We start from the raw sequence: 141731 nt of genomic DNA, 5'->3' as shown, positions 1-141731 counted from the left end.
ATGGGAGCCCTGGAGGGCTGTGGGAAGAGGAAGGGCAGCACCTGACCAGGGTGCTTACAGCCGCCCTCTGGTGGCTGCTGCGGGGAGGACAGGCTGTGGGGCACCAGGGCAGTAGCTTGGGCCCAGGATGGAGGAAACCACCTTGGTCCAGGGGAGTGATGATGGGTCCTGCCAGGCATAGGCTGCCTCTGCCGGCCTTGCTGTGTCCTCTATTATGGTTGTGCTGGAGCATTTACATATTGAAATACATAGAATTTTATTATACAGAATATTCTTTTTATTTCTCCTTTATGTTATAAGTAGCAAGTTATGTTCTTTGAAATTACATGTGTAGGTTGGTTATGTTGTCTATGAATCTTACTCTAGGATGGGCTGAAACTCACAGCCTTGGGGTGGCCCCTGTTGTGGATCCGTGTGACAAGGCTTAGGTAATTGGGGCCTGTGGTTCCTGGGGTCACAGTACAAAGGTCAGAGGGAGGCAGGGTTCTCTCCAGGTTTCTGGGAGTTCCAGACACATTGATCCCATGTCTCAAGGATCCAATTACGCTCTCCCCTCAGTTCTATTTTTGTGGATGTACAAACAGACTTCCAGAGAGGGAAATCCATTTCCCCAACATTACACAGCCTGTCATGGTGAGCCTAAGGTTTAAATCCTGGCTGTTTGGGCTGGTTCAGATGTTGTGGGGTAACAAATATTTGCTCTGCTTTTGGGGGAACCCCTGTTCCCCACTCTCAGCCTAACCCCACCCCTCATACTTGTGGCTAGGGTGACTGTGAGATGGTTGGTGGGAATGTCACATCCCTCAGCCAGAGTGATTGGTTCAGAGGTGGCTACATGACCTGAACGAAACCAATCAGAATCAGCTGCAGATGTTGCTGAAACCAATAGGCAGAGGGTTTCCATTTCTGCTTGGGTTGCTGACTGGGAAGAGAGAAGTAAGTCTGGAGCTTGAGGTCTCTTTCGACTCCATGAATGGGGCAGGAGTGGGGATGGGGGGCTGACTATGAATGAAGCTCATCCAGAGGAAAGCCAAAATGAGACATTAAAGAAGACAGACTTCCAACATCATTTCAACTCCTGGATCCAGTTATGCCTGAAGCTGGACTCTGGACTTTACAGTTGCTAGAACCTGTTTATAAGCATTTTATTTGTTTGTTTGTTTTGTTTACTAAAATCTGTTTAAGTTTCGTTGCTCACAAGCTAAGGCACCAGGATTCCAACCCTCGAAGTCTGTGTTCTGTCATGGTGCCAGGCTTTCATTGTGTGCTGAGCAGGCATTATAAAGCATCACAAGGAAACTTTAGGAGATGATATATTTATTATCTTGATTGTAGTAATGGTTTCATGGAAATATACATATGTCTAAACCTATCAACGTGTATACTTTTGCATAGTTTCATGTCAATTATGCCTCAATAAAGGCATGTGTTTAAAAAATAGCATCAGTGACATCATTTCAGCAGCTGGATCCAGCCATACCTGAAAGCAGATCTTGGTACTTTTCAGATACATAAGCCAGTCAGTGTCCTTTGGGGGAAAGAATAATAATTGTTATTAATTTAATTCATTGTCGGTTTTGTTTAACTGTCTCTTTCATGTCACAATCTAGATATAAGAGGAGACCAAGTGGTATGATGCAATGGCTCTAAAAAATGTGTCCAGGAAACTGCTGTGGATAACAATTTACGTTTGGACTCATCTAGGAAGCTGTTCAACAGGTGCTCTTCTGCAGGACTTGTCACAGCCTTTAATAACAAATGGGACAACTCTGAGGCTTGCTTTATGCAGTCTCCCAGAGGTCCCCAGCAGGATTGAGCCCCAGATGGCCACAATAGTTACTGCTCATCAATGCCTGTGTATTGGCTCCTTCCGTTGCCAGTCTCCATCTCCCCTCCCGCTCAGTTGCTTCCTGGAATCACCTCCCAGACAACATGTTCTCCTTCCAGACAGCCCCACGCAGTACTCTTTCAGAACCCAGACCCCAAGCCTGCTCCCACTTGGACCTCATTGTTCATTTGCTTTCTTCCCTCCCCTGTTGGAAAATACCAAAAAAACCAGAAGGCCCCTTTCCTCCTGTCCTGGGGAGGGAAATCTCCTCATCAGTCCTCCCTCAGCCTTTGTTTATGCTGAGCCTCCTTCCTAGAATGCCCGTCCTCTCCACCTAACCAAATCCTTCCGTAGGTCAGGGTTCCCCTTAATCCTGGGGCCCCAAGTGATTCTGGATTATTATTATTATTTTCCCCCTTTCTTCTGCTGCCTCCTGCTTCAAGCCATTGTTTCTCAGTCTAGTTGTGTAGGACACAGTTCCCTGGCCCATGCTGGTGTTATGAGCCTTGCACTTCTCCCCCTCCCCCGCTGAGGCAGTTAGTGGCTGGTCATTGGTTGGCCGCTCACGGCAGCTCTCGCCGGCTGCCGGCCGTTCACAATGGCTGCCCACCACCCACAGCAGTACACAGTAGCCCACGGCAGCACAGGCCAACTTCCGGCAGCTCACGGTCGCCCACCTCCAGGGAGAGCTGTTGTTCACAATCTTAGCTGTAGAGGGCGCAGCTCACTGGCCCATGTGGGAATCGAACCGGCGACCTCGGCGCTCCAACCACCTGAGCCACCAGGCCGGCCCCTGGATTACTAAATCCATAGCATGAATTTGCATGGTGAGAAGCAAGTCCTTTCCAATCCTCTCTCATTCTCTCTGATGATGTAAAGGAGAGAGACTCCACTGGGAACTAGGGTTTCTAACCCCTTCCTATCTTGCTGACCCTCCTTTAAGCAGAGTGAGAGTGGGCTGCAGGCTCTGAGCCTCAGCGGGCAGCGACACCTGTCTTAGATGGAACATGTTTTGTTTTCATCGTGTGCATTTGGCCACCCACCTTTTATTTGTGGCAGGTGCAACCGGCTCTCATTTCTAGGAGAGAAGCAGAGACTCTGTTTTTAAATACACTTACTTGAGAAGACATGAGTCAGTTGGAAGGCAGATATTAAATAAATTCTGGAACAGGTGGGGCACCTACATGGGAACAGCCATTACCTATGATACTTTCGAAATGCTCTCCTCTTTCAGGAAGCACTCTGGATTACCCTGGCCAAGCCTGTAGAGTCTCTACTTTGCTTCCCAAACACCCACCATTTCCCATGTTGGCAGATGCAGGGTGCAATGTTCATTTTGGAGGGCAACCTAGAGCATATGGCACGTTATGTCTAGGCCTCAGTGTCCCCAGGACCCGGGGGCAGCAGCACTGGGATGGGGTGGGGAGGTGCCTGCGTGCCAGCTGGGCCTGCCTCCCGGAGCTGCTCGTGTTACCATGGTTATCCAGCAAGCCTTCCCCTCCTCCCTACCCGCCAGCCCCTCACCCTCAGATCAGGCCTTTCCAGGGACCAAGGCTCCTGGGTGTCATGGAAACGGTTTCCAGGCACCCACAGCGTTCTTCCTCATTGGCTGGCCAAACCTGCAGGCAAAGGTCACCCTTGGGGTCACTTCTAGGGGCCAGAACTGGGTTTCTTCATGGTCCTCAGGCACATGAAGTGGGATGTCCAGTTGGGAATCTTGATTTTTAACCCATTTGCTCCTGGGGCTGAAAGACTCCAAGTCACCTCGTTGGGGATGGGACTTTAGCCACTCCCCCAAAACTCCCAAAAGTCCCCAACAAAAACCTATGTCCTGGGCCGGCCCGGTGGCTCAGGCGGTTAGAGCTCCATGCTCCTAACTCCGAAGGCTGCCGGTTCAATTCCCACATGGGCCAGTGGGCTCTCAACCACAAGGTTGCCAGTTCAATTCCTCAAGTCCCGCAAGGGATGGTGGGCTCCGCCACCTGCAACTAAGATTGAACACGGCACCTTGAGCTGAGCTGCCGCTGAGCTCCAGATGGATCAGTTGGTTGGAACGTGTCCTCTCAACCACAAGGTTGCTGGGTCAACTCCCGCAAGGGATGGTGGGCTGTGCCCCCTGCAACTAGCAACGGCAACTGGACCTGGAGCTGAGCTGTGCCCTCCACAACTAAGACTGAAAGGACAACAACTTGACTTGGAAAAAAGGCCTGGAAGTACACACTGTTCCCCAATAAAGTCCTGTTTCTCTTCCCCAATAAAAATCTTAAAAAAAAACAACAAAAAACCCCCCAAAAAACCTATGTCCTAAGGCAATGCACTTGGGTTGCTTTGCAAATGTGGCACTGAGAGGTACCACCAGGCAGCCCCTCCCCCTTCTTCTAGAATCTTCACTCAGCAGTGGTGGCTGCCACAGAGTAGGGTCTGGGGGCCAGGACCCTGCACTCAGGAGCAGGGGAGAGCATGGCTGGGACTGGGAGACTCAAAATAATAATAATAATAATAACAATAATAATAATAATAATAATAATAATAATAGCAGGTAACACACTTGTGAAGGCAGTTCCTGTGCACCGGGCCCTGCTTTAGATATAGATGCATAATAACTCACTTCATCCTTACAACAAGGTAGGTATCATTATCCCTATTTTACAGATGGAGAAACTGAGGCCCAGAGAGGTCAGATGCTTTGCCCAAAGTGACACAACAGAATGAACAGGATTTGAACCCAGGCCACCTGGGTCCAGCATCAACAATTTTTCACCACTAGGCTCTTGGGTGCCTCTGATAAATGTGATTGAATGTCCCCAGGTGACATATGCTGGCAGAGATGGGGTAGAGGTCTGGGACTGAGCGGGAGCTGTCAGGAGGGGACTGGAACCCTGGGTAGTTGATGAAATCTTCATCAGGGACTGTGGAGCCACCCCGATGAAACTGACAACCCAAGTTTAAGAAGTGAGCCCACTGTGCAAACCCAGCTTCAAGACAGTCCCCTCGGACCTCTAGCCACTCTGTCCCTCTAAACAAATGCTGCAGTTAACCCCCTAATCCATGGAAATTCTAGAAGGAAATCCAGGCTGAGAAGGGTCAAGAAGGAAAAGTGAATTCAGGGCAACAAATATTTTATGATGGCTGCTGGGTGTGCAGCCCTGTGCTGAGAGGTGACCAGGGAGCCCCAGGATGGAGGGTAGACAGAGCTAGACATGGACACACCAGAACCTTGGAGTTAGGAGGTTCAGAGAAGGGACTTGGGGTGGGGGGCGGGCAAAGAGCTGACGTTGGAAGAGAGGACATTGAAACTGGGGCTTAGGAGGTGAATAGGAATTGGCCTGGCAAGAGAGAAGAGAGTTCTGGTCAAAGGGAACAGCCAGTGCAAAGGCCCTGAGGCAGGACAGTGAATTGCAAGGTGACCCATGTGGCTGGATAGGAGTGAGTGAGAGGGAGAGTGGGAGGAGATGGAGTCAAAGATGACATGGAGATTGCTATAGAATGAATGTCTGTGTCCCCCACCCCAAATGCATATGTTGAAACCTAACCCCCAATGTGATGGAATTAGGAGGTGGGGCCTTTGGAAGGTGATTAGGTCATGAGGGTAGAGCCTCCTGAATGCAATGAGTGCTTATAAAAGAGACCCCAGAGAGCTCCCTAAACTCTTCCACCAGGTGAGGACACAGTGGGAAAATGGATGTCTATGAACCAGGAGTGGCTCTCACCAGACACCAAAGCTGCCAGCGCTTTAGTCTTGGACTTCCAGCCTCCAGAAGCATTAGAAATAAATGACTGCTGTTTATAAGCTCCACAGTCTATGATGTTCTGTTAAAGCACCCCAAATGGAGTCAGACAGAGATGCACTATGCAAGGAAAGTTAGGAGGTCTTCTTGGAGGAAGTGACATTTGAGCAGATCTGGGGAGAGCAGCAGTCCAGGCAAAGGGAACAGTATAGGCAAAGGCACTGGGGCTGGACTGTGCCTGGAGAATTCAAGGAACAGTAGGGAGGCCCTCGTGGCTGGAACAGAGTGAGAGGTGATGAGGACAGGGAAGTAGCTGGGCCCGAACCTGAGAGGTGCTTGCTATTGCACTAGTCCAGGTGAGTGATGATGGTGACCTGGCCCAGGAACTGGCAGTGGGAATGTGATGGGGAGAAGTGCTCAGATTCAAGGAATAATTTGGAGTTAAAGCCCCAGGTTTCATCGATGGAAGGAAGTGGGGAGCAAGAATGATGGTGGAATTAGGGATGACAGTCAGGTTTGGGGCCCTTTTCTCACCAGTACAGAGAAATCATCAAGCAAGTTTTGGCTGCAGACAGATGGTGGGACCGGGAGGCAACCCAGGGCCACTCAGCCTCCTGGAGATGTCTCTGCGTGTCGTGGTGTCCCGGCTCCCACCAGCTGCTGGCAACACGCGGTCCAGATGTTCCATCCTGGGAACATCTGTGTGAGGCCTTCCCCAGTATCGAGCAGGTTTCATCTGCAGGGTGACATCTGGAATGCCTTGGATAGGGAGGCAGTGGGGGGGGGCTGGGGCTAAGAGGGGGACGCTTTGTTCTTAGCCAGGAGGCTGTCACTAGCTCTCACGGGGAGGGGACACATGGGCAGCAGAACATGGAGTGGCTGGTGTGGTGCTGGAGATGGGCTCTGTGCTGCTGGAAACATCAGATATAAACCCCTTCTTGGAAGGGGAGAAAGCGGGGTCCCACTCCAGACTCACGCCAGGCTCACAATTTCCAATTGTGAATTCCCACCTCCCAGCGATTGTGCAACCATTCCCCCTTCCAGGAGTGTCCTGCTCACCCCTTTTATTTATTCTCTCAACAACTACACCGTGAGCACCTACTGTGTGCCAAGCACTGTTCTGGGCACCAGGAAGATAGCAGTGACCAAGAGAGACCCCCTCAAATCCCTCATCTCGTGGGGCTCGGTCTAGTGTGAGACAGGGAATCAACAAATAAACAAAATATTTTTAAAGGGTGTAAGTGCTGGGAAGGAAAGAGAACATAATGTGATGTGAAAGGAAGGTCCAGGAAAGCTTCTTCAGCAGTGGGTAGTCATGGAGGGCCTCTCAGAGGAGGTGGCGTTTGAGCTGAGAGCTGAAACAAGAAGAACCAGCCCCTATTGGGGAGAGGACATTTCAGAAGGAACAGCAAATGCAAAGGCCCTGAGGCAGGACCATGCCTGGCATGTTGGCAAAACATCAAGGAGACCCTTGTGGTTGGATCCTAGTGAGCGAAGGAGAGAAGAGGAGTTGAGGGCCAGGAGGTGAGCAGTGGCTGTGGTGGTGGTAGTGATGGTGGGCGGTGTGGATTTAGTCATGCATGGGAGGGTTCACTGCACAGAGTCCAAGAAGAGGAGCAAGTGTGTGTAGGACCTTTTCCAACAGGCCTCAGAGAGGGTGAGCAATTTGCCTGCAGACACACAGCAGTGAGAGGCACCAACCTGGCCTTTCACCATAGCCCTGATTTGGGGGCCCCAGAACACAGCTAACTTTCTCCAACAAAAAAAATTATATATAAAAGTATATGTGTGTATATGTATATATGTATATATATACATATATCTATTCAAAAAAATGTATACACATTTTAAGAAAGGAAAACTGTTTTAAAATTGTAATACTCAATATATACTGATAACAAAAGATGAATACAAGTCACGTTTGACTTCTGCAATTACAAGAGGTGCTCAAAGTGGTTACCATCAGCGTCCAGACACTTCTGATTACAGCAAACTACTGCTTGAGCAATGTTGACCAAAGTGTCTACTTGTGTACATTTCTTGGCACCCCCGGTGTGTGTGTGTGTGTGTGTGTGTGTATTAAAAAAGACCTGCATGGCCAGCATCATAAGATCTCCCAGCTGTTTGGAGAAATGGCAGAAGAAGGAGAGGGAAAAGAAAGAAAGAAAAAGAAGTTCAATATTTCTATTGTCCTTATCCAAATAAATTGAGATGTATTTGTGAAAGTGTCAAGGAAACCTCCAGGAGAGAAACTATAAAATCACACAGCTGCTCTGAGGGCCCGTGACAGACAGCTTAGATTAATGTAGCTGTATTTTTACGGTCTGTTAACAACTGATATGGGTTTTAAATATATTATCTTCCTTTGTATTGTCTGTCATTTTAAAAACTGCTCATGTCTCCTGTGTTTGCTTTTAAAAGGTTCTTATAGAACTTTCCACTGCTGAGCTCCCAAATCTTTTTTTCCTTCCTGTAGATATATCATTGCAGATCTTCTTCTCCCCCCCGCCCACCCCGAGTCAGGTTTTCCCTGGTACTTTCATGGGTAATTTACCACAGAACCTATTGGAACCCCTTGAGTTTCTTAATTCAGGGAGGAGCTGCAGGAGGCCAGATTTCTGTCTAGTTGGGGATTTCTGAGAAGTGAAGATGGAGCTACTCTAGATGGGCTATCCGTAGTGAGGACGTCTTGGCCCTCTGTTTCCATGCCTATTGAAAGGAGCCTGACCTTACAGAGTTTAGAGTCTGTTTACAGAGACTTGTAGCAGTCAGCTAATGTTATGATAATGCCATGTAACAAACCACCTCCGAATCTCAGTGGCTTATAACAACAATAAACATTGGTTTCTTTTATGGGTCTCCCTCTTGGTGAACTCATTACCTTCGGAGATTCCTGCCAAGTCTGAACTCCACCCTGAACTGTTTACTGTACTCTAGACTAGGAAAGCCAGAATTTCCCCTTTTAGGCAGGATACAAGTAGAACTTAGCATCTTTGTTATAAACCTTCATGCCCTCTTCTTGAGAATGGTCCCATCACCCACCTTGCCTCCCTTGATCAAAGACCTGGGGGTCTGCTGCCCCTCCTCCCACATCCTTACCCATCACCTGTCAGTCTCTGCATCCTGCCCATTCTACCCCTTAAATATCTCATTCATTCTTGTCTTTTCCTCCCCACAGCCACTGACCCACCCAATCCATCTTAATCTTATCTCTGGATAACAGAAATCACCTCCTTCCTGGTCTTATGGCCTCCATCCTCTCCTATTCCAATTTATTCTCCCTGCAACATCTAGAGTGAGTATTTCTTTAAAAATTTTTTTTTAACACGATCAAGTCTCTCTCCTGCTCAAACCCTCTTGTGAATTCCTAAAAGATAAAATCCAAGCCCCTCAACCTGATCTTCAATGTCCTCGTATAGGACCCCTATTAAATATTTTATTTTCTCCCTAAATTTTCCTCTGCCATCATTCCACATTCCAACCAGACTGTTTCACTAATTCTTACCTCCCCACCCAAATGCCAAGCTCTTTTTAACATCCACACCTTTGCACTTGCTGTTCTCTCTGCTTGGAATTCCTTTCCACCTCACAAACTCCTATGCGTCCTGTAGGACCCAGCCTCCATTGCCCCTCCTCCAGCAGAGGGTGCCCTTGTTCTCTGCCCCAGTCTACAACCAGGACTTGTGGCTTCCACAAGCATCGAGCGAATCCTGCATTTACTTGTCTTCCTATTTAGACAACGACCTCCCTGTAGGCAGGAGCTGCATTTTCCTCCAGTGGGCCCCACCCCAGGAAGGAGCGTGGCTCTGCCGTGTTTCCCTGAAAATAAGACCAGGTCTTGTATTAATTTTTGCTCCAGAAGACTCATTAAGGCTTATGTTCAGGGGCTGTCATCCTGAAAAATCATGCTAGGGCTTATTTTCTGGTTAGGTCTTATTTTAGGGGAAACACAGTAACTACACAGAGAGGAGAGGACTCCCTAGTACAAGTCATTAATTAGAGTCCGGACAATTAGAAGCAAGACTAGTAGACTATAGAAATGCAGGCAACAGAGCCATGTATAACAAGGTACTAATTGTGCAAGGAAGACAATTAGGAAGGGAGGTTTTGAGTCACCGGTTCTGAAGTCTGGACAATTAGACATTGGGCTGTATATAAAGGATGTGCTAATTGCTTGGTTCGGACGATTAACAGGGCACCCAGGAAATAATACAGCAAAATGCCACCATGCAGCCAGGCACAGAGCCAGGTGACAGAGCCATGGGGACTGGAGTCTGACTCCCTGGACTCAAATCTTCCTGCGGGATTTCGAAAGAGACTTCCTCTCACTGAGTCTCGTTCTTCTCATCTGTAAAGTGGGGATGCACATGAGCATTATCATTACAAATGGCAGCAGGGAGGTTGCTAGGAGGCACTCATTGCCAAGTCCTGGATGATGCAAGATACTAATTACCCAGCCCAGACATTGAGAGAATAGGACAGTGTATATGATGAAAAGAAAACTGACTGATAGACACAGAAGCTGGCAGGATCTAACAAGGTGTGAGTTACTCAGTATGAACAACACAGAGAAGGCCAGTGGGATACCCCCACCCTGTCCCAGCCCTTATAACTCACCCCTTGTGTTCCCTGGGGACCATGGAGCTGGGAGCTATGGAGAAGACAGACCTGCATTTGAGTCCTGGTTTTGCCAGTTTGGGCAGGTGATTTCCCCTGGCCAAGCCTCAGTTTCCTCATCTGTGAAATGGGTGCACATACAATCCCTGTATCTCCAGATTCAATAAGATCTCACACACAAGCACTTAGCTACATGGTCAGCACAAGGCAGAAATGAGATACTTGATGGCTATTTTATAATCATTATCAACATCAGTGTTTTCACTACTGTCATCTACCCAGAAATGTTGCTTGTGATTTCTGCATGGCTGTGTCTGGGCTCCAAGGCAGGGATAAAAGTAGGGTTCAAGGGCATGTACAGGGGTTGGAGAAATAGGAGTTGTCCTACCGGGACTAGAGCAAGATTTCTCTGGGTGGCCATGTGGCCATCGTCCTGGTGGAGAGTGTTGGCTGGGCCAGTGCGACACTCCAGATATAGTTGTTCATTGCTGGGAGGGGATCCTGGAAGGTAAGGGCTGCTGCTGGGCCCTAGGGGGGAGTTATCCAGGTGAGCAAAGAAGGGTGTTCAGGGCAGAGAAACCTGTGTTCAGAGATCTGGGAATGTGGGTGGATGCTAAGTGTGGTTCAGAAATGGTGGAACTAAGGTACACAGGGCATCATGGTCTGGAGGGGAGGGGGTTGGATGACGCCAGAGGGCAGTGGGAGCCATAGAAAATTGTAGAGCAATAGAGGAGCTGCATATGATATCTGGAAGACCCACTCGGGGCTCGGTGTGAGCTTCCTCCATCCAGTGCAGGAATGTCCAAAATCACTTTTGCTTTAATACAGTTTAGAAGGAGCTTGAAGCATTCTCTTGCCCCTAATCGGTGCCCTTATGAGTAGCCTGTGGTCCCTCACCCACCATGTAAGAGCAAGCATTTACTGAATGCTTACTATATACCAGAACATTTATTTATTTTTGTCAGGTAAAAACAAAATTGTGTTTTCCCTTTCCCTTTTGTCCCTAGGCAGCTCAGGCCCAAATGTGAGGTCCAACTATAACTGCTATGCAGTATCTTATTACAGAGCCCCTAAACAATATTACTGCAATTACTCCTCACATAACCTTATGAGATAGGAGCTGTCATCTACTCTGGTTGAGGACCCCCACGCCCACCTACCCACAGTGTGTAAATATCTCAGTTTTCCCAGGATAGTAAAACCTTCCCGAATTGCCCGATGCTGGAGAGCTCCCTGCCATGCGGGATTTTCAGTGCTAAATCGGGAAAGTTCTGGGCAAGCCAGGCCCAGTTGGTTACCCTATACGACAACTTAAAAAAAACACACAAAAAAACCCCCCAAAAACCTAAACGGTAAGCTCTTCGCACCCATTGGCCCACACGCCTGGGATCATTTAGAGGATCACTTAGATATTATGGAAGCAGCCGGGCCAAGTGTGTCTTTTTTTGCTAAGCACTTGTTTAAAAAATCAATAAAAATAATATCAGCAAACAAACTCCTCTTGGTCTTTGCCTCCAGAGAGGTAGCAGAACATAACTGAGTTAGCAAGGAGGTTTGCACCGGGGGCCCAATGTCTGGCCCTGCACCTGGCCTGATCTGGGGAGCATGTTGGGCTCTCTGGGCTTCAACGGGCACTGCTAGCTTGGAGAATTCCGCTGCTGAAGCTGATTATGGGAGTTCTCTAGCAGGTGGTGCCGGGGCGATGTGCCACCGCGCTGAGGATGAGCAGCTCAAGGTGGTGGGAGGTGAGGCCAGAATGTTTATAACTTCTCCGCCTTCCTCTGCATTCACGTGGGTCCATCCCCATCATCGCCCCACCTGGGCCAGTCCAGTGGCCTGCGTCCTGCTCCTGGCCACGCCCTATGGTCTATCTTCCCCGTAGCAGCCACCAGAGGGCGCCTGCGAGCACCGCAGTCCGGTCCCGCCCCTCCTCTACCCACAATGCTCCAAGACTCCCACGGCCTTCCAGGTGAGAGCCCTAGTGCTTCCAGCGGCCTGCAAGGTTTTGCATGACCTGCCCTGTTCCCTTTCTGCCTTCCCCTCCTCCCTCTTTCCCTCTCATTCACTGTTCTCCCACCACACAGCCCTCCTCCTTGTTCCTCCCACACACCAGGCTCCATCCTCAAATGTCACCTCCTCAGAGATGCCCTCCCTAACCATCCCAGCTAAAGTTGCATCCTCCCACCCATCACTTTTTTCTATACCATCCTGCTTCATTTCGGCCTATCACGTATCACTGTTTGAAATGATCATTTTGTTTAGTTGCATATTCTGTCTCCCTCCAGCTTCCAACTGATCCAGGAGGCTGGGAAATATTGCCCTTCTGTTCTCTGCTGGGTCTCCAGTGTCTAGAACAGGGCTGGGCACACAATGATCATCAATATTCATTGAATGAATAAATGAACAAATGGGCAGAGAAGGTAAGAACTCAGTTGTGGGCGTCAAAGAACTCATGTTGAATTCCCAGCTCTGCTCTGCACTGGCTGTGTGACCTTGGGCCAGTGGCTTAACCTCTCTGTGCCTCCATTTCCCCATTTGTAAAATGGAGAGTCTAATGAAATGATCTACAAAACGTGCCTTGCACAGTGCCTGACGTCTAGTTAGCCCACAGTAAATCTACTACTACTACTAGGACCCAACAAACTTCATCTCAGAGACCTTGCTACTGTGTTTCCCCGAAAATAAGACCTAGCCAGACGATCAGCTCAAATGCGACTTTTAGAGCAAAAATTAACATAAGACCTGGTGTTATTTTACTACAATATAAGACCGGGTATAATATAATATAATATAATATAATAATATAATACTGGGTCTTATATTAATTTTTGCTCCAAAAGATGCATTTGAGCTGATTGTCTGGCTAGGTCTTATTTTCGGGAAACAGGTCTGTACATGTGGACCAGCCTCCTCCTTTTTAATGGCTGTGAAAGTTTCTGTAAGGTGCATGTCCCATGGTTTATTTGCCATGTCCCCCTGATGGACACATATCACCAATAACTCCACAGGGCACACCCTCGAATGCACCCCTTTGTACACATGTGTAGGTGTGTCTCTGGGTTAACTCTGGACAGTTCACTGTGGTCTGATGCTGTCAGGCTGACACCAGCTACGTACGAGTCCTGTTCCTTTCACCTTGTCAATACACGATTCCATCCATTTTTTCCATTTTTTCCCCAATTGTATCAGTGCAAAGCGATGGTTCAATTTTCCATTTCCTTGACTGCAATGACTTTTTTCCTCCTCCTCTTGGTGAGATAGATGTGACCATTACCACCCACAGACACACAACACGTGCACCACACATTGCCCGCCAGTAAGGCCAACTCAGCCCAGGGATGAGGAGGAGGCTGGAGAGAGAGGCCTGGAGTGCGTGCATGTCTGTTTGGGGGCTCTGAGCTGCCTGTGGGGCGGGCCATCGATCCTGCCCCACCCCCATCATGGCAATCACAGTGTGTGCTGGTTAACTTGGGAGATGCACCCCATGGAGCAACTTTGGGCACATTGATTGTTGGGAAATCAGAGTCAAACTGCCAGCAGCAGCTCAGCACCCACCCTAGACCCCCCAGACCTAGAGTGCTAAGGAGGAAGAATGGAGAGACTGCCTAACTGGACTTGAGTTTCATTTTTCCCACTGACTGCTGTAGGATGGGTGATGTCCTCTCCCAAACCACTGTATCCATATCTGTGAATGTGGCATTAACAGCCTCCTACCTCCTAGAATCCATTTGTTCATTCATTCATTCATTCATTCATTCAAGTATGTACTGAACACCTACTGTGTGCCAAGTACTCTTCTGGACCTTGTAATTTACAGCAGTAAGACAGACAAAAGTCACTGTCGAGATGGTGACGATGTGATGGGGACATGGGCAATAATCAATGTAGAAAATAAATAGTTTTGAAAGGGTTATGAAGAAAAATAAAGCAGGGTGAGAGAGTAGAGAATGATAGGGATGGGGTTCCTTTAGGTGGAGTGGTCATGGAGGGCTTCTCTGAGTAGGTGACAATTGAGCAAAGATTTGAAGAGGGGAGGGAGAGGTTCAGGTGGGTCTCTGGGTGGAGGAGCACTCCAGATAGAGGGAACAGCCAATGCAAAGGCCCTGAGGCAGGCAGGGCCATGCCTGGTGTGTTGGAGGAACAGGGAGGAGGCCTGCGTGGCTGGAGCAGAATGAGCGAAAGGGAGAGAGGGAGAAAGTGAGGACAGGGAGGGGACGGGACAAGCCGTGTGTGGTACAATGGTTTGGCCTTGGGAGCTAAACCATCTGGAATTCAAATCCTGAAACTGCTCTTCAGTGGCTGGATGGCTTTGGGTCTAGAGAGGTCCACACGGGCTTAGCATCCCCCTGCCTCAGTTTCCTCATTTGCCAAGTGGAGCTGAGGATATGGTATCTGCTTCAGAGAATAGAGGAGGGTTTGAGTAGGGAGGGAAGAGATTTAATCTGTGACTTCTTTCCAAAACCTCTCTTGGGCTGCCAGGGGCAGGGATGGAGGCCAGGAGGCCAGGGGAGGATGCGGTAATTTCTAGACAAGAGGTGACAGCTTCTTGTGAGGGTCTGCAATGCCCTACACAGGTGGACTTAAAACCCTGTGGTCATGTAGATCTTATCATTTCTATTCCATAGGTGAGAAAACCAAGATCATGGCTTATTAGTGCCACAGTTAGTAATGACAGAGTTAGGATCATGCCCGGACTCCGTCCCCAAGTCTACCTGGGTTTTCTTTTTCCCTCTTTCTTCTTTCGTTAAGAACAAGAATTTATTGATGTCCTTTATCTCCTCTCCCGCCACAGAAGTAACTAACTAAACAAGTGTAGCAGTGAAACTTGGCTGTCATCTCCCCCAGAGAGCCAACATCTGTGTTTCCTTTTAGTCTTTTTTCTATATGATTATATACATTGTAATTTATTTAATGGCAACATACTGGTGTGTTTTTTAATTGATCCTCTATTGTTAAGTGTTTAGGTTTTGTCTCATGGGTTGCTATTATACACCTGGAAATAACACCCTTGAAAAAATGTATACACATTTTAAGAGATGCTATCCAAGTATTACTTTTCAAAGTTGAATTGAATTACAGTACAAATGTGTAGCATGACATTCGCTGATGCTGATGGCGTTAATCAAATGAATGCTAGCATCACCACGTGACAGGCAGGACAAAGAAAATGGCGGAAGCACAGTTGTCATTTGAGAAGCGCAAGACCATGTTGAAGTGGTTTTGAAATTTGAAAACGTTGTGGAAGTACAACGACAGTGCAGGCGTGAGTCTGCAACAGAACCTCCAACACGCCTGACAATTGCACACATATGTGATGAGTTTGAGACCCATGGTGCTGGGTGTGATGTGCACACAGGAAGACCCGGGAGGCCTCGCACAGCAACATGTCCTGCTGCTCCTGCTCTGGTGTTGGAACAGTTTACACGCTCACCACAGAAGTCTACCAAACGATGTGCGCCGTAATCAGAAAGGTCTGGACACTGATAGTAACCACTTTGAGCACCTCTTGTAATTGCAGAAGTTAAATGTGACTTGTATTCATCTTTTGTTATCTGTATTTATTGAGTATTACAATTTTAATACAGTTTTTTTCCTTAAAATGTGTATAAATGTTTTGGCACCCTCTGTATGTTTATATCTACATACAGGAAACTTGGGAAACTGTCCTAAAATGACTAATCAGAGGATAGGCATGATTATACGGTCTTCCTCCCCACCCCTTCCTTCCTTCCTTCCTTCTTTCCTTCCTTCCCTCCTTCCTTCCTTCCTTCCTTCCTTCCTTCCTTCCTTCCTTCCTTCCTTCCTTCCTTCTTTTTCCTTTTACTAATTTAAAACAACTTTATTAGAAATCTTTACTTAAACCTCTTTGTACTAAGTTTCACATGCAAATACACAAAAAGTGAAAGAATTTAGCAAAGTAGGATGATCACGTTTCTTGATGCAAAATATTGCGCAATGAAGTCCTTGCTGTGAGTGACCCACTGAATGAGATGACCCTATTTCCTCTTTGTCCTTAGAAATATATTGTTCCCTCATTGCTTCTTGATTTTGAGACCTATCCAGGATGTACTCCTATGAAATCTCGTCATCTGAGATTTTTGTCAGTTTCTCAATAATCATTTGTCTCCAGGGCTGCTCTCTCTGTGCCTTCATTATTTTTATTGAGGTGAAATTCACGTAATGATCGTCCGGTTTTGGATGTATCCTTCTGATGCAGGTCACCCAGTTTGCAGACATTCCCCCTCCCTCCCCAGATAACCGTTGTTACTATTTTTATGCATTTCCTTCCAGTCTTTTTTCTATGCTTGTGGGCACCCGTTCTCGCCACACCTGCTTCAGTTTTTTCCCTCACTACAAGTCTAATTTGATTAATTGCTAAAGTGAGGACAGGGGGTTTGTCTGTCTTGGTCCCTGCAGTGTCTCTGTGGCCTAGAGTAGCCTGGCACACAGTAGGGACTCGGTAAATATATGTTGGATTAATTCATAAGAAATATCTCAAGACTTGTTTTATTTTTCAACTCAGCATGCTGACATTTTTGCAAGTGTGTGAATATGGGCATGACTTGATCAGGATAGGCTTGAGAGCAGATGTCTCTCTGATTAAAATAGAGACTTAAGGGCGCCCTCCCCCCCTCCCCACCCCACCAAAAGTCTCCTGCTATCACATTCCTGCTTAGTGGAACATCAGGGTTTCTTCACCAAAGAGCCCTCTGGAAACATCCAATTTATTCTGCAACATTATCGTTGGGGAACCTGAGGCCCAGAAAGGGGAGACATCCTGCCCCAAAAGCCACATCAAAATAATAGCAAGAGGGTCCCTTTTGTTTTTAAAGGACAGTGACTCAGATGAGTGACATTTGGGACTTTATAACTTGCAGTCACATGGTTTCAGTGGCTTGTCACTCACCCTTTTGATTACTGACTGCATTCCCCAGCTTGGGCCCACTCTGGAAACCTAGGTCCTGCAGCCCTACAGGATTGAGAATAACATTTATTGTTTTGGGGCACTTATTGAGCACCTATTATGCACTAGACTCCACTTACATTATCTCTTTTGACTGTCACAACATTCTCGTAAGGTTGGCACCATTATTACCATACCCATTTTACAGAGCAGGAAAACTGAGGCTCAGACAGGGCAAGGGAGTCATTCAAAGGGTGAGAAGAAAGGGCAGCCAGGTGGAAGACACAGCTCATGCAAAGGCTTGGAAGTGGGCCTCGCAGATGGTGCACAGATATGATCGGAGCCCCATTTGCTGGGAGTTGACTCTGTGGCAGGCCCAGGGCTGGACGCTCCCACATGTGGTCTTGACAATCGTCAAGCAGCCCCAGGAGGTTGGCTTGACAGATGAGGAAACCAAGTCTTGGTCTAGGGAAGTGACTTGCTTAAGCAAAGAAACTGAAGTCAGGAGAGTGGAGCAGGAGCGGAGGGCTCCAGGCGAGAGGCCCACGACCCACCCTGGCTGGAAGGAGGGTTCTTTGACTGACTGCCAATTCCGCAGAGGCGAGAGGAGGTGATGATAAATCTCCTTGCGTCAAAAATTAATAGGGAGGAAATTTATTCCAGTGGCGTGTGGATGTACCTCCCCTGCTTCTCTCCCTCCCCCAGGCCACACACATGGTGGGGTGGGGGGAGTTTCAGAATGGGGGACATTCCAGGGAGCCCATCTGCAACAAAGTAAAGAAGGAACTCACTGAACAGGCAGAGAGAGAATAGAGTCCCATGCCCCATGTAGGGAGGGGAAGCTGAAGCCCAGAGGAGAGGGTGCAGGTCTCCCTCACCCTCCCCACGTCACCCACCGGGGTCCTCTGAGCAGTGTCCATTCCAACAGCCCCTGACACACGCCAAGCCCCATCTCCAGTTTAGCACATTGTCAACACATAGTTGGAGTTCTGTGTGATGTACAGTCACACACACACACACACACACACACACACACACACAAACCAGTTCACAGGGGAAGAAACTGGCCGGAGAAGCTTGGGTGGGTGACACACCCAAGATCACTCAGCTAGGGGTCGTTGGCACTCAGTTCAACTTGCGACCAGAGTCTGCAATTTTTCAACTGCAGGCAGCTCTCTCTCCCTCTCTCCCTTCTTCCCTCAGAACCATTTAAACGATTACAAAGACGCTATTTTTATCTCGGGGAAAATTCAATTATAGGCATTGACCTTTACGTTTTTTTCCCAGGCTCACGTGCTGCAGGCCCAGGGTGTGAAAGTCTTCCGTGAACGTTCCCTTCCGTGGGAAGGGAAACATCCTGAAAGGCAGAAACTCCAGAGGTAAGAGGAAGAGCAGAGGCCAGGGGTGAAGGCCCAAGGCCATGGAATACGAGGCACGTCTCAGCCTCGTGAAGAGCTGAGGGGCAGAAATTCCCTTGTTGCCACAGTTTAGGGCCAAGGTGAGGAACATCCAGTCTACACTAGTTTTGAGCTTAGTTTCTTCATGGGTTTCCCACCTGCCTCTCATTGCATTTTCTGTTTTCCTGGACAAATCTTTCAGGATCTAGCAACAGTAGAAAGCTCATTCAATGGATTGGGACTTCCCTTAAGTATTTAATTATTCAAGAAATATTAACGGTGTGTCAGATTCTGTCCTAGGTGCTGGGAGGCAATGGTGAACAAAATAAAATGAAAGCCTCCATTTCCAAGAGACGATGTTATATGTTAAAATGTAAACAAGTCAAATATACGGTGGGTGGTAAAGATGAAGAAAAGAAATCCAGCAGCAAAAGAGGATGGAGATGTATGGGGAGGCAAATCTTAAACAGGGTGGCTGGGGAAGGCCTCAGTGAGAAGATAACATTTGAGTATTAGAGACCAAAGGAAGTAGGGTGGGGGAGGCAGAGAGTACAGCCGGTGTAAAGGTCCTGGGGCACGGCCAGGCCTGGGGTGTTGGAGGAACAGCGAGGAGGCCCATGTGGCTGGAGCAGAGTGAGCAAGGGGGCGAGAGGGAGGAGGTGAGGGCAGGGAGGGGACAGGGCAGGTTGTGCAGGGCCATGCAGTCTCTGGGAGGACTTGGGCTTTTACCCAGAGGGAGGTGGAGCCCTGGAGGGCTGCGAGCAGAGGAGGGACGGGACCTGACTCAGCTGCTCACAGGTGCCCTCTGGCTGTTGAGGGAAGACAAACTGGGGAAGGGCAAGGGCAGGACGAGACTCGGATGCTCACACACGCCCTCTGGTGGCTTCTGTGGGGACGACACTGTGGGGGAAGAAGGCGGAAGCTGAGGACTAGGGTGTAGGCGACTGCGCTGGACCAGAGCATTGTAGAAGAGCGGAACAGGACTCTCCAGTGCTAGTCCACCCATCCATCCACCCATCCATCCTTCCATTCATCCCTGCTGGGCTCTTTGTTCTGCTCCATCTCCAGGCCTCTCCTGGTGCCTCCCCTGTCTCCTCTGGCCATTTTCCTGAGATCCTCAAAGCAGCACAAAGGTAGGCATAGGTTTGCCTCCTTGCCTTCCTCCCTTATCTCCTGGGCATTGCTCACCATCATCAACCTGAGTTTGTTGAAGGGACCAGAGCCAGCCAGGCTGTCCATCCTGCTCCAGCTCTGGGCTGTGCTCAGGGTAGGACACAGAGCTCCCTCCCACAGAGCCCTTCTCTGGAGGACCAGTTCTTGGGTTCAAGTCTTGGAATCCACAACAGTCATCTCAGCTGCAAAGTATTCGTTTGGGGGGCTTTTCTAGCTCTGGAGCCAGGTTAGAGTGCCAGCCTCCCTGTGCCCCCCAACTGTGCTTGCTGATGTCCTCCTTCATCAGAAGACCTCTTCACCAGCATCAAACTTTTCTTTGTTTGAATCACTTTGTCTCATCCCCTGAGAAGCAGACACAATTGGATGGATCGAGGAGTGGAGACTAGCACAGGAGAGTCTTGTTCCAGCTCGACGCTGCCTTGCTGCGTGACCTTACAACACATGCCCTTTCTGGGTCCCAGTTTTCCCAACGGTGCAATGAGACAATGATTCCTTTCTCCCAGGGAGGTGAGAGATTATACAGCTGTGCCCACCCCGTGGGCTGGCCCCCAGCTGGTGCTTGCTGAGCGCCTCATCTTCACGTGGGGAGGTGTTTATAGACAGGAACCCAAAGTAAACTACATTGGATAAGAGTCACCCACAGCCCCATGTTGGGCCAGAGCGTCCTGGAATCAGCCACCTGGATTCAAACCCCAGCTCTGCCATGGCTTACTGGGGGCCATCCACATTCCCTCTCTGAGCCTCAGTTTCCTTTTCTTTACAATGGGGTTGCAGACCCCCTCACCTCAAGACTAAATGGGTTATACATCTAATGCACTTAGGACACAGTAGGTGCTTAATAAGTGCTAGCTATTATTGTTATTACTTATATTGCACCCTCCAGACGTAACCACTGCTGACATCATGATGTGTGGTCTTCAGACAGTTTTCTATGCGTAGAAATGATTTGGTGATCATAAGTGGATCCTTTTTAAAACCACTTTCTCCAAGTGAATTAATAACTACAACAATAGTTAGGACTTCCAACCCAGAGCTGGGCATTTCATATTTTGCTAAATTCTCCCAGTAGCCTAGAAAGCAGATGTTTTTTATAATATTGGTCCTCATTCACAGAAGAAACGGGTCATGCAGTGAGCAGAAAGTCTGGATGCGAACCCAGATCAACCTGATTCAGAGGCTGGGTGGGTTGGTCAGGCACTGTGGGGAAGGGGTTTGGGGCCCCTCCTGGGGCAGCCTGGGCCAGGCTCCACCCCAGCAAGTGACTTCCTCCTGAAGTCATGGCAACCGGCTCCTTTGAGATGCTAATTAAGGCAAATAGACGATTCCCATCCTCAACCCTCTCCTGAGAACAAAATGCCAGGAGGGCACACCCTCCCACTCCCTGTGCAGGCAAAGTGTTGTGGGAGCCCCTGGGGCCAGAGGGACTCGGTTTCCCCAGGTTGCATCACTTGCTCTGAGGCTGGGTGCCCAGGGGCTAAAGATGGGAACAGGGAGGAGAAGGGGTGAGCTCACCAGCTCAGAGACTGCAGATGCCAACCATGGGCCTGATGCCAGGCCTTAAGCACTCTCCATGCACCATTGATTCAGCGTTCAAAAAATGTGGTCTTAGATATTTCTTTGTTTGGATAGGTAAGGGTAGAACAGGGTATGCAAGCCAAGAGCAATACTTAGAAGGCACCTGCCTTATGCCTAACCCTATTTCAGCACCTGATTGGTATTCACTCATTATCTCCTCCTCCAAACAGCCCCCTGAGGTGTGCATCACAATTTTTGTGTGTAGGTGAGGCTACTGAGGCACAGAGAGGTTAAGTGATTTGCCCAAGGTCACACAGCTGGTCAAAGGCAGAGCTGGGCTTTTTACCACTGCCTTTTGAGGTACAAAAGAGTTCACGAAAATAAAGAAATCCTCCTCCCTACCCTGGCCCCAGTGGCTCAGTGCCCATCCTCAGAGGCTGCTGTTGTTATAGGTCCCTGTTCTTTTCAGGGACTGTATGTGTGCACAAAGCACCTATGCGTCTTCCCTCCCTACCTGCTTTTTTTCAAACACACGCGTGTGTACTCAAAGGCTGTCCTGCACGTCCCTCGCTATCACTTAACAATGCGTCTTTGAGATTATGTCTTATCGGTGCCTGGATTCTCCCTTTTCAAGCTGCTGCCAACTCCTCGGAGAGGATAAACCAGACTGTTCTTTCTTTTATTGTGGTAAAAGACATATAGTATAAAATTGACCATTTCAACCTTTTAAAATGTACGATTCAGTGGCATTAAGTACATTCACAGTACTGTACAATCGTCACCTCTACCTAGTTCCAGAAAATTTCCATCTCCACTAAAAGCAACCCCATCCCCATTAGCAGTAACCCCCCCTCCCCAGCCCCACACAACCACGGATTCACTCTCTGTCTCTGTGGATGTCCCTGTTCTTGACATTTCACATTATTAGAATCACATGCAGTGTGGCCTTGTGCATCTGGCTTCTTTCACTGAGCATCATGTTTTCGAGGTTTATCCACATGGTAGCGAGTGTTAGTACTTCATTCCTTTTTCAATTAAAAATTTTTTTATTGTAGTATGATAAAAAAAATATGCCATCTTAATCATTTTTAAGTGTCCACTTCTGTGACATTAAGCACATTCACAGTCTTGTGCCACCATCCATCTCCAGCACTTTCTCATCTTCCCAAACTGACACTCTGTTCCCGTTAAACACTCACTCCCCTCCCCTCCCCCAGCCCCTGGCACCACCATCTACTTCCTGTCTCTATGAATCTGACTCCTCTGGGGACCTCCTATAAGGGGAATCACACAGTGTTTGTCCCTCTGTGTCTGGCTTATCTCACTGAGCATCATGTCCTCAGGGTTCATCCACATTGTAGCCGGTGTCAGAATGTCCTTCCTCTTTAAGGCTGAGTACTATTCCATTGTCTGGATGGACCACACTGTGTTTGTCCATCATCCATGGAGGGACACTTGGGTTGTTTCCACCTTTTGGTGGTTGTGAATCACGCTGCTGTGAACACGGGTGTGCAAGTTTGCATTGAGACACCTGTTTGCAGTTCTTTGGGGGATTAAATCAGACTGTTGTAACCAGTTCCTATGGATAGGTGTTAAGACTGTTTCCATTTTTGTTTTGCTGTTGCAGACAAATTGCAATAAGCATCCTTGCCATCTCTGTGCCTTGGGCAAGTCACTTCATGTCTCCATGCATCTGCTTTTCCACCTGTAATATGGGGCTGATAGTACTTCCTACCTCAGAGGATTGTGGGAGAATTAAATGTGGAAACTGTAATAAAGACTTGGAATGGGGCCCGGACACAGTAAGTGCTCAATTAACGTTCGTCCTTCTGGGAAGTTTGCAAGCGCTTTGCTACTCTGTCCCTTCCAGAGTATCAGATTTTGAAACTCCAGAGTCAGGAGGCCACTGGCTGATGGAACATGGGGTGACAGGGAGGAGAAAACATGGTGGGGGGCGGGGAAATGCGGGTCAGTATTTCACAGGGGTGACACAGGCCTCGGCAGCCACGCGGGACCTGGCACGTATGAGGAAACAGTCACACACACTCCCATGTGCCCTTGGATGAGCAGTCTGGGCATTTGCCCAGACAGGGATGTAGCGGCCGCGATCCACTGGACGTTATGAGCCCATCTGCCTCCCCTCACAGGCAGGAGCAGGGACACATGTGGGGATGCAAATGCCACCATGACATCTATACCCTGTGCCTCCTCAATTAGACCCAGCTCGTCAGCCCCAGAAAGACAGCTCTGAGAGGCAGCCAGTGCTGGGCAGGCGAGAGTGAATGAATTTGCTACTTGATCTGTTTATTCATTCATCTGTGCATATGTTAGGCACCTACTGTGTGTCAGGCACTGTTCTAGGTGCTGGGACCCAGCAGGGAACAAGTCAGCCAGTTGTGAGCTCACTGTCTGGCGGCTCATACCCCTATTTGATAGGCGAATGAGCTGAGGCTCAGGGGACGGCATGGGCTTACCCAAGGTGACACAGCTCTAGCAGGAGAGGTGGACATTAAACAGGTAAATAATCACTAACAAATGCATAGATTTTTACCAGACAGGGATTGGAATTCAGAGGGAAATGAATGGGGCAGAGAATAACTGGGTGTGTGCTCAGATTGGGCAATCAGGGAAGGCTTCTCAGTGGAGGTGACATTTAGGCTGAGGGTTCAGTGATGAGAAGCAAGAGTTTGGGAAAGACACAGTGTGTCAGGCAGCTGACACTGCCCATGCAAAGGCCTTGTGGCAGGACCATTCCTGGTATGTTGGAGGAACAGCGAGGAGGCCCAAGTGGCTGGATTAGAGTGAGAGAGGGGGAGAGAGGGAGGAGGTGAGGGCAGGGAGGGGACGGGGGCAGGTCATGCAGGGCCTTGTGGGCCACATGGAAGAATGTGGACTTTATTGAGAGAGCACTGGAGACATATGGAGGGGTTTGGTTCAGGAGTGACCTGATCTTCTGATTCAAGTTTTAAAGTGACTCCTCTGGCTGCTATGTGTGAAACAGGCTGACAAGTACAATTCATCCATCCATCCATCCATCCATCCATCCATCCATCCATCCATCCATCCACCCACCCATGCACTCATTCATCAATCCATTCATTTGCCCAGGGACAAAAGCAGCCACAGAAGGATCTAAGCACAGTAGGGACAGGATAGGGTTTGTGTTTTTAAATGTTCCCTCTGGCTGCTGAGTGGTAGATGGAGTGTTGGGGGGTGAGAGATAGGAGTGGGAGTTAAGGAGCCAAGTGGGAACTGAGTAGCTGGGAGAGGCCGCCTCTGCCCGCTGTTCCCCAGGTTAGATCAACCTGTTCTCATTCTGCACATTTTATTGCTTCCCAAAGTCATCCTGGGTCAAGTACCACCAGCAAGATGCTTTTGAAGTGTCCCCCCTCCCCACAGTTCCCCCAAATCTCTCCAGGCTATGCCAAGTAACAAAGGAGGCAAAGTGGTCCCAGCCACCTGCAGACATAAACGTTGATGGTGGAACAACAGGCCAAGAGCTAGGAGACATCCAGGCAGAAGGACAGTCCCCACTCTGGTTGGCAAGGAGCACCTTCCTGAAAGGCCCAGGTGGGGGGAAGTGAGGGAGACCAGGTGTGGGGACCCCCCTCCCCATGAGAGTCTTAAGCCCATCTGTCCCTGTGCCCACTTTGTTTTATGCCTACTGCCACCAGGTGGGAACATAACTGTGGATGGTGGACGCCAGGCTCTAACAGCTCTGGAGACAGAACCCAGGTGTGAGATGCAGCCGAGGGTATCTGCCAGATCTGGAGGGCAGAGTTGGAATCAACCCTGGAGCTGGGTCTGGAGATAAAACTGATTCAACTTTAGACCCTGGGCCACAGTGAGGGGGGCCTGGAAAAGCTGACATCAACCACAGCCGAGCACACTGGGCATGTCATACGTACCACTTGACACAATCCACAGAATAACTCCATGAGGGAGAGATTTCTGTTCCTTCTCGGCAGAGGAAGGGCATACAGCTTGGTGACAGAAAGCAACTTGCCTGAAGTAACAAAGGGAAGATGCAGTCCAGCCAAAATTTGAACCCTGATCTGTCTGAGTCCAAGATCCATCCTACTGTCCTTTCAAGGAAGGTATGGAGGGTTTTTTTCTGAGCATAAATGGCCCCTTCACCCTGGGATGGCAAACATGTAACATATAAGCCACTATTGTCTAATCAGCTGCCCATGACAGGCATCACTAATCAATAACAGAACTAATTTTCAAGGAGACAGGGCCCAGGCTTCATTAATCAATTGCAGCACCTTTTCCCTGCAGAACTGGGACACAGTCTCAGAATTCTTCACAACACATCCCCAAGCAGCAACTTCTCATAGATGAGAAGGTGTGCAGTCTGGATTGTGGGGTCAACACAAGCTGATGTTCCTTCATCTTCCAGATCAACAATTTTAAGCCACAAATTTAATCCCTTCACTATTTAAAATCCATTCAGTTTCTTTTCATTGTCCCAAGGATGAAATCCAAACTCCTGGCCCTGCCTTTGACCTTGCTGGTCCCTCCATGCCATCTCTTAGCGCTTCAGAGCGCTCTCATTGAGCAGCCACTCCAGCTGTAGTCTCCCCAACACCTACCTGCTATCATGTTACTTTCATTTCTTTGTAGCAATTGTCTCCACCTGCAATGATATTTATTCCTCAGTGTGCTCATCTCTCCCACACGGCGGGCAGGCGTCTACAGTGTCTTGAGCCTGGAATGGGTATGTTGGGGTCCTCACTCCAAAATCCAAGAGGAAAGAATCTGATTGGCTCAGCCTGAATCCAGGGTCCAGTCTGTTAAAACGGGAGGGTGGGGGTCACACTGTGAATGAGGCAGGAGGCACTGTGTGTAATGGGGCAGAGGGTCGGGGCAATTCTCAGGAAAAGCCCACAGGCTGGGCAGACACCTCAGATGGGGTATTATGAAAGCAAGAACAAAAATGATAAGAAGAACTAATAATAACAGCAAATAATCATAGCTATTATTATTAAAATATGAAATATTAATATTAAAATATTCGTATTTGGCAGATGGGGAAACTAAGGCACGGAGAGGCAGTGCAGTGTGCCCAAGGTCTCACACACACAGTGACTACTCAAATGTCCACTAGAAACCTCCCTCCCTAGGAGGATACAAATTCGTTCAAGACCTGATCAAGAGGAACGCCCCCCGCCCCCCCCCCCACACACATAATAAGCAAAAGGATTTGAGAACCCCTCCAAGAATCTCTTCCCCTGGGGGCTGAGCCCGGCCTTTCCTAGCTCCTGAAAGCGCCCCAAGGGCAATTCACTCCCCACAGCGTCTCAGTCCTCTTTGACCTTCATTCAGTCTTGGCTGGGCTCCATGAATGTGTAGGGCTTCAACTCCAGAGCAATTACATTCTCTTTGTGGCTGCCCTGCCCACAGCTCTTGGGGCCGGGCAACCACAGCTGTGGGTGAAGTTTGCGTGTGGAGGACAGGAAGTGTCTATCTTTACATTCCAGCATTCACGGGCCTCAATCTTATTGAAATGGCATTTTCTTTCTCCTCCTAATAAACAAAACTATAGCTTTTTTTTTTTTTTTTTAACTCTTCTGCCATCACTTGATTCTCAAGTTTGAATTGTCTGAAGGCTTAAAACACTTCTGGCTCCATCAACACATTTTAACATTTTCCTCTCCTGAATGAGAAAAGCAGAAAAAGGGGGGAAAAGTGAAAACATTTTAATTGCATTAACAGGAGTATGGAGTGCAAAAATAGGTGATTGTGCCACTTTCTCTGCTTGGAGCCTCACTTAAGAGGACTATGTCCACTTCAGAAAATTCTGATAAACTGGAGTTTAGGGAGGAAGCAGGTAGAACAGGATATAACGCAAGTCGTTTATTTTTTCAATCAGAAGCATTTATTGGGCACCTAATGTGTGTCACCTGCAGTCCCAGGTGCTGGGGGCTACAAGTGTGAAAAAGCAGCTAACAAGCCCTACCCTCCTAGCACAACACACAATGTGTGGGAAGACAGAAGTTAAGCAGTTAATTACATAATTAACCATCACAGTTAATGATTTAAATGCAAACTGTTCAACAAGGGAGGGAGCCGAGAGGGGCTTCATCTGACTTCTCAGCCACCATAGTAAACATGAAGAGCAAAACACACGGAAGAACATTCCTGGCAGAGGGAACAGCATGTGCAAAGGCTGAGTCAGGAAGGAGCTCAGCGTGGTAGAGAGCAAAGAGAGGTCTGCTGGGCCTTGTGGGTCGTGGTGAGGGGTGAGTGTTACTCTGGGACTTCTGAGAAGTTTCTGATGGTCAGATTTGGAGCATATGAAGAGTCATGAACGGACCAATAATGGAAAGGAAAAACACTCATTGGACAAACGTTTATTGAGCATCTACCGTGTGCCAGGCTTAGCTGGGTGCTGGGGCTACAGGGGCAACCAGGATACGGGACCCTTGCTTTTACAGATAAGGAAATGGATGTGCAAAGACATTGCCAAGGGCCACAGAGCTGCCAAGTGGCAGGTGTGTCTGGCTTGAAACCCCGGGAGTCATCTGCCTCCCAGTTCTGGTTCTTAGAATGAAAGATGAAGGGCTCCCTGGAGGAGGAGGAGAAAAAGGGGGGAAGGGGAAGAATGAGGGGAGGAAGTGGGGCAGTGAGGGAAGGAGGGAGACATTATCTGAGCAGCCTCCAGACCAGGACCAGGGCCGGAAGAGAGAGGTGAAAGGGAGACAGAGAGAAGCAGATTAAAGGAAACACTGACGCTTAGTATTGCCCCAAACCAAGATGGCTCTCCCAGACAGGGAGTGAGGGTCCCATCGCTGGAAAAGTGCAAAGCTGGCCTGTGTCAGGAAGGGGTTTCTGCTCTTGGAGATCCCTTGACTTCCCAGGCCTCTCATCTGTCCAAAAGCCTATGATAGGAGGGCAGAGGGGACCCCAACCTGAGACCCCAAGGCAGCCTTGGCTCAGCTCGACTCAATTCAGAGACCTGGTTTCCAATCCTGGCTCCACTGTGTGGACCTAGGCTGGTCCTCAGCCTCTCTGTGCCTCACCTGTAAAATGGGGTCGTAACAGCACAGACTTCCCAGGAAAAGCATTGGGAACAGTGTGTGGAACAGAAAGCACATCTGGAAATGTTAATTTTGGTGACACCTCCAGCTCCAGTCATGGTGTGTGTGTGTGTGTGTGTATGTGCTGTGGTTGTCACTAAGGCCTAGGAGGGGTCTGGCACACCCTGGGAGTGGCTGGCAGCAGATGACAGGCCTCTGGAAGTGATATCATTGGTGTCTCTGGCTCAGCCCTCTGGAGACTCCTGCTAAAGTGCTCAGGGTGGAGTGGGTGCTTGTTTACTGAGTTTTGGGAGCGCAAGCCGCCCTGCCTGGGGATGGGGGACTCACAGGCCTCAACCTTGTCACACAGCACTTGGGGCAGCATCTGCAGGAACCAGAGGATTCAAGGGCTGTGTGTGTTACCCCTGACTGGTGCATGCCTCCAGGTGAGTCCTGTGCAGGCAGCAGCCACCTGGGCCTCCATCATCTGAGGTAATCATACAAATGTGCCTTCCTTCAGTCCCTGCAGGCCCCCCAGGCCGCAGAAAGACTTCAAGGAAAGTGTGGCCAAGGGTCACTGTCTCCAGTCTAGGCACTTCCTCCCCTGGGCTGCCTGGAACTAGTCCATCCTAACGTCACCCACCTGGACCAGTGTAATCACCTCCCCACCTGCGCCACCTCTCCCAATGGTCTGTCCTCCATGCAGCAGCCACCAGAGGGCGCCTGTGAACACCTGAGTCAAGTTCTGTCCCTCCTTCCCACGGCGCTCCGGGGCTCCCACCTCCGTTGGGGTAAAAGCCCAAGTCCTCCCAGTGGCCCTGTATGACCTGTCCCTGTCCCCTCCCTGCCCTCTCCTCCTCATTGTCTCCCCTTGCTCACTCTGCTCCACTCACATGGGTCTCCTTGATGTTCCTCCAACATGCCAGTCACAGTCCTGCCCCAGGACCTTTGCACTGACTGTTCCTGCTGCCCAGATGTTCTGCACTCACTGCAATTCAGGCCTTGATGTTCAAACATCACAATGAGGCATTCCCTGACCATCCTATTGAAAATTGCACTTCCCCAACCCTTCCCCTCTTCTGCTTCATCCCCCCGAGCACATCCCACCATAGACTTATCCATCTGATTTCATGTCCATTCCGTCTGTTAAAAAGTCAGCTGAGATCGTTGTCTATTTTGTACCTTGCTGTGTTTCCCATGCCTGGCACACAGTAGGTGCCCAATAAGTGTCTGTCCAATGCATGGATGAATTAAGGAATGAGCTGAGTCAGACCTGGGGTTGGAAGCCCAGCCCCACCTCGTGAATGCCAGTACATCCATGGCAGCTCTGAGCCTCAGTTTGCTCAGCTGTAAAATGGGAAGAAAGCACCTGTCTTACTCCCTGGGGAGGATTCTTGCTGCTTGCTGGGCTGTGTGGGAAGCTCTCAGCCCACAGCCCGGCTCACAGCAGGTGCTCTTCAGATGGAAGTTTCTCTTGTCCTCCCCTCTGCCCTCAGCAGCCTGCTCCCAGCTCAGTAATGTCCCAATGTTTTGGTTTCTTGATGTTTCAAGAAAAGTCATGTCTCCTTAGGGGACAAGGACAGTGACCCTAGGGTGGGGGAGGCACCTACGTACAGCTTCTGAAACACTGCGAGTCTCTGGAGTAGAGGAAAAATGCCCCCCCCCACCAGTGCCCCACAGTGCCAGGCACCCGGAAAGGAGCTTGATGGGTAATTGGGACGCAAGGCAAGCAGATTTATTTAGCACTTCCCATTTTATCCTGCGCGACATCTCTGCTGCCAGGACGATCCCACTCGCAGCCTCTAAGCAGCGTGGTTGGGTGGGAGCTGCAGAGGGGGGTAGGGGGAGGGCTAAGCTCTGGCACTGCTGGAACATCCATGCCCACTCTGTGTCCTGGCCAAGCTGCCCCTGAGGCCGGGTTTCCTTTGGCGGTGTGAAATAACACTATGACATCTACTAATTGCCTACTATGTGCAAGGTACTGCTCTAAGAACTGCACGTGATAAAAGGCAACTAGAAGCTGCTCATGAACATTGCTTATGAATGTTTGTTGATCAACTTAGTGATACACACAGTGGATAACCCAGGCTGGGTTGAATTGCCTGCCAGTGGCTGCTGCTTGCTCAATTTTTAGAATATGCTATGTACCCAAGCTGCAGATAGGTAAACTGAGGACAGCTTTATAATCTTCTGGGGTAAAAAAATACATCTTTGGATGTCTGTCCTTCTCTGATTGGCTTGTCATGGGGGGAAGAGATGTCATTCTTAACTGTCTCCACAGCAGGCAGAGCCATCTGTGCCTGATTCCTGCCTGCACCCCCAGCTCAGAATAGTCTGCACCCTTCTAGCTCTGCCCAGAATAAGCCCTGTCCACTTCATCCACCTCTTTGGGTGCTCCAGGACTCCCCTCTACCTCACTGCAGCTGTGCTGCAATCTATTCCCAAGATGCATCTGGGCACAGTATGCAAATAGCTTGAGTTAACTCTTTCACACACAGGGAGGTCCCACACCTCCATCAGGTATTTAGCAAGCCCCATGGTGTGCTTGACTCTGTGGGATGGGTTAATGAGCTCCTGCCCATCCCTGGCTCCCAGCCTAGCTGTCATAGTGACTTAAGTAAGACCAGGGGCTGTGAGCTGGAAGAGTCAAGAGGGCCTCCTGCAGGTAGCTTGCAGGAGTTGGCAAAAATGTGGAGTGGCAGAAGGGGCAAGCCTGACAGTAGTCACAGCCTGGGAAAACATCCAGAGAAGGAAAGGGAATAGCTTCTGCAGCAGTCAGACTGGTCTTCGTTCCAGACTTGTCCCTGGGCCAGCAACGGCACCTTTAGAGCCTTTCAGCTTTATTGAGATATAATTTACACACTACACAATTCACCCATTTGAAGGGTATATGTAATTGATAGTTTTTAGTGTATCCCTAAATGATCATCGTCATCATCAACCATCCACAATCTAATTTTAGAATATTTTCATCCCCAAAGGATCCATTGGCCTACTCCAAGATCATGAAGATTTATGCCTATGTTTTCACCCAAGACTTTTACAGTTTTAACTCTTACATTTCGGTCTATGATCCATCTTGTGTTAATTTTTATATATGGTGTGAGGTAGGGGTCCGACTTGATTTTTTTTTTTTTAATGAATTTTGTTGGGGAATATTGGGGAACCGTGTGTTTCTCCAGAGCTCATCAGCTCCAATTCGTTGCCCTTCAATCTAGTTGGGGAGGGTGCAGCTCAGCTCCAAGTCCCGTTGCCGTTTTCAATCTTTAGTCGCAGGTGGCACAGTCCACCATCCCATGCAGGAATTGAACCAGCAACCTTGTTGTTGAGAGCTTGCGCTCTAACCAACTGAGCCATCTGGCCGCTCCATCGACTTCATTCTTTTGCATGTGGATATGTAGTTTCCCCAGCACCACTTATTGAAAAAACCATTCTTGCCCCACTGAATTGACAATCTTGTTGAAAATCAATTGATCGTAGATGTGAGGGCCCCTTCTGGACTCTTAGTTCTATTCCATTGACCTATATGTCTATTCTTATGCCTGTACCACTGTGTCTTGATGACTATAGCTTTGTAATAATTTTGAAATTGGGAATTGTGTTCTTTGTTCTTTTACAAGATTGTTTCAGTTATTCTGGGTCCCTGGAATTCCCATGCCAATTTTAGGATCAGCTTGTCAATTTCTTCAAAAGAAGCTAATTGGGATGTTGATAGGGATTGAGTTGAATCTGTAGATCAATTTGGGGACTATTGCCATCTGAACAGTATTATGTCTCCCAATTCATGAACATGGGATGTCTTTCCATTTGTTTAGGTCTTCTTTCATTTCTTTCAACATTTTGTTGTTTTCATAGCATAAGTTTTGCACTTCTTTTGGTAAATGTATTTCTAAATATTTCATTCTTTTTGATCAATTGTAAAAGGAATTGGTTTCTTCATTTCGTTTGTTCATTGCCACTGCATAGGAAATAAAATGGATTTTTGTGTATTGACCTTATGTCTTGCAGCCTTGCTGAACTTATTTACCAGTTTTAATATTTTTTTTTTAGTGGATTGCTTAGGATTGTCTAATACCAAATGATGTCATGTGCAAATAGAGATCGTTTCACGTAATCCTTTCCAATTTGGATGTCTTTTACTTTGTTTTCTTGTCTAATGGCCAGGTTATAACCTTCAGTCCAAGGTTGAATAGAAATGGCAAAAGCAGACAGCCTTGGGACCAGCCTGGTGGCTCAGGCGGTTGGAGCTCTGTGCTCCTAACTCTGAGGGCTGCCGGTTGGATTCCCATATGGGCCAGTGGGCTCTCAACCACAGGGTTGCCGGTTCGACTCCCTCAAGGGATGGTGGGCAGCGCCCCCCTGCAACTAACAATGGCAACTGCTGAGCCGCGTCCTCCACAGCTAAGATTGAAAGGATAACAACTTGACTTGGAAAAAGTCCTGGAAGTACACACTGTTCCCCAATAAAGTCCTGTTCCCCTTCCCCAATAAAATCTTAAAAAAAAAAAAAAAAAAAAAGCAGACAGCCTTGTCTCTTCCTGATCTTAGGGGTGCAACGTCCAGTCTTTCACCATTAATTTGATGTTAGCTGTAGTTAGGCTATACCGGGTTGAGGAAGTGCCTTTCTATGCCTAATTTATTGAGTGTCTTATGAAGAGACGCTGAATTTTGTCAAGTGCCATAGCCATGTCTGAACCCATGTCTTTTTGACTCCAGAGTCCCAGCACTTACCTGAAACACTAAATCGGAGGACTCCCAAAGGAGCCCCACATGGAACCCAGTAAAGAGCAGAAAACCCATTCAGCAAATGGGGTGTTCCCATGTGCCCCTTTTCTCTTCGGCATGTGAAGTGAACTTCAGAGAGCAAGAGCGTGCATGTGTGAGAGTGAGAGCACCATGTTTCATTTGAAGGAATGTGTAATTGTGGAATTTCTGGCATAGGCCAAAGTTATAGGGGGGATGTTTTGGACCTGTCTCGCAGAGATTTAAGACTTGACAAACAATCTTAAACTTGGCGTGAAGAGTCCTGTTTATATACAGTGAGGGGCAGCTGATGGCTCCCCTGGAGTTGTCTCAACAAAAACACACTGGAGCTAATTACCAGGTTCTAGGAGACAGTGGGGCGGAAGCTGGGCCAGAAGGAAAGGAGCGGAGGCTGGGAAACAGGGGAAATATCCCCCACCCCCTGCAGAAGATGGAAATGCTCATTGACTGAACTTTTCACCTAACATTGAGTCACACCCACTGCTTGCCAGGTGTGGAGGTCAGCAGAAGAGAAAGAGACCCAGAGCCCATCAAGCTCCACCTCCCAATTCTAGTATTTTCCACAGTGTGGAATTTTGAGGCTTCAGCTATTCCTCCCGGGGAGAACATTCTCTTCTTGGTTCCCTTCAAGCTCTGGCTTGCAGGAAGTCTTGGTTTGGTGTTACTAAATCCTTAATGCCTTTCTGACACTTGTCAACCTCCTGAGGCTGCCCGGAGGCTACGACAAGATCAGACTAGAATGTTCTGTTCTCTTTGTATTGATTTTTATGGTCACCTACCTGACTAGCCATTCTGGCTTTCCCATTGACAGTGGCCACATTTATCAAGCAAGCCCTTCTTCAGTCTATACTTGGTGCCAGATGCTTGACATGATGCAGCTCATTTCACCCTCCCCACAGCCCTAGGAGATAGAGACTATTATTATCCTCCATTTAAGACAGTCAAACAGAGGCACAGCTAGAGTGGGGAGACTGACAAAAAACAAGCAAACTGGTCAAAATAGAAAACCATTCCAAATTGTAATAAATAATCTGGTACTGAGATGAAGGGTGAGGAGGATCCTGCCTTGGGAAGAGAGGGAGGAACAGCATCCGAGTCAGAGGGAACAGCCAATGCAAAGGCTCTGAGTCTGGACTGTAAATGATGTTTGCATAGAACAGCAGAGAGGCTAGTGTGGGTGGAGTGGAGTAGCAAAGGAGACAGCTGAAGGAGGGAGGGGATGGGGACAGGTCGTGCAGGACCTTGTGGGCTGCACAGAAGACAGGTTTTTTTACCTGAAGTGAGATCTTCTCTACTATCTCCTACCCTGGTCCATTAACTCTTGGAGGGCAGGTATTTTTTAGCCTGTTTTGTTTACTTCTGTGTTCCAGTCCTTAAAATAGCCTGGCACTCAGATTGATGGCCTGAACGGATGGGTTCCCCAGGCACAGACTGCAACATATTTCATGCCTGTTTTCCTTTGCTGCTCACAAGAACCCTCAGAGGTAGATGTGGTTGTCCCCTTTTTACAAATGGGAATTGTGAGACTCAGAGTGACTTAAGGTCCCTCCCCTAAACAGGTGGCAGGGTTGGGTCTCATGCCTCCATTGAGCATGTAAGGCTTGAGCACCTAATGTGTATGAGAAACCATGCTCAGTGTTTGTGGGATCATCCCATTTAATCCTTCAAGATGGGACTGTGTCCCCATTGCTTGGATGAGAAAACCAAGGCCAGATTGTTGACGGTTAGGTCAGAGTCATGCAGCTAGAAAGGACAAAGTAGGCCCTGCAAACCTGGTCACTGCACTGGCCGCTGGGAAACTCCGAGCTTAATTTAGGTTCCTTGTTTAATTATTCATTCTCTCCTCTCTCTTCTCCTATTTATGACTTCCGCCTTCTCATTTTGTTCCCCCGGTTAATGCCTTTTGTTTATATCTGCATCTTTGGCCCGCAATGAATGAATCAACGATTTTGGAGGAAAAAAACCCAAATTCTAAACTTGAGTGCCTTTGTGGGCACGAGGCCCTCTCCAAATACATACCTTGAAGAAATAAAATGCTTTCAACATGTTCAGAACACAATGACTCCATGTGTAATCTTCTGTCTTTGAGCACTCCCACCTCCCATGATAATCCTTCCCTTTTACTTTTTTTCTCATCCCATTTTCAAGCACCAACTATAGGCTGGACAGGCACATTATCACAATTCATCCTTATGCTCTCCTTGTGAACAGGGGTTACTTTGCCCCATTTCACAGACAGGAAACTGAGACCCAGAGAAACAAACCCATTTTGCAGTTGGGAAAACCGAGGCTCAGGGCCCCATACAGCTAGTTAGTTCCTGAGCTGGAGCTCCTACCGTGGTTTGTCCTGACTCCAGGGCAGCTGAGGATGGTATTAGGTAGGATGTTTCTGAAGTGCTTACTCTGCTGGAAATGCTCCTTCATCCATTCCCTCATTCATTCAACCAATAATACATGGGGATTCCCCAGGGCCCATGGAGTCACACCCTAGTGTGACCAGAATAAAGACAGGATAGGATAGAGAATGCAGCGTGGAATGGCTGGTGCGCGGGTGTCAAGGACGGTTTCTCCAAGGAGTTGTCGTTTGAGCACAAACTGGATGATATTGGTTAAGACTTCCAGGAGAAGGATCAGCAGGTGCAAGGGCCCTGGGTCGGGAGTGCGCAGTTTGTTGGAACTGTAAGGAGCCGGTTTGTCTGGAGCATAGAGATCCGGGGACAGAGTGGTGGGTACGAATGCGGAGGGGAGGTTGGATTTTATTCGAAGGGCAGTGGGGAGCCACGGCAGAGTTCAGAGCTGGGCATGGCAAGCACCACGGCCTTTGTACTAAGCACCCTAGGGCTCTCGTGGGGAACCGTAGCCGCAGGGGTCCCTCGTGTTGACGCCTCCGCTCACGTGTCCCCCGAAGCCGGGTGCCGGGCGCCCCACGTGCTCCCTCGGCCATTTAAAAGCCCGCGTGCCACGTGACCGCGCCGCGTCGCCTCATTGGCCGGAGGGCGTGGCAGCCGCGCGGCTGCGTAGTGACGCGCGCGGTCTGGCCCCGCCCCCCGACTGGTGGCGGCGGCGCTGGCGGAAGGGATGACGTCACCGGCTGGGGGGGCACGCGAGCGGGCGAGAAGGGAGAGCGAGCCGCAGTGAGTGTCCTCGCGCCGCCCGCCCGGCAGCCCGGCCGGCGCGCGCACGCCGCGAGGCGCTGGCGCTCGGGCTCCGCTTGGATCCCATGCAACAGCCAGGATGTGAAGCGGGGCAGAGCCGGGGAAGCCCAGCCCAGCCAGCCTCCAGGTAAGGGGGGAACAAATATCCTGAATTACCCCCAAATTGCAGGCACTCCAGTGGGGTCTCGGAGGCTACGGAGTGGGCAGCGCGCCGGCTTTGTGCCGGGGAAGCCTGTCCTGCACGGCCATTGTGCTCGGAGGACGCTCCGCTGCAGCCGGCTGCACGCCCAGTCGCTGCGCCCGGCCAGCTGCGTCCGAACAATGCCCAGGAGGGCTGGACCGGGCGGGGGCGACTGGAAGGCTGAGCTGGCGGGGTGGGGGGCTTCGCCGCGGCGGGGGAGGGGGCTGGGCTGGACTCGCCCGGAGCGCGGCGTTGGAAGCTGCCCAGCGCCGCCGGCTGCACCACCCCGGGCTGCGGGCGGGGCGAAGGCGCGCAGTGGGGACGCGCGTGTGTGCGGAGAGTGCTGGCGCGGGCCAGGGACCCCAGGCGGGTCCTGGAGGCAGGGGTCTCTGTGCTGGGGTGGGGGGCGCTCAGGTACCCTGGAGTAGAGACCAGCCCGGGACGGGTGGCCCCAGGTGGGAACGAGGGAGGACCCGCAGGTGCGCCCAAGGCGGCTGCTGTGCCCACCACCTTTGCTCTCCAATCCCCCTTCCCTGGAGACCCCCAACTGAATATCGGCTCCGTCCAGCGCCCTCCCGGCCTCGTCTCTCCCTTGAAAGGGGGTCGCTCCTCCTGTACTCTGGCTTTGCCCCACCCTTCTGCGGCCGGGCGACCCCTACCAGCCCTCCAAGCGGGGCGAGGCTCAGCCCCCAGCCCCAGGGACTCGCGGTCGGACGAGCACGAGCCCGGCACCGGACCTTCCTTGGATGCTGCGCTGGGGCCCCCATGGGGATCCCCGGAGAGGGGAAGCCGCCCCTTGAGCCACCAGCCCCGCGGGTTCTGCACACCCCGGGAGCCCCCTCGGGGGGCTTGGGGGGAGGGACGGTGACGTCATCCTGGGGCGGAGCCGTCGGAACCAGGTTGAAGGGGGCATGCGGGATTGGGGGATTGCCCTGAGGGGAGCCCCGCAAGTTAGAGTGCCCGTGCCCTGGACGCAAGGGTTTTTGGCTGCGGCCAAGTTTACTGCTCCTTATGGAAATCTTTCAAATTTAGGACCCCCCCTTAGCACCTCCCCGCACAAATCCAGGACACTTACCCCATAAACCCCCATAAATCTGGGAACTCCCTTTCAGCCGCTTTCTATCCAAAATTCTCAAATCAGGGCGCCCCCCAAACTGGAATTTTTTTCAGCCACACCCCCCCAAATTTGGAATCCACTCTTAAGTGACCCTTTCCTGATTTCCACTCCTCTAGTAGCCCCGTAAATATGCAGCTTTTGAGAGTGCCCCTTTCTTTGTAATCTTTCCTTAAATGTAGCCTAAAGACCTCACAGCCTAAATTAACAAACCTCCTCAGTGCCTCCATCTGGGGGGCGCTTCCCCTCTCTCTCCTGGGCTCAGCTGGGATTCCCCTGTCCCCCATCTCAATCTGGGGAGTCCCCACTCCGAACATGGGGCCCTTCTGCCCCTGACCAAACCCCTGAAAAATCAGGCTGGGCGACACGGCTGTTGAAGGAGGGTGTCTGAGGTATCCAGTCTGGGCATTGGTACTCTAAGAAGCCAGGACAAAGCTGGGGGGTTCGGAGGGGCCCCAGGATAGGGACCCGCCCACTCTGGGCCCCCAGCGGCTACCACCCAGACTGGTTGCTGGGGTTCTGGCTTTCTCTTGATGTCCCTCATTGCTGTTGTCCCTGGGGTGCAGAGGGCGAGGGCCCCTCTTTGTTTGGGGCACCCTGCTTTCCCCTCGGAACCGTCTGTCGCGTGCGAGGACAGGGAGCCAGCCTGCACTGCTACTCCTATGATACCAGCTGCTGCTGCTGAAGCTTTTATTAATGGCTGAGGAACCCGGTCGATTCCTCCATTTGCATAGCTCCCCTCCCCCTCCCAGGGTCCCTTTCCTTTGTGCCCCCCTCCCCCTGCCAATCTCGCCTGCCTTCTGTCCCTCAGCTCTCTTCTTCCTCTGCCAGCTGATACTTTGGCTGCAGAAGGCAGGCAGCTGGGGCTGGGGGCGGCTGCTTTCCACCCCCAAATTCCGGAGCCCACCAAGTTGGGCCTGAGTCTGGCTGGACACCCCTGCCCCCCCCCCCCACGATGCCCTCCCTTGGGCATCTCTTGTTGCCTGCGCTGCCTGCTGTCTGGGTCTCCATTCTTCCTTTCCAGAAATCTTCATCTTGCCCTGTCCCCCAGGCCTGGGGGGCATCTTCACCATGACAGTGCACTTCTTCGCGGGGCCCAGCCTCCCCAGCCCCCTGGGGGCTGCCATCTACCACACTCGGTTGCCCTGAGAGTTGGTATAATTGGGCTCAGGCAAACAAAACATCGAGGGAGACCTGGCTTGCCTGGTGAGCTCATGCGCTTTTCTATTCTTGCCACCTCAGCCACTGACATTGGCCCCCCAAGGGGTGTCAAGCTGGAGCTGTCATGTCAGTGGCCATCCCTGAGAGGAGAGGTGAGGGGAGGTGATAGGTAGCCTGGCCCACTCCCCACTCCCTGTGGGAGACGGGGGATGGGTCATTGTGGTGTGGCTCCAGGGTGTGGCGTTGGAGGTCGCTGCGGTGGCTGGGCTCTCTGGGGGAACCCTCCTCCCCCAGGGTCCCTTGCAGGCCCCTGAGCTGGGCATGTGGTGAGCTCAGCGAGAGGCACTGAAAGCCGGGTGCCTCACCGCACAGAAATCATCGCCTGTTGACTATGTGCTGGTCTTTCTCCCTCCTAGCCCTTCTTTTTTCCCTGCTTCCAAAGGAATTCCGGATAGTTTCTCATATCCATGGACCCCACTTGGAGGAGACAGGAGGCATTTTCACCCAACACTGGGACTCCCAGCTCTGGGCTGCCATGTCAGGAACAGGTGGAAGGGGTAAAGCTCCCTTGAAGTCAGGGATTTAGTGGTGGCATCTGGGTGGACAATTCTGGAGTGTTCACTGTCCACCCGTTTTCTTCCTCATTGGGTCACACAGAGTGTGGCGCTCTGCCTGGCATTTTCTGGAGCTAGGGCCAGTCAAGGAAACAGAGCCACCTCCGATGGGCAAATGGCTTTTCGGGGTGACTCTTTCCCGTCCTGCCTTGTGGGTCAGCACTGAACAGCATTTTACAGGTGTTGGAGTGCAGCACACACCTCCAACCGCCGCTTCCAGCATCTCCGCGACGGTAGACTTGTAGCTTCTTCGCTGATTATTCCAACTGCTGCATGGCCTGAACGATGGTGAGCGAGCAAGGTGGCCAGGGAGGGACAGGCAGGGAACGTGTGACACTGAGGCGCAGCGTCGCCTTTCCACCCAACTCCCTGCGTCCCAGTGTTCACCTGTTAACCGTGACTTTAGTGCCTACAGCCGTGCGTGGGGTAAGTGGGAGGGGCGTGGAGAGAGTTCGCGGTGGGGAGGAAAACCCTAAAAATAAAGATGGATATTTATAAACCCGGCAGGTTTGGGGAATAATTGACGAAGCTTAATGTTTTCAGTTGCGAGTGATTTCCCCTGACTGCATTAGGCTCCATTTGTGGAGTTACTCGGAGCCAGCTGAAGGTTCTTAAAAAGTGTGGTGGGCTTGGCGGGCGCCTTGCGGGCCGAGGCTCTTTCTGCGGAAGGTCTTGTGTTTCTGGAGGGAGGCAGTGGGCGTAGGCAGGGGCCAGGAGACACAGAGTCCCCGGCTTTCCTCCATGTCCAGGGCAGCCCCCGGCATACCCTCCAGGGGTGGGCAGCCCAGTTTTCCAAAATTTGCAAGGAAGAGGGTGCCCCTCTCCCACAAAGCTGGTGCAGAGTGCCCTTGCTCTGTCCTTCCCCTCAACAAAAGATGCCCGGGGTGGGGTATTTGGAGAGACCCTCAGCTGTCTGCTAGGCAGGGCAGCTCAGCCTCCAGTGGGGACCGGAAGACAAGATGAAGGCGTAACCGCTGTGACCGCTGTGCCTGTGCAGGAGCCACGGGTCACGTCAACAAAAGCCCACCATGGGAGTGTGGACAAGGTCACATCACTGCCTGTATTGAGGAGAATGAGGGTTCGAGGGCTTTTCAAATGGTTTTTAAATTTTGTCTTTTCCCACCTTACCTTGGTTTGGAATCAGAAAGTTGCTGGCTTGCAGGGTGGTGAAGGTGGGGCAGAGGGGGTGCCAGATAGGAGTTGAGGTTCAAGTGCATGCTGCCCTGTCGTGAGGAGGACGGACAGCCCAGAGACAGGCAGATCTTAGCTCTGAGATGCACAGGGAGTGGTGACACCTGAGTCTCCTAGTCTTATAGTCCAGTCACCCTTTCTGCCTTCTAGAAGCTCAAGGGTATTGAGTGTAATATGTGGGTTTTTTCCCCTATTCTTTCGTTTTTTCTTGAAGGAAAGAAAAGACACTCAAAAAGAAAAAAGAAACGAAAAAAACCCAATGTACCATTTCTATCTTGTCTCTGCCTGATATTTCAGAAGCGTTGGGGTGGGGGGAGGGTGCGTGGGGAATATGAAAAAATCAATTGGCTTACACTTCTGCAAAGGCGAAAATTAACGAGCGGGTGGGAGTGACTCACGGACAGAGCGTCGACTTTCCTTGCCTTTTTTTTTTCCCGTCTGTTTTTCCCCCTCCTGTTGGAGCTGCCAATCCCTATGCTTCCCCCCTGGCTCAGCCAGGATAGACCTGGGGGTCAGATCTGGGGGTCGGTGCTATTCCTGCCTGGCTGTAGAACCCTGCCTTTGGTTCCCTGGAATCGAGGCACCTCCCGAGTTCTGCTGAGGCCAGAGGGATCCCAGACCTGAAAAGCCACCGTTTTTGTCTAGCATCCAGCATCCCCGTTGGTTTCCTTCTCATTCTGGTGGATTCCACCTTGGTCAGGTGCTTGGAGCTTGGTTTTTGGGTTGCAGTGACCCCTCCCTGAAAATGCCTGAACTGGGCCTGAATCGCAAATGTCGTTTTTTTCCTTTTGAAGGGGTAGATTTGGTTCAGAACTCCCTGGATTGCCCCTGTGGCTTTTGAGTTGTTTGTTTGTTTTTAAAAATCTTTGCTGTTAGCCCCTTCTAGGAAGGCCAGTGGTATTCTGTCTTCTGCCTGAGGTAACTGAAGAGACCAGTTTTTCTCTTGGTTCTCTACTTCCTCTCTCCCTCTGTGTGGCCTTGCCTCTTCCCCTCCGCACGCCAGAGCCTTCTCACTTGCAAAATGAGGTTATGTCTCTGGCTTGGGTGTCAGAGCCTTGACTTCCACCACCCACCCAGCTTGAGCTGTGCACCCTGGGCTGGTTAGTTGACCTTTCTGTGTTGCTTCATCTCTAAGATCACGGCAATCACACAGTTTCTTGGGCATCCAGGTCATGAGATGCTTTGTGTCTGACGTCTGGTCCCCGCAAGGCATAGGGCAGCCCTGGCGGCCTGGGACCCCTGGATGGAGGCGGGCTGGGGGGCGAGGGGCTGGGAAGATGTTCTATTATCTCGTTGTCATGCGGGTAATTGAGTGTTGGTGGAAATTCAGGGGTTCTGGGGAGGCAAGGTCGCTGCGTCTGTGTGTGTGTAATTCAACGCCGCTTATAATTAGCCCCATGATCAGCAAATGAGGGGATGTCGGCGGCATAATAATCGCTGCTCCAACTTATTTGCAGTTGGTGCCCCGTGCCAGGCTCTGTGCTGAGGAAGCGTACCAGGCACGTCCTTATTGCCTTTAACCTTCACACTCCCTGTGAGCACAGTTGCCGAGATCGGAGCCCCATTTCTAAGAGAAGGAAACTGAGGCACAGAGTGGGGTCTTCACTGGCCTGGGGTCCCACAGCCCTTAAGTGATGAAGTGAGGAATCTTACCCAGGGCCAACAGATGCCAGAACCTTAAATCTTACCTTCTGCAGTCCGGGGGCTCTTGCCCAATTGTCAAAGAAGTCGTTTTGATGACATTTCACCTGCTGGGGGCACCTGAGAATCACTATTGAGACTGGGGCTCCCAGCTGCCTTCCTCAGAGGGTAAGAGAAGAGCATGAATGCTGGATGGTGGGTGCTGGACTGAGGCTGCCCAGGTTCAAATCCTGGCTTGGCCACTCATTGGCTGTGTGACCTGAGGCAAGTTGCTCAACTTCTCTGTGCTTCCATTTTCACATCTGTAGAATGGAGAGTAACAGTATCCACCTCGCAGGGTTGTTGTGAGGATTAAATGAGTTAATACACATAAAGAGATGCTTTGTTACTTAGCGGGACCTGCCTGGTTTGCAGGGGAGGGAGGCAGGGGGCAGCAGCCACCCTGCCCCTCCATGGGGTCCAACATGGGAGAGATGTCAGGATGACTCAGCCACTGCAAACTGGGGCGTTCCCCGTCACTGGCTGCCTAATCAAGGCCGCCCCACTTCTGCGGCAGGACCAGGCCAGGCGCCTGGCATGATCTGAGCCACGGGAGGCCAGGCGAGCCTGGTGGGGAGGGCAGGTGGCTGCCTCGGGAGGCCCTGAGCACTCCTGGGACCCCAGGAGATGGCCCCTGATTGCCAGGGTCCCTGGTGGCTCCGAGTGAGTGCCCAGGTGGAGGTCTCAGCTTAGACTGTGACCCTACCATGGGGCGCTCAGAAGAGGGTCAGTTTACAAGCTTGAAGTGCAAGCATCCATTCATTCACTTGCCAACTCATTAATTCAGTCCGTCAGTATTTGTTGAATACCAGCTGCTAGAGAACTTGAGAGCCAGACTCTGGGTTCAAATTCCAGCTCTGCTGCTCACTGGCTGTGGGGCCTCAGGCTAGTTACCTAGTTGCCCTGTGCCTCAGTTTCCTTACCTGTAAAATGGGTACTTTGGCCTTGCTTCACTCATGGTAGGGGTATAGTGAGGGGCATATGAACAAATATATGCCTGGCAGACAGAAACCGCTAGTAAGTTCTTTTTCTTTCTTTTTAAAAATTGCAAATAAAAATTAAATTCTTGGGATACAGTAGTGAACAAGGCAAGCTGGATCCCTTGGACCCTGCAGTGTACTGGGGGAAGACTGTGAGTACATAAATAAGCAAAAAAAAATGTTTCTTAAAACAGGGTTCTGCTGAGACTGAAAATGCGACAGATGAACAGGTGTCACCCAGTACGTCACCTGGCCATTATTTAGTCTGGGGGTGGGGGGACAAGGAAGGCCTTCTGAGATGACCTTTGAGCTGAGCCCTGAAGAGAGACAGATGAACAGGTGTTGGGGACAGCAAGTGTAAAGCCAGGAGGGGGGCACCCTTGGCTGGAGGTGAACAAAGCAAAAGCGAGAGGCAGGAGGAGTTCAAATTGCATTTTAAACACATGGGGCCAGTTTGCTGAAAGCTCCCCAGGTCCGGGGAGCAAATATTGCCAACGGACACCTGGGAGCTCAGGGAACACCTCTTGCCAGGCCAAGGCCCAGAGAAGGAGAGAAACTTGCCCAAGGCCACACAGCCATGCCTGCCTGCCTACTCGGCCAGGCCTCGAACTAGAAGGTGGGCTGGGTCCCCTCACACCAGTCTGGAGGGGGAAACCGAAGCAGGAAGCCGTGGCAGGAACATCATTCTCAAACACAAGTACCCATTAGGGCCAGGCAGGTAAAGCCCATGGGTGGCGTGGGCTGGGTGGGCTCCCCAACCTCCTGGGCAGCCCCGAATGGCTCCACAGCCAGAACTGCCAGGAAAAACCAGAAAGCTAGATTTTGTGAGAAATTGCCCTATTTTACATCCTTGGATCTTTTCTTGAAACACCTCCATATGCCGCTTGTGTGACCTCGAACCACCTCACTTGTCATCATCACCAAGCTTCAGTTTCCTGGGCTATAAAATGGGTTGAAGATTGGAGGCCACCTTGATGAGGCACTCGTGCATAAACGCATGGTGGGGGGCGGGGGAGTGTTGCCGAGAACAGGGCCTGGCCCAACGTCCGCGCTCGATAAACGTTGGCTCTGATTATATTAATATTGGTCATAATGATAAACTTGACTTAAATTAAATGCTGTGCAGAAGGAAGCCGGCTAGTCCCGCGGGGTAGGGCTGTGAATTATCTTCTGGCTGCAGGACCCGGTCCTTGTGCTCTCGTCTTTTCCAGAACATACCTATTTGCTCTCGAGGCTGGGGCTTGGGGGTCACCAGTGTCACTTGTAGAGTTTATTGCAGTGGTTTGCAACTTGGGGCGATTTTGCTCCCTGGGGGACACATGGCAAAGTCTGAAGACATATGTGGGTGTCACAACTGGGGGTGTCCCTGGCATTGAGTGGGTGGGGGCCAGTGATGCTGCTGAACACCCTACAGTGCCCAGGATGGCCCCCTACAGAAAACAGTCGGCCCCAGTGTCAGCAGTGCGGAAGGGGAGACGCTGATTCCTGCTCAGGACCCGAGGCACGGAGAGAAATCAGGCTATTGGCTTGTCGGCGGACGCCCACCACTGGCGCTCCGCAGCGTCCTGCTGCACTTGAACGCTGAGATTACCAATGGTTCCCGCTGTACACTTCTCCTGGCCCCACTGCCCAATTGATTATCAGAAGCGGGTAATTGCCCTTGACTTGTGGATTCTAGAAAGTGGGAATGGCTAGGGTTTCCAGCGATGGTGCTGGATCTGGGACGTGGAGGGACTGCCTTGTCCAAGTTTGTTTTTTACCCCCTTTCTTCGCACCTGGACCTGGGAGCCTGGACTTTGTCCCCACTGGGGAAGGTCTCTTGGAGGCTTGAGCACTCTAATTTTGAATCCTTACATGGGTTTTTCCCTGGCTGTGTGAGGCAACCCATTATTCTCTCCCCATCAAGCCTCAGTTTTCTCATCCATGAAATGGGGATGAAGCTTGCCTGCTGCATCGCTGGGGATTAAATGGTGTCATGTCGATGTGGTGCAGGGTGCCCAGCGTGCACTGTGTCCTCTGCCCCCCGTCTTCACAACAACTGGGAGGAACAAGGATGGAGCCCCAAATCTGTAATTGTCCAACAACTGCAACAGGGGAGCTCACCCTAGCAGGCATTGAGTCCCTCTGTCATGGAGCCCATGCCACATACCTGGCCCTGGGCTCCAGCTTTGTTCACATTTTCACTTTTCATCCTTAGAACAATTCTGAGAAGTAGGAACTGTTCCCTCCCCATCTTGCAGATAGGGAAACTGAGGCACAGAGTTGGGACGAGAAACTGGAATGACTGGAGTCTTTTGTCAGGGCTCTCTGCCCCCCAGCCCCAGGTGAACAGAGGTGTCACCTGTGCTAGTGGAGGTTCAGAAGGGTCTGCGCTTGGTTTAATGCCCTGGTATTTTCTTAAAATCCTTAATAATTTTTGCACAGGGTTTCATTTGTACTGTGTCCCGCAATTATGTAGCAATTATGGAGCCATAGCAAGAGATTGAGGGGAGGGGAGGGGTGTTGGTCAGCACTGGGTTCCAGATATGTTTTTGCATCTCACAAGTTGTGTGACTTGAGGGAAGTTGCTTTGTTCCTCGGGGTGGCACACCCAAACTGCCCTCTGGCCGTCTTACCCTTTCTCCCTGCCTCTCTACCTATCGCTCATTCTGTAGTCACCACCATCCCACACTAATTGTCCCAGGTAGGCAGCTCATGGCCAGGAAAGCCCTGCCTCAGCAGTTCAAACACCCCTGCTCAGCTCACACTGCTCTGGGCAGGAGGTTAGGAAACCTGGTCCCGAGTGGAGGTGCTGTGTGACTTTGCCTACTCGCCCTCTCTGAGCCTCTGCATGTCTCAAATATCTGGTACAGAAGCAGTGCTGTGTGGCTGTTGAGAGGCAGGGGTTTTGAGGATGGGTGTCAGGGAATCCCAAAACAGCCCATGAGATTTCCTGTGTCCTGGAGAAGCCCAAAGGATCCAGGGACTCCAAAAGGTTCATAGTAGCCAGGCCAGGTCATTTTAAGACTCAGCTATACCTAATGTTCATTTGATAGCCTGTGTGTCCAGCCAGATGGCTAGAGAAGTCTCTAAGGAGGCCCCCAGGAATAGGCCAGGATATCTTTTGGGGATTGCATTTAACATTTGAAGAACTCACGTTCGAGTCTTGGCTTGGCCTCATGGGCAGTGTGACCCTGGGCCAGTGGACCTACCTGCCGGGCCTCAGTCTTCTCAGTCAGTAAAATGGGTGTGAGACTTTCTGTTGGGCAGTTGGAAGGATCCATACCGAGTGTGCCTGGAAAGTGCTGGCATAAACATCATATAGTACAATGTGATGCTTCCTGCTTTCTGGGAGCAAATCGGGACCTGTGTACAGGGTTTTGGGGGACAGGGTTTGGGGGTAATGGGGAGTGGTTGGGCCCAAATCTGCCTTCCCTCAAGGATGTGGAGTCATGCCTGGAGCCTCCTGCTGCAGAGCCAAGAGCCCTGGTCAGACAAAAACCACAGGCCAGGCTGAGGCTGGCAGCAGGCCTGCCCTGGGACCACCTGAGCCACAGTGACTGGGGGAAACTGAATCATAGTAGTGTGGCCAGAGACCTTGGTGATTATGGGGGTCAGTTCTGACCACCTGGGTCTCTGCTGAGGTCACCTTGCAGGCTGCACTGAGGCCTCTAGACTCCCTGTCCAGTGCTCTGCCCGTCACCACCCACATTTCAGTCGCTCACTATGATGTGTGCCTTTTGCCCTGGCTGCCTGGTCCTCCTAGTGACTGGATAGTTCCCTGGAAGCCCATTCTCTTTTAAAACTTAAAAGAAAAAACTTTGTCTTACTCTCGTGAATGGGAACCTGGTATGTCCTTGACATAGAAGTAGGCAGGACCTTAAAAGTAAATGTGACGGGAGCAGAAGGAAAAAAGACATTCAGTCATTTGGCTGCTACTGCGGGCTTAGAGCAGAGGCCAAGGGCTGCTGAGGCATTAAAGCCGCATTAGCGCCCACTGGAGACTTCCAACCTTCAGAAGGCTGGGAAACACTGAGGGCAGGACTGGCCCCCTTGCTGGTTGAGTGGTTGTTACCGAATGCGGCTAGAACTGTTTGGGGGTCTCCCCGCCTTGGTGTCTGCGTCCCCTCTCACCGTCCGACTGGACTTTCTTATTTGCATCTGAGTATTGCTTCTCAACAGCCTGGGGAGAAGGTTATTTCTCCCTGAATTCAATTAATGAGCCTATTAAAAACTATTTATTTTCCCTGACAGTTGTTTACTGAGGAGAAGGAGATGAATTGGTCAGGCGTCCTCACCAGGCAGGCAGGCAGGAGGGAGGGTGGGGGATGCCTGGTACCTTGGGCGCTGGCGCTTGGGGAGTGCTGACTATGGGTGGGGTCCTGCCTTCGGTGGGGCAGGGGGGCCGAAAACGCAGAGCCTGAACTTGGGCTGGGGCCCACGTCTGACCTTGGAGTCTTTGGGGAGGCAGAGCCCAGGAAGAGTGAAAACCATCTTGGTATGGCGGCAGGGGGCTGGCCCCAGTGACTTCCATCTTCACTTTCCAGGCCAAAATATCTCAGATGCACTGGTTTGGAACCTAACACCTGACCCCATGGACCATATGTTTGTGGGAGGGTCTCCCAATGTCAGTTCCCTTCATAGTGGTTGAGTCCTATGACTTATTTGGGCACATGACCATCTGATGAAAGAAAACGTTTTTCAGTGTATTTTGCCAGCTGTCTGTGCTATATGATTGAATTTTGACCAGTGGGATAAATGAGCAGGATTTCCTGGAAATGTTTTCAAGGGGAGGTGGTGCATGCTCCCTTCTACCCTCCCAGCTGGAATATGGAGGTGATGGTAGGCACTCAGGCAGCCATTTTGGAACATGAGACAGGTATCATGGGTAAGAGCGGGAGAATCAAAGAGATGGAAGAGTGTGGGCCTCCATGATTGTGGGGTGGGCACAATAACCCTGAAAGGCCAACCTGGGAGCTTCCTTGATGTGAAGAGAGAGATTATGCCTCTTGTGAGATTTTTGGCACCCGCAGCCCAACTTGAGCTAACAGGGGCAGTACGTGAGCCTTAGAACACAATGCTTTTCTTGTCTCCTCATCTCTGTTCATTTTTAAGTGAGGCTTCCATTGACGTCCCTGTTAAGATTTGCAGGATTATTATTTGCAAAACTCTTCTCTCTACCCAGCTCCCCATTTCCCCCTTTCCTGCTCTGCTTTTACTCGAAGCACTTGTCACCATCTCCATGTGGTATGCAGCCTCCTCCTGCTCAGGCTGGGACTCCCCCGGGGAGGCGAGGCGTGTTTTTTTGCCTGTCTTCTCTGCTGTGTCCTCAGCAGCGCTTGCGCACAGTAGGGGCTCAATGCAAATGTTTAGCACAAACAGCTCCCTTCACAGGGTAAGAAATGAGGCTCCCAGACACCTGAAGTCTTCCAGCTGGCTGGTGGCAGCGCCTGTACTTGCACCAAGCAGGTGGCTCCCAAATTCTCCCTTTTCACCCCACCCCCTACCCAGTTGGCCAGTTCAGGCGGGAAGAGCCCGCCCAGCGGCTGCTCCTGATCTTTCTCTCGCCCCCGTGTTCTCACCTCAGCCTCCAGAAATAGCCCCTTTAAAATAGCCACGTCCCTGTCAGCCAGTGTTCAGGGGCCTCTGCCTGCCCACGGATGTGACGCTGTGCTGACGGGCCAGTCCTCTTATTGCTGTGGGATTTTAAAAAATATAGTTGGTGTTAGGTGGTCTCCTCCCCCACCCCCTTTTTGCCTGAAGAAGCCCAGCCACACACAGGGCTGCTTTCCCATCCCTGATACTTGTCATTTAGGTTTTGGCTCAGTGTGTCCCTGTGGACACTCCATCGAGGCACAGATGCTGAGGGGTGTCTGGTTTGCAGAGCCGAGAGCTTCTGCTGTAGGCTCATGCCAGCTCAGGTGGGACCGTGTGGCCCATAGTCCCAAGTCTGGTCGGGAAGTCCTGGGTTTGAGTCCCAGTGCTGCCTGTTGCTGACTGTGTGACCTTGGGCAAGTGTTAGAACTTCTCTGAGTCTCAGTTTACCTGTCTGTGAAATGGGAACATCTCACGTCTTAGGCAAATGGCCGAAGTGCTCTGAGCCTACATACACAGCTAAAGATCTATAGAAGTTACAAGAATAGATGTTTTCCTGTCGTTTTATTCTTGTCGTTTATTGAGACCATGTAGATTCATGGTTAAGAACCGGACTCGAGGGCCAGATGGCCTGGGTTCACATCCCAGCTCTGTTCCTTATTTGCTGTGATTTCACCTCTTCTGGCTTCAGTGTCCCCATCTGTAAAATGGGGATAATGATGACCCCACCCTGCCAGAGTCCGTGGGAGGCTCAGATGAGTTACTAAGGGTGAACCCCTTAGACCAGTGCTGGGCTCAGCATGGGAGTGAGATGTTGGTCGTATTCGCTAAATATTTATCAGGTGCGTTCTGAGGGCCGGCACTTCCTGGGAGCAGGATCAGGGAGATGGACACCTCTCCAGTCTCTGTTTGTTTGGCTTCGAGGTCCTGACTCAACCTCAGGGTTCTCCCTCCCACCAGGGCAGGGATTAAACTGCCCAGAGGAACCTGCTGGCCCTGGCCACAGGCTCTGTGCAGGTGGCCCCCGCTTCCTGTGTTTACTCAGCAGGTGTTAGGCCGCCTGATGGCTCAGACTGGTGCTGGAGGCTCAGGAAAGGGGGCAGGGGGGCAGAGTCCAGGGGTGGCTCAGAAATGGGGACAGGAAGGGCCCTGCTGGAGGAGGCGTGGAGGCTTCCGCCGCAGCAAGCCCAGCTGCAGCCACCACCTCCCGCCTCCCCCACGTCTGTGCCTTTCCTCATCTGGGGAGTTTCTGGAATACCTACTGTGTGCTGGGCTCCCTGCTGGGACCCGGCTGGGGAGGAAGTGCATGCCTTTGTGGGGCGCATGTTCCAATCATGGAGAGACAAGAAGCAAAATAAAATCCGTGTCATGTTAGACAGTGGTAAGAGAAAACGAAGGAGAAAAAGGGATTTGGGAGTGGAGGGATGAGGGTTGTCATTTTAAATGGGGTGGTAGGGATGGCTTCACTGAGGAGGTGACAGTTTGAGCAAAGCCCTGATAGAGGTGGAGAGGGAAACCAAGTAGGGGAAGAATGTTCTGGGCAGAGGGTACAGCCCATGCAAAGGTCCTGGGGCATGACCGTGCCCGGCGTGTTGGGGGATCAGTGAGAAGGCCCATGTGGCTGGAGCAGTGAGTGAGGGGGAGGTGAGGGCAGGGAGGGGATGGGGCAGGTCGTGCAGGGCCTTGTGGGCCACAGGGAGGACTTGGGCTTTTACCCCGAGGGACGAGGGACGAGGAGCCCTGGAGGGCTGTGGGCAAAGGAGGGATGGGACCTAACTCAGGTTCTCCAGGCGCCCTCTGGTGGCTGCTGCAGGGAGGACAGACGGGGTGGTGAGGACAGGAGCCCTTGGACTAGGTAAGGCAGAAGGGACTGCGCCGGTCCAGGTGAGCAATGATGGGACTGGACCAGGTGGAGACAGAGGAGTGGGCAGATTTGGGATAGAGTTTAAAGGCAGAGTTTTCATGCACTTTTTGCGGATTTAATCTTCATAGTAGCTCTGTGAGGGAGGGACTCATACCTATTTGACTGATGAGAACACTGAGGCCCAGAGAGGTCGAGTCATCTGCCCAGAGTCACATAGCTAGATATTGCATGGTGGCAGGGTGGCCAGCCGGGATGACCCACTGCCGGATCTGGCCGGGGTGCCGCTTGCTCCCCAAGCACTTAATGGCCATCACTGCTTCCTAATTTATAGGTTAACCACGTGCATTTAAAGGCTGTGTGTTTGAGTCCTTTAGTTGAGATGTTGGCCGGGGTCTCTACCCTGTCCTGTGTTAGGAAAATACATTGTAAGTGCTACCAGCCACATAGACCAGTGGAAAGCTGGTGATTCTGTTAGACCTCAATTAAAGGTCTGCCATTACCTCTTGCTTAGCTGTGTGACATTGTGGCTACTGCTCAGCCTCTCTGAGTTCTCATTTCCTGTGACATTTGTTTGTTCATCCCAGTAATATATTTTGAATGCCTTCTGTGCACCAGGCAGTTTTAGACAGAGTGATTTTTCTTGCTTTGATCCCAGCAACCTCCAAAGTGTCAATTGACAAAGCACAGTGCTCAGGCCACGTGAGGGTGGGCAGGAGCCCCAGCCATTGTTGGTACCTTCTATGGATCCCTCCAAGGTGAGGTTGGCAGCTCAGGGAAATCCCAGGGCAACCCTGGACATTCCTGGGAACTGGCAGAAACTGGTGCTGTGAACAAAACCCCAAATTGGCAAGTTTGGGTCAAAAAGCAGTTCAGAGGAGCTGGGCTCGGGACACAGAGGAATTTTAGGAAAACCTGAACTCTATGTTTTACTTACATTTTCCATTTATGTAGTACCAAGTCCAGGAGAGAAATGTGATCAAGATCTATGTCCAAATGAGTTAAATAAACTCTATCAGCAGCTATGCAATGATCATTTTCTGTATAAGGAAGTCGTATCCAGTTTAATTGGCAGCATTTTATTCCCCCTCTCTTATTAACATGTAAAACACCAATGCATCTTAAACTCAGTGAAATATGGAAATTGCCAGACCTGAAACTGGGATGGGGGATGGGAAGAGAGGATGGGAGGGGAGGTCAGGGAAGGCTTCCTGGAGGAGGTGGCAGCTGATCTAAGATGTGACGGTTGAATAGGAGTTAACTGGGTATTGGGGAGGGAAGGGTATTCCAGGCAGAAAGAACAGCATTGGCAGACTTCCCGTACAGGTGAGCCTTCAAGGTGAAGTAATTGTTTAACCTTGAGTCTTGCACTGGGCCAGCACACAGTAGATGTAAATGGGTGCTGCCCTCAGTCCCAGACTGGATGATATTACCCATGTGCCTTCCTGTGACTGTATTTTGAAAGACCTGAGACCTAGAGATTTGGGTCTGTCTGAAATCCTTCAACAAGTTGGCTGTTGAGCAGGGATAGCCTTCAAGGTTTCACACTCTCAGCTCCCTCCCTGCTTGCTACTAATGAGGATTCAGCCTCAGACATACAGTGGGCCTGCAGCCTAAAAGGTGGGGACACCCAAATCAAACTAACCAGTAAAAAAGTAGATGAATTGATTGGCTCTTGTAACTGAGAAGGCTGATGTTAGAATACACCAGCTTCAGACATGGCTTGATCTAGGGATTCAAACAAGGGTTTAGCAGATGAAGAACAGCAGACCCAGATTGCTTAAACCACTTGCCTGGGGCCACAGAGCTAGGAGGAGGTTAAGCCAAAATACAGACTTTGATTGCTCTGACTCTGAAGTTTGTGGCTTGGGAAAGTTGTCCCAGGCTAGGGGGTGACAACTCCATTTTACAGATGGGGAAACTGAGGTTCATAGACAATAAGTTATTTGCTTAAGGTTACATAGTAAGCAAGGAGCAAAGCCTGGAACTGAACTCACATCAAACCTATGGTCTGGGACCTCATACCATATGGTTCACTGTACACACAGGTTGAATGGTGAGTTGGTCCAACTGAGGCAGAGAAGGTAAACAGGTTTGCCAGGGGCCACATTGACCTTGGACCAGGCTCTGCCCTCCCCACCCAAGAAGCGCCTCCTTACACCACCCACCATGGATGGTTGTGATTTTCCCTTTGCTCTTGATGAACACATCATGGGTGACAGGTGGGGAGGTCCCCGCTGACCCTGGCTCCACGCCAGCCATGGGCCCTGGCCAGGCCTGCCCATCTCTGTCACAGGAGGAAATGACACTGGCAGCCAATTGTTCTCCTCCAAGCCAGCTGCCTCGCTCCCCAATGCTCAGTTTTCTCCGAGTTTGCATTGATTGCTCAAGCCCTCCCCCCTTCTCCCCAGCGAGCACCCGCCTGCTCAACAGCTCCTGCTGTCTCCACCGGGGCACAGCCCCACCTCAGCTCTCTCTGTCCTTGGACATCTCCATGGCATTCATTGGGCACGTTTTGTGTACCAGGCATGGAGTTTGGCTGCTGACAGGCTTTGTTACCACATTCCCCTCTGCCACATCCAAGTGACCTTGAGCAAGTATCCTGACCTCTTTGAGACTCAGTTTCCTTGTCTGTAAAATTGAACAAATTAGGTGAGATAGTATGTGTAAAGCACTTTGAACAGTGCCTAGCATATAATACATGGTCCTAAAATATTAGCAATTATTGTTACTATTGCTATTATTATTTTAGCACTAGCAAATGTAGTTGTGTTGTTCTCCTCACCCCTTTCCCACACGTCCTACGCCCACTGTTCCATGCCATGCTCCTACTCTAACACAATGGGTGTATGTAGAGCCATTGCCTCCTTTTTATGGGCTGTGTACTATGCCTCGCCCCCTCCTGATGGACGGGCCTGTTCATCTCATGACAAGAGCCACAGTGCTTGTCACACACAGGCTTCAAGCACGAGCGTGAGGTTCTTTGTGGAAGGCACGCACATTTTGGCATTCATTGGATCTCATCTGGTCACCAACGAAGTGTCTGCGATCTCCACTCCAGCCACCAGTGAGCCAGTGCAGGCCTCCCCTGTAACAGCTTTGTGGTACAGGCATGTTTTCCTTCTTTCTCTGGCTGCTCTTGGCTGCTCCCACTGAGCCAGTTATGGGGGCCGGTGCTTCCCCCCATGCCCCCGACCCTCACCAGGGGATCGTTGAGCTCTAAAATTTTCTTTCAGACCCTGAGAAAGCTTCCGAGTGTTGAGAAAACAATCGTAGTGTCTTTTCTGGGCCCGAGACCCTGCTGGGGTCCAGAGATTCACCAGTGGATATTTATTGAGCACCTACTGTGTGCCAGGCCCTGATCTGGGTGCTGGGAACAGAGTGGTGCAGAAGATGGAGGAAGAAGCCTGGTCCTCATGGAGCGTAGCTGGGAGAAGGACAATATACAAATGAATAGATTTAGTATTTATTAAGGGCCTAGGAGATGCCATGCCTTTAAGAAAAATGAAGCCAGGAGAGGGGTAGGTATTAAAGGGGCTATTTTAGCTACAGAATTAAGGCAGGCCTCCTTGAGGAGGTGACATTTCAGTAAAGTCCAGCAGGAGGTAAGGGAATGAACTCTGTGGGGTTCTGGAGGAAAGCTGTTCCTCCAGAACAGCCCATGCAAAGGCCCTGAGGCTGGACCATGCCTGGGTCATTGGAGGAACAGTGAGGAGGCCCGTGTGGCTGGAGCAGTGACGAGGGGGAGAGAGGGAGGAGGTGAGGGCAGGGAGAACTTGGGCTTTTGCCTGAGTGAGGTGGGAGTCCTGGAGGCTGTGGGCAGAGGAGGGAGGGACAGGTCTTGACTTAGGTGCTCACAGGTATCCTTTTGTCACTGCAGGGAGGACGGACCATGAGGGTGAGGGCAGGAGCTGGGGGACCAGGGTAGGGGTAACTGCACTAGTCCAGGTTGGAGATGATGGGGGCTGGGCCAGATGGAGGCAGAAGAGGCGGGAAAGTGGGTGGATTCTGGAGAGATTTTCCACAAGAGCCAGTGGTATTGGCCAAGCTGTTGGGTGAGGGTGGGATTGAAAAACATTAAAGATGACTCCTAGATCTCTGGCCTGAGCATCTTCAAGGACAGGAGGGGCAGACCTGGTGACCCCTGTTACAGGACAGCCACCAAATTTCCAGGAAGTCAAAGGGGCTCCTCGTGGCGTGGGTCTCCTGGAGGTGGTGGCTCCTCAGGTAGCCTGTGGGTGTGGTCTGGGCTGCAGTCCCCGTGCTGCAAACAAGCCAGTGGCCCTGAGAAAGGCACGTTCTTTTTAAAAAAAAAAAAAAATTATTGGGGAAGGGGAACAGGACTTTATTGGGGAACAGTGTGTACTTCCAGGACTTTTTTCCAAGTCAAGTTGCTGTCCTTTCAGTCTTAGTTGTGGAGGGCACAGCTCAACTCCAGGTCCAGTTGCCATTGCTAGTTGCAGGGGGCACAGCCCACCATCCCTTGCGGGAGTCGAACCGGCAACCTTGTGGTTGAGAGGATGCGCTCCAACCAACTGAGCTGAGCCATCTGGGCCATCTGGGAGGCAGCTCAGTTCAAGGTGCCATGTTCAATCTTAGTTGCAGGGGGCGCTGCCCACCGTCTTGCAGGACTCGAGGAATTGAACTGGCAACCTTGTGGTTGAGAGGACGCACTCCAACCAACTTGAGGAATTCAACTGGCAACCTTGTGGTTGAGAGCCCACTGGCCCATGTGGGACTCGAACTGGCAGCCTTCGGAGTTAGGAGCACGGAGCTCTAACCTCCTGAGCCACCAGGCCGGCCCCCAAGGCACGTTCTTTCTCAGCGTTATGTACAGAACCCTCAGAATAGTGTACCTTTCGGGCTGGATGGGACTGGGGTTGGGGCTTCTCCAGCTCCAAGCTCCAGTAGAGCCCTTGGGGCAGAATTTGAGAGATGCATGGAAGCCTCCGGTTCGGGATGTGTAGGGGTCCTTGTTTGCAGACCAGGAGGCTGAAGCCCAGAGAGGTTAAGGCACTTGCCTCAGGCCACATAGCACATGGCAGGGTCGTGGGCCTGCATTCCCTCCCCTCCTGCTACTCTTTTCTTCTTTTCTGTGTGTCTTCCACCCCCAGGGCTGCCAGCTTCAGTTCTTAGTGGTTTCCAGGCTCCCCTTGGCTCCAGCTTGGCACTCACCTCCAACCTCCATACACTCTGGGCCTAGGGGCTGGTGCCACGTGGGCTCGAGGGACTTGGTAAGCGCCCTCCGCCTTACATCCAGGGTTCTCTCTGCCCCTGTTCACCCCCCCTCCCCTGATCCCAGTAATGATGGAAGAGGAACAGGAGGGAGTGAGCAAAATTATATACACACGAACATATAAAAATTAGTTTAGGATCTGGGCCAAGAACCACTTGCGCTTGGCCAGGCATTGTGGGTAATTCATCGCCGATTACCATAAAAGCTAGCGCCTGGCTGACAGGCGGCTGCAGGGCTTTTGTTTAAGATTCTGATGAATATATAATCTCCCTCCTGGTATGGAGCTCAAGGTTTCCCCCACCCCTGTGGCCATGGGACCTCCACCTACCCTGCCCATTCCCCCCACTGCTGAGCATGGCCCCACAGATTCCTGCCCAAGGGGCCACCACTTCTGGTCTGCTCAGGAGCCAGGCTGGCCCCATGTCATTGGTGACACCACCTTAGAGAATCTTGGTTTGGCATTTCATGCCCACCACCAGCCTAGTGGTCCCAGGCCTTATAGTGCAGCCCCAGCCCAGGCCTAGCTCCCTTAGTACTTTGTTGAGTAGTCAATACACATTTATTGAGCTCTAGCTGTTTGCTTGACGATCCCACACTGGCGCTGGCAACATTGCAGCAATTGAGATGGATGGGCTCCCTGCCCTTTGCCGTTTCAGAGTCTGGGGGTTGATGGATGAGTGGATGGACATTTATCCATATTTAAAGATTGAATCCCAGGAGATGCAGATTAAAACAATGAGATACCAATTTTTTGCCCATCCGCTTGGTAAAATTGTCTGGAGCTTGATAATAACCAGAGTGGCAACGTCAGGGGTCCAAACCTTCTGCTGCCACTGACGGGAGAATAAATACGCATCGCCACTTTGCAACGTCTTTCATTTTTATGTTTTCGGCCAAATAATGCATACACATGGGACATAGTTGAGGACGTGCAGAAGAATGCACAATGGAGGGTCTCTGCTGTCCCCCAGATCCTCAGGGTCTTCCCTTCTCCTCCCCCAGAAACAACCACCAGCCTCCTTCTAGGAAGGGGTCAGATTTTTTTCTGTAAAGGGCCAGATGGTAAATCTTCTCAGCTTTGCAGGCTGAACAGTCCTGTTCCTACAACTTAACTCTGCCATTGTGCAGGAAGGAAGCCAGAGACAGTACGAGAACAAATGGGTGTGACTGTGTGTCAATAAAACTTTATTTATACACACAGTCAGCGGGCTGGATTGGCCCGTGGGTTGTAGCTTCTGGGCCCCTGTTCTGCATCAGTGCTGTCTAGTTGAACTTTTGTGCGATGATAGAAATGTTCTCTACCTGTGCTTTCAAATAAAGTAGCCACAGGCCGCATGCCCTCTGGAGCAGCTGAAATATGGCTCGTGCACTGAGGACTTGAATTTTAAATTGTATTCCATTTTATTTCATTTAAATGTAAACAGCTACATGCTTATGGCTACTGTTTTGGACACTGCAGTTATGTAGATCTCTTCTGTGAACATTCAGTAGGTGGGCAGATTTATACTCTTTTGTTTAACCAAATGGTAGCATCTTTTACATGCTGTCTTGTACTTTGGTGTGTTTTTTTCCCACTTAAAAATATAGTATCTTAAAAGTAATTTCATAATTGTACATCTGGCTTCTCCATTCCTTTTCACAGCTGTGATACTAATCTCAAAATACTAAGAGATACTAATCTTTTGTGGTGTTATTTTATTCGTTGTACTGTTATATATTTAACTGATCCCCTATTGATGGGCACTTAGGTTGTTTCAGATCTTTTGCTGTCAGGACTTTCTATATGTGTCATTTCAGGGGAATGTTTCTATCAGATAAATTCCCAGAGGTGGTGTTAGCAGGCCCAAAGGGAATGTGAAAACATCCCTCCACTTCTCAGCATTGAGAGAAAGAGAGAGACAGACAGACAGACAAATGCTTCCCCATGGGAGGTGTGGATGCAGAGATTCTCCATAGCCTTAGGTGAGACTGAGACTGAGAAAAAAAGATGCCAAACTAAGAGTCGATCAACAGGGTATTGTAATAAACGTGCTCAGCCTTTTAATGAAAGATTGTAAGGCAGGTGATAAGAGGCCGGGGATGTTTCCTGAGTAGATACAGTGTCATGTGGAAAAAATGCAAATTGGGAAATGACACAAACAGGATGATACAATGTTCACTTAAAAGACTCACTCTGTGTTCTAGTGTTACCTTTGGTCTGTAACTGTGGGAAAGGTCTGCAGAGATTGACACAAAGCAACACAGAGGTTGCTTCTGGGGGCAGAAAAGAGGGAGTCTCCCATTCTGTAATGTTCATGTCTACTGTGTGCCAGCTGCTCGCTGTTCCTGGCACCAGGAGGCACAAGGAATTTAAAAGAACAGATTTTCCTGGCCTCTTGCAGCTCGTACTTTAGTTGGGGAGATGGAGAATAAACACAGAACAGAAAAAAAACCACATCAAATGTCAGAGGATGGTACTTTGCTCTAGGGGAAAAAAATCAGAGTAGGGGAATGGGGAGTGCCAGAGTGGGAGGCAGAATTTTAAACAGGGGGGTGGGGGTCCTGGAAGACTTCATTGAAAAGGTGACATTTGAATAGAGATGGTGAGGGAGGGAGCCAGGTGGGTGGTGTGGGGTGGGGAGAGAGTGGTCCTGGCAGAGGGACAGAGGGTGCAAAGGCCTGGTGCTGAGACCTCCTGGAACCATTGCTGAGCCCAAGCCACTGTCCTTGCTTGTGCCTGTGCCTTCTCCATTATGGCTCCTGATGCTGGGGCAGCCGCTAGGGAATTACTAATAATAATTGGTAATAATTATAATAACAGTAAATACATTTTGGAGCCAGGGGTCCATGCTTCTGCCTCCAAGTAGCTGCCAGCTGCTGCCCATGTGTAGACAGCTGAGTCACAAATGGGCTCGATTCAAGATGCCGTGAATTCTGGGATTGTGTGATGACCAGGTGAGGCAAGAGAGAGAGGGCTGGTAAGGGGAAACTGAGGCCCGGATAAGTTGTGGGAAGAGTTGAGAACCAACTTGGGTTCAAGTCCCCACTCTGCCACTCAGTGGTGAGAATTTGAGCCCAACCTCTATGTCTCAGTTTCCCCAACTGAAAAGGGGGGAATAATACCAGTCTTGGACGGGATTCGACGAGCTGCTTCATGTATGCCTGGCCCTCAGGAAGAGTCAGAAATCATAGCAAGTGTGTTCCTTGAGCACCTACTGTGTGCCCGGCTCAGTTCTGAGCACTTTGACCATACTAAGTATTTAATGAGCGTTTTTAGGTGTTGGGCAAGACGGGGTTGGGTCCAGATCCAAACCTCTGTCCAAAGATACCATCTTCTCCCTAGTCACCCAGGACTTGAGAGCTTGGGGAACTGCCCAGAGAGGCTGTGTCCGCACCTGAGCTCACACAGCAGTTCTGGCCCTGCCACCACTGCACCCCCCTCAGCAGCCAGCTTCCTAGTCTTCTCACCTGTGGGATGTGACTGGGGGACGTGGCTCAAGGTTCCTATTCCCACCTCTTCCATTTTGTCCAGCGCTTAGGTCTGTTCTCCTGGTGTTTCTTGTTCCTTCACATCTTCGATCACCTCCTCCTGGAAGCCAGTCCCACTCCTGTGCCAGAGGCGTCCTCCATCACAGTGCTAATCTGTAAGTGATGGAGCCCCTGTCTGCCTCCCCCACAGACCGCTGAACTCCCTAAGACTGGGTTAGGGCTGCCTGGGTCATCCTGTTTTCCTGGTGCTCAGCCTGGAGCCTGGTATACAGTAGGTGCTCTATAAATGCAGATAGGGTGTGAAAAGAGAATTGTTACAAGAGTGTGATGATTATTCATGCCTCAAATATGATTCCTCAAAAGCACCCTCCCCCTTCGTAATCCTACCTCAGCTACACCAGCCCTCTCTTTCCCTAGGACTTGGTGTGTTCATTCCTGTCTCAGGGCCTTTGCACGTGCTATGCCCTCTGTCCAGCGCTCCCTCCTTATCCCCATTTTTGCATGGCTGCCTTCGTCTGCCACTCTCCCTTCCTAGAAGAGAAGCCCTGGGAGGTTGTCTGTCTTGCTCCGTGCTGTGTCCCCAGAACTCAGGATAGCGCTTGGTGCAGGTGAAGTGCTGAGGTTTGAGCAGTGACCAAGTCCGCGTCCCACCCTCGCCAGGAAGGTCAGTCAGGCTATGCCAAGCTCTGCCTCAGGGACCTCACTGGCCTGTGCCTGTTTCCCTGATTTTCAAAGGCCTTGTACATACAAACATCAGCCTCAGGCATCAAAAAAATCAGTCATCCTCTGTACAGGTGGGGAAACTGAGGCCCAGAGAGTGACAATGATTTGCTCAGGGCCACATAGCTCCCCGGGGACAGAGCTGGGAAGAGAACCTGGGCCTCTTGCTTCCCATGGGCCATGATTTCTAAAGTGAGGGACCTGCCCCCAGGAAGAGCTGTTCTGGGGTGACTTGCAGAGGAGGTGTCCGGCAGCAGAGAGCTGCACAGACCAGCAACGACTCCCCTTTCCGTTGGTACATAACAGGTCAAGGAGACTCAGGCGGGTGTAGGGTGATCTTTAACACCAACACCTGCCAATCTCTTTCTTACCAAATTCATTCAGGCTGCTGCCTTAGCAACAGTATCCAGGGAAAATGGAAGAACTTGGTACATATTTTCATTGTAACATTTTTTTCTGGTGACTTTCAAGGCTCTGCAGTTAGAGCTGTGCATTATCGAGTTAGTTTCTAAAGCAAATTCGTTTAAGGGAAAGGCATGAGCCACTTGAATGAAAGATGTAATGAGGGAATTGGGATGTGGCAATGGTCGTGAGTGGGGCGAGGAGGGGTTTTGGGCAGCATCATGCACACCCTCACTGGGAACCTGGCAAGTCCAGAGGCATCTTGGTGAGAGGACGTGGCCAGAGCCATGGCCACAGCTGACTCAAGGTTGGAGATGGTGGCAGGCGTGGTGGGGGCCCAACCTAGAGGACTACCTGGCGGGGGACTGGCCCTTCCACCCCCTGTTTTAGGCTGAGTCAGCAGGTTACTGCAGGTGAGTGTGTGTGTGGGGGGGCTGCAACAAGGAGTCTGGCGGTAGCTGGGGCAGCTTTTTATAAATTTCTGCCCTTGGGGCTGGAGCAGCAGCCATTAGAGAGTACCTGGGTTGCAAGTCAGGTAGATCCAGGTTCAAATCCCAGCTGTGTGGCTTTGTGGCCGCAGATGGTGTCTGCCAGCTTCTGTCCTGTCGTGCAACTCAACCCCTCCAGGCTTTGCAAAGGTTCTTAGCCATTGTTTGTTTATTCATTCATTTAAAGAGCATTCAGTGAGCACCTATTATGCGCCAGACCCTGGGACCCAGCGGTGACAAAAGCCGACTCAGCCCCACCCTCTGGCCAGCAGAGCCATCCACCGAACTTTCTGTGGTGATAGGATTGTACATATCTGTGCAAATCCAATGGGCGTGAGCCTTGGATGCTTTTGAGGAACTGAAGGTGAAGAACTGAATTTTGAATTTACTTTTATTTAAGTAGTCATACGTGGCTATTGGTTCCCTATTGAACAGTGCCTGTCTAGAGAGTAAACAAAGAGATAGATAATTTCAGATGAAAAAAGTACGAAAATGAAAAAACAAAAAGAGGGATATGTGATAAAGGATGATGTGGGTGCTAGCTGAGCTGGAGTGATCAGGCAGGGTGTCTACGAGAAGGTGATGTTTGAGGGCAACCTGAATGGTGAGAAGGAAATCGTCATGGGGGAGCCAGCATGTGCAAAGGCCCTGAGGCAGGACCATGCCTGGTTCATTAGAGGAACAGTGAGGAGGGCTGGTGTGGCTGGAGCAGACTGAGTGAGGGGAAAAGAGGGGAAGGTGAGGGCAGGAGGGGAGGGGCAGGTTGTGCAGGACTTTGTGGATTACAGAGAGGACTTGGGCTTTTGTCCCCAGGGAAGTGGGGGCCCTGGAGGGCTGTGAGCAGAGGAGGGGCGGGACTTGGGACCTGACTCACAGTTGCTCACAGGTGCCCTCTGGCTACTGCAGGGAGGGCCGACAGTGGGGAGTTGAAGGCAGATGCTGGGGAACCACGGCAGAGGTGACTGTACTGGTCCAGGCAGGCAATAATGGGAGCCAGACAGGGTCAGAAGAGCACATGGAGAAAGATGGACAAATTCATACGAAACTTAAGAGGGAAACTTGAGAGTATGTCCAGACCAGCAGCATATACAAGTGAGAGAAGAAGAGGAATCAGGGTTGGCCCCTAGGTTCTAGCCTGAGTCTCTGGAAGGAGGGAGCTGCCCTCAGCTGAGGATGGGGAGGACGTGGGAAAAGCGGATGCAGCTGGATTTAGCCATACCTGAAAGCATCTGGGTTTTTCTGGAAGGAGAGGAAGGTAGCGAGACGTGGGGGAGTCGGCAGGTGAGAAAGGCAGGTGAGGAGCTGAGGTGTGCCCATGGTGGGCAGCGTGCCGCTGCGTGTGGTGTGGCTGGCAGGCAGACGTGGCGCCAGCACCGTGATGTGAGTGGGCGAGGCGGGCTCCAGGCTGGTCGGCACATGCTCACTGCCCTGGGTCATGAATACTGTACTGGATGGAAGGTAGTGGGGAGGCCTGGAACTGGAGAAAGCAGGAAGCTGCCCAACCAGTTTCTCCCTTGTTCTGGATCCCAGGAGTGTGGAGTTTGGTGGTTGCCGGTAAACGAAACTTTCAGAGATTTTGGTTCCAAATGTGTGGACAGTGGGACAGGCTGGGAGAGGGATGGAAGTGGGGGTCCTACCCTGGTGTGTGTGTTTTTGCCTGAGGGCGCTCCATCAGGGCAGGTGTCAAAGGCTTGACAGCACCCCAACAGTTGGAACTTACCTGCAGGAAGTAACAGGCCACAGCTCATCTGTGGATGTCCCTCTCAGTATTGTTTATAATGTGGAACAAGTGAGAACCGGTTAAACTGCGGGCTGGATACAGGCAAATGGTCCCATAATGGTGCTCTCCATTTAAAGAAGAAAAGTACCCGTTTGCACACCTAGAAGAAAGACTAGAAGGAAGCAGTCAGCCTCAGGACCTTTGTACATGCTGCTTCTCCTGCCTGAAACTCTGTTGCTATAGATGCTGGTGTGCCTGATTTGCTTACTTCAGCCGGGTCTTCTGAGAGGTTCCCCGCGAGGCCTCGTCAGACTTTAGAGCCTCCCCGCACATTTTCTTTTCTTTTTGGCATCTCTTAGTCGTGCCTGGCATTGTTATTGACAGCGCTGGTTTCCCTATGAGTATCTGCCTCCTTCACTTGTCTGTGAACCCCACGAGGGCGGGGGATTGGCTCTGTCATGCTCACTACTGTGTCCCCATTCACCTGGCACACAGTAGGTACTCAATAAATGCGTGTGGAAAGAATGAATGAAAATGACTACACGTTAACATTTTCTCTCCAGGCGAGGGGTGGATGATGGGCAATTTTTATTTTCTTCTTTATGCTGATTTTTCCTAATTTTCTGCTGCATGCGCCTATTTTATAATTAGAAAAAAAGTTATTTTGAAAAAAAATTACCCCCAAATGTCCCAGCTGTGGCAGCTGACGTGATGTAGCCCCATGCTTCTCCCAAGGGCAGCTGCCTCCCGTGTGTATATCGAGGACATATCAATCGAACATTCGGGGGCTCCTGGGGTCAGCGCTCAATGGCATGGAGTGGACAAAGCAGCCAGGGAGAGCTTCCCAGAGGTGGCAGCTCTTAACCTTCAAGATGCTCAGGCTAAAACCCCTGGAGTCATCCTTGAATCTCCTCCTTACTTCCATCCCATGACCAGCCCTTTAGATAATTCTGTTGGCTCTGTCTTCACAATCTATCTAGAATGTGCTGACTTCTCCCCCCAACCTTCCTTCTGCTTCCACCTGATCCAGACCCCTCATTGCTGGCCTGAACCAGTGCTGTCACCTCCCTGCCCTGTCTCCCCTTCACCCCCACAGTCTGTCCTTGCTGTGGCCAGAGGGCACTTGTGAGCACCTGAGTCAAGTCCCGCCCCTCCTCTGCCTGCAGCCCTCCAGGGCTCCCATGTCCTTCTGGGTAAAAGCCCAAGTTCTCCTCACGGCCCACAGGGCCCTGCACAACCTCCCCCTGTGCCCTCCCTGCCCTCACCACCTCCCTCTCGCCCCCTCGCTCACTCTGCTCCAGCCACACGGGCCTCCTCGCTGTTCTTCCAACACGCCAGGCACGGTCCTGCCTCAGGGCCTTAGCACATGCCGTGCCCCCTGCCTGGATCACACTTACCCCAAACATGCACACTTCCTTCACATTCCCTCATCTCCTGCAGGTCTTAGGTCAAATGTCACCTCCTTATTCCCCAACCCCCTCCTGTTTAAGACTGCATCCCCTTCGATGAGGCCCCACCTGCACCCCCCTTTGTCCATCTTCCGCGCACTTACTTTTATTTCTCCTGTTTCCTTTCCATTGCCTGCACTGGAGCATCAGCTCCCTGAGGACAGGGATCTTTGTCAGTCTTAGTCACTGATGTGTCCCCAGGGCCTCAAAGCAGGCCTGGCACAGAGTAGGTACTCAAAATATTTGTTTAAAAAAGGGTGGGTGGGGCTGGCCCAGTGGCTCAGGTGGTTGGAGCACTGAGCTCCTGGTGTGTAGGTCGCAGGTTTGATTCCCACATGGGACGGTGAGCTGCGCCCTCTACAGCTAAGATTGTGAACAACAGCTCTCCCTGGAGCTGGGCGCCGTGAGCAGCCAGAGGTTGGTATGTGCTGCTGTGGGCTACCGTGTGCTGCCCTGAGCGGCCGGTGGCCATCGTGAGTGGCCGGCAGCCATCGTGTGTGGCCAGCAGCCATCGCGACAGCCGGCGAGAGCTGCTGTGAGCTGCTGTGAGTGGCCGACCGACAACTGGCAACCGACTGCCTCACAAGGCTCACAACACCAGCATGGGCCAGGGAGCTGTGGCCTACACAACTAGACTGAGAAACAACTGCTGGAAGGGGGGGGGGAGTGTGGGGGAGGTGGGGAAGCAGAAGAAAGGGGGAAAAAGGATGGGTGAAGACGCTGTTTTGTGACGGGCATCGTGCACTGTGACCTCTGGGGGAGAATAAGGTTGGAGAGGGCTCTTCTGGGTGAGGAAGGTCATGGCTGTGGATGTAAAGTTTAGCTGAGAACCTGCGTGCCATGCATACCCTCTGCTTGGGGCTGGGCACCCAGCACAGAGCGTGTGCTCTGATCAAGACAGAGACAGACCTATCCCTGCCTTGGAGGTCACAGTTTGGTGGCAGAGGGAGGCCTGCGACCAGGCAGGTAACATAGGAGGTAAGCAGAGCTGTGATGGGGACGTTCAGGGCACTGTGCAGAAGGGGTCGCCCAGGTGGGGTAGATCAGACACAGGCCTCGCTCCTGGTCCAGAGCTTCCCGACCTCTACCTCGGGGTGGCTGTATTCCAAGCCCACTGCTGTCGCTGCCATTGCATGGAGGCAAGAGGTCGTCTCCAGGGAGACATGGGCAAGAGGCCCAGAGAGGGCAGGACTGGCTGGGGAGGAAATGGCAGGTCCTCAGCCACCATCTCCTGGATCCTGGATAACCCAGAGACAGGCACTCATAGCCCTGGGTGTCCTGACAACATGGATTCATTAAGTGCCTATTGTGAGCCCGGTTTTTATTAGAGATGGGGAAACTGAGGCCCAGGGAGGTGCAGTTTCTTGTTTGAGGTCACATGGACTGTGCCTGGATTCATTTCCAGGTGTGTGTGAGCCCTGTGCCTGGGCCATCATCCCACAGATACAAGTACCTACTGTGCTCCTGGTGGCATTTCCTGAGGGTCCACTGTGTGCCCTGCCGAGCCAGGGGAGGTTACGCTGCTCGATTCCACACCCGTGTTGATGCACAGCACCTCCCGTGTGCCCCATGTCGTGCTGGGGTGCCAGGTGTCCCACCTCTTGAAGCATCTGCTGTGTACCTCAAGTTGGGACTGTGAGGGAAGGGAGATATCTGAGTATCCCAGTTAGCTCCGTGGAGAGTCCACATCTGGACATACACAGAGCACCTACTGTGTGCCCAGAGCTTTGGGAACTCCAGCGCAGGCCTCCCCAGTGCTAGGGGAGGTAGCATTGTATGTTCTGTTTTGCAGAGGGGGGAACTGAGGCACAGGATGGGAAAGGGGCAGATCACCCATTGAGGGTGCTAGGGAGAGGCGGGGAATGGACCAACTGAGGCAGCCTTGCAGGGCATGGCTGGGCTACCATGAGATGTGAGTTGTCCCTAAGCCCTTTATTGGGCTCCTCTGGGCTCCCACGTCTGCCTGTGTGTCCCCCATCAAAGCCCATATCCTTTGCCCCATTGGGCAGTGAGCTTTCAGAAGGTGAGGCCAGCACTGCTATGTCCCCAGATGCTTTAAATTTGTAGTGATTTGTCATTTTCCAGCTTCAGGCCTCCTGCAGCATTGTGGGTGAGGGCTCAGCCTCTGGACCCAAACTTTGGTTTGAATATCCCTGCTCTTCGTGATCTTAGAAAAGTAACTTCTATTTCTCCACTAACCCCTTTGGAAAATTGGGGTGATGTTGGGGTCAACCGTGAGCAAGCACAGCGTTTTGTATACACTAAGAGCTCAATACTTAGCTGTGGGAGTCATCCTGAGCACTAATGGTGGAACAAGAGGCAGTTTCGCCAGGGATAGGAGTAGATGGGCGAGCCAGTCCCCTGCGGTGGCCCTCGGGTCTCTGACAGGGTCCCCGCCTCTCCCTGAGCACCTTCCTTAGCTCCCAGGACCCGCGCTCCCAGGACCGGCGGGGCCTCCTGTTTCCCTTCGTCAGCCCTGGAGTTTTCAAACCCTCACCGGGCAGCAGCGCGGGCCCGGATTGGCTGCGTGGGTGGGGCCGCCCCTCCTTCTCCCCCTCCTTTCCACCCACCCCTGTGGATCGGGTGTCTTGGGCCTGGCACAGTGGCCCCATCTGTTTCCAATCTGGGCCTGCGCTTTCCACCCCCTCCTCAAGGTTTTGCCTGGGGGAGGCCTCTGCCACCGTGTCCCCCATTCATCCCCCCAGACCCCAAACATCCCAGTGGGAGGGCAGCCTCTTTGTGCCTGTGCCCCTCCCCCAACCTCTGTGTGTGTGTGTGTGTGTGTGTGTGTGTGTGTGTGTGTGTGTAGGGGGCGCGGTCTCTGCCATCCAATCCAGACTGGGAGGGGCTCTTTCTGCCCCTTCTCCGACCTCCAGTATTTGGGTGTGTTTGGGGAGCCTTCTGCCGCTGCCTCCGGCATCCAGCCCCTTCATCCGTTGCCATGGCCACGATCAGCACCTGGAAGGGGAGGGGAAGCGGGATAAGGGCTCCCTGTCATCAGGCTTCCAAAGGGGAGGGTCTGAGGGTGCCCATTCATGTGTGTGCATGTGGGGGTGCACAGTGCCCCCCTTGAAGGCTTTCCCCCACAGGGACCCCATCGAGGATTCCAGGGACCCCATGGAGGATTCCAGTGCCCCCAGATGGGGCTCCCCCTAGTCCCCCGCCCCACTTCCGTCCGGAGCCCCGCCCCCAGCCGCCCCGCCCCCGGCCCTGCCCCCAGGCTGAGCTCCCTGGGCCGAGGCCTCTTCCCCAGTCCTCGCTGTGCGCTGTGCTTTCGCTCGGGGCAGACGAGGGACTGGCTGCGGCGGCCCGGCCCGGCCCAGATCTCCGAGCCGCGGGGTGAGTGCACCCGGGATCCCCTTACACCCCGAGGCCCGGTCTGCCCTGGGCTTTGTTCCCCTTCTTGCCCCCCTCCAGACTCCCGAGAGGGGGACCCCCGCGTCCCCCACCCTCCCCGCTCCCCACACGGGCCTGGCCCAACCGAGCTCCAGGGGCTGCTCTGGTACAACACTGCCTGACGCTTCCCCATTCAGGACAGTTGCTCTTACTTTCGAAAACTCCGGACCGTTATACTCCGCGGGGTCCCCTCCCCCACCTGGACCCCAGCCTGCCCTCCTCCCCCACCTCCTAAGGGTGGAGTCAGGCTCAGGCTGCCTTCCTTGCCAGCCCAGGGGCGCTTGGATGTTGGGGGGGGGGGTCTTGTGCATCCTTCTGCAGACACCTGGACCTTGGAGGAGGTGGCAGGACCAGGGGTGTGGGGTGGGGTGGGGTGGGGTGGGGGATATGTGGCTGTGAGCTCTGTTCTTAGCTGCCCCCAGAACTCACTGCAAGTTTCCCACTCTCCATTTGTCCCTGCGCCTCTCTGGTCTGTGGGCCCCAGATTGACCCTGTGTCTCATTGGGGTTTTCATAAACTGAGGGGTCAGGGTAAGCATATCAGTACCCACCTTCTCACTTCCTACTCCTGTCCCCAAGTGCCATGCCTCTGTACCCCCATTATCTCCCACCAAACCCATGCCTCCGCACTCTCTATAATTGCCTGAGAGTCCCGCTTCCCAAGCTTTCTTCTCAGAGTGCTGGGTGATGTGGGAGGGGTTTCCTTCCACTCCCCATTGGGCCCAGCCTCCCCAGTCCTTCCTGCATCCCCAATCTCACTTCCACCCCTTAAGGTTCAAGCTGACCCCCAGAACAGATGCAAGTACGTAAGTGGCAGCTAGCGGCCATGCCTGTGTTTGCCTCCCTGGCCTGCAGTGGCTCCCTCTGGCCTGTTTTTCCCTCTGCAATGGACGTGACCTCAGGGATGATTGGGTAAAGTGCCAAGTGGGGCCAGGCGTGCAGTTGGCACCCAGTATATGCAGGGGCTGTGCCACGTTCCCAGGGTGGGGAGCACGCTCCCATCCTGGAGGGACAGGCCCATGACAGGAGCAGAACTGTGATGGGAGACAGAGGGTGCAGGGGGACCCCAGAAGGGGCTCTGATCCAACCCTGCGGCTTCGGCATAGGGGGCGGGATTCTTCCTGGAGGAGGTGACAGCTCAGCTGAGACATGAGCATGAGTGCGAAGGCTGAGGTTGATGGGGCAGGAGGAAGGGTGTGCTGGAGAAGGAACAGCATGTACAGATACCCCTTATGAACCAGAGGGCAGTGAGTAGGGCAGTGGGGCAAACAAGCCACTGGGGGTTGTGACACGATGAGGTCGGCAGTTCTGGAGGCTGTTAGCAGCCTTGATTTGAATAGAGGTACATGAGAACCATTGGAGGTTTTAGAGCAGAAGAGAGACAGAGGCAAACACGGCCCCTCCCAGCCCCAGGGGTGTGGGGTCAGTGCTGAGCTGAGGAAGGGTCCTCGGGTGGGAGGAGGAGTCCAGAGAGGGTCAAGGCTCAGCCCGGGCTGGGGGATCTGTGGCTTGAAGGATGAATCGCCAGGTGGGCCAGCTAGGAAGGGTGTGCCTGGTAGGATGGTCTGTGTTAAGAATGGCCCAGAGGCAGAGGCAGACTAGTGCATTCTGGGAACAGTGGTAACCTTTGGGAGAAAGCCACAGGGTGGGCTTGGGGTCAGATCCTGAGGGTCCCAGAAGGCTGAGCAGAGGAGCTGGGGAGCCCTGGAAGATGTGTGCAGGGCGAAATACTGGTGTCTTCGGTTCCTCCATGAAGCCAGCGTGGGGACCATACTGGCAGGGGTGAGCCTGGCAGCCTGGGCCCCTGGGGAGCATGGACTCTGTGCTTGATTCAGAACCAGTTTCTGACCTCGAATCCCAGCCCAGGTCCTTCCATGCTGTGTGACCTTCGGCAAGCAGCAACTGCTCTCTGAGTTTCAGTTTCCTCACCTGTCAAACAGAGGAAGTACGGGGAGCATGTCCGGGCTCGGCACATGGGGGCACCTGGCTGGGATTACTGATGCCTCCTCCTGGGGCTGGGCCTGGCTCCCTAGCCGCCCTGCCCATCTGCTCCTGGCATGGAGACCCTTGAGGACAGCACCTAATAAAAACCCATAGTCAGTTAAAGGCGACCCCTCACCCCAGTCCTAGCTGGTTCCCCGAAAGGTGGCAGGGCTGGCCCTGCACTGAGTCTGTTTCCTGGTGGGGGGAGCATTGAGGCCCCAAGAGGGGGAGGGCCTTGTTCGGAACTTTTGAGCCCAGCAGTGACCACAGAGTTAGAGCTTGGACCCTGCTGGACATTTTGGAGACACAGTAATCCAGGGAGGCTGGAAGTGATCCAGCATCTGCCTTTGAGGGGCTCCAAGGCCCTGGGAAAGGGGTCCCGGGCAGCAGGAAAGTCTGCAGGCCCAGAGGGAGAAGTATGGGGGGTGGATGTGAGGGCTGAGAGCTGGTTCAGTACTGGGTGTCCCCAAACCCCCCTGCCAGCCTAGCCGGCCTTACCTTGCCCTGGCCTCAGGCCATGGGAGGTTTCCTGAGGGTCAGGGGTGCACACATGAGCCCCTAGACTCGCTAGGACAGGACAGACCCTGAGGTGGGGGCAGGAAGAGGTCCTGGGGCATCCTCAGTGCCCAGAAGACCTCGCCTCGTGTGGGTGACACAGAGCCTGTTTGCTGTGCAGTCCTGGGTCATAATCACCCCTTTATGCTCCCTGCTCCGCGTGGGTACACAAGGCCGGCTCCGATCTCGTGACCCATGCTCCGGCGCCGAGCTGGAATGGGTGCCCACTCATTCCCTGTTAGCATAGTCTGGAAGCCCCCAGAGGCCACCCAGCAGGCCGTACCAAGCCCAGAGCAGGTCGTCCACTTTCCTGAGATCACACTGTGGCCAAGGAAGGACCCAGTCGTGTGAATAAATCTGGACCGAAGGTTCAGGGGATGCAGGACCCAGCTGAGGGCCTTGGGCAAGTCCCCACAGGCTCCTTTGTGAGCCTCAATTTCCTCATTTATGAAAGGAGGGCACCCCCCTCACTGGTCGGCTGCTAGGAACGAGTGGTGGACAGCCCAGTACCTGGCGTGGAGGAAACTCTCAGCTGACAGCCGGCAGATGAGCAGGGACCCTCCATGCACCCAAGGGTTCCAGGTTCCAAGCCTGGTTCTTTCCATCCTCCCCAACCCCCGGCCCAGCCTCGTGTGCTGTCCAAGTTATTTCCTGTGACTCCCATGGATGGTTAGTCCCTTCTTAACAGCCACACCATCCACCAGGAACTCGGGGGTGCGGCATCATGCAGCCCCAATGCACCTGCCTCAGTTTCTCTTTCTCAGCTGTGGCAGAGCTGGTGGCCTAGGCTGCTTTTCTGCAAGAGGCGCAGGGTGGAGGCTTGGCCAGGTGCCAACCTGGCCACGTCCCTCCCTGCCCAGAGCTGCCTAGGGTTTCTTGCTGTCCTGTGTCGCTGCCCTAATCTCTTCCCATCTCCCTCCTAGGACCTTTAAGCGTCTTGCCCTTCCTCATGCTGTTCCTTGTGTGGAGGACCTCCTGCCCCATTCCCATTCACTCTTTAATTCTCAGCCAAGTAATAGTATTAACATTAAATCTAGAGGCAGAGAGATCCAGGAAGAGGGAACAGCCAGTGCAAAGGTCCTGGGACAGGGCCCTGCCTGGTTTGTTGGAGGACCATCAAGCAAGCCTGAGTGGCTGGAACAGAGTAAGTGAGGTGGGGGAGAGAAGGAGGAGGTGAGGGCAGGGAGGGGACAGTGGCCGGTCATGCAGGGCCTTATGGGCATGGGAAGGACTTGGGCTTTTACCCTGAGGGAGGTGGGAGCCCAGGATGGCTGTGGGCAGAGGAGGCATGGGACCTGACTCAGGTGCTCACAGGTGTCCTCTGGCTTCGGGGTAGAGATAAACTGGGGGGAGAAGGTGGGAGTGCATTGGTCCAGATAGGTAATGATGGGGCTGGACAAGGTAGAGGCAGAAGAGGGGTAAGTTAGAAGTAGGCAGATTTGAGAGAGATTTTGAAGGCATAGCTGACAAGTCTTGTTTATACGTATCCTCCCCCGGCCCCTACACCTGGGGTGTTTTAGGAAGAGGGAGTTGGCTACCTCTGCCATAGCAAGTTCCTCCGGGGCGCATGGGGGCCTAAGAGACCCTGTCACTTTTTATCTTCTGTGCGGTGGCTGCTCCTCCCTCCCTGAGTCTGTCCCACGCCTCCCACCCCCATCCCTGCTCCATCATCCAGGCCTTGAAAGCCCCCAATGCTGGGTCTTCTCACTCCCCACGGCCCTGCCCCGAGCCCACGCAGGCTAGAGTGGCGGGTTTGGGGGGTTGGGAGCTCACAGACGAGCCCCTCCTGCGCTTGATCAGCCTTATTCCTGCCCAGACATTGAGAAGGGGTGGGTCCAGCGAAGCTGGGGCTGTGGAAGCCAGGGGTAATTAGGATCTGCCCTGTGTAGAAGGAGCTGCCCCTGGCTTCCATGGGGTGTGGAGAGCGGGGGAGGCAGCTGTGGTGGGGCCCTCCCATACGCGCCATCTGTGCAGGTGGCCCCTGCCCTTACCAGCCAGTGTTTTTTTAAGTGAGGAGACTGAGCAGCAGAGCAGGGAACCCCACCCCCACCCCCCAGGATCCATGGTAGGCCGGGCAGCCCTGGGTTTAAGCCCCTCTGGGCTACAGGCTTGCTGTGCTGTCTCGGTTTCCCCAGAAGCTCTCTGAGGGCATGTGCAACTGTCCCAAGTGGTCTGGGCCAGAGCCCCTTCCCTAGATGTGGCTAAGCAGGTGTGCATCGGTGGGCGGGGCCAGCTGCTGTGGTTGCCGTGCTCCAGCGGGGGCCTCCACCTTCCTCATCGGCCACTTTTGCTCTCAAAGGGCCTATGGCAAGGACATAGGGTGAGGGGTTGTACTTGAGGTTCCAGTCCCCAACTGGTTGTGTCTGACTGCATATCTGTAGTGTGTGTACATGCCTGCCTGTCTGCACGTGTGTGTGTGTGTGTGTGTGTGTGTGTGTGTGTAGGGATCTGGTTTTGCATGTCCAGATGTATTGTCTGGTTGGGTACAAGTGTGGTTTGCTGACTGCATGGCCTGTCTCTGTAGCCTGACGGTGTGCACCTTGACCTCTGACCTGACTCCATATTTACTCGTGTATTTGCCTGTAGCCCAACCATGTATGTGTATTGCCTGCCTGACCATGACCCTGTGTGTGTATCTTGACTGACTGTGCATCTGTGGTGTCGGTGTGGACCTCTGTGTGTCTCTGATCTGACTGTGCTAATGGTCTGGCCATGTACGTGTATTGTCTGCCCCACTATGACCCTGTGTGTATGTTTTGTCTGACTCTGTGTGTCTGAGGTCTGATTTTGTGCCTGTCTGGTTGCGGTCTGACTATGTGCAGTTTTATTTGCTTGACTTGGCGTGTGGCTCCCTCTCTGTTGCCTGATTGTATGAATCTGTGACTGTGTCTGATCGCCCTGTCTGTGATCTGACTGCGTGTCTGTTTATGGTTTGTCTGTGTGCAGGTCTGTGGCCTGACTGTTCAGGCATCCTTCTCTGGGTCTAGTCTGACTGCATGTCTGTTACTGGTCTGACTGTGTGCAGATTGAGCTCCCCTCCCCCACCCCACCCCAGTTTCCCCACCCTCCACCCTGGGCCATGACCCGGCCACCACCCAGTCTTCCCCTGGGGCCAATCTGGGGCTGGGCGAGGTGACCGCAGCTGGGTATTTTGGGAGCTAGATGACAGGGGCTGCCCTGTCATTACGTGGCACCCATCCCTGTGGCCATGGCCTGGACCCGCCCGGGGCATGGCCTTGGGTGGGTATTGGGCTGACCTGGCCCCGAGGGTCCCATCCTCCGGTCTCTCCCTGCCCCTCCCTGGGCCTCTGCCTTGACGCTGGCCAAAGGGGAGCCTGGGGAGGGGGTTGGCTCAGGGTTCACCCGTGCGATGAGGAACCTTTCTGCCTTCAGAAGGGTTTAGATTCTTGTGGGAGAAGCAGATGCTGAGTGATTAACATTCACATTTAATTTGCAGACTGATCTGTGGAGGATGGTCTTAGTCATTTCTGAGGCTGTGGGATGTGGAATGGGGTGGGGGGGGGCTGACCTTTGAGGGGCAAGGAGGGTTTCGGAGGAAGTGACAACTGAGCTGAGACCTGTCATGTGGTAGTAGGGGACAGGAGTCATGGCAGAGGGCACAGCAGGGGCAAAGGCTTGCAGGGGGCACAGATCAGGTTGTGTGTGTGACGAAGCAGGAGTGGCTTCATCTGGGAGCGACGGGAGCCACAGCAGGCCACAGAACAGGGCAGGGACCGATTGGTGTGTTTGGAAGATCTGACTGATGGCCGGCCAAATGGGACAAGGTTATAGGCACAATCAGCAGTGTTCGCTGAAACGTCATCCTTCCAAAGGCCCAGCCTGTGAGGGGGAAAAATTGGGTGTTCAGAGCAAATTCTAGAGCTGCTGTTCCGTCCTGGGTTGGGGCTTGGCTGGGGTCAGGGGCTCGGTCCAGGTTTGGGGGCTCGGCTGGTTTTGGGGCTCAGTCTGGGGTCGGGACTCAGCTGGGGGTTGGGGCTGCCTCAGTTTGAGCTGCTATCACAGAATACCAGAGACTGGGGGGCTTATAAGCAACACACATTTATTTGTCATGGTTCTAGGAAGTCTAAGACCAGGTGTCGGCTGATTTAGTGTCTGGGGAGAGCTGCCTCCTAAGTCATAGATGTCTTCTCACTGTGTCCTCACCTGGCAGAAGGGGTTTCTTTTATCAGGGCACTGATCCCATTCATGGGGGCTCCACCCTCAGGACCGAATCCCCTCCCAAAGATCCCACTTCCTAACACCATCACACTGGGGATTTCAACATATAATTTGAGGTGGGGGGCATAAACATTCAGTCTGTAACGGGGGCTCAGCACTTTCTCTCTACCCCCTCATCATCCCATGACCCTTCCCCATGGTCCTGTAACCCTGGCCCCCATCCTGTGACGCTCTTCCACCCCTCTGTGATCCTCCCACTGCCTCCCCATGAAGGCTTCCCGGATTCGCCTCCTCCCCTCTCAAGGCCCCTCTGTTGTCTCTGCAGACGCTGCCCTGTCTGACGCTCGGCTTGAGGACTCTCTGTGAGGGACCGGGGGCCATCCCCCTCCAGGGTGGAAGTTGGAGGTTGCAGGTCCCTGTCAAGCATGGCACCTGCCTGGGGCCCTGGAGTGGTGTCTGTGGTTGGTCCCATGGGCCTCCTTGTGGTCTTGCTGGTTGGAGGCTGCGCAGCGGAAGGTAAGAGCCTGGCATGGGGTGTGCGGATGTCTGAGTGCACATTTACGTGTGCGTGTGTGAACACGTGTTCTCCCCAGGGCTCCTGGTTTTGCCAAGCGGAGCCTCCGTGCTCCATGAATGTCACTGAGTAAAATGCCTATTGTGCACTGGGTCCAGAGAAAACAATGGTAAATAACCACAATGGTATTAATAAAGCAATAACAATAACCATGATGATGGTGATGTCTGTTTTCCCAGTATCAACTCTGCACCAAGCCCAGTGCTAAATACAAACTTTATGTGCTTCACCTCCCTCCAGCCTCTCAAAACCCAGCATGCCCGTTCCATTACTTTCCATATTTTCCCATGAGGGAAACTGAGGCACAGAGGGGGCAGGGACTTACTTGAAATCCCTCATCCTGACTGAGCCACAGAGTTCACCTTTCCTTGCTTCACGTAGAAACACCAGTGCCCAGGAGGCAGACACACAGGCAACCAGACCTTCCAAGCCGTGCGAGAGGAGGCTATTTGGGGGAGAGGGCATTGGAGCTGGGGCTTTGTAGGTGTGTAAGAGTTCACTGATGGAAAGGGCATTCCTGGTGAAGGTGTTAGCACACGGAAAGGCCTGGAGGTAAGGAAAGAGGTTGGTGTAATTTGGGGGTGGGCAAGGCTGCGTTTCTTGCAGTAACATGGAGAGGATGAGAGTCAGTTGTAGACCCAGTGCCAAGACACCACCCCCAACCATGACAGGCCTAGAGGAGGCGTCACTCAGGCCCATGGGGACACAGGGTCAGGCCAGGAGGGAAAGAAAGTAGGAATCAGGCTGGGTTTGCTGAAGACCTGCTGTGTATCCTTGGGCTACTGACTCAACCTCTTTCAGCTTCCATTTTTGCCTTGATTGAATGAGACTCATAACATTATCCCCATCCCAGCATTCTTGTCACAAGGACATATGATAAGCCCCTGCATGTTGCTTGACACATAGTAGGCTCACAAGCAAAGTAATTATTGCTACTGGGTGAGGACACTGGTGACATGCACACCTGCTTCGTCTACTCGTGCGTTTTCTCATTTTCATGTTGTTTTTAGTAAATGCCTACCACATTCAGATCAACCAGCACAACCTGATGAGATGAACAGTGTTATCGTCATCCCCATTGGACAGATGGGGAAACTGAGGCACAGTCAGATTACAGTACAGCCAGGAAGTGGTCATGCTCAGATTTGAACTTGGGCTGCCTGGCCCCAGAGCCTCTGTTCCCAACCACAGTGTGACACTGCGTCCAGGCCAACGGCCAGATGTGGCTGGACCGTGATCTGTCGTCACTGCCCAGGCGCCCCCAGTGTGACACCCTCAGATGTTCCCAGACAGAAATGTCCCCAAGTGAGAACCACTGATTTAACTTATACTGGTTAAATAAATAACAGATTTACTGTTTGACATGTTGCTTCACTGATAACTAACCAGCCTTGGCCACGATAGAGCTGAGATCATCTCCGTTTACAGGTGGGGAAACTGTGGCCGCAAACTGGCCATTGTGACGAAGGATGGACATCACATAGTTCAAATCCTGGGTTTGAATCCTGGCTCTATCATGTGACTACGGAAGGGTCTGTGTTCTCATTTCCTCAGTAGGTTTTTAATAAGCACCTACTGTGTGCTAGGCACTGGTTTAGACATAGGTGACAGAACAAACACCTCACCCCCTTCGAGAGCTGATAATCTAGTGAGGGAAAGACACTAAGTGTGTTGGATGGTGATTATGCCCGGAGCAAGATAAGCAGGAAGGTGGAGGAGGGCTTACGGTGGGGGCGGGGCTTCATTGTAAACAGTGGGAGAGTGTTGGGAAATGTTGCAGTGAGGAGGTGGCATCTGAGCAGAGACTTAAAGGAGTGGAGGAGAGCACCCCAATGGTATCTGGGGGAAAGAGTCCCAAGCAGAGGGAATAGCATGTGCAAAGGCCCTGAGGCAGAATGGTGCTTGGTATGTTGGAGGAACAGCCAGGAGGCCCATGTGGCTGGCACAGAATGAGCGAGAGAAGGTGAGGGCGGGGAGGGGAGCGGGCAGGTGAGTTGGACCTTGTGGGTGCAGGGAAGACTTGGGCTTTTACCGCGAGGGAGGTGGGAGCCCTGGAGGACTGTGAGCAGAGGGACGCACCTGACTCAGGTGCTCACTGGCGCCCTCTGGTGGTTGTTTTAGGGAGGACAAACCGACCACGGTGGAGGTGACTAGTGTGGTCCAGGTGGGTGATGGGTATGACCCAGGATTTCAGCACCTGGCATGTAGCAGGAGTTAGCTCAGTGGGTGTTCCCTCCATGAGCCCTTAATTATTATTAATGTATCACTGTAGATGCTGGTAGTGGTCTAGACGCGAACCCACGTCTCCATCTCCAAGGCTGGGGCATCTCAATCCCAGTAACTGGGTCTGTTTAGTTTAGCAGCAGCCCTGCCATTTGGAGCCCGGTGGGGGGCTGTGGGCACCATGATTGGTACTGCCAGCTTCAGGGAGTAGCTCAGGTCCTCAGGGAGCCATTCGGGGTGGGGGCTGTCAGGCTGCAGAGAGCCTGGGCGAGCGTCTGAAGTGTTCACCAGCCAGCACCAAGAGGAGTGATTTCTGCTATAGAAATGGCTCCTGGTCCTGTGTGGCCTACCCAGGATGCTGTGGGGCTGGCCCAGGCAGGGTTTGGAGGGGACGGTGGGTGGGTCTCCGGATCTGGCACCAGATTCTTCTCTGCAGAATCTGAAATGGAAAAACAGAAGTCAGGCCAAGCCTTTCCCAGCTCTGCACTGTTGGCATCACTACTCTGAACCTCAGTCTCTGCATCTAAGAAATGGGGACCCCCTGGGGTACTCTTAATAATGAAGACCCACAGCCCCATTTCTTTAGCTTCGCAGCTGGATGGCACCAGGTTGAAATCCTAGCTCCTTGCCTGTCCTAAGCTGGGTGAGCCTGGGCTGCTCACTCATCCTTGCCAACCCTCAGTATTGCTGCTTTGCGGGTGTGAGAACAGTGCTGAGCCCCACCAGGCCCAGCGCACAGGGAGCGCTTGTTGGGCACAAGCTGCAGCCATACCCAGTGACCCTTTCTTGTGTCTAGGACCCCTTTGCCAAGAAGAGGAGGGGCGATTTGTCCAAATGACAGAATCCAAGAGTTGGCAAGGAAGTTTACTGGGGGACACAGGGCAGAGAAAGCTCTTCAGAGCTGGCTGGGATCTCGGAGCCACCTAGAGAGAGGCTGAGAAGGCATGTGCCCTGCAGAGAGGGGGAGCCCAGGAGCAAACAGGCAGCTTCACTGGGCCTGGTATTAAGTGGGCTAGGAGGTCAAGACCCTTATTTTCTCAATGGTCACCTGACAGAGAAAGGAGGTACAATGGGGTCCTGGGAAGTGTGGCTGCTGTGTGGCACGTAGGCAAGGATTTCAGCCCAGCGGGATCAGGACTGTGATGGGGGGTGTCCAGGCAGTGGTAGGGACAAAGGGGCTCTTGACCCGGCCGGCTGTAATCCGAGAAGTCTCCCCAGGGGAGGTGCTGGCCCAGCTGAGGCTGGAGCTGCCAGAAGGGAGGAGGAAGGAATAGCATGAGCTCCCACTGTTGCCTGGATTGGAGGGCACTAGGGGTGTATCCTTAGCTCTGAGTGATAAACAGACAGCTGGATGCCTCCCACAGCTGCTTCTGCCCTTCCTTTCAGCGGCTCCCAAGGGAGGATTTTCCCAGAAGTAAGATTCCTGACCTGGCCACAGTGACTTTTCCCTGTGACCTTGGATGGGGACACATATGGCCCAAGTCACCATTCCTGAGGCTTGGAGGAGGGGTGGCCCAGGCAGTCAGAGCCAGGGAGGCCGGCCCAGCCCTGGGCTCAGTGTGGAGCAAAACCTCTAAGTCAGGCTCAAGGCCTAGAGGTGACAGGAGCACACGATGTGGACTTAGGGGGGACAGAGAGACCCAGGTTTAAATCTTGATGCTGTCATTTCTGAGCTGTGTGACCTCATGCAAGCTGAATCTGTATAGTCCCATCTAAACAATGGGATTAACAGTCACTCCCCGCTTCAGGGATATAGGGGGTTGAATGAAGCCACACATGCTAGCACACAATGGGTCTACTGATTTTCAAGGGGAATGGCCAGTATAGACACATATGGTCACATCAGTGGGAGCAGAGCCTTGAGTGGGGGAGGTGAGGCCAGTCAGGCCACTGGGATGGGCACTGAGCCATGGATGGGAGAAACCGAGGCCTATGGGCACCCAGCCTTAGAACCTGAGGCTTCCGTGAGCTTCTTGGTGCTTCCAAGCGCCAGAAGTTTGCAGCTGAACCCCCGTGGTCCTCTGTACTCTCCGCTGATTTTGAGGGCTCTGAGATCCGGTGTTGTAAAGCTTGAGTTGTTCAGCGCCTCTCTGCATCTCCTCAGACCCCAAATTTTTACTCACTTAATATTTTTCTTTAGTCAGCTTAACTTTTTATTCAATCCTTAAAAAAAATAATTTTAGGGGCCGGCCCAGTGGCTCAGGCGGTTGGAGCTCCATGCTCCTAACTCCGAAGGCTGCCAGTTCGATTCCCACATAGGCCAGTGAGCTCTCAACCACAAGGTTGCGGGTTCAACTCCCGCCAGGGATGGTGGGCTGCGCCGCCTGCAACTAGCAATGGCAACTATACCTGGTGCTGAGCTGTGCCCTCCACAACTAAAGACTGAAAGGACAGCAACTTGACTTGGAAAAAAAGCCTGGAAGTACACACTGTTTCCCAATAAAGTCCTGTTGCCCTTCCCCAATAAAATCTGGAAAAAAAAAAAAGAAAAAAAAATTAAATTTATCTTGAAATAGTTCTAAATCTAAGGAAAGGTACCAAGGTATGAAGCCTCCTTCCCCATGTCTAGCCACCTAGTTTCTCTCCCCAGAGGCAACCACTGTTTCTAAACACACGCACACACGCACATGCACACTCTCTTTCCCCCTTTTCATTTTTCTTGTCACACAAACAATAGTATTCGCTACACTTTTTTACCCCTCACAAGTTTTTCCATTCCTTAATATGTCTTGTTCCTTTCCTAATAGTTCATTTTAAAAGCATCCTTGTCCCTTTTTACAACTATGTAGTATTCCACTTCGTGGATGGCCCAATATTCATTTAGTCAATCCCCTTTAGTTGGATCTGTAGGTTATTCCTCTAGTATTTTGGAAGGATGTTGCAGCCCTTGAGTCTGTTGGTAAAAATCTCAGAAGCAACTGAATTCATTTTGTGGGATACATTGTAGCATGATTGTGAATGGAAATCCATTATCCCTTTGGGCTATCACAGGTTACTGTGAAAAGTCAACAAAAATGAAATGTTATTGAACTCTTGCTGGATACTGGTGCCTGTTCCCGGTGCAGAATTGAGGCTGTCTGGGGCTGTTAAAGACATAGTAGCTCCCCCTTGAGATTTTTCTCGGAGTGACTTACTACATGAGATCATTGTGAGGGGCAAAGAAAGTGAAGGTGCGCACAGGTGCCATCCCGGTTCAAATCCTGGTGGCTACCTGCGTGTGTCGGAAGCAAGTACCTTGTCTGGTCTGTGCCTCAGTTTTCTCATCTGTAAAGTGGGAATTATGATAGCCCTGCCCCTCAGCTCTGTTGGAAGGATTAGATATTACTAATCTTAGATGTTTACTAACCTGCTTGGTGCCTCAGTTTCCCCACATCCCACCAGGGGAGTAGACCAAGTTATCTCCTTCCAAGTCTTCTCAGGGCTAAGGACCCTCCATGGTTTGGCCAGTCACCACTGGGGCCCTCTAGGTGCAGAATTTGGGGACCCCAGAATCTTGGAGGTCTCACCTTTCACCATCCCCTGTGGCGCTGAGTGGGTGAGCCCACGTGAGGTTGTGTCCACATGTGAATGTGTGTGGCTGTTATATGCAGGTGGTGGTGGTTTGTGGGGGGCTCTGCAGACCCCAGGGTACTCACGGTGCCTTGATGGGGAGAAGCATTCAGTGGCAGCATTTTTCCATCCTCCTTTTCTCTCTAGTCCTCCTATTGGGCCCATGTGGTACCTCCATGGCTGGCAGGGGATGCAGGGTATGTTTGCATGGCCCCATGGGGTCCTGGCCATGTGCCTGCGCTCACCAGAGCCCCTCTTCTTCCTGTTCTATCCCCAGAGCCCCCCAGGTTCATCAAGGAACCCAAGGACCAGATTGGTGTGTCAGGGGGTGTAGCCTCCTTCGTGTGTCAGGCCACGGGTGACCCCAAGCCACGGGTGACCTGGAACAAGAAGGGCAAGAAGGTCAACTCACAGCGCTTTGAGGTGAGTTGGGGGTGAGGGGAAGTAGTCTGGGGCCAGCACCCTCCCAGATGGGGCCTGGCTGCTCAGTCACAGAGGTCACAGAATGTTCTCCTGATGTAATGTGGCAGCCAGGGCCGGGCAGGCCTGGCGGGGCACGCTCTCCAGCCAGGGCCCCACTCACTCCCTGCCATGGGGCCCCGCCTGCCTGCTCAGTGAGGGTGACTTGCTCTTTCGCCTTCATGCTGTGCAGCCTTAAGCAAGACCCTGCACTCTCGGAGTCTTATCTCACACTCGCACAGGCTCACACCCAACACCACTGCTCACAGAAAGGAATTCACAACTCTCTCCACATGCACGTGATCAGGCACACATTTCTACATCCAACACGTGCCTTCACATGCCTGTCACACAGGCTTAGTGTGCATGTCACACACCCACATACACACAATACCCTTTACTTGTACATATGCAAGCTACGATTTCTGCCTGTAGTGCGTTTGCATGGGACATCCACATCCGGGACCCCTGGGACCCTAGCTTCAGCCTGACCTCTCTCCTTTGCCCGTGGCAGACGATCGAGTTTGACGGGAGTGCAGGAGCTGTGCTGAGGATCCAGCCGCTACGGACACCCCGGGATGAGAATGTATATGAGTGTGTGGCCCAGAACTCGGTTGGGGAGGTCACGGTCCATGCCAAGCTCACTGTCCTCCGAGGTATGGGGTCTCCAGGGTGGGTGGGGGAGGAACCGGGCCCTGTGAGCTTTGGGGACAAACACCAAAGACATCTGTGAAAGTCTTGCTTTGGATTCTCTCTTTGGGGAGACCTCGACCTCCCTCCTGCAGCCCGTAACACCGCAGGGCCCAGAGCCCGCTAACAGGATTTATCGAACCTCTGCAGGAAAGAGGAGTGTTGGGGGACTAGAGTCATCCCATTTTTCATCTTAGTCGTGCTCTTCTAATTACAAGAGACGGATCAAGCCCAACTGGTTCAAGTAAGAAAGAATTCGTACCATTAAAATGTTCTGCAGAGTGTATCAGCTTCAGGTTCAGCTGAATCCAGGAGCTCATACCATGTTCTCAGGACTCACTCTCTCTCTCTGCCTCTGGGTTGTTTTCTTCCATATCCACTATATCCTCAGTGGGATACCTCCTGTTAGCTCCGTGCTCCCAGGCCCCCACCCAAAAAAGGACCAAATGACCTTGGACTGGTGCACATGGGCCAGACTGGCTCACATGACCATCCCTGAGCCAGTCTCTGGGGCCAGGGGACTAATCAGAGCACTCTGACTGGCAGAACCCTCCCTGGAGTCAAGGGTGTGTCAGCCCTCACAGACGGGTCAGTAAGGCATGCTCCCCCAAAGGAACAAAGGAGGAGGAGATGCTGGACAGGCAGAAATAGCTGCCCAGCCCACCCTCATACAGTCACATGGATCCTTTGGGAACAGCGCTTCACTGGGATGCTTACTGGCCTCATTCTAGTGGCTGGGGGCACCAGGAAATTGCTTCCTCATTGTAAAACAGCAGCCTTCAGGCAGCCTCGACACAAACCCCCACTCAGATGCTCCAGGCTGTCTTCTCCATTGCAAGGGGGTTTTAGCCCAGGGGCCTGCAACTGGAGTTCAAATCCTGGCACTGCCACTCTGTAGCTGTGTGACCTTGGACGAGTTAATGAACCTCTCTGAGCTGCAGTTTCCCCACCTCCAAAGTGGGATAATGATGATGCTCACCACAAGGGGTGGTTCTCAGCACAAGGGGTGGTTCCGTGAACCAGGTGAGTGGACGATACAAGTGCGAGGCCTGTACAGTGCTGCGCAGGGACTTAGCACTTGGTTGAGTCTGTCTGACATTATTGTTATTGTCGTTATTCTGATTTGAACAAGACAGCTTGGCCACCAGCCATTGTGCCGCTCTCAAGTGGGTGGCTTCTGCCTGTCGCCTGCTGGCACACTCTGACCCTCTCTGATCTGTAAGTGTGAGCCACAGTCAGCAGTTAGGTGGGAGGTGTCCCCTACATGTGGCTCCAGGGCAGTGGAGCTGTAGTCAGATTGGAGCCCTGGGAGGAGGCACCCGTTGGCCCCAGGGACACTTTGTCCAGACCCTGGTGTGTGACCTTTGAGGGGTCACTCAGAAAGCTCTGCTATGATTCTCTGGAAATTCTTAATAATGTTTTAACAAGAGGTCGCATCGTTCCATTTTACATGTGTCCTAAAGCTGGTCCTGCAGGGGCTGGAGGGAGGAGGGAGGAGCAGGGAGGAGTCCACACGCCCCGCCCCGCCCCTTCCCAGCAGATATTTTTGCCCTGACCTTTCCTGGCCCAGACGAAACAGCCTGCCTCCTGTCGTCCTGTGCCAGCCTCCATTGTAAGCTCTCCGAGAGTTAAAAGAACAAGCTGTGAATCTATTAAGCGCCCAGTCGTTGGGCGTCTGGGAAAGCTATGTCTCTGCTCCCTGCCCCCATCAAGGCCTCTTTGGTGTCTTTCTGTGCTCCAGCTGCTAGGAGGATGTGGTGCTTGGGCTGGGTGCTCGGCCCAGGGTGTTTGACCCAGGAGCCCCTGGCCTCCCCTGTCCCGGGCCCGAGCCCTGATCCCTGGCTGAGGCGGGAAGGTCTGAGTTGCCAGGCCCAGGACTCCCTGCCTCGCCTCCCTCCCCCTCCATCTGATTGTGGACCCTGCTCACGCCTCCTGTGCTGTTGTTTTAATTAAACTCCGAGGAATCGGGCACAGTGTGGTACGCGGTGAACATTTTTGTTTAATTAGGAGCTCGCGGTAACGTCAGGCAGCCGCGGCCTCCCCCAGCACCCACGTGCCTGTTCCCCACCCTGCTGGCTGCCACCCACACGTGCTCATAGGGACCCCCGCAGAGCTACATACACATGGCAAGTGCTCACGTGTGGACATGTGTGGGGTGCAGGTGCGTACACAGGTGAACGTGCACACACATGCATATACATGGGGGAAATGGGAGCCTCCAGCGTGCACGGCCAGCCTGAGCACCAAGAACTGAGGCCCGATTGTTTTGGCCTTGACCTCTGATGACATCATCAGTACTCATCAGAACCACCTTTGAAGTCCAGGCCTCAGGGCCTGAACCACCTCAGACAGGGTCCAGCTGCCCCCTCAGACCCCAATGGGTCCAGGCTCAGTTTGGGGGTCCTGCAGCTGCCGGCCCCGCTTCCTCTGGGTTCAGCCAGGCCCAGGTACAAATCCCAGCCTTGCCATGTCCTAGCTGTATGACCTGGGATAGGTGTGTGTCTGTACCTCAGTTTCCCCCTCTGCAAAATGGCCACCATCTCTGCAGAGGGCACAGGAAGGTACCTGTACAGCACCTAGTACATAGTTGTCACTCAGGACCTGGGACCAGGGGCACCTGCCCTCCAGGCAGCGACTCCTGCATGGGCCAGGACCACAGCCGTCCTATTCTACTGGGAAACCGGGATGATGCTGCCCCTCTCCCTGCCCCATCGTGGCCTCCCACCCCTCCACCCCCACCCACTATGTGCCTGGGGCTCAGTTCCCTCCCCACATGGTGGCCTCTCACCCACGTCTTCCCCAGCCCCACCAGTCCTGTCCCGATACTCCCACCATGCCCAGTGTATTTGTCAGCAAATACACGTGTATCATTTCCTTTTACACAAATAGCATTGTCTACATCAGGAAGCAGCAAGCTTTTTCTGTAAAATGCCAGAGAGTAAATATTTTTGACTCTGCAGGCCAGACAATTTCTGTTGCAACTTCTTTCGCTCTGCTGTTGGAGCAGGAAAGCCACTATAGATGACATGGAAATGAATGGGTGTGGCCATGTGCCAATAAAACTTTATTTGCAAAAACAAACAGAGGACCTGATATGGCCTGGGGGCCATAGTTTGCGATTCTTGGTCTACACCATCTTTCACTTTGAACTCTGTCCACTGAGCAACATATCTCGGAGTTTGTTCCAAATCTGTTTGTAAGGTGACTCCTCCTGCTTTTTGCAGTGTCTATCCCGCGCATGGCCCAGCTTGTGTATCACACATCCCTGTTGACAGATGTTTAGATGTCTCCAGCCTTTGGCTGTTACTACTAGCACCTCAGGAATAACTATATTCCTCTTTTAGTGCATTGCATGTGGAGACTAGACGCTGAGATGAGGGCTTGGGTGGGGGCGTCTCTGGTGGATGGCGCCAGGTCACCTGTCGTGGCCCAGGTTGCACCAGCCAGCATTCCCGCCAGCCGCCAGCGAGCGTGCCTGTTTCTGCTCAGTCTCACCAGCCCTTTGTGATCGCTTTTGTCCTGTGTCCATCAGGGCTGGGTGGGGGCTGTAGTAGTTTGCTAGGGCTGCTGTGACTAAGTGCCACAGATTGGGGGCCTTAAACATATTGTCCCACAGTTCTGGAGGCTGGAAGTCCAGAATCAAGGTGTGGCAGGGCTGGTTTCTCCTGAGGCCTCTCTCCTTGGCGTGTAGATGCAACCTTCTCTCCCTGTGTGTCTTCACATGGTCTTTCTTCTGTGCATGTCTGTGTGCTTATCCCCCCTTCTTATCAGGACACCAGTCACCTTGGACTAGGACCCACCCTGGTGACCGCATTTTACTTTAATCACCTCTTTAAAGACCTCCATCTCCAAACAGTCATATTCTGAGGTCCCCAGGGGCAAGGGCTTCAGTGTATGAATTTGGGGAGAGGGGACACATTCCAACCCAGCATAGAGGCTAGTGGCTATTTTAATTTGCACTGAGGAGGCTGCCCCTGGCCTCAGGCCCAGGCAAATCCTTTGTGCATTGTGGGTGACAGGCCAGACCAGAGCTGGGGGTGTTAGGGGTCAGAGCAAAAGGAACCTGAAGTCCAGGTGCTAGAGAGAGAGAGTGAAGCGCAGGAGTGGGTGGGACCTGCTAAGGGGGCCCCAAGCTGCCTCCCCTTCCCTGCTGTCGACTCCAACTAAATTAGGCCACGGAGCGCATGGTGCAATTTGCAGAGCACGCAGTTGAAGGTCACTGGTCAGTTAGCTGGCTCACTCATCACCCCAACCCCAACCCAGGCTTGCCTGTCACTAGAACTTGGGGACCAAGGTTCTCAAGGAGAGGGGCATTGTCTCCTTGTGTCCCCCCACCCCCTTTACCATCGAGGGAAGCGAGACCTTGGCCATTGAATGGAGAGATGGAGGCTTCGGGGCACGGTGCCTCTCCTGGGTTGACAGCAACAGAAACTGAGTCATTCACTCATTTATTAAGCGCCCACTGTGTGCCAGGCCTTGCATTGGGTGGCAGGACACAGCAGCGACACACACATACGTCATGGTAAATGGAGCATGATACTCAGACATTCTGGAGTTGCAGAGGATTTGTGACTTGGGGGTGTGAGCTGGCCCGAGGCCACGTGGATGAGTAGTTGGCTGCCGAGGGGTGACGCCGGCGGGAGCTTGATGACTTTGAGGAACAAGGAGGCCTGTGTGGCTGCACGGAGAGCGCGAGGGTGGCATGAGGTGGGGCGGCCGGGCGAGGAGCTGGGTTCCTCTGGAGGGTGGTGGGGACCTGAAGGGGGTGCAGCAGGGGCCTCATGTGGTCTCATTTACGTTTTGAAAAACTCCCTCTGGCTGCTGTGAGTAACCCTAGGGTTGTGCAGCCTTGTCACTGCTGACGTTGGGGCCAGATTGTTCTCTGTGGGGGGCCGTCCTGGGCACTGTGGGGGGTTGAGCAGCATCCCTGGCCCCCACCCCAGTTGTGACAATCAAAATATCCCCAGACATCACCAAGTGTTCCCCGGGGGGCGAAATCACACCAGGTGAAAAGCCCTGGACCAGCCGGATGTCCTTCCAGCAGCTGTTTCACCTGAGATGGCTCCTACTCACAGATGGGAGGAAACAGGCTGTGGGATGTCACCTGGCCAGGCAGTGGCTGGACCCTGGGCCAACCAGTCCCCGAGCCCCACCCGGGAGGGGTGGTCATGTGATAACCGGGCCTCTGCCCTGTTTTTCCTGTCTCTGCCCTCAGAGGACCAGCTTCCCCCTGGTTTCCCCAATATCGACATGGGCCCCCAGCTGAAGGTGGTAGAGCGGACGCGGACGGCAACGATGCTGTGTGCTGCCAGCGGCAACCCTGACCCCGAGATCACCTGGTTCAAGGACTTCCTACCCGTGGACCCCAGTGCCAGCAACGGGCGCATCAAGCAGCTGCGATCAGGTGAGCACAGGTGGCCGGTAGGATGTGGTAGCCAGAGAGGGCAACGGGGAGGGCAGCGTCTCCGGGGTCCAAGCTCTGGGAACTAATGGGGACAGAAAGGCAGAGATGGTGTGTAGCCGTGGAGGCCGTTGGTGAGCTGAGCCAGTGTGGTTCTAATGGGGCGTAGACTGGCAGGTATAATGGGGAGCTATGGCGGATGGTAGGAGAGTTCATCGGTGCCTAAGTGGGGATACAATGGGCCCAGTTATGCACAATGATGGGGAGCAATGGAGGCCCCCAGGGCAGAGTGTTTCCGATACCCAGCCATGGGGTTCTAATGAGGCACAGATAGTTGCAGGTGATAGAAAGCCACAGAGGATGGTGGCTAGCTGCAGTGCCCCAGCAGTGGGGACACACGGGGACAGACAGACAGAGCTAATGGGGAGCCACAGAGGGTGGTGAGGGAAAGCCATCTTCAATGCCTAACCACTAGGTATATAATGAGGCACAGAAAATCAAAGTAATAGGGAGCTATAGAAGGTGGCATAGGGAGAGTATCTTCTATGCTAAAGTAGTGTGCGTCTCCAGAGGAGATAGTGGGCCATAGATACGTAAGGTATGGGGAGCCATAGAGAGCTGCAAGGAGAGAGTGTCTCCAAGACTGAAGCTGTAAGGATATAATGGGGCAAAGACAGGCAGATGTTAGATATTTGTCTGTGATGGGTCACAGATAGGCAGCCCAGCCTGTTTGTTTTGGCTCCGGGTGGGCTAGGGGGCCTTGGGACAGAGCATGAGGCCTTGGCCACCTCGAGGATGGGCGGTTGGTTCCACAGTGGTGTCTCAGCCATGCCCTCTCTGTGATTCCATGTGTCTGGGGGTCTGTGTGTGTGTGTGTGTGTTGTGTCAGTTGTCCCCCTGCCTCACAGTATGTCCACGTGTGTGTGTGTGTGTGTGTGTGTGTGTGTGTGTATGTGGGCTCCGTGTGCTGGCCTGACCTGTGGGCACACACAGGCCATGCTATTGGCACGGCTTCGCCTTGTCCCTCCTAGAGCAGAGCTTGTCCGAGCTCATCTCGGCTACACGTGTACCCGTGTTACCTTCCCTCCTGTGCGCATGCACACAGGGTGACTCCCCAGCGTGCGTGTCTCAGGCCACACCCCCTGATCCTCGTGTGTGCACGTGTGGTGGGAAGGTGCCCACGTGCACTCACATTGTGAGTACACACGTTGAGGTGCACCTCTTTTTGCTTTCCCTCTCCCCCTCCTCTGAAGACCCCTCCCCTGGAGCCACCCATGCCTGAAGGCCGCCCTTACTCACTGCCCATCCTCGTCCTCCGAGGAGCCTGTCTGCCTGTCCTCTACTTTCTGCTCCCCTCCCCAGGGAAGAAGACCCAAGCCCTGAAAAAGGGCAGACATTAAGTCTGGAATTTCTGCTCTAGGGGCAGAGATAGCCTGACCCTTTCCAACCTGTCTGAGGAGATTTGCAGCTTTGGAGAATGATGGCAACCTTGGGTATCCAGTTGCTTCCCTGCTGGCTTCTGCCATTGTCACCTGAATGTAATGAAATGATTAAGAGCACGGACCTCAGGGCCTGATGGCCTGGGTCAGATGTCAGCTGTGTCCGAAAGCAGGTCCTCTCTGAGTCTCAGCATCCTTACAAAACGTGCCTGCTCTCTGGCGTTATTGTGAGGGGCCCACAACAGAATGCCTGGCACGTAGTATGTGCTCAGTGAACATACGCTGCTTTAGTAAAACATAATAAATCTCAGCATTATTCTGACTTCTCCTCCCTGCCCCACCCCAATGAGGATACAGGCTTCTGTATAACCACCGTTAATGATCCTGTTCTCTTTTTCTTGTCCCTCTGTTGTAAACGTTCAGAAACCTTTGGTAAGTCTCATTTCTTCACTGCGTCAACAACTAACGTTCCCCCTTTGTCCCCCGTCCCCTCCCCTCGGACTAACAGCCACCGTGACAGTAACTGTGACCCACTCCACGTGGCATGTTTACTAACCCAGCCCTCCCTACCAGTACCTCCCCCACCAGCCACCCAGCCCTCTCTAGCCAGGCACCAAGGGGCTGCAGAGAGAGGAGCCCAAAAGGAAAAGAGGAAAAAAGATAAATTCAGTGGGGCCGGGCGGACCCCAGAACGGGGGCTGAGGAGAAATCGGGCGTCCTGAGGTTCGTGGAGCTTTGCACAGAACAGTCCACCTGCCCCATTCTGGGCATTATTTTTCTGCTGGAAAATAATGAAATTACAGAAGTTTGGGAGCAGAGATGAGAGAGAAGTTTTCTAGCTAGGCCGATGCTGGGCACTAATCTTTTCCAAGCATCCAGCCTGAATCCCCTGAAACCAACTGCTGGGCTAATTCTTAACTAAGGTGAGAATACTGACCCGTGATTGTTCCTCCCCATCTTCTTTGGGGTACCTCCTTTCCTCGACATGGTGGCCATGGGCCATTTGACCATCTTGGGAAGAAGTCCTGTTCTCTAGCTTTCAGTTTTTATCATCATAATCCACACGTAGTGAAACAGCCCAACGCGGGGGCCAACCTAGATTCCCACTGCCCTGGATTCTTGTTGTCCACATTACAACCTTAGGAAAATCCCATTTCCCCCTGTGTAAAGTAGCCTCCTCGGGTTGAGGATTTTGTAAGAGATCATCGTATTATGGGGGCCCCAGAAAGTTCAAGCCAGAGTCCCCAGCCTGGGAGGCTGGAGAGCTAGGTTCAGGGCTCTCCCCTGCCTCTTACTCATGGTATGACAGTTCCTGGCTCCTTCTGGGCCTCAGTTCACCCATCTGTAGAATGCGCTTGGGCCATGCCAAGGAGCTCTGTTTTTTTCACCCTCGACAGCTTCTCTGCCCTGGCCTTGCGGTCTCCTGTCCTCGGTGGGGCTATCAGCTGTCATCTGCAACGAGGAGGTGTCCAGATCTTCCCAGGGACAATGAGCTGAGGGTGTGACTCTAGTCTGGGACCTCCTTTTCCTGCCCCCAGGGCCCAGGTGTATACACAGATAACCTTTTCCTCTTTTCCTTTTGGAAGTGAAGGTGGCTGCAGGGCCCTCCCTCTGCCCTCAATCCCCTTTCACTGCCCTTCCCTGTCCCTCCTACTTGGCGTGTCTGTAACACCTTCCCTTTGCTTTATTAATGCCCGGCCCTGGGACACTAACCCCCTCTCCCACTGTCTCTAACAAGATTCCTGAGACCCCCCCCATCGCTCCCTGTCCCTCCCAAGAAGGAAAGAAGGAAGGGAGGTCATGGACCTCCCTCCCTTGGCCCAGAAGGAAGGCAGCCAACAGGGCCAGGCCATAGACCTCCCCGGGGCATAGTGACGCCCCTCCTGCCCCAGGAGATTCCTGCTTCTTCCGGAAGCACTCCTGATGGGCACGCCCTCAAACCCACCCTGCTCCTAGGAGCCTTACCGCTTCGCCTCTTCCTCGGCAACGCCTGCAGGCTCCGTGGGCCCAGGCTGGCTCAGCCCCAGCGGAGGCAGAGCGGACAGGTCTGGCTGGTGGCCCAGCCTGGCCTCCCTGGGGCCCCCCGGCCCCTCAGGACTGCCTTCTGTCATTCACCTTACTCTCTCTGCTTCCCTTACAGAAAGCACTCCGATCCGAGGTAAGAGGCTCTTTCCTCACCCACCCACTCACACTTGCTGTCCCCCAGTCCCCCCAGGCTCCATGGGGGCTGCCCCCAGGCCCCCCTCCACCTGTCTCCTCCTCGCCACCCTGCCCAGTGTCCGTCCAATCTCTGTCTATGTCGCTGTCTGTGGCTGGGGGCCAAGTGCAGCCATGGTGGCACCTCAGTCTACCTTGCAGCAGGAAGGGCGCTGCCCCTCCTCAGGAAGGGGTGGCACTTCCCATGCCCACCCAGAGTGCTGGGGGCCAGGTTTCTGACCAATTCTCTGACATAGCCCTCGTCCGTCTGCAGCCTTGGTTTTCCCATCTGTAAAATGAGCGTGCAGAAGGGGCCTTCTGGCTCCAAAGCTTCGATCTGGGAGGGGTCCAGCCTGAGGGCGCAGGGAGACAGGCGGTCTCAAAGGCCAAGTCTGACTTTGGCCCCCTATTCCTGCCCCAGAGAATAGATTAGAATAGGCCTGGATGGGAGCCCTAAGAAAGAGTCCCTGTCTAATCCTGGTGTTGCCACGAAATGCTGTGTGACCTACAGCCTCCCTGCCCTCTCTGGGCCTCCATAGTAATACCTGCCTGCCTGCTTCCCAAGGGACTTGAGGTCGGGGGTTGGGGGGAAGTAGGGATGTTATTTGGGGGCAGAACCCTCATCTGCAACCCCCAGAGAGAACCTCCCAAGTGAAGTGTCCCATGTCGCTCTCAAGGGACAACCACAAACAAAGCTAGGAGGTGGGGTCTGCTTGGGAGCTTGGACTGGGCTTTTGGACTCCTGGTGCCAGGGACTCGGATCAAAGCCTGTGATTCTAACCCACTCGGAGCTATTCACTCATCTTCATTTACAGGTCAGCCAGCACTTGGGTTCAGGCCTGTGATTCAAACATACTCACAGATGTTTGCTCAGTTTTATTTACTTATGAAAATGAGTGACATACTTGTGGAATCTTTGCCTCATTTTTAGTTATTCACGGGCACTGAATTATTTTATCGAGGCCCATGATCTCAAACACTTAAAGGTGTTCGCTCACCTTCACTTGTGAAAATGGAGATTCGTTCCAGACTTGGGGGTTCAGGTATCCTTGGGGAAACCTTGGTCTCATTTCCATTTACTCACGGGTGTACTGTAGTGCTTGATCGAGGCCCGTGCTTTCAAATATTCTCAAGACGTTTCGTTCATTTTTATGTGTCCATGGGAAGTGGAGTGAGTTCTGGGTCTGTGATTTCAAACATACTGAGGGGAAATCAGCCCTATTTTTATTTACTTACGGGCATCAAGATCTGTGACTTGGGCCTACGAATTTTAAATGTGCTTGAGAAAACTGGCCTCTTCTTAGATGTTTATTCCCGCATGACCAACAAATGATTTGATCCAGGCTTGTGATTTCAAACTCACTGGAGGCATTTTCACCTCAGCTTTATTTGCGGGTGTTCGAGGTTCTTCTTCCGACCTCTGGTTTCAGACACTTGACAGTTCTCCCATTAACCTGGAGACTTGAGTCTAGAACTGTAATTGCGAACCCACTTGAAGAAGTTTATTCAGTTATTTCATGAGCACCAGGATCCTGCGTCCAGGGCTGCAGTTTTAAAATGGGCTGGTGAATTCTGAGAGACTTCGGTGGCTTTAAATTCCTGGGGACATTCAGATCCCTCTTCAGTTAGTTGCAGGTACAGAGGCTTTGATCCAGGCTTGTGATTTCAAACATAACTTTACATATATCAGTCTCCACATCCTTCACTTTGAACTATCGTCGGGGTTAACCCAGTCCTGGGATTTCAAACACCCTTGAAGAAAGAATTATGACCCTGTGTCCGATCGCTTGCGGGCACTGTGGGCTTGGGGGCCTGTGATTCCAAACACCCTTGAGGAACCCTGACCCCTGTCCATTTACACATGGGCACTGGGTGAAACCAGCAAGGCACCACCCGCCAGTTCCTTGAATGTGCGCTTCACTTATGGTGGCCCCCTCGGTCCTAGGGTCTCTGCAGTGACCATTTCGGGCTGTGAATGTCAACCCATTCCTCCCGCTTTGCCTGGAGAGCATTGCTCGGGGCTTTTGCAAACACACTATTGTGGCACACAGTCCCCCAGCTCGTAGGTCAACTTGGCAGTCGTATAGGAAGCCCCAGCCCCGTGACCAGCTGCTTTTCCAGTGACAGTGGAGGATGTGGGGAGAATGGGGGTAATATGGGGCTAGACTCAGGGTGGGGGGAGGCAAGCCAGGGAGGCCCTGGCCCAGCTGGGACTTCTAAGCTAACTCAACTCTTTCGTCTGCCTCTGGCCATCCCAGCCCACTCCCGGGCCTCCCCTGATGGGCCAAGTGTTCTCCCCTCTCCCCACAGGGGCGCTACAGATTGAGAGCAGCGAGGAGACCGACCAGGGCAAATACGAGTGTGTGGCCACCAACAGCGCTGGCGTGCGCTACTCCTCACCTGCCAACCTCTACGTGCGAGGTAGGGAACGCCGCGTCCAGGTCGAAGGCAGGGACCCACCACATCCTGTCCCCCTCCCTCCTCGGGCTCACAGCCTCCGGGCTCCCCTGTCCCCTGCAGACCCAAGCAGGAGGGCCCCCAGCCCGGTCAAGGCAGGACCTTGGGCCAAGCGGTGTCCCTCTCTGGACCTCAGTTTCCTTGCCTGTAAAATGGGGACAGCTTAACCCCCCACTCCCACCCCTGTGCCTTGTGATGGACTCCCAGATGACTGCAGGACTGGGGTGGGGGAGGCAGGAGGGAACGGGGCAGGGTGTCGAGGGGGGGGGTCAGTCTTGAGCCTATAGGGCCGGGGGAGCCTGCAGGCCTCTGCCCCACCCCGCCCACCCACCCGAGTCAGCTTCTTCTGTGGTGTGTCGTGCGTGCCTCCCTTTGTCATGTGCTCGCTTTGCTTTTTCAAACTCCGTGGCCTCGTAGCTCCCGCCTCACCGTCCCCTCCTCCAGCACCCTCCATCTGAAAGTTGGGGAGGGGTCTTTGAGGCTGCCCCCCACCGCCAGCCCCTGCACCCTCAGCTGTCCCAGAGCCCAGCGCTCTCTCTCCTAGTCCCTCAGAAGGGACTAGTGTACGCCTCAGCAAGACTGGGGCCACAGCAGGCACATGTGCCCTGGGGCCTGGCACTGTCAGGCTGGTCCACCTAGAGGCACGGGGTCCTTGCCCCAGCACCCCCACCCCACCTGAGGAAGCCCTGGTAAGCGTCTATACACACTTCCTTCTGGGTCCCTTGGTGTCCCCTCAAAGGCCCTGGGGGGGCTTCCCTGCCCCCAGACGCCTCCACCGACCCCCCTTATCCCTATGTCAATTCTCTTGGGTCCTTTCAGAAATTTTAATCTGCCTCCTTTTCCACCATTTCCGCTCCTCCACCTCCCACCTCCTGATGGGTGTTTCTGATCAGATTCATGGTAGAAACAGCTTCTGCCTGCCAGGAAATGGGGCCCCATTCAAACCCCAGGGCTGTCCCGATTGGCTGTGTATACCAGATTCCGTCACACCCCTCCTCCACGCCCCCGTTTTCCCCATTCAATCCACCAGGCCCCTGCCATTCTCCGCCTGGGAGGCTGGGCGACTCCTCCCTCACCCATGGCCCCAACAAGCACAGCGCCCCTGGCCCAGAGCGGCTCCTTGATTCTGCACCTTGGGTTTGCATCTTGTCTCTGAGAAGGAGGCTGCTTGAGGGAGGGGATGGGGACTCGGAGGGTGGGCGGGTAGGGGGCACACATCTGATCCGCTGCCACGGCACCTCTGGTGAGTTATAGTGCGTCCATGACTCCAAATGACTGGTCTTCGTCTAGCCTGCTCATTTCTCTGCAAACACTTGGGATGGGGGTGTGTAAGTCTGGCAGAGCTCAAGGAGAGTGTGGACAGCAGGCATGGGGCAGGGTGGGGGTGGGACTTCTAGCAAGGGTCCATCAAGGGAGGGGGGGGCCTCTGTGTCCTCAGCCACCCGGAGGTGGGGTCCCTGGCATGAGCTTCCTTTTGGGGGTCCAGCCTCCCAATCTTTGCCTGGGTCTCAGACACTCCAAAATTGAATGAAAAAAAAAAAAATCGTGGAAGCCAAATGTAGATCTGGTTTGTCGAGGAAGGAGCAGAGGAAAGAAAAAAGGTCGTTGCTGTTCTTTTTTATTTTTTAATTTTAATTTTTTTTTATTTAAAGAAAAAAAACAAACTATTGCAGCTTTTAGCCTTGGGAAGTCCTCTTTTTACTCTCTGTATCTCCCCTATTTTTTCTCTTCTCCCCATGTCATTGTGTTCTGCATCAAACCCCCTTTACATCCCTCAGAGCTTCGAGAAGGTTGGTGTGTTTTTTTCTTTTTTACTTTCTTTACCCACATTTTTACATTCTGAAAGTGACATGCACACACACGAAACACACACAGATACGCACACGGACACACAGACACGCACATGGAAAATAATAGAAAAATGAACTAAAAATTTTTAAAATAATGGAATATGAAAAATAAGCGCAGAGCGCACAAAACAAAACAAAAAAAAAACCGCCAAGCGAGAGCAAAAACCCAGAAAGACACGAAAATCTCAGCCGCGCCCAGCCCGGCCTAGGGCCGGCCGCACACATGCGATGCTTGCATTGTGGTCGCCTCTATGCATCCGTTGGTAATGTTGTTGCTAAGTTTTTTGCACTCCTCGTCGTCATGGTAACTTGGGCCTGATGCATGCTGGGAGAATGTAAAAATTTCTCTGCATGCCACTCGTCGGTTCGGTTTGGTGAATTCCCAACGCCTTCTGTTGGAGTGTTTCTTGTCTTCTGTTCTGTTTTTCTCCTTTGGTTTTCTTCGTTTTTCTTTCTTTCTTCCTTTTATTTATGAGGTTTTTTTTGTTTGTTGTTTTGGTTTTGTTTCGTTTTGGGGGGAAAAAACCGATCAGTTCGTTTTTTTTTCCCCCTCCCATCCCCTTCACCCAGCCCCCTCTTCCCTCAAAGCGTTTTGTTTTTGGTTCTGTCTCCGTGTTCCCGTGCTGTTTGGTTTTGGTTTCTTGGGCTGAGCTGTTTTGTGGTTGTTCTCCAGACGCATTGTGATTTAAAAGCCAGTGTTCCTGTCCCAACTACCATCTGGGAGGGCGGAAGGGGTCCCACAGCTGGGATGCTGGGGCAGAAAGTGACCGCCTGGGCTCAAGGGCTCAAGGGAGGGGTCATAGACAGGTGGTGGGAGGTCAGAGCCTGTGTAGGGTGTGTGGGGAGAGCAGCCCAATTTGCCTGACCTCACTGGCCAGCCCTACTTTACCCAGATCTGGTGCCTCAGCCCCACTAGGCGGCCATGTTGGAAGGGGACATAAGCAAGCACGTTCCCATCCTCTACCTCAGCATGAGACCACCTCCCACCCTCCCAAACAACCCATACAACAGGCATTTGAAGCACAGCTGAATGGCCAATCTGCATTTTGAGTTCTTGTTCAATATAGTGACACATCCAAATGTGGGAAGTGGCCACCTTAAACTGGACCATCCTCCCAAAATGATGCATGCTTGGCACATAGGCAGTGCTCAAAATGGCAGCTGGTGTGATGACTTCTTGGGTCCTGGCTGAGAACAAATATGGAACCCCTCCCACCAGAAAATGTAGCATGACAGACTTTGGGAGAAATACTTAGCCAGTTATTCTGCCCTTTAGTGCTATGCCTTAGCCTCCCAGGCAGCATTGGCTGCTTCCCCCACCCCCTCACAGACTCTGGGTCCAGTCACAGGTATCCAGAAATACAGCATGGTCACTTTCTGAGTACCTGAGCATCAGAACTGTGGAATTCTGGAAAAAAACCAGGGGAACTTTGAACACAGCCTCTCGCCCTCTCTCTCTGCCTCCCCGACTCTCCCTCTGCCTCTGTCTTTCAGCTCTCTTTCTCTCTGTGTGTCTCTCTCACTCTTGCAAACCTTCGGAGATGCATGCTCCCACTGCCTTTTCTCTCCCTGAGTAAAAGTAAGCCCTTGGGTATCATATTCCAACCCCCAAACCAGTCCCCAGTGAAATCCACTTAGAGTTCTAGCTCCCAGCCCCCAGCTGCTACTAAACATAGATGATAATTGAGGGCCAAGGCTGGCCTGTTTGGGATCACCTTTTCCCCCCTTACCTGCCTTCTCTAAACTCCCAATTATTAAGTCCAGGGCTAAGCTGGCAAGAGGACTTTAGATGAATAAGAGGGGATGTATTTCTCCTCTTTTTTAATCCAGTGTGAGAGCTGCCAGGCTGACCCTCAGGGAATTCCCAAAAGATGGAGGAGAGAGGGGTCACCCACCACCTCCACCAAGTGAATTGGAACTGAGGGGTGGCTGAGGATGTCTGAAGACCACTTGGACTTTGGGGGCAGTGTCCCCGAGTGGTGAGAGCACAGACTGAGTTCTGGCAGATCAGGATTCAAACCCTGCCTCTGCCACTCCTTGGCTGTATGGGCTTGGGCTAGTCACCTGAATGCTTGGAGTCCCCATTTCCTCCTCTGCACAATAAGGATCATTAATAATAGGCCTCGCTCACAGAGTAGTTGGGAAGATTCCATCACGCTAACTACTTAATGCTCCTCAAGTGCCCTGTGTAGTGCATGGCACAAAAGAAATTGCTAGTGGGATTGTTGTAGAACAGGGAAGTAAAGAGTTCAAGCAGTTGAGCTGGAAAAGTCCCTTCCCTTCTTTGGAGACCTCAGTTTCCCTGTTATGTACTTCACAGATCCATGGTTTGAATAATATGGCTTATGGGAAACTGCTTTGAAAAGAATCGAAGGGCAGATGCTAATTCATTTGCTCAGGTCTCATTTTTTGCTAGTGCTTTTCTGAGCCCATCCCATGATCTCATTTTCTCCTGTCTCCAAACCCATTCCCATGAGATTAGTGGCTTCCCCAGAGCCATGGCTCCCATCTTATGCCCTGTCACTCCCCCCAGGAAGTTCTGTGGCCACAGTGTCAGAAGGGGGCAAAAAGAGTCCCAGGTTGAGTGCTAGGCTACCCTTGCAGATTAAGTACCAGCTCAGGGGAAGACAGGAGCCACCTGGCACTTTCTGCCCTGAAAGCTACAAGCAAGCATTTACATTGTTGCCAGAGCAGCCAGTCCTGGGAGTTAATTACAAGAAATGTCTACCCCTAACCTAACTCTTCTTCAATTCACAATCTCCAGCTTTGCTGACCTGGGTTGTTTAGGGGACAGAATATTCAGACATACCCTTCTCTTCCTGAAATTTATCTTTGCGATCCAAAGGGCCAAAGTCAAAACCAAGCCCATTTTTTAATGCAGCGGGCAGCTCCACTCCCAGAACTCCCCTGGGGAAGATGTAGCACAGGCTTTTGACAAGGTGGGAAGATGATCAGATTTCATGCTCTCTGGCTGTTAATGTTCTTTTTTTGCCTCTTTAAAACTAAGCCTTAAAGGTGTGAGTTAGCGGCTAAAGATGGTGTTTTCACCACTTCGTCCAGCAACATAGCATTATTGAACCACGACACACAGGACCCAGTTAAATGGTGTGTCACCCCCCGTGTGTCCCGGGGATGTGCAGGGAGAGCTCAGAGCAAGCTGGAGACATGGGGAAGAACTTTCCACCTTCAAGGGACTTCATCAGGTTTTTAAAGGAGGCCATGTGGCGCTCAGGTGATTTAACACCCAGTCTCGAATGCTGAGCTAAGAAACCAGGACTCAATGCACGTTGCCAATGGGAAGTGTAGAATGCCCCAATTTCCATGTGTTCTTCAGAACCCTTTATCTGCAATCCATTCCCAGGCATTTTAAGATCAATCCGTAGCATGGAATTTTATGGAACGAATTGTTTTTAAAATTAAATTTCTGGCACCCAAGCCGTATAATTGGTGGATATGACTTCTAGAGGCTCCCCTTACCTCCTGGCCCCCCAAAACAGTAGATGCGGATACTGGGCCTGGAACCCCCGTCACCTCCCATATCTCCAGAAAGATTTCCACTAGGTTGTGTGGGCGAGCTCCCCAGATCCTGCTGAGGATACCTAGCCATGCCACCCCCCGAGACCCTGACTTGACCCTGATAGCAGATCAGGACCCAGCCCTTCTCCTCATCCTACCCTCATCCCAAGGGGAGAGGGGGCTCCAGGGTGGGGAGGCAGGCTTTCCTCCATTTGGGCATGGAAGGTGGTAGGGAAGGGGGCTTTCTGCAGGAACACTGAGCTCTAGACACTTCTCGCCTGCTGCCTGCCTCACACCCTTTGCATTGCTGTTTCCTCTGTTTTGGGGGGGGGCGGGGTGAGGGGAACATTAGATTACACCTTGTCATTTGGAAAGCCCTGCGTCTCTGGTGGCTGCAGCGAGGGGGACAAGGGGATCAGTTGATTGGCAAGATGTCATCCCATTTTCTGCTAGAACCAAAAACAAGTAAATAGATAAAAACTGGGGAGAGAGTACCAAAACAACAGCGACAACAATAAAAATATCTATAGTGCAGCAAAATGTCCAGCTCAAAATGCCAACTTGCCAAGGACGCTGGTCAGCCCGTGGGCCAGGGGTCCAACCAGGTCCCTCCAGGCCTTGCATGCTCTCAGGATGGCAATGGAGGAGGGAGCTGGTGGTGGGAGAGGGAGGCAGGGGGGAGGAAGATGCACAAGACAGGCCATTGGGAGGGGGCGGTACCCACCCTCCCTGGGCCACAGGCTGGGATTCAATGGAGGGGCTTTGAAATTAGGCCTCAGACCCCCTCCCTTCCCCAGACAGGTGTAATCTAAGCTTAAAACCTTGGAGGCTGCAGAACTTCCTGGCATATTCCCCTGCCCTCCCCACCCTCATCCTCATTTTGGAGTCCAGAGGAGCGTCCAGTAGCTTCTCTCACCCCAAAATGCCCAGCAGAGCCCCCCACCCCTTCGGAGCTGCGGCTTGCTGAATAGTTGAGATGTCTGACACTGTCGAGTTCCCTACCTAGTGCTTCAACCAGATCACCTCACTTTTGAGTTTCCCCCTCCCCCCTCCCCCCTCCCCTCCCCTTCTCCCTTGAACCCCCCCCTTTTTGGTTTTTGAGTTTCTGCCTCTTCCTGCCTGGGGGAGGGGTCGTCTCCCGGTTGCTTTGACGGTTTTTGAGTTGTTTTTCCATGTGAATCGGGGTTTGAAGCGACCCACCCCCCTCCCAAACCCGCCACCCCCCACCGCCCACCTTCCTGACCCCCTCACCCACGCGGGTCCCCCCCGCTGGGACCCCCGGCTACTCGGTGACGAGAAGAGCTGGAAACGAGAGCCAGCTGGAGCGTGCTGAGGACCAAGGCTGGTGTGGTCCCCTTATAACCCACCTGGAACCTCCATTCAGGTCGGTAATTGGGGGCGGGGATCCCGCGGGGCCGCTCGTCCCGTGGGCTCCGCGCCCACCTTACTTTCTAACCCGCACCTCAAGCTTGCAGCCGGGGGTGGAAAGATGATGTGGGTGGGTGTCAGCACCAAACTGGGCAGAACACAGCGTCAGCCACCCGCCCTTGCCAGCTGGGAGGATGCTCTGAAGTCTTCTGAGACCCCCAAGGGGGTTCTGAGTCACCTAGTGCCAATGGGCACAATCCTCTCCAAACTCGCGGCAAACCAGCCCTCTTCCTACAGCACACCCTTCGAAATGAAGAGGGTGGGTGCGAAAGCAAGTGGGCAAAGTGTCTTAGGTGTCAGCTTTTATAGCTATTGGCAGATCCATTTAACTGATGGCTGCCGGCCATGTTGGGAATTATAAGCACTAAAATTACTGTTGTTGATAAATGCCCTCCCACATTTAACTGACTTATAGTTAAAAACCCTGCACAGCAAGTCTTTTACATATTCAAGATATATGCCTTGTCTCTACTTCGGAAAAAAGTTACCTTCCAAACTGTGATACTTCCTAAGGGGAGATATTTTAAGATCAGATGTGAACAGGGTCTTTTGGACGAGATGGTGAACCTTACAGAGGGATAAATTGGGTTCACATTTAACCTTTAAATCTTAAAGCTAGCTCTTACTCCTTTAGATGTCCCAACAATCTCATTCAGTATAAGCCTTTTACTGAAGGCTTCTGGGTATTTATTATGATAGCTGCCGGTTATTGCACAACTAGTCCCTGGGCACTGTTCAGTTGATAGGAGTATATAGGTGATGGGTACTTTTGCCCTCCAGGTGTCCTACAGGATAAGGACACACAAGTTTGGAAAGAGCCAGATGCCAAGAAGGGACACCTGGCTATGATTCTTGCTTCTTACTGTGGTGAGAGAAGAGCGGGCTCATTTTATCTGAGAGGCAGAGACCAGGCATGCGTGGCTTTTGTCTCTGGGTCCCACCACTTCCTTCCTTTATGTCTTCCAACTAGCCCTGTCACCTCTTGTCCACAAAACAGGCGTAAGAACATTTGTGTCTCAAAATTGGGAGGGATAAAGCAAGATGGGGATTCAAAAGGAAGTTTTACTATTTCCTTTTTCAAAATTTTTTTAAACTTGTCATTCATCCCCAAACTCCCTTAAGGTAGAGCACCTGGAAATCTAAAAGGGAACGTCACCGGCCCCAAGCCCAGGCTGAGCGTGGGGCACTACTATCCCAGGCAGCTTAATGGCCTCAGCATGTCACTGATTGCCTCCATTTCACAGATGAGGAGACTGAGGCTCCAGAAGGATGAGGGACCTTCCCAAGGCCACAGAGCTCATTCAGCCACATCAGTGCCCCCATCTCTGCCTGGAGAGGTTTTCTGAGGCCTGGAGGAGTTGGCCTTGTGCGATTAGTGACTGGTCCTCTGTTCAGCCCTAAATGACAGGCAGGGTGTCCCTGAGAAGCGGGCTGAGAGGGGCTTTACAGAGAGAAGGGTTCCAGTGGGGCCGGGTTGGTTTGCCTCGAAGATTCTTTCTCCAAGGATGTCACCTCTATGGCCACCGAGGCTCTTGGGTGGCTGGGTAGGGGGGCCAGACCCTGTGTTCTGCCAGGGGTGGGGGGCACCTCCCAGGGGAAACCACAGCCCTCCTCCTTTCAGACCCCGATTTTCAGCCCCACACCCATTCCATGTTTTTTTCTTCTCGCTTTTGGGTGTTTTGTTTGGAAGGGTTTTTTGTTTGGTTGGTGTTTAGGATTTTTCTTTTTTTCCGCTTTGTTTCTTCATTTGTTTCTCCTGGTTTTGTTTTGGATGTCGATGCCGTTTTCTGTCCTTGATTAATTAGCTGCCCCACGCTCATCCCCCATCGTGTTCCGTTTCCATGACAACGCAGCGGGCATCCCACTCGTGCCTCGCTGTGGATGCCGGCGGCTGGCCTGGACCACGTCCGCTGGCTGGCCGGACCCCATTCTCTTCCCCCGACTCCCCCCACCCTCCACCCAGACCTGCCAGAAAGCTACCCCCATCTCAGTGCCCTGCCCCTCACCCCCAGTCTGTCTGCATGGCCCCTCCGTCTCCCCTCCCTGTCCCCCCACTCCTCCCCTCCAGCGTCTCCTTCCACTTCCTCCATCCTGTCTCCAACGTGACTCTGGACTTTTCGTGGGGTTTCCTTTTCCGAAGAGCTGCCAGCTTCATGGCCCTCCTCCCTGCCCCCACAGGGCTCCCCCCTTTTCGTTGCCTCCATCTGGGATTCAGGGAGCAGGGTTTGGAGTCTCCAGCTGGAAACGCAGGCTGAAAGAAGAAACCAGGCTGCTTCCCTTTATTCCCTGGAGCCCCCTCCTCTGTAGGGCAGGTCACACCCCTTACAAACACCCTCTTTAGGGGTGCAACTGTACCCCCAATACCATGTGAAAATAAGAGGCAGGTTGGGATGCTGAAAGTCATTTGTGACCCTGTTTTGCCTGTTGAGCCTCCAATCTGTCCTCTCTTCAGTTGGAGACAAGACCCCTTCACCCGCCCAAAGCTGGGGAGGCAGTCACGTGGCTCCCGAAGTCCTCAGATCTTACCTGGGGACAGGCTCCTTCTGACTAGAAGGCTTTGCTAGGCTAACCCCAGTCCTTTCCTCTGCCTAGGGGGCAGCCCCGGAAGTTCAGGTGCCCGTGAGTGTCCACCCCCTTTCCCGCCCATCCCCGAAACCCATCCAACTTCCGAAAATGGAGCCCCCGAAATGTGTCCTGCTGCCTTCATGGTCTGTGAGATGGGGACAGAAGGCTGCATCTGCTTTCCTGCTAAGAAATGCACAGAACATGCCCGTTTTCTCAGCGTTCAAGTTCATCCCCGTTTATTATTATTATTATGATTAATATTTATATTCTATTCTGCCAGGGCTGTGATGTGACAATGTGACATCTCACATTGGGTCACATCCGCTAGAATTAATATGCAGCATTGAAGTGGGCCCCCTCCCCCCTCCTCCTTTCTCTGTCTCTGTCCCTCCCTCTCTCTGTCCCTCTCCCTGTGTCCTCTCTTTCTCTCAGCTCATCTGTCTCTTCTCTCTGGTGCCCACATGAGTGTGCAATAAGGCCCCTGAGATCCAGGCCTCTTTGATGCATTAGTGCTCTCTGTTCCTCCTCTCTCTCTCTCTCTCTCTCTTCCTCTCTCTTTCTCTCTCTCTCTCTCTCTCTCTCTGTCTCTCTCTCTCTCAACCAATCTCTTTTGCATGCTGTTTGTGACTCTGAGAGCTGCATTTATCAATGGAAACTTGTGAGATTCGACAGAAGCTTTTAGAAGGGTTTCTATACCCCAAAACCACAAAAATTTCATTAGAGTTTCTCATCTTTTCCTGGAGGGCCCCCGGGGAAGTGGGCGGGGCCCCTGAGTCACTAGGGGGGATGAGGGTGGGGCGCCAATATCCTGGCCCCCTCTGCCTCCTGGTTCCAGCTCTTTCCATGTTCTCCCCATTCCCCGTCCATCCTTCCCAGAGCCCCCCATTTGCAGCCGACATCTTCCAAACCTTCCCACTTGGGAGAGTGGGTGGAGGGGCTGCTCCCTGAAGCCACATCCGTCATCAAAGATGAGAAACAGCTGATAAATTTTTGTGTTCGTAACTGTGCTGTGACCAGCCCCTCTGGTCTCTGAAACCCTGTTGCTATGAAATAATGCTTCATGTCTCTGATTATATATTGATATATCTCTCTATATATTGTTTGTGAAGTACCTTCCTTTAAAGTTTTGGTTTCTTTGTGTTGGAATTTGGTTTTTTAATTTGGTTTCTTTGTTTTCTTTTCATCTGGATAAAAAAAAAATTGTTTTCAACTGGGGGGAAGAAAACAGCCCTGTTTATATTTAAATTGTTTTCCGCTTTTTTTTCTTTTTTTTTTTCCTTTCTTTCCTTCTTCCTGCTTGTCTTTCTTTTCTCCTCTGGATTCCGTCTCCCCCCCCAACCCCATTCATCTCCCTCCCGGCTGCCGCTGCCGCTCCCCCAGTCCGCCGTGTGGCTCCTCGATTCTCCATCTTGCCCATGAGCCACGAGATTATGCCAGGTGGCAACGTGAACATCACCTGTGTGGCCGTGGGCTCCCCCATGCCATACGTCAAATGGATGCAGGGGGCTGAGGACCTGACGCCCGAAGATGACATGCCCGTAGGCCGGAACGTGCTAGAACTCACGGACGTCAAGGACTCTGCCAACTACACATGCGTGGCCATGTCTAGCCTGGGTGTCATCGAAGCTGTGGCCCAGATCACAGTGAAATGTAAGCAGGGGGCATGAGGGAGGTGGGTGGTCCCCAGACCCCAGGTAGGTGATAGGGTACGTACAGGTGGAAAAATTCTGAGTTCTGGCTTCGGTCATTTGGGCTGTAAAGGGGACAGTTCTGTGGACATATATTTATTGGTTAAAAGTTATTCTGTGTCAGGCCCCAAGGAATGTGACATGATCTTACTCTGCTGAACTCACAGCCCAAAGTGGGAAGTGCCTGTATAGCCAGGTAGCTATGATACAGGCTGATTAGGGCTGTGATGGGGACCACACAGCACCGTTCACACCCCCAGAGTAAAGGTCTCGTCTCCCAGAGAGGTTAGGTTAGGGAAAGACTAAAAGTTGAAAAGGAATGAGCCAACGAAGATGGGGAATAGTTCTAAGAAAAGGGAACAGCTTGTGCAAAGACTCAGCGAGATAGGGAGGGCAAGGTGGGAGGGGATTACAAGGGACCACAGATCCCCTGATGTCTCAAGTTTGTGGCAAGGTTCAGAGGAAGGTGCCCTCATATATTTTTCTACTTTTAGAACAGGGGCCAGCAAGATACAGCCCTCGGGCTAAATGCTACCCTTCACTTGTTTTTGTACAAAAGTTTTATTGGGGGGCCAGCCCAGTTGCTCAGGCAGTTAGAGCTCCATGTTCCTAACTCCGAAGGCTGCCGGTTCGATTCCCACATGGGCCAGGGGGCTCTCAACCACAAGGTTGCCAGTTCAACTCCTTTAGTCCCACAAGGGATGATGGGCTGCGCCCCCGGCAACTAAAATTGAACACAGCACCTTGAGCTGAGCTGCCGCTGAGCTCCCAGATGGCTCAGTTGGCTGGAGCGCATCCTCTCAACCTCAAGGTTGCCGGTTTGACTGGGACAACAACTTGAAGCTGAACGGCACCCTCCACAACTAAGATTGAAAGAACAACAACTTGACTTGGAAAAAGGCCTGGAAGTACACACTGTTCCCCAATAAAGTCCTGTTCCCCTTCCCCAATAAAATCTTTAAAAAAAAAAAAAAAAAGTTTTATTGGCACACTCCCATTGTTCACACCTTGTGTAGGACAGCTTTCTGGCTACAAGGGCAGAGCTGAGTCGTCTCAACAAAAGCCTGCAAAGCTGAAAATACTGTCTGGGCTTTTGCAGGAAAAGTTTTAACAAGCCCTGCCCTAGAGCCATAGAAAGTATCAGTGTCAGCTGGTTTGTTGGTCATTTTGCTGAGGGATTGAACTCCTCCTGGTGAATGCTTGCTGGGGCTTGTATGGTGTGAGATCTTGGGACAAGCGGGAGAGAAAGTCACAATTATCCAGGTGCTGGGACACAGCTGGAAACAAAACTCGGTCCCTGTTGGTTGGGAGAACAGACAAATGTGAAAATGAGATAACCTTAGGTGGTGATAAGATCTGGGTACCGCTAGTCTAAGTAGTGAGTGAGGCCTTAAGGAATGGTTTTAGAAGGAGTCAGCCAGGTATAGGGAACAGCACGTGTGAAGTGGGAACAGACGGGGGCCCGTGGCTGAGCAGAGTGAACCACAGAGAGAGCTGTGGACCACAGGCCACCAATGTTTCCTTCAAAAGTCAATATTTTTCTCAAATAGCAAATATGTTTTTAATAAAGTAAATGCTTTTGGCTTTATGGGACATCTGCTGCAGCCACTCAACTCTGATATCAATGTCTAATATCAGCCATCAGTAATACCGTGTTTCCCTGAATATAAGACCTAGCCAGATAATCAGCTCTAATGCTTCTTTTGGAGCAAAAATTATATTATTTTGTATTATATTTATTATATAAGACCCGGTCTTATTTTACTATATTTTAAATTTTACTTATTTTACTATAAGACCAAGTCTTATAAATATAAAGACTGGGTCTTATATTAATTTTTGTTCCAAAAGACGGATTAGAGCTGATTGTCTGGCTAGGTCTTATTTTTGGGGAAACGGAGTACATAAGCATGGCCATGTTCCAATAAAACTTTATTTACAAAAACAGGTGCCGGCCCTCAGGCTGTAGTTTGCTGACCCCTGCTATAGGTGATGGGATAGGAGTCCTTAGGCCCATGGTCACTGCCAAGGAAATCAAGGCTCAGAGATGGCAGTTGTGTGGCTGAAGGTCACTTAGCCTTCAGGGCCCACTGCCAGCGGGCCTGACGTGTGACCTTGTCCCCCGCCCATAGCTCTACCCAAAGCCCCTGGCACTCCCGTGGTGACAGAGAACACAGCCACCAGCATCACCATCACGTGGGACTCAGGCAACCCGGACCCTGTGTCCTATTACGTCATCGAATATAAATCCAAGAGCCAGGACGGGCCGTACCAGATCAAAGAGGACATCACCACGACACGTTACAGCATTGGCGGCCTGAGCCCCAACTCTGAGTACGAGATCTGGGTGTCGGCCGTTAACTCCATCGGCCAGGGACCCCCCAGCGAGTCGGTGGTCACCCGCACGGGTGAGCAGGCCCCGGCCAGCGCCCCCCGCAACGTACAGGCCCGCATGCTGAGCGCCAGCACCATGATCATCCAGTGGGAGGAGCCCGTGGAGCCCAATGGCCTGATCCGAGGCTACCGGGTCTACTACACCATGGAGCCCGAGCACCCTGTGGGCAACTGGCAGAAACACAACGTGGACGACAGCCTGCTGACCACCGTGGGCAGCCTCCTGGAGGATGAGACCTACACCGTGCGCGTGCTGGCCTTCACCTCTGTGGGCGACGGGCCCCTCTCGGACCCCATCCAGGTCAAGACACAGCAGGGAGGTGAGCTGCCGGTGGTGGGCGGTGGCCGATGGTGCTCGGAAGCCACAAAGGGGTTTATTCTTCCCTCACGGCGCTTTAAAATATTTTCATGCTAGCGTTTCAGAGCAGGAAGTTGTCTCAGAAAACCCACATTTCTGGCTTCGCTTGGAAAATCCGATTTGGCAAGCCCACGGGGCTACAATCGGACATCCAGGTAGATCCCCGCAGCTGCGTCTGAGGAAAGGGGTGCGTTTCCGCTCCTCTCCCTCTTCTCCACGAACTCACTGGCCCCCATCAGCATCTGAGTTTGAGAACCCCTGGCCACTGCCCTCACTGGAGAGGTGCATGCTGCCCGTTGTGGAATAACAAATGGAACGTGCATCAACCCAAAGGCAGGACTAGGGGTGGGGGTGAGGGACATTTAGGTGCACAGAGCCCCAGTTGTTCCCAGAACCTCAAATCCAGGAAGACTCCGGCAGCTCAGGCAAAGGGATGGGAGGGTTGGGGCTCTGCCACTGCAGGGAGGATATGGGTGCAAACCCATGTTTCAAAATTTCATCCCCACGAATTTCTCTATCTTTTAATTCGGGGGAGGGGAAAGCCACTGGGATGATTTGAAAAGGGGGTTTTCCCACTGGAAGCAGAGAGGGTGGGGGAATTCATGTGGACACCTGACAACAAGGGGCAATAGGGGGAACATGGGAAAATAAAAGTAATAAGAACAGTGGGAGAACATTCTGGAGGCATCTCGAGACAAACAAGCCTGTACTTCAGGGCTGTGCCGATCTTCATGGTGCTCTTTTTGGGGAGAATGGGGACACCTGGCAAGTTGGGCACTCTTTCTGGAGTGGACCCCTCCCCGGTCTCCCCCCATTTGTTCCTTTGTTCCTCCCCCCAGTGCCTGGCCAGCCCATGAACTTCCGGGCTGAGGCCAAGTCAGAGACGAGCATTGGGCTCTCCTGGAGCCCCCCACGGCAGGAAAGCATCATCAAGTACGAGCTCCTGTTCCGGGAAGGCGACCATGGCCGAGAGGTACCTGGGGGGCCGGGCAGGGGGCCGGGCGGTGCTCACCCAGCGCCCCCCTCGCCCACTCTGAGCTTCTCTCCGGTCTCGCTGACTGTGACTGGGTCTCTCTTCCCTTTCTCTTTGCCCCTGTGTGCTGCTCATTTTCCCACCTCTCTCCGTCTCTGTCTCCTTCTTCCCTCTGCCTACTTTTTTCTCTCCTTTCGTCTCCCATCTCTCACTGTGTATAATTCATTGGTGTCTCTGTCTCTGTGTGTCTCTTCATTTCTCTTTATCTGCCTCTCTCGTAATCTCTCTCTGTTTATGCCTGTGTGTGTGTGTGTGTGTGTGTGTGTGTGTGTGTGTGTGTGTATCTCTGCCTCTGTCTCTCCGTCTCTCTCTGTCTCTCCCCCTGCCCCTGCCCCCAGGTTGGGAGGACCTTCGACCCCACCACAGCGTTCGTGGTGGACGACCTGAAGCCTAACACCGAGTACGCCTTCCGCCTGGCAGCGCGCTCTCCTCAGGGCCTGGGCGCCTTCACCTCGGTGGTTCGGCAGCGCACGCTGCAGTCCAGTAGGTGTCTCGCGGACCCCGCCCTCATCTGCGGGGGGGGACCCTCGGCCAGCACAGATGTTCTCTGTGTGCACTGACCAGGGCGGAGCCTGCCTCAGGGGGTGGGGGGCTCCTCCAGCCCATCCCCACCCCGCTCTTCGAACTCAGACACATCTACTGGCGCTGTCCTCGGTTTCCCCAACAAGGCAGTGAGGGGTTCGGCCATGGGGTCCCGCAGGGTGCAGTTTCTCTGTCTTCCTGGGGGACGAGATGTGGCCAGTTTTGTGGTTTTACCTTAGTTTCTGACTGCACCTTCCTCTCCTCTTCCTCTCCCGGATTTGGGGCTAATTGAATGGCCACATTGTACCCATTTCTCAGACGTTTGGAGGGGTACATGAGGCTGTCACAGCTCATACCCCAGAGAGAGAGCAAAGGGCGCTCGATGGCCCTTCCTTCCCCCAAGACAGGGCTCCCATTACTGAGGACGGATGGTGGGAGTCAGAGCTGACACTGGGCTTTGGGGGTAGTACAGGGCCCAGTTCAGGGCTCTCGAATTCCTGAAGTTCTTTTTGCTGTGCCTGCCTGGCTTCCCGGTCTCAAACAAGTTACCTTTTGACCAGGACACTGCAGCCGGCAGCTGGCTCTGGGCCACACTGTGGCCCCCGCCACCACCTTTCCTGCCTTTTCTGAGCACAGGGCCTAAGCAGACCTTTCCTCCCTCACTCCTCTGCGTTCAGCCTCGTGCAGCGTGGCCTTTGGCTTGGTCTCCGCTGCCATGGCCTTCGTCGCTGTGGCCCTCTTCCTTTCCCCTTCTCTGTCAGTCATGGCGTAGCCACCCAGGCCTTGTTCCGGAAGCAGCCTCAGTGTTCACATATTCAACCCCCTGCCAGGTGTGTGCACCCAGGGGAGGTCACGGGTCAGTCGAGAGTGACAGCAACTCAGGCCAGGATGTCTGAGCCACTGGGATGAGGGGCCTCAGAGACACAGCACCCCCCCCCCCCACTCCAGCCTCCTTCCCTCCTCCCGGCTCCCCCCCCCCCCCCCATGCCGAGCACTCTGCAGCTCGCAGGCATCTGGGCGTGTTTGTGTGTGAGGCGATCAGTGAGGGTGTCCTGTGGCTTGGGTGGCCACGTGAGAGACCGGCACAGCTGCCGTGAAGGTGAGTACGCGCTGGTCTCAAGCAAGTTCACAAAGACGGCCCACCCTGCGTGCCCCCTACTTGCCTAACAGCTCTGGGCTGCACAGACAGTCCAGAGCCCAAATTCAGCCCCTAAATTCTCCACTTCACTGCCAAGAGGCACCTTTGCCCACAGATTGGAATCTGGAACCACATGCTGCTGCACACACGTGTCCGTGTTTCTAACCATGCCCACCCCTCCTGAGATGTCACACAGGTTGGGCCGGATTGTGAAGGAGGCGGCCTCCATGGTTGTCAAGAAAGCAGCTTTGGCCCAGCCATGTGAACCTCTGGGGCGGCCCAGGACAGGGAGTGGGGGAGAAGGGACTCCCCACTTCTCGCCCCAAGATGGGTGGGGCCCGAGAAAACTGCAGCCAAGACTCAGGGCCAGGCGTATCCCCCCGGGGCTGCGGGCTTCTTAGGCTGAACTCAAGGGTAGGTGGAGGCCAGACCACTCAGCCGTGGGTCTCCCCAGACACCGTCCCACCTTCTCGCCTCGTCGGCGCCAGTCCGGAACTGCAGCATGCCCACACTGGGGGCTGGAGCAGGGCTGCGGGCCCGCTTACGTCTGGAGACCCACCCAGAGATCGGTCTGGCCTTGTAGCTCAGCTCTCGCCATTCCCTCCCTCGTAAGAAAGTCTTATAAGTTAGCAGTTGAAGAGTGGAAGGTAGGTAACCAGACTGGGAGTTTTCTGGAAGGCGTCTTTCTTTCTTTTATTATGGTTTTTCTCATCATCATCACCATCACTGTTGTTTCATATTTTATTATGGTTTTGGTTTTATTTTTCCTCTCCCTTTCTCAGCAATTCCATTCCCTCCGGCACATTCCTCGGTTGGTTTTTCCACTCCTGCCTGATTTCCCCAGGCACTTTTGGTTGAGGTGGCTGGTCAAGAAATGGGGGAGGGGACCCCAAGTGTCAAGTTTTGGAGGAGAGAGTTCTGATATTTCACTTTAAGCAAGGCTGGAGGGTCCTTCTAGCTGAAGTAATCCATTGGAGTGGCCTCTGAGGTCTCATAGCCTGCTGTCTTTGAAGACAGTGTCCTCTGATTCATCTCTGGATCCCAGGGTTTAGCACAGGGTGTGCGTGTAGTAAGTACTCTATAAACACATGCTCAGTGAACAAATGTGGCTGGCATGATGGTGAGGATTCTCTATGCCTTGACATCAAGTAAGGCCAGCGACCTTTCTGGTCTTACCTCCAGGCGAGATCTAGAGTCCTGGGAAGCTGAGGGAATGTGGCTCCAGCCATCCTCAACTGGCCTGAGCTGATAGGAGGTATAGGCTGAGGTCAGAATTACCAACCTCAAGTTGAGACAGCCCTTGGACAACAGCTGAGCCTGGGTTCAAATTTTGCTTCTTGCCGTGTGCACTTGGGCAGGCAACTTGGTGTTTCCTGGCCTAAGTTTCTTCATCTGTAAAATGGGAGGTGATATGTGAAAAACACCCAGGATGGGTGGGGCCTGGCACCCAGTAGGTATTCATTCAGTGATAACATAAAACCAGGCAGGTGGGCTTTGAAACTGGTTTCCTCACCTGTAACATGGAGTAGGGCTGGAGGGATGATAGTTCCGGCCGCCTAAGAGGGGGTCATGAGAATTAAATGAGGTGCAATCAGTGGGATGCATTTTGAATCTATAAAGGGCTTAGGGTACTGAGTATGCAGAGGTGCATAGAAAAGTTTATCAGTAATGCCCTTAATACAGGGCCTGGCCCATAGAGGGTATCTAGCTTATGGAGATTATTGCTGTTATTCTGTAAAGACCTTAACACACACACAGTAGGTGGGAACTATCAGTCAACAAAGCCTTTAGCATACTGCCTGACACACAGTAGGTGCTCCATATATACAGCTGCTATTTTAAATCTAAACATGGATTGGTACAGTGCTGGACATATAATTGGCACTCAGTGAATAGGAGCTATTAGTAGTTTGTCACAAAGTTAATCTGGTATCAGATGCACAGTAGGGGGCTATGATTGTTCTGCAAAGCCCTTAGCATAACACCTGGCATACAGTAAATGCTCAATAAGTGGTACTTTCTTTAAAGAGGTGAGCCTGGTGCCAGGCACTTAGTAGGTGCTCAGATGGGAGCCACTGTCAGTGTAAAAGGGCATAATGTGGTGCCGGTACACTGGTTTTGCTCACAACATAAGAGTCATTATCTTCAAAGCCCTTGGCACCATGTGTGCAAATAGTAGGTGCTCAATAAGAATTAACACTATTTTTATATAAGGCCCTTAGCATAGTGTCTGGTACACAGCAGGGGCTTAATATATGGGGATGACGACTACTACTGTTACCCAATGACAGTTCTTGACACACAGTAGGTACTTAAGAAGTGAGAACTATTAATGTTCTACAAGGCTCTTAGTATATAGTGCCTAACACATAGTAGGTGCTTAATATGTGAGGACAGTTTTTCAATTAAGCCCCTAGCACAGTGTCCAGCGCACAGTAGGTGCTTAGTATGTGGGGACTATGACTATTATCTGATCAAGTCCTTAGCACAATGCCTGGTACACAGTAGGTGCTGCATAAAAGGTAACTTTTTGTCTTTAGAGAACTATTATGATGCTCAGCCCATACATAGTTGGTGCTCAATAAATGAGGCTTGCTATTGAACTGTAATGGGCTTATTGTGGTGCCAGGGGCACAGTAGGGGCTTAGAACAGAACTCTGATCTATAAAGACCTTGACACACAGTAGGTGTCCAATAAACATGTACTTGTATTACCCTACACAGCCCTTGACATACTAACCGGCACACAGTAGGTGCTCAAGACATGGGCATTATTGCAAGTGGGCTGAGAATGTGGTCCTGATTGAAGTAAGCCATTGAGTGGCCTCTGGGGTCTCTGGTAGAACAGGTATTCGTTCAGTAAATAGATACTTTTACTATTAACTTATGAAGCTCTTAGCGCCATACCTAGCGCACAGTAGATGCCCAATAAATGAGGCTTTTACTGCTATTCCCCTAACATTGCTATTCCCCTGGCACACAGTAGGTGTTCAGTAAATAAATGTGCTTACTATTCTGTGAAGCTCTTAGCACCATGCCTAGCACACAGTAGATGCCCAACAAATGGGGCTTTTATTGCTGTTACCTACCATAGTTCTTGGCACACAGAGTTCAATAAACAGTTGACTATTACTCTTTGAAGCCCTTGGCATGGTGCTTGTCCCATAGTAGTTACCTAATAAGTGGGGCTTTTATTGCTTTTCCATTTGACATGGTGGCTGACACATAGTAGGTACCCAGTAAATGGGACTTTTATTGCTATGCTCCTGGCACACAGTAGGAATTCAGTACATTTACTATTATCCTATGAAGCTCTTAGTGCCATGCTTAGGATATAGTAGGTGCCCAATAAATGGGGCTTTTATTGCTGTTCCTCTGGCATAGTATCTGGCACACAGTAGGTGTTCAGTAAATTAGTGTGTTTAGTTATCCCATCCCTGGCACAGTGCCTCGCACACAGTAATTGTTCAATAAATAAGTATTTTACTATTACTCTCAAGCCCTTGGCACCATGTCTGGCACATAGTAGTTATCTAATAAATGGGGCTTTTTGTGGTTTTCCACTTGGCATGGTGGCTGGTGCATAGTGAGTGCCCTGTAATGGGGCTCTTACTGCTATTCCTCTGGTATAATGTCTAGCACACAGTAGATTTCAATAAGTACATTTACTATTATTCTGTCAAGCCCTTGGCATGGTGCATGGCACATAGTAGGGGTTCGATAAATAGATGCTTTTGCTGTTATTCTATGAAGCCCTTGGTACCATGCCTGACACATAGTAGGTACCCAGAAAATGGGGCTTTTATTGCTATTCCTCTCTTCACAATACCTGGCACATACATGTGTGCTCCAGAGGGACTGTGGCTGCCCTCTATCTAAGACCTACTGTGTGCTGGGTAGGCAGCCCCGTAATTACGAGAACAGTGTTCTTGGCCAGCCGTCCTGCTCCACCCCACCCGCCCATCTCGCCTTTGGTTGACACCCGCTTCTTTTGGGTTCGACTTCTTTTTGCTTTAGTCCTGTTTTGTTTGTTATCATCTTCTTTTTTATTTTCTCTTTCCCATCTTTTGTTTCCCCGCCCCCTCCCCGCCCATCCCACTCCCTCCCCCACCCCCACGTTCTCCCCCCCTCCAATAGAACCGTCTGCCCCCCCTCAAGATGTTAAGTGTGTCAGCACACGCTCCACGGCCATTTTGGTAAGTTGGCGCCCGCCGCCGCCGGAAACGCACAACGGGGCCCTGGTGAGCTATAGCGTCCGCTACCGACCGCTGGGCTCGGAGGACCCGCAACCCAAGGAGGTGAACGGCATCCCCCCGACCACCACTCAGATCCTGCTGGAGGCGCTGGACAAGTGGACGGAGTACCGCATCACGACTGTCGCTCACACAGAGGTGGGACCAGGGCCCGAGAGCTCGCCCGTGGTCATCCGCACCGACGAGGACGGTAAGCACCGCCCTGGCCCGGGGACCCCCCGCAGGCCCCAGCCCACCCTGCCTTGGAGCCTCCTGTCTGGAAAACGGGGCTGGCTGGTGGCCAAAAGGTAGAAGCCACTGTCATGAGAGGGAAACATGTGGCAAGCAGCCTCCCCAAGAGATGCTGGGCTCCTTGATCTTGGAATTCTCCATTCTAGACCTCTGGGCATCATTTGCTCCCTGAGCTTTGTGCCTGGAAAGTTGAGCTTGGCAGCCCTGTATTTTGGTCCAGTGGTGGAAACCATGGAAATGGAATGGAAGAAACAGCAAGTAGCTCTTGCAAAACATTTATGGTTCCTGACACCAGAAACCTAGCTTTTAGACTTATCTTGGGATAAGCCAGGATCTGTAACTCCTGGGTCTGAGCCATCCTACCTAAAATTAGGTAGACTGTGCTGTTAACGTTTAACCATCATCTGTGTGGGGAATGGAGACCAATTTGTACTATTGGTCAGTTTCTGGGGTGTTAATAGTCCTGTCCTAGCTGATTTGCAAGGTAGGAAGTTTTAAGCTGCAAAGTGAGATGGCTGCTCAGGTGGCTGAAGCCGAGGGCATGAGGCAAAATGAAGCGAGCAGCTTCCCCAATAACACCTGGTTTGCTTTCCGAGCCATTGGCCTGGAAGGTTGGCAGCTCCACATTATGTCCTAAGAATGGGGAAGAAATGAAGCCACTCCCTATGCCAGACCTTAGGATGGAGTGAAGGAAGAGGGCTCTTAGCAGGGAGCTGACTGCAGAAGTCCTCAATGCCAAGTGGGCTGGCTGCATACTGGGGTACATAGGTGCATGCAGCTGGACTTTCTGGATTCAGACCCCGGCTTTGACTCTTTCTAATCCTGTGATCACAGAATCAACTCTCTGGGCCTCAGTTTCCCCATCTGTGAATAAGAGCCCATACCTAGAAGGGATACTATTAGGATGGTGGCAGTGTGCATAAAGTTCTTCGAACAGGGCATGGGTGGCCCGCTCATGTCATGTGGCCCTGGAAGGTGGCCCATAGGCACTGGGGGATCTCAGTTGCCCATCTGTAAATGGGGCACACCATTAGGGCTCCTTCCCCGGGATGGGGGAGGCGTGAAGGAGGCATGCCCTCCCAGCTGGTGGTGTGCTCTGAAAGCGCCCAGTTAACCAGCAGCCACTCGGCACCCTGGCATCGGGCAGCTGCCCGGGTCAGGGCCGGGCACCCCAGTAACGGCCCCGCCCGGCCCTCCCCTCCACTCCCCCGCCAGTGCCCAGCGCGCCGCCGCGGAAGGTGGAGGCGGAGGCGCTCAACGCCACAGCTATCCGCGTGCTGTGGCGCTCACCAGCGCCCGGCCGGCAGCACGGCCAGATCCGCGGCTACCAGGTCCACTACGTGCGCATGGAGGGCGCTGAGGCCCGCGGGCCGCCGCGCATCAAGGACATCATGCTGGCCGATGCCCAGGTGGGCGGGGCTCCGGGGCAGGGCCTGGGTGGGTGGGACTCCAGGTGGGCAGGGCGGTGCCCAGAACCTGTGCTCTTCCTGCCCTCTCGCTGCTTCTCTCTCTCTGGCCACCCCGCTCACCACCTCCTCTCTCCCTTGCCGCCTCCTCCCACGCTCAGTGGGAGATGGACGACACGGCCGAATATGTAAGTAGTGCCCTCCGGCCATTGGGCCACTGGCGTGCTCTTCCCGCGGGCCGGGCCGTGCGATGCTGTGACCCCACTCCCTGCCCCCCTCTTGTCAAAGGGTCTCCTCCCCTGGGCCCCGGATGCACACCCTATTGCCTCTTGGAGCTAGTAGCCTCAGTTTTCACAGCAGGCAAATGGGCACAGCAGCCCCAGCAGGCACCTTTTGGGGACTCTGGAGGGGTGACCTGAACACAAGGGAGAGGCCTGGACCTGGCGGTCATTTATTATCCTTCCTACCTGGATGGGCCCTAGACTCTGCGGGGTTCATGGCTCCAGGTTTCACACCCCAACTTATTTACTTACCCGCCTGCCATCTTCACTGCCACACCTTTGCTCAAACTTACGGCAGCATAGAAGGCCTTTCCTATAGCATCCATCCACCCCTCCACCCCACAGGCTCCCCTGTTGGACCCAAACCAGAACTGGGTCACTTTCCAACCCAGCCTGATCTTTTTATCACTTGCGTCAGTCCTCCCTGACCTAGAAATTGCTCTCTGGCCAAAGCGTCCACTTCATTTTGGCCTTTGAGTGATGAGAGGGGTCAGTGGGCCTAGGATAGGAAAGGAGTCCTGCAGTACCACTGCTTTCACCCCTCCATGCTTTCTCAGGAGGCCCTAAACCAGAGTTGGGATTGCTGTGTGACTTAGGGCAGTTGCTGCCTCTCTGGGCTGTCTTTCTACCCTTAATATGGGGGCCATGGGCTCTTCTGAGAGCCCCACGTTTGATATCAAGTTCACACTGGCACCATCCCCTCCCATAGGCTCTGCCTCTTCCTGGAGAAGTTCCCATGTGGGCTCCAAGTCAGCCTCTCCCACCCACCAAAACCAGGGGTGGGGGGGACTGAATGTGAGGCTCAGGGGCAGGAGACCCTCTGTTTGTGCATCCCTGTCCCCCCCTCCTTGTGCGCCTGATCTGGGGACACCCCACATCTCCCAGGCATGCCGGACTGTTTGTGGGTGTGCATGTGCAGGGGTACGGGTACCTGTGTGGTGGTATACGTGGGAATGTGTGCAGGTCAGGGTGCTGTGGTCATTGAACAAGCTGTCGTTTATTGAGCACCTACTATAGGCTACATCCTGTACAAGGTGCTGTGGATGTGACAGTGACCAAGACAGCTCTGAGGTGGCCTCCCTAGTGTCACAGTCCAGTGTGGGAGAGGAACGTTAATGGAAAAAAGGCACAAATGCATGTCAAATTACAGCTGTGGTGGACACAGGGTGTAGACCGTGGGGTAAATGTCTAACAGTCAGCTCTCCAGATGGATGGGTGGGGGTGGTCCTGATCTGTAGCATTTTCCCATTTCCATGGTGTAAATACGCCCATCATGTCAGTTTCAAGGTACCAACTAGATATTCAGTAGCTCATCATTGTATAGTTCTCTATCACAATGTACAAGAGACAGAATAACCTCGAGAGCATAGATAGTGGTAAATGTACTGAGATAATTAGGAAAGGGGTTTTTGAGTATTTACTACCTTTGTTTTTAATATTATTTATCTGATTGTAAGTTCATATACCCTTGTAGTTTCCTTTTTAATAGCGGCTGTATTTAATAACTGGCTCGCAAAATTCCTGAAAATTTAACTATTGGCTCTCGCAAACTGGTATAGGGAATTACAGCACACCAGTGTAGTGGAGGCAGCGAGAATAGCCCGTGCAAAGGTCCTGGGGCAGGACCATGCCTGGTGTGTTGGGGGAACAGTGAGGAGGTCCTTGTAGCTGGAACAGAATGAATGAGGAGGGGAGAAGGGGAAGGGGATAGGGGCAGGTCCTACAGGGCCTTATGGGCTGTGGGAGGATTTGGACTTTTAACCCAAAGGAGGTGGGAGCCCTGGAAGGCTGTGGGCAGAGAAGGTGCAGGACCTGACTCAAATCTTCACAGGCGCCCTCTGGTGATTGTAGGGAGGACAGACTGTGGGGATGGGAGTGAGAACTAGATTACTGGGACAGAGGCAGCTGCCCTGGTCCAGGCAGCCGATAACGGAGTGTCAGGCTGCGTGTGCCCATCTCAGCATGGATGTGCTACCTGTCAGAGTCAGTGCATGAGCTTGGGTGCATGTCCCTGCCTAAGGACCAGGCCCTGCATCCACCTTGCTCGAGCTCAGCCCAGCCCAGGGAGGAGGGTGGACAGGGCTGTCTCAGCCATGGTTGCGTCGCTGACCCCACCCCTGCCTGCAGGAGATGGTCGTCACAGACCTGCAGCCTGACACCGCCTATTCCATCACCGTAGCCGCCTATACCATGAAAGGCGATGGCGCGCGCAGCAAACCCAAGGTGGTGGTGACCAAGGGAGCAGGTATGAGACCCCTGCCCCATAGCCCCTTTGCCCCCAGAGCTTCCCTGCAGAGTTCTTGAACCCATGTGGGTAGAGGATACACCGGGCAGGAGGAACGGCCAGTATAAACGGGTAGGGGCTGCTCAAGGGGGCGTTAGGGGCCCAGCAAGTTCCAACCCCATTTCCCCTTCCTCACTCACTTTCGCGGCCATTCAGTCCCAGACAGATACAGATAATGAACAGCTGATTCTAACCCCCTGTTCTCTGTCCCCCGCCCCCCAACCTGGACTTCATCCAGCTGTTCCCTCTGCCTTGATACCCTTCTCTGGGTTAGTTGTCTCCTCCTCGTGTGTTAGGTCTTTGCTTTGTTTCTACTTTCTCAGAGAAGCCTTCTTCATCCCATCCCATCCCACAGTCTCGGTTTGGTGCCCCCTCTGGGACCCCCCAGTACCCTATCCTTCCCCCATCATGGCTCTGATCACCCCAGGTGGGTTGTCATTTCAGGGTGGCGTGCCCATCTTCCCAGCTGCACCATGAAGCCTCCTGTCCTGGCAGCCCTGCCTCAGTTTGCCCTTCTGGCCCTTCCCATCAGTCCCATGGTTCTATTTTATCCCCAGCCACAACTGAGCCGAGTGAGGAGAGACAGCCATGAAAATGTAAGGGGCGGATGCTCCTTCCAGGCAGAGAGCACAGCCTGGGCAAGGCTCAGTGAGGGGAACAAGCGTAGTGTGTTACAGGAACCATAGAAAGACCCCACTTCTGACACCCAGTCCTTCCTCCGGAACCTTCCATGCCATGCCTGTGACCACGTAGTCTGACATTCAGTCTGGACACAGCCCCTCTCTACACTGCTGCCAGTTCTTCCCAGATGCTGTTCCCTTCTCCTGTCTAGTCTAGGCCCATGTCACCTCTTCCAAGGAGCCTCTTGTGATCTCTCCCTCCCCCCCAGGAATGTTGCATCCAGAGCCACGTTTGCTAAGCTGAACCCTGTGTATGCACTGTGACTGCTCATACCGCAGTCCCTTAAAGGTCCTGATAAGCCCTGTAGTGGAGAAGCCTGGTTTCTTTTGTTCAGTCCAGCTTTCCCTTTTCTTTACCTGACCCCAATACTTCTTTTGGCACATTCGTTACTACTCAGACTGTAAGAACCACAAGGCACGAGCAGGATTTGGGAAACTTCTATGTCCCATAGGTATTAATCAGGTGCCAGCAAGGATCAAATAAACAAGGCAAGAAATGTATAACTTATTAACTAAAGGAGGAGGTGAATAGATGAAGCCTGCTGTGATGTCTGTCGATATTTCCCTTTACTGGTTCTCTGAGTCCCCGGCCTCTTTGCGGTTCCTTATATCACCCAGCACATTACTGCCTCAAAGCTTTTGCACTGGCTGTTCCCTCTGCCTGAAGACTGTTCCCCCCAGACCTTCCTGCTACCCCCCTCCTTTGCCTCCTTCAAGTTTTTGATTCTCAATGATTCCTCCCTGAGACACACTTTTAAAACCTGCAACCCCACCCTGTGCTCCCAAACTGGTGAGTGGCCGCTGACACCAGCCCCATGTCCCCACAGTGCTGGGCCGCCCCACCCTGTCGGTGCAGCAGACCCCTGAGGGCAGCCTGCTGGCACGCTGGGAGCCCCCAGCCAGCACCGCCGAGGACCAGGTGCTGGGCTACCGCCTGCAGTTCGGCCGCGAGGACTCGTCACCCCTGGCCACACTGGAGTTCCCGCCCACCGAGGACCACTACACTGCATCAGGCGTGCACAAGGGGGCCACATATGTGTTCCGACTGGCGGCCCGGAGCCGAGGTGGCCTGGGCGAGGAGGCGACAGAGGTTCTGAGCATCCCAGAGGACACACCCCGAGGCCATCCGCAGATCCTTGAGGCAGCCGGCAATGCCTCGGCTGGCACTGTCCTGCTGCGCTGGCTGCCACCGGTGCCTGCCGAGCGCAATGGGGCCATTGTCAAGTACACAGTGGCTGTCCGGGAGGCCGGTACCCTGGGCCCTGCCCGAGAGACTGAGCTGCCAGCGGCAGCCGAGCCAGGTGCCGAGAACGTGCTCACGCTGCAGGGCCTCAAGCCCGACACGGCCTATGACCTCCAAGTGCGGGCCCACACGCGCCGGGGCCCTGGCCCCTACAGCCCCCCCGTCCGCTACCGGACGTTCCTGCGGGACCAAGGTAGGCGCGCGGTGACCCCCGCACCAGAGCCGGATTGGGCCTTGCGCCCATCCCCACCCCAGCCCCCTCCCTCTCCCCTGCCCAGGTAAGTGGTCACTTTTCTGCTTCCTCATGGACGCTCGAGGCAAGTCCGGACCCCGAGGCTCTGGCGTTGGCAAAGGTGGGACATGCCTCGGTGGCACCGCCGTCCCCCACCCCTCCTCCTCTGCCTTCTCTCTGCAGCCGCGCCGTCTCCCCAGCAGGGACTTGGGACAGGGCCAGGCAGGGCCGGGCCAGGGCCAGGCAGGAAGGCCATAGGCACAATGGACAACAGGGAGTGCCTGGGCCGCCCCATCCCACCCCACGTGCCCGCCCCACCCACCCCTGGCACTCACTGGGCTTCTCTTCTCTCTCCTGCTCGGCCGCTGCCTGGCACAGTCTCGCCCAAGAACTTCAAGGTGAAGATGATCATGAAGACGTCTGTGCTGCTCAGCTGGGAGTTCCCCGACAGCTACAACTCGCCCACGCCCTACAAGGTGTGGCCACATGGCTGGCAGGGGCGGGGGTTGGGGCTCGGTCTGGAGTCAAGGCGGTATGGTGTTGGGGTTCAGCTGCACTCAGCTGAATGGCTTTCACTGGGGGTGGAGGCTCAGTTTGGGATTAGGGCTCAGTCAGGATTGGGACTCAGAGCTGGGGCTCCTCTTGGGGTGAGGGCTCAACTGGGACTGAGGATCCATTGGGCTGGGGCTCGTTCTTCAGTTAGAACTCAAGAGTTGGGGCTCAGTCTGGGGTCATGGCTCATGCTGGGATTAGGGCTCAAGGTGGTGATTCAGCTGGGACCGGGGCTTAGTCTAGGATTAGGGCTCAGTAAAGATTGGGGCTCAGCTGGGATTGAGGCTCTGGTGTCTGGGCTGAGTTTTAGGGTTAGTGGTCAGTTAGGATTGGGACTCAGTCAGAGTTGGGGCTCAGCTGGGGTCAGGGCTCAGCAGGGTCAGGGCTGGTCTTGGACTGAGGCTTAGTCAGGATGGGGGGGCTCAGCCCAGAGACCCACTGAGCCGGCCCTGGCCTGCAGATCCAGTACAACGGGCTCACACTGGACGTGGATGGCCGCACCACCAAAAAGCTCATCACGCACCTCAAGCCTAACACCTTCTACAACTTCGTGCTGACCAACCGTGGCAGCAGCCTGGGTGGCCTCCAGCAGACGGTCACCGCCTGGACCGCCTTCAACCTGCTCAGCGGCAAGCCCAGCGTGGCCCCCAAGCCCGACACCGATGGCTTCATCATGGTGTATCTACCCGATGGCCAGAGCCCCGTGCCTGTCCAGTATGCTTGACACCCCACCCCCAGGACGTCTCAAACCCCATTAGCCAGCTATGTGACTGGGGCCAGCCACTTGAACTTTTTGTGCCTCAGTTTCCTTACCTATCTGTAAAATGGGGATTTCATCAGTACTATGTCATGTTGTTGCCCTGAAGAGCCAATACTTCTCATGGGCATCATCGCTACATGTGGCCTTATTCTGCTCCTCCCACATTTCATTGTATGACATCCCTGTGTGTCTAGCCTTCTACTGGTTTGGGGTTCCCGTACTGGTGGGGAGACAACTAAACAGACTCTCAGCCCCTTGGTGTGGCAGTAAGAGGTACCAGGGCTGAGAGTCCTGTGGGGAGAGGACTCTGCTTGGGAGGCAGAGAAGAATTAAGGGCTACAGAAATGTGTGGGTTTGGAAGTGGGGGCTTTGAAGGACGTGTAGGAGTTCAAGAACTATAATCGCATGGGGTAGAATTTCAAGGCAGAAGGCACAGCATAATCAAAGGCTGGAAGTTTAAACATGGCTGGAGCAATAGGGTAATAGACCCATTATATAAGCAGAAGGGAAGATTGGGGGGGGGCGCTCCCTACAGCATTTTTTGGTCATGCATATAGACAGCCCCCTCTAACACTTCATCTCCTGACAGGAACTACTTCATTGTGATGGTTCCACTGCGCAAGTCTCGTGGCGGCCAGTTCCTGACCCCACTGGGCAGCCCAGAGGACATGGACTTGGAGGAGGTGAGGGCTGGGGCCCGATGTGCAAGGGCCAGACGTGTCCCAACTATTGTGAGCCCAGTTGCTCCCAGCCAGGCTCTGAGCAGCCCACACCTCTGTTTCCACAGCTCATCCAGGACATCTCCCGGCTGCAAAGGCGCAGCCTGCGGCACTCACGCCAACTCGAGGTGCCCCGGCCCTACATTGCTGCTCGCTTTGCCATGTTGCCATCCACCTTCCAGCCCGGCGACCAGCAACAGTACGGTGGCTTTGACAACAGAGGCCTGGAGCCAGGCCACCGATATGTTCTCTTTGTGCTTGCTGTGCTGCAGAAGAGTGAGCCCGTAAGTCCCAAATGGTGTCTTTCCCACATCCAGCCACACCCTCGGAATGAGGCAGGCCCCAAAGTGGCCTCAGCCCCCGTAGCCCTGACCTCAGAGCCAGACACAGAGCCTCTCAGTTCCCTGGACAGAGGGAAGGACTTGAAGTTGGGGGAATCCCAAGAGGAAGGTGTTCTGGAGGAAGGAACTTTGGAACTGGGGCTTTGACGGATGCATAGGAGTTCAACGTAGACAAGACACCCCCAGGATTTGCATGTGCAGAGGTCTAGAGGTGCAAGAGGAACAGAAAGAATTTCAGAGTGGTTAAAGCAGAGGGGAGAAGGCAGATTGGCAAGTGCCAGGCCATGCAGGTTACCACCGGGGTCAGGGTTCTTGGGAGCCATAGGAGGGTTTAGAGTAGGGGAGGGACAGAGATTTGTGTTGGAGGAAGACCCATCTGGCCACTTGTAGGAGGAGGGGCACTGATGGAGCCCCCCCCCCCACTGTCCCGTTTCTGCAGACATTTGCAGCCAGCCCCTTCTCAGACCCCTTCCAGCTGGATAACCCAGACCCCCAGCCCATCGTGGACGGCGAGGAGGGGCTTATCTGGGTGATTGGGCCCGTGCTGGCTGTGGTGTTCATCATCTGCATCGTTATTGCCATCTTGCTCTACAAGAAGTAAGTCCTCTGCATTCCCCCACTCGACAGAAGAAAGGGCCTCCTGGGAACGGAGGGGCTCCGGAAAGGTCTAGGAAAGGGTCATCTCAGAAGATTGTCGTGGAAGCTCTCTGTGGTATAGCTAGGGAAACAGGCTCAGAGGTTAAGCCACTTGATGAAAGTCACATGGCCTGGGAAATGGCAGGGCTGGGGTTCAAACCAGGCCCGGGATTTGACTCCTCTTAAGCCCCACACTCCGCTCAGCAAGGTCTGGGGTGGAGGCTGCCTTTGTCCAGTTGAATGAAGATAGTCATTGTAGTGGCCACTTGCCACTTACATGTCCCAGCTTAGAAAGGGAAGGTGGTAGACCCAGCAGGGAGGATTAGCCCTATTTTCTGGACAAGACCAAGGTTCAGAGAGGTTAAGAAAGGCCCCCACCATCACAGGACAGGCCCTTTATGGCCAGCACACGCTCACCTATCTTCTTTTGCCTCCTTCTCACCTGTGTCTGCATTTGGGAGCAGCAAACCTGACAGGTAAGAACTGGTCCTGCCCCCTGCAGGCCTGAGGGAATGGGGTGGCACTGAGCCCATGGGGTGTAGGGATGTCTGGCTGCTCCCGCAGGTTGCACACATGTCTGTGCATGGACCCTTTCCCACCGGCTGAGTCACACGTTTATGGCACCTGATTGTGTTCACACACGTGCCTGTACATCTTTGGGTACACGCTGGCACTCACTGACTCTTCCTCTTCCTCCCATGAAGTAAACGCAAGGACTCAGAGCCCCGCACCAAATGCCTACTGAACAACGCCGACCTCGCCCCCCACCACCCCAAGGATCCCGTGGAAATGAGACGCATTAACTTCCAGACACCAGGTATGTGCTCATCCTGGCGATGGGAAAGAGGAAGCTGCCCCCTGGTGTACCCTCACCTACCCCACCGAGCTGTGCTTGGTGCAGTTAAATTCCTGTTTCCCAAATTCCTTCGTGGATCCGGGCTTGGAGCGCTCATGGGTTGATTCTGGTTAGAACCTAGTGAGGCTTTTGAAAAGTTGCATTTAACTGGTTGTTCCTGTCTTCTCTGAGAGCTTAAAGGACATCTAAAAACCAAAACGAAACAAAGCCTCATTTCTTCTGGCAGAAAGAGCTATGCTTCTGTTCACATCCCTAGTCGGAAGAGCACGTAGTGGTAGGTCTTAGGGTGTTTCCTTGACCTTTTCCCACTTCCTGGGATGTGCCCCAAGCAAAGCACAGAGATTACGCCTCCTCCATGCCCTGTACCTCTCCCCTTTGTGGCCACAGATGCTCATGCTCCCCCTGCCTCTTCACAGTTCCCTGTAGGTTAATAGGATGAGCTCAAGTCACCTGCCATGCCTGGTGGGAGATGAGTCAGGGTCTGGTCCTTGATCACCGTCACCTGCAGCGATCCACACACTCCCTCATCTCCTCTTCCTGGTGGGCTCATGCCAGCTGCTTCTAACCAGCAAGGAATTTTTTAGTTAACTGATGGCTGCTGTTCTTCTGAGCTCACAGCCTGCTTACATCTGTCCCACTGCCGGCACCTGGTCTCCACTTCCTGTATCTGATCTGGTTCATATTAACTCTGTTTCCAACCAAATGGAGATTTTAAACATTTGTATTTAACTGATGGCTGCAGCCCTCCCTCCATAACAGATCGTGAAAGGTCTCATATGGCACCTCTAACATACTCCCGTCTCTTTTCTGTCGCTGTTCAGAAAAGACAGTTTTTGTCTTATGTCAGTTCTGTTTCCATCCAAAGGAGGATTTTAAAGGTGTATTTAACTGATGGCTATCGTCCTTAAAGTTCATGGCATGGGCCCGAACGTCCTTCCCCTGCCCCTGAGTTTCTCCCTCACCATCCTGCATCCTCCTAAATCCTCCCTGCTGACCCCAACAGGGGACCCAAGGCCAGGTTGGTCTGGGGGGACATGTTGACAGAAGAACCTAAAACTTTGGGATTTCCCCAACGTTGCAGCTGAACACCAGGCAGAGGGAGACAGAGCAGCTACGTGTACTGTCGGTTCTCGGGTTGGGGCCCAGCAGCCGTGTGTCCCTCGCTGTTGGAAGTTGCTCTACCTTTTGCGTCTGTCGGCTGGCCGTTGTGCGTGCACCCCATGAAGGGTGGGCGAGGCGGCAGCCCCCTCGCGTGTTTTCATTTATTTATTGTTTGCTGTTTCTGCAGATTCAGGCCTCAGCAGCCCCCTCAGGGAGCCGGGGTTTCACTTTGAAAGTTAGTTCCTGTGTCTTTCTGTTCTTGGCTTCCTTTCGCCCGCCCTCCCCCCGTTTGTTTTCATCTTTGGTTTCTCCATCCCGCCTCCTATCTCTCCCACCTGTCCAATGCTGGCTTCTGGGGGGAGGGGGTCTGGTCCACTGGGCCCTTAGGCTGCTGGTTGTGGGGGGGGGGCAGGGACATAGGTGAGACATGTATGTGTGTACATACGTAAGAACAGGAGCCCACCTGTGTGACAGGCAGAGGGACCCACCAGACAAATGGACACCAGCCTCAGACCATGTAGAGGTGGGCTCTTGTGTGACACTTGGGGGCCCCCACTTAGAACAATAGTTGTTTACCAGCTGGCCTGACCATGTCTTAACGGTTTAACACCGGTACGTCCATGGCGGCACGTAGCTGCAGAGTAAGTGTGTGAGCGCATGTGTAGCCATCGGCCCTAGGAAAGGAGAGGGGTGTGGCAGACCCTGATTCAGGAAGAAAGAGCCAGGCCCACCCCACTACCTCCAGCCACACCCCTGGAGGCTCTGAGGATCAGGGGCATCACCATTCCATGTACCCGATAAGACAGTCAGTCCTCAGAGTCAGGGGCTCGGTGCGCCTGCCCCAAGCAGGTGCCCAGACAGATGGGGACACACCTGTGTCTCCCCTCTCCAGTCCCTGGACTCTACCTAGCAGAGAACTTTTCAGGCCCTCTGATCCCAAAGGGGTAGAAAGGGGTCTCCTGTTGTGTGTCCCCCCCCACCACCCCCCGGGAATGATGTTTTTGGAGGCCCAGCCGGCTGCCATCTGCTTCTTCATTTCTGTGTCACCCGCTGCTTCCAGCCACAAGGCCCTAGGAGCTTGAAGTCCTCTAGGGCACCCCCTCCCCCCGGGTTGGGGGACTGGTACTGGCAGACACTGTGAACCAGGAGTGTGAGGCTCGGCCAGGAGCTGTAGCCTCAAATGCTCCTCTTTCAGACCCGCAGGCCTGGGTTCCCCTCCCCTACCACACCCTCTAACCGCAGCTCGTCCATCGCAGACTCACACTGTAGAGCACCCCCACCCCCGGCCCCTGGGCTGGCCCCCGAGTGACCGGCCCATGCCACTGGGGTCTGCTCTCCCCGCAGGCATGCTTAGCCACCCACCAATCCCCATCGCAGACATGGCCGAGCACACGGAACGCCTCAAAGCCAACGACAGCCTCAAGCTCTCCCAGGAGTATGAGGTGAACTGCCCCCCCCCCGCCCCCCGCTGTCCCGGGCCTGCCAACGCCCATCCCTGACACCCCGCCTCCCCTGCCCCCGCAGTCCATCGATCCGGGCCAGCAGTTCACGTGGGAGCATTCCAACCTGGAAGTGAACAAGCCCAAGAACCGCTACGCCAACGTCATCGCCTACGACCACTCCCGCGTCATCCTGCAGCACATTGAAGGTAGCACGCGGGCCCGGGCTCCCTCCTGCCGCCTCATCTCCCATACAGCACGTAGACCCCACACCTCTGCCACAGGGTAGGGCCAGCATGGACTGGATAAGCTAGGGACATCTCAGGAAACGGAGGCCTGCTTCTGGTCTCAGATTTGGTCCAGCTCCAGCCAGAGGCCGCTGGGAGTGTTTAGATATGTGTTTAACTGATGGCTGCTGTCTGTTACGTGTCTGCATCTGTCCCTCCATGTCAGTGGTTCTCAATTGGGGCCATTCTGCCACCCAGGGTCACTTGGCAATGTCTGGGGACATTTTTGTGGTCACAAGTTGGAGATGGGTGCTAGTGACATCGAGCAGGTGGGGCCGGGATGCCGCTCAGCATCCACAGGGCCCAGGACGGCCCCCCCAGAGTGATCTGCCCCCAACAGCAGTAGTGCTGAGGGGGAGGAATCCTGAAGTGTGTGCCCCACCATTTCCTTGGGGACAGATTGGGGCCGTCCAGTGTAGAAGGGCCAGCGCCACTCTGATGGCTGGCTTCTCACCCTGGCCTTAGGCATCGTGGGCAGTGATTATATCAACGCCAACTATGTGGACGGCTACCGGCGGCAGAACGCGTACATCGCGACGCAGGGGCCGCTGCCCGAGACCTTTGGTGACTTTTGGCGTATGGTGTGGGAGCAGCGCTCAGCTACCATCGTCATGATGACACGGCTGGAGGAGAAGTCACGGGTGAGGCCCGGACCCCACGCCCCCAGGCCCTCAGCCAGCCCTGGCCCACACTCACCTCCGTCTCTCAACCTGGCACAGATCAAGTGTGATCAGTACTGGCCCAACAGGGGCACGGAGACCTATGGCTTCATCCAGGTAACGCTACTGGACACCATCGAGCTGGCTACGTTCTGCGTGCGGACGTTCTCCCTGCACAAGGTAGGGCCCAGGCTGGGGCTAGAGGCTGAGGGAGGGGTGATGGGGGCAGAGGAGGAAGACAGCCCCAGCTTCTGCCCTAGGAGGTCCCTGTCAGACAGAGATAATCAAGCATGTTGACCCAGGCTGACCACATTCTCATGAAGCCCACTTTATGGATGGGGAAACTGAGGCTCAGAATTGGGCACAGCAGGAGGACAAAACCAGCAGAAGCCAACTTAGCAGCGAACCTGTTCTCTTGCCATGGGTCGTGCCCCAGGTGTTACCTGCCCTCATCCTCTGGCCTCACCTGTCCTGGGCCTATGACAGGGTCCTGGCAGAGTCTAAGCCTTGCCGTTAAGGGGCCTTAAGTCTCGGGTGGAAGACTCAGCTGGAGAGACCCTGCTCACCCCAGACAGTCAGGGCTGGAGCAAAGGGACGCTATAGCTTTGTATGTAACTGAAGGCTGCTGTCCGTAACGTGGTTCTGTCTGCCTTCTACCTCAGTGGTTCTCAGTTGGGGCAGTTTGCCATCCAGGGGACATTTTTTATTGTCATGATGGGGAGAGGAGGTGCTACTGGCACCGCGATGTTCCTATGACCCTAGTCAGGTTCTCGCTCGACATTAAGCAGACACCTGGCCCGAGTGCCAGAAAACCGAGTAGTGAACAGGAGTGAATAAGAATCCTTGGTTCATTCACACATAGGAAGCACACGCTGTGTGTCAGGCCCTGAGCTGGGACACAGCAGGGACCGTGACAGACAAAATGTCCTGCCCCTGTGGGGGTTGGTCTAGTGGACAAGACACAGACAAAAGAGATAAAAATGACAAGAAATCTTTTTTTAATTAAATGTGTTGGGGCAATGTTGGCAGATAACATATAAGCTTTAGGTGTGTATCTTTATAATGCAACATCTGTGTACTCCATTGTGTGCTTACCATCCGAAGTCTAGTCTCTTCCCCTCACCATTAATTTGACCGCTTTACCCTCTTTGTCCTCCCCCACTCCCTTCCCCTCTGGGAACCACCATTCTGTTGGCTATGTCTATGAGTTTGTTTCTTTGTTTGTTCGTTTGTTGTTTATGTTACATACCTGACATGTGAGTGAAATCATACGGTTCTTGACTTATTTCACTCAGCATGATAATCTCAGGATCTATCCATGTTGTCACAAATGGCAGTATTTTATCCTTTTTGTGTTATGTGGCCAAGTAATATTCCATTGTGTGTGTGTGTGTGTGTGTGTGTGTGTATATATATATATGTATATATATATATATATATGTCTTCTTTATCCAATCATCTATCTAAGGACACTTTGGTTGTTTCCATGTCTTGGCCACTGTGAATAATGCTACAGTGAACGTAGGGGTACTTATATCTTTATGTATAAGTGTTTTCAAACTTTTCAGGTAGATACCCAGAAGAAGAATTGCTGGGTCGTATGGTAATTCTATTCTTCATTTTTTGAGGAACCTCCATAGTTTTCCATAGTGGCTGTACCAATTTACATTCCCACCAGCAATGTACAAGGGTTCCCCTCCTCTCCAGCGTTTGTTTTTTGTCTTTTTGATGACAGCCATTCTAACAGGTGTGAGGCGGTATCTCATGGTAGTTTTTTATTTGCATTTCCCTGATAACGAGTAATGTGGAGCATCTTTTCATGTACCTGTTGGCCATGTATACATAGGTCTTTGGAAAATTGTTCAGGTCCTCTGCCCATGTTTTAATTGGATTGTTTGTTTTTTTGTTGTTGAGTTGTGTGAGTTCTATATATTTTGCATATCAGCCCCTTGTCGGAGGTGTTGTTTGCAAATATCTTCTCCTATTCAGTTGATTGCTTTTTTGTTTTGTTGATAGTTTCTTTTGCTGTGCACAAGCTTCTTAGTTTGATGTAGTCCCATTCATTTAGTTTTTCTTTTACTTCCCTTTCCTTTGGGGTCAAGTTCACAAAAACCCCTCTGAGGCCAAGGTCCAAAAATGACAAGAAATCTTACATGTAGGATTAAAGTAAAGCACAGAGGATAGAATGGGTACTGGGGACCTGGAGTAAGTAAGGCAGGGAACCACAAGGAGATCTGGGGAAATAGCATTCCAGGCAGAGGACACAGCTTGATGCAAAGGCCCTGGGGCAGGACAGTGCCTGGCATGTTGGAGGAACAGCAAGGAGGTCCTTGTGGCTGGAGCAGAGTGAACAGTTGGGAGAGAGGGAGGGCATGGGGGAGGGCATGCAGGGCCAGAGGGAGGACTTACGCTTTTACCCAGAGGGAGGTGGGAGCCCTGGAGGGCTGTGGGCAGAGGAGGGGCGGGACCTGGAACCCAACTCAGAGGCTCATAGGCATCCTCTGGCTGCTGCAGGAGTAGCGAGAGAAGACAGGTGGGACCCAGGCAGAGGTGACTGCTCTGGTCTGGATCAATGACAATGGGGCTGGACTAAGGTGGCTACCATGAGGGGGATGGACTTTGGAGGCACAGCTGGCGGTTTTGGCTGATGTTTTGGATGTAGGGGCGGGAAGTCCAGTTGAGGGTGACGTTTAAGTTCTCAGCAGAGCGCCTGGAACGATGGCGCCACCGTCAGCTGAGATGGGGGAGTGGGTTTGGGGAGAAAGTCGGGCACAGGGTTGGCGGTGTTGTGAGGAGGACGTGAAACTTTCATGTGGAGACCGCTCTGTGTGCAGGGGGCAGCTGGACACCCGAGTCATACATACACTCAGGGCCGGAGGTGTGAATTTGGGTGTCCTCTGCATGTGGGTGGTGGGGCTGTGGTGACAGGCGGTGTCCTGTGCCCCCAGAATGGCTCCAGTGAGAAACGTGAGGTCCGCCAGTTCCAATTCACGGCGTGGCCGGACCACGGGGTGCCTGAGTACCCAACGCCATTCCTGGCTTTTCTGCGGAGAGTCAAGACCTGCAACCCGCCCGACGCCGGCCCCATCGTGGTGCACTGCAGGTACGCCTGTCCCTGTGCCCCGCCCAGCTCCCGTCTGTGCCCCGCCCTCTACGCCCCACCCACCCCCTCCCCCGAGGGGCCCTGATCGCCACGCCCATCCCCGCAGCGCTGGCGTTGGCCGCACCGGCTGCTTCATCGTCATCGATGCCATGCTGGAGCGGATCAAGCCAGAGAAGACGGTAGACGTGTACGGCCACGTGACCCTCATGCGATCCCAGCGCAACTACATGGTGCAGACGGAGGACCAGTACAGCTTCATCCACGAGGCCCTGCTGGAGGCCGTGGGCTGCGGCAACACGGAGGTGCCGGCCCGCAGCCTCTACGCCTATATCCAGAAGCTGGCCCAGGTGGAGCCCGGCGAGCACGTCACCGGCATGGAACTCGAGTTCAAGGTAGGAGGCGGTGTGCTGGCTGCTGTGGGGAGGGTGGGGGGTGAGCCCAGGAGCTAGAGACCGGAGTCGCCCCCGGTGATAGGGACCAGAGTTTGGGAGTGGTGTTCCCCCACCTACCATTCCACCATTAGCGCTCTAACTGGAGGCTGTCCTCATGGGCCCTTACCTCCTCGTCCCCGCAGCGGCTGGCCAACTCCAAAGCCCACACATCCCGCTTCATCAGTGCCAATCTGCCTTGTAACAAGTTCAAGAACCGCCTGGTAAACATCATGCCGTACGAGAGCACGCGGGTCTGCCTGCAGCCCATCCGGGGCGTGGAGGGCTCCGACTACATCAATGCCAGCTTCATCGATGGCTACAGGTACCTCACCTTTGCCCGGCGATGCTAGGGTCCCAGCCTTGTTTGCCCCCAAGGGGCCTCCATTCTTGCTTGGAGACATTGCCAGTCTCGTGCAGTCACAGCTAAGGAGGGAATCTTTTAAGGTGTATTTAACTGATGGCTGCTGTCCATAGCATGGTTCCATCTTTCCACATTAGTGGTTCTCAATCTGGGCAGTTCTGCCCCCCAGGGGGAATTTGACAAGGACTAGGGACATTTGTGATTGTCCTGATGTAAATAGGGGAGGATGCCTACTACGCATGTCTAGTGGGAGGAGGCCAGGGATTTGCTCAAAACCCTGCAGTGCCCAGAACAGTGCCCCATCACAAAGAATCATCCAGCTTTGAATGTCAGTACTGCTGAGGTCGAGTAACCTGGCCAGGGGAGGGTGTGCAGGCAGAAGGCACCCTCCTGTGCAAAGGCCCAGGGCTGAGCAAGAACTTGGCCTGCAAGTTTACTGGCACTTGCGGGAGGTGGAGCAGGAAGGCAGGAGAGGTCAGCGAACAGTCTGCAGCTTCTTCAAAGAGCTGGAATATCCCCTGAGGCCGACGGTTTCCCCACGTGCAAAATGGTATTTGGGCTGGGGGCTGAATAAGGTGGGGAGGGAGATAGTCCACTGCTCATCTGTTCTGGGTAGGCAGGGGCATGGCAGGTGTATCCGGCTGCCGTGGATCCTGCTCTGCTCCTGACCCGTCAGGGGGCATCAGGCCAGTTCCAGGCCGGGGCCTCCCAGTCAGCCCTGGCCTCCCCCACCCACCCCACAGGCAACAGAAGGCCTACATCGCGACACAGGGGCCCCTGGCAGAAACCACGGAGGACTTCTGGCGCATGCTGTGGGAGAACAACTCGACGATTGTGGTGATGCTGACCAAGCTGCGGGAGATGGGCAGGGTATGCTGGGGGCCACGGCGGGGGTGGGTGGGGCCAGCAGGGACCTGGACGGCGCTGACGACAGCTGCCATCCCCTCCACAGGAAAAATGTCACCAGTACTGGCCGGCGGAGCGCTCTGCCCGCTACCAGTACTTCGTGGTGGATCCGATGGCAGAATACAACATGCCTCAGTACATCCTGCGGGAGTTCAAGGTCACAGATGCCCGGGTGAGTACGGGATGGATTGGCGGGAGGGGCTGGCACCAAGGTCGGGCTCGGTGTTCCCCAGCCGTCTTGAGAGAGCTTCTCTAGTTGGGGATAGAAGCAAAGGCCAGGGGGAGGACTAAGAGTAGGGGCTTGTGAGGAAAAAGAGGGAGTTGACCAGTTGACCAATCACGCCTACCTACACCAAGTGGGTGGCAGAGGGGCCAGGTGCTGACCCAAAATATCCCCATGGGGTGTGTGTAACACCTCTCACTAGGAACATGGCCCAAGGGGGTTAAGAACAAAGGGAGTGCATGGGGTGTCCCCTGGAAGCAACAACCTGTGGAGGACAGTGTTAGAGGCTGAAAGCTGCGTAGGGGAGAGCTGAGGGATTGACGGTGCTGGGTGGTGGGAACGAGCTGTGGAATGGAAAAGGGTGATGGGAGCTGGCACCGCGGGGTGGGGCGAGATGAGCAGGGAGAGTAGACGTGTTGGCTGGTGAAGACTCAGTGGAGGATGGCGCCGTGGGTGGTAGGAGAAGGTATTAGGTGGCAATGGATGAAGACTGACAGTGGAAGGTGGCGCTGTTGGGTGACAGAGGATGAAAGTTAGTGGCAGAAGAGGGGACTGGAGCATGCAGGGATAGGATGATGGGAGAGAGGCAGTCAAGATGTTGCCAGGGGCTGGCGAAGCCCTGATCACTACTCCTAGCGTTGGGTGATTCAAGATGGTGCCATTGGATGGGTGGAGTGTGGGATTGGAGAACCAGGGGAACATGTACTGCTGGACGGTGGTGGAGGGTGTAAACACGGAGGGTGTTGGACGGAAGGAAGGTGGGATTCGAGAAAGGACGTGTTAGGTGGTGGAGGATGGACAACTGCAGGGTAAGAGGGCATCACTGATGGCACCATTTTGCTGTGGAGAATGTGATTGGGAAAAGGCAGATGGTGGATGAAGGAGCAAAACCACAGATCAGCGGGGCCGTCCTGGTGGATGCTGGGAGGTGGTGTGGGAGGGTGGTGCTGAGGAACAGAGGGGACACCAGCAGTGGGTGGTGGAAGATCACTAGTGGATGGTGAAGGATAAAAGATGCTGGTGTCGGTTGGTGCTGGTAGGAGGTGATGAGTTACCAGGGGCGTCTGGTAGAAGCTGTGCCATTGGGTAGGGCTCTGAGATGGTGCAGAGTGAGGCTGACGAAGGATCATGGGGTGGAGAACGGGACTAAGAAGGGCAGCTGTTGCTCGCACTGTGGGACGGTGCAGGGTGGCAGAGTGTTGGTGTGGGATGTCACTGGTTGTGGTGGCTGGGATTGGAGAGGTGGGGGTGGACGGTAGCCATATAAGATGGTGTTATTGCAAACAAAAAACTCATAGACACCGACTACGTATGGTGGTTACCAGGGGGAAAGGGGATAAATATATGGTGATGGAAGGAGACTTGACTTTGGGCGGTGAGCACACATGCAGTCTACAGGTGAGGTATTATAGAAATAAAACATCACATAACTTGAAGTTATGTGGTGTTTTTAACCAATGTCACCTTAATAAATTTAATAAAAATGATGGTGTCATTGGATGGTGACAATAGAAGATTGTCACCGAGGAGGGTGGTGTTGGCAATGAGACGAACATCAGTGAAAGACAGTGCCACCAGAGGGTGAAGGGCACTGAGTTGTCAGGGTGGGTGACGGAAAATGGGGCTGAGGATGGGAAGGGTGGAGGGTGCTGCTGGCTGGTGATGGAGGACGGGAGCGGAGGTCGGCGGGGATGGACAACAGCCGTGAGCACCATAGCAAGACCAGGCTCCTCTCCTTTCCAGGATGGCCAGTCCCGGACTGTCCGGCAGTTCCAGTTCACAGACTGGCCGGAGCAGGGTGTGCCAAAGTCAGGCGAGGGCTTCATCGACTTCATCGGCCAAGTGCACAAGACCAAGGAGCAGTTCGGCCAGGATGGCCCCATCTCTGTCCACTGCAGGTGAGCTGCTCCCCAAACCCCAGCCCATTTTCCACCTGGGGAAACTGAGGTCTAAGGGGGCCAGCCGTCAACCTTAGGCAGTGCAGTTTGGGCTATTTTTGTGCCTGGGGAAGCACGGGCTCCAGCAGCCCTGACCCTGAGCTGCCATCTCTGTGCCCCCAGTGCCGGTGTGGGCAGGACCGGCGTCTTCATCACGCTCAGCATCGTCCTGGAGCGGATGCGGTACGAAGGCGTGGTGGACGTCTTCCAGACGGTGAAAATGCTGCGCACCCAGAGGCCAGCCATGGTGCAGACGGAGGTGAGGAGGGCGCGGGGGAGGCGGCCTGGCCTCATGCTTCTGCCGGTGGAGCCTGTTTTCTGCTGTATGACGTTGGCTTGTTGTGGGTGGGTGGTCTTCACCTCCTGCTTTGAGCTGGAAGGTGGATTTGTCAACTCCTGACACAAGAACAGATTGAAGTCCAGAGCCGAGACGTGTCCTGTGGAATGGACAGAGATGGGTCCTTTCCAGTCCCTAAGTCAGTGAGTTCACAGCTCAACCATGACCCTGGCACAGGCCACAGATTCTGAAGTCCCCACTGCTCCCCATATGGGAGAAGTGAGGCCCCGTGTGCAGAGGGTCTTCCCTGCGATCGGACTCAATGTTGGGCATTTTAACAATGTCCTCAAACTCGCCTGTCTCCTGAGAGACAGAGCTGGCGTCAGAGTCCTAGCCTGGAGGGGGCATGTGGCAGGTGGAGGGGACGGCTGAGCAGTCATGTCCTAAAAGATGTGTATGACCTGCAGGCAGAGAGGAGAGGGCATTTACTGTGGACAGCCAGCTCATGCAAGGGACATACATACCAGGCTGAGGCTCGTGGCTGCCCCTGGGGGCGCCCTGGGACGCGTCAGACCGGGACTGGCACTGACGGAACCCCCGTTCCTCTCCCCTCCCCTGCCCTCCCACAGGACGAGTACCAGTTCTGTTACCAGGCAGCTCTGGAATACCTTGGAAGCTTTGACCACTATGCAACGTAAAGCCATGGTCGCCCCCGGCCCGACTCCACCGGTCCTGGAGGCCTCTGCCCGGGCCCCGGGAGGCCTTGGACCCCCAGCAGCTGCATTTTTGCACGGTCTCTGGGAACAGCGCGGCCCCTGGAGCCCCCCATGCGGCCCCCAGCAACCTCCCTGGCACCGGCCACCGCCTTCAAATACTTGCCACATTCCTCATTTCCTTCTGATTCCAAAACAAGAGATCCCGGGGTGGGGGGTGGGGGGATGGCGAACAAACGGAGGTTCTCCCCAGAACCAGAGGAGGGCAAGGGCTGTAACCCCTTGTGCCCCCAGAGAGCCTTCTGGCCCAGAGGGCCTAGGCTGGGGGCTTCAGAATTCAGCTTTCTTTTCAGACTGTGTAACTATATCCAGTGACATTTCCTTTTTTTAAATAGCGTATTTTTTTTTTCCATTTTTTTAAAAGAAGAAACAGAAAGAAAAAAAACTTGCCAGTCAATGAATTTAAAAAGAAAAACGTTGCTTCTTCCTGTTCTGTTCACAGTCTGTTTTTTCACCGTAGCAAACGTTCTTGTGTGATGAGTATGTCCGCAAGCGGCCAACGGCTGTCCCCTGTGGCTTTTTTCTTTTCCTACCATTGGAAGGTGTGCCTCACTCAAGCATAGGACGTCCTTTTGCTCCTGATTTCTTTTGTTTCTTTTCTTATTTTTTTTAATTCTCAGACATATCAAGGACAGTTCTGAGGGTGGGGCATTGGGGGGCTCGGGCCCACCAGCATCGGGATCGAACTTATCAGGGTGGGCCTGCCCTGCAGCCTGAGCCCCTGTCACTTGCCCCCAAGGAGGAAGAATGAACAAAACAGGAGATGCCACCTCTTCGGGGAAAGGGCAGTGTGTGTTGTCCTGGTTCAGGGATCCTTTCCCCCTGGGACTACGGGGCAGTTTGGGGGCAAAAGCAGAAAGGATGGGATCCCCCACCCCCAAGCAAATGAGTTTTTCTCTTTGTACAAGAGCAGATCTGCCGTTGCTCTCAACACTGTTTATTCAAACGGAAGCAGCTGGGTGGTTTTCTCACCTCTGTGTATGTAGATATATCGACTTTGTATTAAAGGAAGATCGTCCGACCCCGGCCGGTGGTGGTGTCTTTGTCATGCCCCTGTCCATCCCATCCCCTCCCTGGGGCTGGCGGGCACCTGGAGAGCTGATGTGTTCTCATTCCATCATGTGACAATCCAGTGAGGAGTGGGGCCCAGAAAGGTGGTGGTGTTCGTCCAAGATAACACAGCGTCTAAGAATAGCATTGATAATAGTTGTTATTCTTGATAATACTGTGACCACCATTGAGTGTCTAACAGGAGCCAGCTCTCTTGAGATGGGTGTCATCAGCCCAATTTACAGATGAAAAAACTGAGGCTCAGAGAAGGGCAGGCACCAACCCAATCACACAGTGGATTTGAAATGGAGCTGGAATTCATACCCTGGTCAGTCTTATCCACAGCTCCCAAACCCCACGTCATGCCGCCTTCTCCCGAAGGGGCAGTGATGGAGTTGACCCCATGGAAGGAACCACTGGGTTGTGTTGGGAGCACTATTATCCAATGACTGGACCCATATTCAGAGCCAGAGTCAGACCCGGCGGGGGGTGGAGGGTGAGCCATTTCCTGTCTATACTTTGTCTAGGAGCTACAGGTGGAATGAAAGATACTCCCCCAACCCGCCATGGTCACACAGAAGCCTCATGGACGAGAAGCGATGGTGTTAGTGAGGAGGGGCCCAGCCTAGGAAACGGTGGCGGGTCACACCTTTTAGAAACCATCAGCTCGAGTAGTCAAAAAGTAAATACATATATAGGAGATGTGACTAATACCATTAATAAGCTTGGTGAAATTGTTCAAACGTCATATCCCCGACCTCTAAATTCTCAAATACACATGGAACATTTACAAAAGATCAGCATTTAGAAAAACCAACACTGGACATCTTTACAAATTCCAGAAAGCAAATATTAGATACGGTGACCTGATCTTGGCACCAAGGAGTAGATTCTGCATTAAAGTCATTCTCTCCCCCGAGTAAGGCCTACAATGGGAAATTTTAAAACATTTATAAATAAGGCAGAGGTTTAAAGAAAGAATCAACATAGAAATAATGTTTTTCAAACTGAACAACTAGTCCACTATGTAATGAAACCTGTGGATTGCAGCCAAAGGGATATCAAGAGGAAAATACACAGCCTTGAACACATTGATCAGAAAATAAGAAATTTGGAAACTCAGTAAACTGAACAAACCAAGCTTTCAATTCAAATAACTAGAAGGGAATAGAATAAATCCTCATAAAAAAGAAAAAGATGAAACTGGAAATTAATCAGGCATTTTTGAGGTGGTTCTTTTGCATTAACAAAAATATTTAGCTCCTGACTTCTGGATTCACTAAGGGAGAGTGGTCCTCTAATATGTGACAGATCCTGGGACAAAATGGACAGAAGAATCAGACTCAGGTTAACCTAAGCCTGGTCTTAGCTGAACCATCCAAGACTACTAACAGGCCACTCCACTCAGAACTCCTACTCAATCCTCAAAGCCCTGTTCTAAATGCTCCTCTAAGAAAGCATCCATACTTCCCTTCTCTCGTCTCCCAAACCCATAAGGCTGAAGTGTCTAAATAGGATCTACCTTGCCCTCCTTACTGGACAATGGACAAAGGATCTTCAGGGAAAATGAACATGTGTGACCTTCAGCTCTGGTTTACCCCTTGAAATTCTCAGGGCTATGGTTGGGGGTAAGTGGAGGCAGGCAAGGATTTATCTGAGGGCTTCCTGGAAGAGGAGGGTCCTTAAAGAATCGCCTCAACCTACAGGCATGACGACCAAGACTATGCGTCTCCAGTTACCTTGGCCCTGCCGCAGGATACCATAATATCCACCCCCATTTATTGAGCATGTATTGTATGCTTGCCTCCCACAATCTCATTACTCCTTCTGACCATGCACCAATAGATGAGAAAGCAGGCTCAAAGAGGTCAGGTCTCTTACCCAAGATGATGCAGATGGTAACTGGTAGAACTGGACGTGGGCCCAGGTCTACCCATTTCCCACGGCAAGTATAATGCATCATTAAGCTCTGCCTGCCCATATCAGCCACACACACTCCAGCCCCAGGCTGGAAAGGACAGAGCCTAGAGAAGAGCCCCACCTCCCATCACCAAGGATCTGTCAGGAGCCAAAGCGCTTTAGTGCTGTTAAGTGCCAATACCCTAAATACATACTTTGTCCCTCACAACATGACTTAAAAATGTTTAAAGCAGAAACACTCATGAGAAATGGAGAGAAGCACAGTGGTGCTGGAGACTGAACCTAACTCAGAAAGACCAGGTCGTCAAAATAAGGATCTTGAGATGAATGATGCAATAGCAAACTTGATCAAACAGATGAGTACAGTACTTTGTATTCAACAAATAATGTACATTCTGTCCAAACACAGCTGTCATGAAAGCGGAGCATGTGTTAGGTCATAAAGGAAAGCTAAACAGACTTGCTAACAATAAAGGCAATAAAATTATAAATCAATGATGACATTTAACTCCTGGGTCCACATAATTGGAAGTGTTAAAACAATGAGTTAAAGAGAAATCATGTAAATTACAATTTAGAACTGAATGATGAGAGCGCTGCAAATGAAACTAGTGGGATGCAACTGAAAATGTGCTCAGAGGTAAATTTAAAGTCAAGCACATTTATGTGGGGAGGGAGATCTGGAATATAAATGTAATAAGCAGCCAAAGATGTCTCAGAGGGAAATACGTAGCCTTATATGAATTTATGAGGAAAAGAACTGAAAATAAACTAGTTAAAACTTTCAACTATGCACCTACAAAAACAAACAAAAAAACAATAGATAAACCTAAGGAAAATCCAGGGAAAACGTTAAGAAATTAATAAATGAGAAATGATGGCAGCAACAACAATAAAATGAGAATATAAAAATCTGGATCTTTGGAAACACCCATAAAAGAGGCAGACCTCTGGCAGGAAGACAGAGGGAACAAACAGCAGGAGGGATGACAGGGGGACCAACTATTATAGAGGAGACATTTTAAAGGTTGAGTGTATACTATGTATACACTCAAACCACTAAATGTATAAAAGGATAAAATAGGAAAAAAATCTAAGAATAAAAATTAAATTGAGTTGTTAAAAAGTGAATAAACTTAGAAAATATTGAAATGATGGTCAAGGATCTATCCCCCATGCAAAACACCTTCCCAGTTGGTTTTTTAGGCGAGTTTTGCCAAATCTTCAAGGAAAAGATTTGCACCTTTTATAAATTGTCAGCTATAAGGGGAAAAAAAAGATAGTACTCAAACTGTACAAGGACAATCTGAGGGGAGAAAAAAAGCACAACCCTGTTATGTGTCTAGATGCAAAAAAGCTAAGAAAATTACCAACAGTGCAAATCTAGCATCTCGTTAAAAGAATAGAATGTTATGACTCAACAGAGAAGGAGTTACGGAATGCAAGGATGGTTTAACATTAGAAAATCTCTAATTACAGTGAGAATAAATTGCTACCTCGGAGAACAAGTTGAGAGTATCTAGTAAGTTGAAGGGGTAAATAACCTTGGACTCAACAATTCCATTCCAATATACACATCTTACACAGACTCTTGCAGATGTGCCCAAGGAGATATGTACAGGTGCATCACAGTGGGAGTATTTGTTTAAAAAAAAAAAAAGAGGTACAAAGTATAATACATTTTTATCATGAACAAAACATTTAAAATTGGAACCAATTTTTTAACTTTATAAAAAATTGCAACCAAGTTAAATATCTACCAGCAGGAATATGTATAAAGAATTCTCTATGGACATACAGTGGAATAGTATACAGCAGTGAAGATGAAGTCCTATAACATGAATGAATCTCAAATATGCCGAGCAAAACAGCAGGCAGAAGGAAGAAAAGGCAGTGTAATTCCATTACAAAGCATTTTAAAACACATACAGCAAATTCTATAGTTGTTACGCATAAACACATAAGCAGCAAATATATAAAAACTCATCTATATGGCAATACTACCCAAAGCAATCGACAGATGCAATGCAATCCCTATCAAAATCCCCATCACCTTTTTTTTGCAGACATGGCCAAGCCGATCCTCAAATTCATATAGAATTGCAAGGGGCCCAGAACAGACAGCACAATCTTGAAATAGAACACTAACACTGGAGAACTCACCCTTCCCAATTTCAAAACTTACAGTAACCAAAACATAAGGAGAGACATACAGATCAATGGAACAGAACTGAGAATCCGGAAATAAACCCATACATCTATGGCCACTGATTTTTACAATAGGCTGCCAAGACCACCTGATGAAGAAAGAACAGTGTCTTCAACAAATGGTGCTATACAAGTGGATCTCTACATACAGAAGAGTGACATCGGACCCCTACCTCACACCACACACAAAAATGAACTCAAAAATGGATTGGAGACCTAAATTTAAGAGCTAAACTATAAAACACTTAGACAAACTCATCGATAAAACAAATTCACAATTAAGTGTTCCCTGTGGGCAGTAGGAAGCGGGGTGCATTCAGCAAAGAGTACAGATAAAGTCAACGAGATGTGTAGTGTTTTACTTTTTAAGTCGGGTTTAAAGGATGGGGTATCTATTATATCATTATATCATTTTTGTATATCTGGAATAATAAAAAATCTATCAGTGGAAAAAGGGAGAAATATCACCCCAAAGCACTGATTAAAAAAACAACAAAAATATCCCCTCTTCTATAACTTGATATAGTAGCTTGATAATGCTGAAACTTTAGAAGTTGACAAACTTTTCTGTAAAGAACTAGATGTAGGGGCGGCTGGTTAGCTGGGTTAGAGCGCCGTGCTCTTAAAAACAAGGTTGAGGTTCGATACCCACATGGGCCACTGTGAGCTGCGCCCTCCACAAGTAGATTGAAACAACTACTTGACTTGGAGCTCATGGGTCCTGCAAAAACATACTTAAAAATGAAAGTTGGGCCGGCCCGGTGGCTCAGGCGGTTAGAGCTCCATGCTCCTAACTCCAAAGGCTGCCGGTTCAATTCCCACATGGGCCAGTGGGCTCTCAACCACAAGGTTGCCAGTTCAATTCCTCGAGTCCCGCAGGGATGGTGGGCTCCGCCCCCTGCAACTAAGATTGAACACGGTACCTTAAACTGAGCTGCCGCTGAGCTCCCGGATGGCTCAGTTGGTTGGAATGCGTCCTCTCAACCACAAGGTTGCCGGTTCGACTCCCGCAAGGGATGGTGGGCTGTGCCCCCTGCAACCAGAAAACG

At 52.5% G+C, this 141731-nt stretch overlaps 1 protein-coding gene across 17 annotated transcripts; it reads left to right on the top strand.

The window, feature by feature from the left end:
• Positions 1–36046: 36046 nt before the first annotated feature.
• Positions 36047–136525, top strand: PTPRS (protein tyrosine phosphatase receptor type S). Of its 17 annotated transcripts, none has more exons than XM_074337640.1 (36): positions 36047–36230; positions 74379–74569; positions 80677–80822; positions 81373–81514; positions 86764–86952; positions 92895–93005; positions 94820–94831; positions 103781–104050; positions 106221–106802; positions 107680–107813; positions 108212–108356; positions 113671–113976; positions 115233–115426; positions 115585–115611; positions 117832–117949; positions 119496–120104; positions 120522–120619; positions 121156–121409; positions 122045–122138; positions 122243–122458; positions 122955–123112; positions 123616–123627; positions 123856–123968; positions 125296–125343; positions 126453–126550; positions 126633–126756; positions 127300–127475; positions 127554–127673; positions 130442–130596; positions 130703–130988; positions 131171–131349; positions 132132–132258; positions 132341–132466; positions 134261–134415; positions 134578–134713; positions 135361–136525. In XM_074337640.1, the coding sequence occupies exons 2-36, from the start codon at positions 74479–74481 to the stop codon at positions 135427–135429; spliced, it is 5820 nt and encodes a 1939-aa protein (XP_074193741.1). In that variant the 5' UTR covers positions 36047–36230; positions 74379–74478; the 3' UTR covers positions 135430–136525. The 17 variants fall into 17 exon arrangements, with proteins under 17 accessions (XP_074193741.1, XP_074193735.1, XP_074193737.1 ...); XM_074337634.1 differs by having other exon boundaries at positions 123538–123627; XM_074337635.1 differs by lacking the exon at positions 36047–36230 and adding an exon at positions 67148–67280 and having other exon boundaries at positions 123538–123627.
• Positions 136526–141731: the final 5206 nt, after the last annotated feature.

Source organism: Rhinolophus sinicus, linkage group LG07 (assembly GCF_036562045.2).
Source record: "Rhinolophus sinicus isolate RSC01 linkage group LG07, ASM3656204v1, whole genome shotgun sequence".
In the NCBI taxonomy this organism is placed as follows: domain Eukaryota; kingdom Metazoa; phylum Chordata; class Mammalia; order Chiroptera; family Rhinolophidae; genus Rhinolophus; species Rhinolophus sinicus.
The sequence above is the reverse complement of the archived record's forward strand: the minus strand, read 5'-3'. Positions and strand labels throughout refer to the sequence as shown.

Coding starts and splice junctions, on each gene's coding strand:
- PTPRS (XM_074337634.1), top strand. CDS start 74,479: ATGGCACCTGCCTGGGGCCCTGGAGTGGTGTCTGTGGTTGGTCCCATG. Junction 74,570..80,676: donor TGGAGGCTGCGCAGCGGAAG/GTAAGAGCCTGG, acceptor TTCTATCCCCAG/AGCCCCCCAGGTTCATCAAG. Junction 130,597..130,702: donor CCCATCGTGGTGCACTGCAG/GTACGCCTGTCC, acceptor CCATCCCCGCAG/CGCTGGCGTTGGCCGCACCG.